This window comes from Ipomoea nil, unplaced genomic scaffold, assembly GCF_001879475.1.
Source record: "Ipomoea nil cultivar Tokyo-kokei standard unplaced genomic scaffold, Asagao_1.1 scaffold0146, whole genome shotgun sequence".
In the NCBI taxonomy this organism is placed as follows: Eukaryota; Viridiplantae; Streptophyta; class Magnoliopsida; order Solanales; family Convolvulaceae; genus Ipomoea; species Ipomoea nil.
In genome coordinates this window covers 2387218-2531396 of record NW_017616574.1, presented here as the reverse complement: position 1 = coordinate 2531396, position 144179 = coordinate 2387218, and the positions used below count along the sequence as shown (strand labels likewise).

At 36.8% G+C, this 144179-nt stretch overlaps 1 protein-coding gene and 1 long non-coding RNA gene across 3 annotated transcripts; both read right to left on the bottom strand.

Annotated features, from left to right (window-relative positions):
- Nucleotides 1–67834: 67834 nt before the first annotated feature.
- Nucleotides 67835–141692, bottom strand: LOC109173146 (17.8 kDa class I heat shock protein-like). Of its 2 annotated transcripts, XM_019322418.1 has the most exons (2): nucleotides 141099–141692; nucleotides 67835–68149 (listed from the first exon to the last, which is right to left on the bottom strand). In XM_019322418.1, the coding sequence occupies exons 1-2, from the start codon at nucleotides 141556–141558 to the stop codon at nucleotides 68145–68147; spliced, it is 465 nt and encodes a 154-aa protein (XP_019177963.1). In that variant the 5' UTR covers nucleotides 141559–141692; the 3' UTR covers nucleotides 67835–68144. The 2 variants fall into 2 exon arrangements, with proteins under 2 accessions (XP_019177963.1, XP_019177971.1); XM_019322426.1 differs by lacking the exon at nucleotides 67835–68149 and having other exon boundaries at nucleotides 140922–141689.
- On the bottom strand, nucleotides 114469–132267 carry LOC109173159. Its single transcript, XR_002052863.1, has 3 exons — nucleotides 132256–132267; nucleotides 114876–114879; nucleotides 114469–114603 (listed from the first exon to the last, which is right to left on the bottom strand). It is a non-coding gene; the product is annotated as an uncharacterized LOC109173159 (long non-coding RNA).
- Nucleotides 141693–144179: the final 2487 nt, after the last annotated feature.

The window sequence follows — 144179 nt, the reverse complement described above, 5'->3', positions numbered from 1 at the left end:
AGAAAGACACCCACGAAAAATGTGAAAAATCATCAACACATACCAGTATGTATTTCTTACCTCCAAAACTCTCTGTTTGAGTAGGACCAACGAGATCCATGTGGATCAGTTCTAGGCAGTGACTCGTGTTTATGGCATGTTGAGCTGGATGAAATGATCTGGTCTGTTTCCCAGCTTGGCAGGCACCACAAATGGTTGATTCGACTTTCATCTTGGGTAAACCACGAACACCTTCTATCTTCATTAGTTTATCAAGTAGTCTGTAACTCAGATGCCCCAGTTTTTGGTGCCATAGCTCAGCTTCATCTATGCTGGGCCTGCAACAGAAGATATGTTAGTTAGAATATAACAATTATCAATTGACCTTTTATCTTCCATAACGCATTGATTTGTTTTGTCCAGGACACTGCAGTTATTTTTGGTGAAGCACACGTTCCAGTTTTGGTCACATAGTTGACTTATACTTATGAGATTTGCGTGAAGTCCACTGACTAGCAATACTTTTTCTAGTTTTGGCAGGCCAACTACATTTAGCGTGCCTATGCCAGTGACCTGAACTTTAATACCGTCACCAAAGGTAACTTCACCTTTGCTTGCATTTACGTTACTTAGAAATTTGGCATTTCCTGTCATGTGACTGGAACACCCGCTGTCAAAGTACCATTTCTCTTCTCTTCTTGCACTTTTAGAGTGAAAAGAGACAAACGAAATATAGCCAGTCTTTTTAACCCAAATCTGTTTTGTAAAGGGTTGGATGTTCTTGTGCCTGAATTTCTCGATTCTTTGATCCTTGTAGAAGTAGTAGCATTCGGGTCTGGTATGGCCACGCAACCTGCAATAATGACATACGGGGTTATAGAGTTTGTACTGTTGCTTGTTTGACCTTACTATACCACTGTTATGTTTCGTTGAGTTGGATTTAGGAATGTCTCCTGGATCAGGTCCAGACGCTTTGACGAATACCGTTTTATCCTTTGAGTTGCTTCCGGTGAAATCCAAACCGAATTTTGCAGAAGTTTTTCTTCCGGAATCAAGGATTTTGTCAAGTATTGAAGTGGTGTCCATCATTTGGATTTGTCGTTTGTAGGTGCTTAGCTCCTGCTTCAGGGTCTGTACTTCTTGTTGTAGTTTCTCTTCTCAGTCGGTCGCCTCTTTAAGCAGTACATTCCCAGTCTGTACTTCTTGTTGTAGTTTTTTTTCTCGGTCGGTCGCCTCTTTAAGTAGTACATTCCTATCAGCTATTTGAGTTTGATATACTTTGCTAGCATTTGTTACAATCTCTATCTCACTAGCTAGTTTACGATTTGCTTTTCGTAGGGCTTCCCATTTGGGATACAACTTATTAAACTCAACTTCAAAAGACAAAGCATTTAGTTCTAAATCTTCCGCGGAGACATATTCATCACCCTCTGAGTCAGCTCCTTCAACAGATTCTGAACAGCCAGCGACACGTGCAGTAAATGCGACAAAGTTACCCGAGATTTCTTCGACATCAGATCCAGTTGTTTCAACATCAGGCTCGTCGTCACTCCAGGTAATAGCTGACATAGACTTTTTGCGTCTAAGGTAGGGTGGCACACTCTGCTTTTACATGTCTAAAGCCTTCACATTCATAGCACTTGATTCCTTTATTGTTAGGTTTTTCTTTGGACTGTCCTGGACGTGAGACAGACTGTTTGAAGTTTGATGAACTTGTCCTAGGACCAGTTTTGGATGACATTGTTCCTCTTTGTGGATTTTTGTTGCGTGAATTATTTGATACCTGTTTCAAAATTTTAGAAAATTGTTTAGTTAAATAAACAACTGTATCATCACCTGGTTCGTCTGAATCAGATACAACATTATTTCCTTCAGCGGCAAAAGCTACATTTTTTTATTTTTTCATTTTCGTGTGATCAGTTAAAATTTTCATTTCGTAGGTTTGAAGATTTCCCATTAACTGAGTAACCATTTTGTTCTCCCAGCCGTCATGTTCCTGAATGGCCGTGACTTTCATTCTGAACCTTGGTGGTAACGATCTCAGAATTTTTTTAACAAGTTTTTCTTGGGGGAAAGGTTCACCGAGAACCATCGCACGATTTGCCAAATCTTGTACGCGTGTGTGAAAGTTTATGATAGTCTCATCCTCATTCATCCGAAGCTCTTCGAAGTCGGACTGGACCAGCTGCAGCTTTGATTATTTCACCGACGTAGTTCCTTCATAAGTAGACTCAAGAGCTTCCCAAGCACCTTTAGCTGAAGCAATACCTGCAACTATTGAAAACTGACTTTCATGCATAAGAGAGTAAATCATATCTAAGGCCTTATCATTGTTTTCAGCGTTGTTTATCTCGGTTTGAGACCACTCAGTTTCAGGTTTGATCACTTCTGTTCCGTCAGTGCTAGTACTGGGTTTGGTAGGATGAGTCCAACCTGTCACCACAGACCGCCACACTGCTTCACCTTGAGCTTTTAGGTGTGTACGTGTGCGAGCCTTCCAACATGCGTAGTTGTCGCCAGTCAGCTGGGGAAAAATCTTAGCACGATCCATTCTGTAACACTCAACAACCCGTTAGATCGAAAAAATGAGCAAAAAACAGGCAAACAATGAAAGCTGCTGAAAGCTTGAGTTCAAGAGGCACGGAATCGCCAGATCGATAGACTAATAATTTAAGTCTGAAGGCTCTGATACCAATTGAAATTGCACCGTGAATCTTGAATACAAGATGAACCTTAGAATTCTACTTGATTTTAGGTTATGCAACAATCGTGTTCATTAATTAGATTTGTTAATCAAATGTATATAACGAAAATTGAAAGCATAAAATAAAACAATAACACAAGAGAATTGTTACGCAGTTCGGAGCGCTTCTCCTACATCAGCGGGGCAACCCACGTCTGCCCAATCCACTATAGATGTTCACCAAGGAGTATTACAAGAGGTAAGTACAAATGGCTCTCAGCCTTTACCACTACAACCCTTCCTAACACCTATTCAGGACTGAACCGTGCATGCCATAACAATTTTCAAGCGAAGCTTCAGCTGACCCAGGTACAGGCTGTGCAACGCAGATTACAAAACCCCACAAAGAATAATATAATAAACAGATTAGTATGATAGCTTTTGTGTAGAATTCCTTTTTCCCAAATTAGCAGCTCTTAAATCCGTAAAAAATAAAAGAGGAAAGTGTTTCTTTTTATAAGTGTAGACTTTAACTCCTTTCCCTAAGAATAGCCATCTACTGCCACTCAAAATAATCAACAGCTCACCACCACTTATTTTGTCCATGCAAATAGCCTTTCAGTGCTGACTTCATTCTTTTAAATACATACTGTTTGCATCTTGACCGTTGATGTAGTTCCACAAAAATAAAGATAGCCCAAGGTTTTTATTAAAACTTTAAACAACATCAAATTGCCACATAAATTATCAATTTACATAGGATTAACGTGAGTACACGTGCACTAACAAAGAAGATACAAAGAAGGAGAAACAAATGATGTGAATAAGGATTTGAAGAAGGATTAAAAAAAAAAAGAGAATAAAAACAGGAGAAGAAAAACGCAGAGAAAATACAAAGAAGAAACGGATATTGCGGAAGGAGAAAGGGGAAAGGGGAAAGGGAAAATAGAAAGTAGAAAGTAAAATTAAAATTATATTTTTTACCCTTATTAAACAGTGTCATATAACTAATCAGTTAGGGGAGGAGCAATATATGTTACTTTTAAAAAATTGAGGGACAACATTTTCACTATTAATAATTAAAGAGTAGCATTGATAATTAGCATATACATGAGGGCCATAAATTACAAATTTCTCTTTAATTTTTTTATTTTTTTTAAAACAATTTTTTTACTTTTATAATAGTTTCACTTATAGTTCTTTACTGTAACTTTTCTCACTATTATTAGTCTCTCAATTTTACATTTCTTACCACTTTTGTCATTTAAAATCTCCTAAATTGATTATTTTTTCGACTAATTTTCATATGATGTATGACAGAAAATCTCACCATAATGACTAAAAATAGTAGTAAAAATCTATAGCCAAGGGACTATTAATAGTGACTAAAAATATATAGGTGATGACTATAATGAAAAATGTCACAAAAATCGAGGAATTAGAAATGGGATAAACTCAATAATTATTAGTTTTTTAAATACTACAATTTTACATGTACATATATAGTATTTCTTCCACATAATAATGTCAACATTCCTAATTTAGATGAGACCCAAACCTTAGAGGCATAGACCTTTCGTTTAGAACTATAACAATAATGCCATCATGCCATAAGTTACTTGAAAACTCAAAAAATATTATTAAACTCATCTTACCCCTTATTACAAGTAACGATTATTTTCTTGTTGATTTAGACATGAAACCATATTATTAGTTGTTATTGTTGTCTTTCCAAAAAAAAAAAAGTTGTTATTGCTGTCATTGTTTCATGTTATTCTTCAGAATAGTCTTCTCTCTAGCATAACCACCTTATCATAGATGAAGATAAAGGTTATCTGTCGGGTCGGAGTGTGAGAGCTCTTAGAGTTGGGGATTCAACCTTTTGGGGGAAGGAAAGATAAAGGTGCTCATTGTCTAGATCTCCAATCGAAGACAATATGAACTTAAAATACTCACCATGTCCTATTTTATTTGTTCTACTTACTATTGGTCAAACTAAATCTTTCTTCTTTGTTTATTATTTTCAGTATTCTGTACTTATTTTTAAATTTGATTTGTTGGGTTTAATAGTACTTTTAGTGTAATTTCTAAATATATAAAATTTGTATACTAATATTAAACTTAATATTATAAAAAAATTAGATTAAAAATAATTTCAGTCAAGTTTCGTTAATCGAGCAAGACACATAAAAGGAGACGAATAGAGTAATAATCTACAAAATCTAATAATAGCCAATAAAATTAAACCTATAATGGAAACTGCAAAATATATGCTAATAATAAAATAAAAATGTAATAAAAGCCAATAAAGTTAAACCTAAAACAAGAACTAAAAAACGTTGGTCGGATTGTTTGTTGAAATGAATGGTTCATATTATTTTGATTTAGTATTTTTATTTTTTTATTTTTCATACTTTACCATCTATTATATCAATTACTTTTCCTAAATACTCTCACATTCCGTTAGTGTAAACTTTAGTAAGCGAATATTCGGCTAATGACATGGTCAATTTTATTAAATATTAGTATAAGGGAATCAACTAAATGTAAGGGATTTCATGCATCTATTTCTTTAATATAACAAAACTAATTAGACCAAATCTGTTCTTTTTGCAAACTAGCACCAGTAACCCAATTGCATATGAGACACTAACCAAAAAAAAAAAAAAAAAAAAAAAAAACAAGCAATGAAGGCAAATACAATGACAAACCTATCCAAAAGCAAATTAAAAAAACTTAGAGTAGTTCCAACCAAAAATAGTATCTACTACCTAATATCATACCATAATAAGTATTTAGATAATTGTTTTTAGAAAAGTGCAAATTAAATATTAGTTTTAGTGCCAACTATAATGAACTTCAGTTCTCCTATATAATAATCTTGCATTGATATATTTTGAATTACTTAATTAAATATAAACATTAGTATTAAATTAATCGCGCAATGCACCTGTAAAACTAGTAGCAGTAGCAGTAGTAATAGTAATAGTAATAGTAATAGTAATAGTAATAGTAATAGTAATAGTAATAGTAATAGTAATAATAATAATAATAATAATAATAATAATAAGGTTCAAATTGACCACTGAACATAACCTGAAAATGCAATTAGGTCACTGAACGAAAAAAGTGCAATTAGGCCACTGAACACTCCAAAAACATGCAATTATGCCACTGAAAACTCCAAATGTATGCAATTTCACTGGATAGCAGGTTACCATCAATTTTAGCAGGTTATCTGCTTACGTGGCAACTAAGTTAGCATTTCATCATCATCATCATCATCATCATCGTCATCATCGTCATCATCATCATCGTCATCATCGTCATCGTCATCGTCATCATCACCATCACCATCACCATCACCATCACCATCACCATCACCATCATCATCATCATCATCATCATCATCATCACCATCATCATCATCATCATCTACTATACTAATAAGAGCCCAAGAGAGTTAGGCCTATAATGAGTAGAAAAAATGACGGTCAATTTTTTAATCAAATGAATGTCTTAGATTGATCAGATTTTAATTTTTCCTTAAGATTTCCTGATTTATCCTTAATGAATATGATTATCCGTTAACTTTTCCGTTAAATATTATCTTTTCCGTTATTTTTGTTGGAAAATTGGTGAATAAATCGATACACAAAATATATATATAATATATATTTGTCTCGGAAAAAAAAATTAATTTAATTTATAGAAAAATTAAATCCAACCAATTTTTGGTTCAAAACCAAAATTACATATATATACCGTGTATATATATTAACCAACTAGGGATTTATTTTATCAAAATAATCCCACCACAACTAGTACGAAACTAGTACAAGGGACTTAATTTCCACGAAATTAATCCCACCACAACTAGTACGAAACTAGTACAAGGATTTAATCTTTCCGAGATTAATCCCACCACTTGGTCCGAAACCAAGAACAAAATAAAATCAAGAACGGGTTTCTAACCTGAGGTTTAACCCAACGAGAAAGGAAGAAGAAGCATAGGAAGCCCGAGTCGTGTGTACACACTCTCTCCTTAAAACCGATTCGCCACCTCCCGAGGGTGCTAGGATCGTTGTGGCGTCAGTCTCCCAGGATAAAACGGACTACGACTTTGGCGTTCGAGCACTCCAACCCAAAGCCCGGCGAACTAGAACACAAGTTGAGCACTCCGATGTTTTACGGAAGATGTTGGCAGAAATTTCCCTTTGTAAACGAGACGAGAGATGAGAGAAAACAAAACAAAAGTTTTCTTTGAGTTTTCAAAAACGGAGTAAACAATCTGCCAAACACCCAAGGTATTTGTAGGAGAAATGGAATTAATAGCCTATTCATGGCACATAAACCAACATAAATTCAATTTTATAATTGAATTATAACGTTCGAAACGGTCGTACTTATTATCGAAATAATATCAACGGTCACGAACTTAATACGCGATTAATTCGTACCGACCATAACGACCCGTTTCAAAATATCTGAGTGACCGATAAGTCCATACCAACCCGAAGGTTTAACGAATTGGGACCGAAAACCACACGCGAGTGGTTCACACGTACCGAAACAGTGCAACACGAATCAATGCATATAGCATTGACTCGTGCTCACCGAATCCATAGCACGAAAGGAGTTCACACGAAATGAACTCATAACTCAATTCACTAATTAAGCTTTAGTTCCATTTCTCAAATTAAGCTCCCAAAGCTTAATTACACAACTTTCGTGTAGCACTGAATGCTAAGCACGAAAGGAGCTCCATTCCCAATTCACTAATTAAGCAAACAATGCTTAATTACTTAAGCTTAATCAAGCTTATTTCGTGTACAACGAATCAAAGCTTAATAACAAGTTGCTAACTTAATTAGCAATTAGCTTAAGATTTTGACTTCTCCCAAATAGGTTCACTTTGAGAATCAATTTCTCATTCACCTATTACCCATTTTGAGCGTACATTATATCAAATTCTTCATCTCACTACGAAGAACCCGAATCCACTTTGACCCGACCCAAATTGGAAGTGGACCCACATATATTTGTACCACAAAATAATCACTCAAAATGCCATTTTTAGCTAAAAATTCCAACAATCCCCCACATGAATGAAAATTGATTTTCGGGACGAGGAAAAATCAACACGAACGTGCTCAACGGTCGATCCCTGCATAGCATAGGTAGGTGTTACCCTTTGAACCTTGCCTTGTGAAAATATGTTTACTCTACTGGCTGTATGGTAGAACTTGATGTCTTTGAACCAACTGCCGTTTGTGTAGACGATGACATATCCCACACAGGAACCTTCCAACCTTTGTTCTGTTCTCATGGGTGTGCCCGTTTTGGTCATGGGTCACCTTCCTGGTTTTGAGAGAGTTTCTAAAGAATTGAGCCCATCAATTCTCCTTTGAAGCGACCCCACTTCTCTCAAACATAGGTGATTCTTTATCGAGTATCCCGCATACTCACACATGTCAACCGACATTCGAATCATTAAAGCATCAACATGCTAGCCTCGTGCGGGAGTCACTGTTCTAACGAGTAATGGTAGGGAGTCCGGGACCCCCACAGTGACATGCTTCGTTCCATAATTTAGTTGTCCCATTGAACCTAGATGCCAGCTAGGTTGGGTGTCCACTATAGAACTTTTTATTCCATGGGCTTCAAACCCATTCCTCGTGCCAATTTCTCCACAACCATTTGCTTACCCTCGGGTTAGCGAGTTAGCGGCCACTACGTTATCTTTTGACATCACTTAGTCAATAGAGATAACCCATGTTGTGAGAAATTATTTAATGGTATTATGTCTACGACTTATAAGTCTAGTCTTACCATTCCACATCTAACTCTGTACTTAACCAATTTTGGCTTGACTATCACAACGCACACAAATTGGAGGTACGAGTTTATCTCTAGGAACATTCCCGAAAAATGGCATAGCCAATCGGCCTACTCGCTCACGACACGAGTGTAAGGCTCTCAGCTTTGATCCCGTCATGGATCTTAGCTATCAAAAATCGTTTCGAGAATTTCCTTACAACCAACTGCACTGGCCTACGTAAACACGTAGCCTTCAATGGACTTGGCGTCCTTTGATATCTTTTAACGTGCTATACTTTCCAAATACAGCTAGATATCCCACGTACTGCAGTCCAAAGTCACGAGCATACCTTGAGTATCTCATAACTTCCACCATTGCCTTCTAGTGCGTATCACTAGGGTTACTCGTATGTCAACCGAGTTTGTTAACCGCAAGGCAATATCCGGCGTAGTACCACCCATTTGATACAATTAAACTACCAATAATCTGGATGTATTCTCCGTGAGAAATACAATCTCCGTGATTATTGGCTAGTTGTACGTTAGTATCTAACGGTGTCCAAGCCACTTGATTATCATCCTTTGCAAGGATTCAATCAACACAATGAGATTGGCTTAACACGAGACCGTACGGTCTTCTCACGATTTTAATCTCGAAGATTAAATCTGCCAAACTCACACCTCTCATGTCAAATCTCAAATTTAACATGTTCCTGGTAGAATTGATCCTTTGATCGTTACTACCCACGATTAGTTTATCGTGTATAAACAAATAATGATATCACCGTCTATCGTATCCATTACGTAGACAAACTTTTCACTTTCGTTTATACTAAACTCGTTGGTTATCATTGCATGATCAAACTTCACGTGCCAATCCTTAGGCAATTGTTTTAAACCATACAACGATTTCACCAATCACACAATTTCTTTCTATAGCGCGGAACCACAAAACCCTCAGGTCGTTCCATGTCTATTAAGAAAGTGATTTTCCACATCCATTTGATGAACTTCCAAGTCTCGCTAAGCAGCTATGGCAAGTATCATTCTAATGGATTTCATTCTCATCACAAGAGAATATATATTGAAGTAACCGTGGCTCTCGCGTTGCATGTAATCTACAATTACACGCCCGGCCATTTACTTCAATATAACCAACCAGTTTTTATCTTCCGACACGTGATCCACTAAGATCCAGAGGTTTTACAACCCAAAGGAAGAACAACCAGTTTCAAGTATGATTCTTTAAGATAGAATCTACTTCACCTCGGTAGCCTCTCTCATGTTGGTCCATCTGTAGAAGTCACCACTTATACATATGTTCGAAGCTCATTTTCTAACAACCATGTCAGAAAATCTGGTACATTTTCTAGTAAACAAGTTAGAATATGCGCATCACATTCTAACATGTACGTCAGAAAATATGGACCAGAGGATTTTTCAATCCTAGCTCTCTTGCTACGTCTAGCTTCGAGCTCGGGTTCTCTTTCATACCCTCCAACCACAGCTACGTCGAACGTTCATTTCAACGTGCTAGGTTCATTCATTGAACCTTCGCAGAAATACATTCACAAACAACGATGAATTTCTTGATTCAATTTATCGTGTTCTTATGTACGTCCAAAACATAGGACTCGTGTACTAAGAACCAAAAAACGCCTTTGGCAAGACACCCCCACATTTCAGGTATTAGTAGGAAAGTTTCCTACGTACCCATAACCCATAAGAAGCCTTATCGAGTTTCGTGCGGGTAACCTTATTTAAAAGGTACTTACTTGTCCAAAGTCTTGTCTGACCCCACACACTTTGAGGTAGACCCGAACTTATCAACGTCTTGATATTTATGTTCGGCAACAACGTTCGATTGAGGTGGATACCGTGTCGTACGCTCGAGTACGATACCAATGCTTGCGCAGAAATCACCAATAGGTGTTTCATATTCACCACATCGATCGTTTCTAACCGCCTTAATTCCACGATTAAGTTGGTTTTCCACTTTATTCTTATACAGAATAAATTTATCAACAACATCGTTTTTGCCCTCAAGCAAAACTCACTTAGCACTACCGAGTGCTATCGTTAATACTCCGAGAAGTACATCCAAGATGTCACCCGAAGGTTACGTACCTCCACTTCTCGATAACTCGCCTATGACCAGAAGATACGTTTACTTCTCGGTCACATGGCTGAGAGGTGCTTCTAGCACTACTCAAACCCGAGATGTGCGTTTCACTTCTCGGTGGTTTTGCCACATCACAAATATCATATTTGTGCTTATCATAAAATTTGGAATATTGTCCATGCTAATTAATCTACGTATAGATTCAAAATTACCATGACCTTGTCTACCGTGCCACAAACACGAAGACCCAACCAGGCAAGACCAATTAATAATGTTCTTATTAATTACGATTATTACACCGAGCTTATAGCCCAATTAGTAATTAATCCTTGCCTTCATTCCAAAAAAATTAGACAAAACCTTGTCTTAATCCATAATAGTGACAACTTTATAAATCATTACACCATTACTCGCAAGTTAGGTGGTTCAAGATTTATTTTGTTGTCCCAACACTTCCGTCATTTGTCACAAATTAATTTCATACTAGTACAATTTGGTATCTTTAATCAAGTTAATTTTCACCTAATTAACAAGATTATATCAACCAAATTTTCAACTAGTTGAATCAAGCTTGTATAATCGTATTAAGAATATTATTTAAAATATTCAACACATTTGAGTTTTGACGCTCACGATTATATAGCCATCCCAATTTTGACAAATTGACTATACTTGAAATCTAGAACCGAAGTCCTTTACGAGATTTCAATCATGCAACACGTTTGTTACATATCACTATGGCCGTTAAGCCATTCAAGCATTTTCCGTGGAATTCGTTCTTGAAATCCTTTCTGCCCAAAGGCAACAAATGGATACCAGATTCCACTTGAAAGGCTTCACTCACGATCATTCCTTCGTCAACTTGACTTAGGACGATCTCGGAATCCACCATCTTGTATTCAAGTAATCGGCTAACGACAAACACTTTTGCCTTAGCGTCATCACTCTTATACTTCAGGTCCAAAGATTCCCACAACGAGTCACACAAGCCATTAAAACATAGTTTAGGCATAGGAAAAACCAAAATTTTCCAAATCCTTACTATGCTAATGGTTTGAGCGTTAGACTCATGTTCCTTTCCACTAGGAACCATCTCGGTCAAGAACCATGACATGCCGAGAACCACTAGGCTGAACAACACTTTAAGTTGCCACCATTCAAAATTCAACTTCGTTGAATTTCCATGGTCTTTCGACCAATCCACAAGGTACCGTCCCATGTACCTTCATCGTAGGGATATACCCTTTGATGCCACCACCGGTCTCCGAACCAAAGTTCACCGGGTTTCGGATTGTGCAACTACGTTGCCGATCCGACCATTGAATGTGCACCACGAGCAACATTCACGGTTCCACCACTCGTGGAATCCATCGACTTTATTCACCAAAAAATAATCGGTTTTAAGATTGTTGGAAAATTGGTGAATAAATCGATACACAAAATATATATATAATATATATTTGTCTCGGAAAAAAAAATGAATTTAATTTATAGAAAAATTAAATCCAACCAATTTTTGGTTCAAAACCAAAATTACATATATATACCGTGTATATATATTAACCAACTAGGGATTTATTTTATCAAAATAATCCCACCACAACTAGTACGAAACTAGTACAAGGATTTAATCTTTCCGAGATTAATCCCACCACTTGGTCCGAAACCAAGAACAAAATAAAATCAAGAACGGGTTTCTAACCTGAGGTTTAACCCAACGAGAAAGGAAGAAGAAGCATAGGAAGCCCGAGTCGTGTGTACACACTCTCTCCTTAAAACCGATTCGCCACCTCCCGAGGGTGCTAGGATCGTTGTGGCGTCAGTCTCCCAGGATAAAACGGACTACGACTTTGGCGTTCGAGCACTCCAACCCAAAGCCCGGCGAACTAGAACACAAGTTGAGCACTCCGATGTTTTACGGAAGATGTTGGCAGAAATTTCCCTTTGTAAACGAGACGAGAGATGAGAGAAAACAAAACAAAAGTTTTCTTTGAGTTTTCAAAAACGGAGTAAACAATCTGCCAAACACCCAAGGTATTTGTAGGAGAAATGGAATTAATAGCCTATTCATGGCACATAAACCAACATAAATTCAATTTTATAATTGAATTATAACGTTCGAAACGGTCGTACTTATTATCGAAATAATATCAACGGTCACGAACTTAATACGCGATTAATTCGTACCGACCATAACGACCCGTTTCAAAATATCTGAGTGACCGATAAGTCCATACCAACCCGAAGGTTTAACGAATTGGGACCGAAAACCACACGCGAGTGGTTCACACGTACCGAAACAGTGCAACACGAATCAATGCATATAGCATTGACTCGTGCTCACCGAATCCATAGCACGAAAGGAGTTCACACGAAATGAACTCATAACTCAATTCACTAATTAAGCTTTAGTTCCATTTCTCAAATTAAGCTCCCAAAGCTTAATTACACAACTTTCGTGTAGCACTGAATGCTAAGCACGAAAGGAGCTCCATTCCCAATTCACTAATTAAGCAAACAATGCTTAATTACTTAAGCTTAATCAAGCTTATTTCGTGTACAACGAATCAAAGCTTAATAACAAGTTGCTAACTTAATTAGCAATTAGCTTAAGATTTTGACTTCTCCCAAATAGGTTCACTTTGAGAATCAATTTCTCATTCACCTATTACCCATTTTGAGCGTACATTATATCAAATTCTTCATCTCACTACGAAGAACCCGAATCCACTTTGACCCGACCCAAATTGGAAGTGGACCCACATATATTTGTACCACAAAATAATCACTCAAAATGCCATTTTTAGCTAAAAATTCCAACAATCCCCCACATGAATGAAAATTGATTTTCGGGACGAGGAAAAATCAACACGAACGTGCTCAACGGTCGATCCCTGCATAGCATAGGTAGGTGTTACCCTTTGAACCTTGCCTTGTGAAAATATGTTTACTCTACTGGCTGTATGGTAGAACTTGATGTCTTTGAACCAACTGCCGTTTGTGTAGACGATGACATATCCCACACAGGAACCTTCCAACCTTTGTTCTGTTCTCATGGGTGTGCCCGTTTTGGTCATGGGTCACCTTCCTGGTTTTGAGAGAGTTTCTAAAGAATTGAGCCCATCAATTCTCCTTTGAAGCGACCCCACTTCTCTCAAACATATGTGATTCTTTATCGAGTATCCCGCATACTCACACATGTCAACCGACATTCGAATCATTAAAGCATCAACATGCTAGCCTCGTGCGGGAGTCACTGTTCTAACGAGTAATGGTAGGGAGTCCGGGACCCCCACAGTGACATGCTTCGTTCCATAATTTAGTTGTCCCATTGAACCTAGATGCCAGCTAGGTTGGGTGTCCACTATAGAACTTTTTATTCCATGGGCTTCAAACCCATTCCTCGTGCCAATTTCTCCACAACCATTTGCTTACCCTCGGGTTAGCGAGTTAGCGGCCACTACGTTATCTTTTGACATCACTTAGTCAATAGAGATAACCCATGTTGTGAGAAATTATTTAATGGTATTATGTCTACGACTTATAAGTCTAGTCTTACCATTCCACATCTAACTCTGTACTTAACCAATTTTGGCTTGACTATCACAACGCACACAAATTGGAGGTACGAGTTTATCTCTAGGAACATTCCCGAAAAATGGCATAGCCAATCGGCCTACTCGCTCACGACACGAGTGTAAGGCTCTCAGCTTTGATCCCGTCATGAATCTTAGCTATCAAAAATCGTTTCGAGAATTTCCTTACAACCAACTGCACTGGCCTACGTAAACACGCAGCCTTCAATGGACTTAGCGTCCTTTGATATCTTTTAACGTGCTATACTTTCCAAATACAGCTAGATATCCCACGTAGTGCAGTCCAAAGTCACGAGCATACCTTGAGTATCTCATAACTTCCACCATTGCCTTCTAGTGCGTATCACTAGGGTTACTCGTATGTCAACCGAGTTTGTTAACCGCAAGGCAATATCCGGCGTAGTACCACCCATTTGATACAATTAAACTACCAATAATCTGGATGTATTCTCCGTGAGAAATACAATCTCCGTGATTATTGGCTAGTTGTACGTTAGTATCTAACGGTGTCCAAGCCACTTGATTATCATCCTTTGCAAGGATTCAATCAACACAATGAGATTGGCTTAACACGAGACCGTACGGTCTTCTCACGATTTTAATCTCGAAGATTAAATCTGCCAAACTCACACCTCTCATGTCAAATCTCAAATTTAACATGTTCCTGGTAGAATTGATCCTTTGATCGTTACTACCCACGATGAGTTTATCGTGTATAAACAAATAATGATATCACCGTCTATCGTATCCATTACGTAGACAAACTTTTCACTTTCGTTTATACTAAACTCGTTGGTTATCATTGCATGATCAAACTTCACGTGCCAATCCTTAGGCAATTGTTTTAAACCATACAACGATTTCACCAATCACACAATTTCTTTCTATAGCGCGGAACCACAAAACCCTCAGGTCGTTCCATGTCTATTAAGAAAGTGATTTTCCACATCCATTTGATGAACTTCCAAGTCTCGCTAAGCAGCTATGGCAAGTATCATTCTAATGGATTTCATTCTCATCACAAGAGAATATATATTGAAGTAACCGTGGCTCTCGCGTTGCATGTAATCTACAATTACACGCCCGACCATTTACTTCAATATAACCAACCAGTTTTTATCTTCCGACACGTGATCCACTAAGATCCAGAGGTTTTACAACCCAAAGGAAGAACAACCAGTTTCAAGTATGATTCTTTAAGATAGAATCTACTTCACCTCGGTAGCCTCTCTCATGTTGGTCCATCTGTAGAAGTCACCACTTATACATATGTTCGAAGCTCATTTTCTAACAACCATGTCAGAAAATCTGGTACATTTTCTAGTAAACAAGTTAGAATATGCGCATCACATTCTAACATGTACGTCAGAAAATATGGACCAGAGGATTTTTCAATCCTAGCTCTCTTGCTACGTCTAGCTTCGAGCTCGGGTTCTCTTTCATACCCTCCAACCACAGCTACGTCGAACGTTCATTTCAACGTGCTAGGTTCATTCATTGAACCTTCGCAGAAATACATTCACAAACAACGATGAATTTCTTGATTCAATTTATCGTGTTCTTATGTACGTCCAAAACATAGGACTCGTGTACTAAGAACCAAAAAACGCCTTTGGCAAGACACCCCCACATTTCAGGTATTAGTAGGAAAGTTTCCTACGTACCCATAACCCATAAGAAGCCTTATCGAGTTTCGTGCGGGTAACCTTATTTAAAAGGTACTTACTTGTCCAAAGTCTTGTCTGACCCCACACACTTTGAGGTAGACCCGAACTTATCAACGTCTTGATATTTATGTTCGGCAACAACGTTCGATTGAGGTGGATACCGTGTCGTACGCTCGAGTACGATACCAATGCTTGCGCAGAAATCACCAATAGGTGTTTCATATTCACCACATCGATCGTTTCTAACCGCCTTAATTCCACGATTAAGTTGGTTTTCCACTTTATTCTTATACAGAATAAATTTATCAACAACATCGTTTTTGCCCTCAAGCAAAACTCACTTAGCACTACCGAGTGCTATCGTTAATACTCCGAGAAGTACATCCAAGATGTCACCCGAAGGTTACGTACCTCCACTTCTCGATAACTCGCCTATGACCAGAAGATACGTTTACTTCTCGGTCACATGGCTGAGAGGTGCTTCTAGCACTACTCAAACCCGAGATGTGCGTTTCACTTCTCGGTGGTTTTGCCACATCACAAATATCATATTTGTGCTTATCATAAAATTTGGAATATTGTCCATGCTAATTAATCTACGTATAGATTCAAAATTACCATGACCTTGTCTACCGTGCCACAAACACGAAGACCCAACCAGGCAAGACCAATTAATAATGTTCTTATTAATTACGATTATTACACCGAGCTTATAGCCCAATTAGTAATTAATCCTTGCCTTCATTCCAAAAAAATTAGACAAAACCTTGTCTTAATCCATAATAGTGACAACTTTATAAATCATTACACCATTACTCGCAAGTTAGGTGGTTCAAGATTTATTTTGTTGTCCCAACACTTCCGTCATTTGTCACAAATTAATTTCATACTAGTACAATTTGGTATCTTTAATCAAGTTAATTTTCACCTAATTAACAAGATTATATCAACCAAATTTTCAACTAGTTGAATCAAGCTTGTATAATCGTATTAAGAATATTATTTAAAATATTCAACACATTTGAGTTTTGACGCTCACGATTATATAGCCATCCCAATTTTGACAAATTGACTATACTTGAAATCTAGAACCGAAGTCCTTTACGAGATTTCAATCATGCAACACGTTTGTTACATATCACTATGGCCGTTAAGCCATTCAAGCATTTTCCGTGGAATTCGTTCTTGAAATCCTTTCTGCCCAAAGGCAACAAATGGATACCAGATTCCACTTGAAAGGCTTCACTCACGATCATTCCTTCGTCAACTTGACTTAGGACGATCTCGGAATCCACCATCTTGTATTCAAGTAATCGGCTAACGACAAACACTTTTGCCTTAGCGTCATCACTCTTATACTTCAGGTCCAAAGATTCCCACAACGAGTCACACAAGCCATTAAAACATAGTTTAGGCATAGGAAAAACCAAAATTTTCCAAATCCTTACTATGCTAATGGTTTGAGCGTTAGACTCATGTTCCTTTCCACTAGGAATCATCTCGGTCAAGAACCATGACATGCCGAGAACCACTAGGCTGAACAACACTTTAAGTTGCCACCATTCAAAATTCAACTTCGTTGAATTTCCATGGTCTTTCGACCAATCCACAAGGTACCGTCCCATGTACCTTCATCGTAGGGATATACCCTTTGATGCCACCACCGGTCTCCGAACCAAAGTTCACCGGGTTTCGGATTGTGCAACTACGTTGCCGATCCGACCATTGAATGTGCACCACGAGCAACATTCACGGTTCCACCACTCGTGGAATCCATCGACTTTATTCACCAAAAAATAATCGGTTTTAAGATTGTTGGAAAATTGGTGAATAAATCGATACACAAAATATATATATAATATATATTTGTCTCGGAAAAAAAAATGAATTTAATTTATAGAAAAATTAAATCCAACCAATTTTTGGTTCAAAACCAAAATTACATATATATACCGTGTATATATATTAACCAACTAGGGATTTATTTTATCAAAATAATCCCACCACAACTAGTACGAAACTAGTACAAGGATTTAATCTTTCCGAGATTAATCCCACCACTTGGTCCGAAACCAAGAACAAAATAAAATCAAGAACGGGTTTCTAACCTGAGGTTTAACCCAACGAGAAAGGAAGAAGAAGCATAGGAAGCCCGAGTCGTGTGTACACACTCTCTCCTTAAAACCGATTCGCCACCTCCCGAGGGTGCTAGGATCGTTGTGGCGTCAGTCTCCCAGGATAAAACGGACTACGACTTTGGCGTTCGAGCACTCCAACCCAAAGCCCGGCGAACTAGAACACAAGTTGAGCACTCCGATGTTTTACGGAAGATGTTGGCAGAAATTTCCCTTTGTAAACGAGACGAGAGATGAGAGAAAACAAAACAAAAGTTTTCTTTGAGTTTTCAAAAACGGAGTAAACAATCTGCCAAACACCCAAGGTATTTGTAGGAGAAATGGAATTAATAGCCTATTCATGGCACATAAACCAACATAAATTCAATTTTATAATTGAATTATAACGTTCGAAACGGTCGTACTTATTATCGAAATAATATCAACGGTCACGAACTTAATACGCGATTAATTCGTACCGACCATAACGACCCGTTTCAAAATATCTGAGTGACCGATAAGTCCATACCAACCCGAAGGTTTAACGAATTGGGACCGAAAACCACACGCGAGTGGTTCACACGTACCGAAACAGTGCAACACGAATCAATGCATATAGCATTGACTCGTGCTCACCGAATCCATAGCACGAAAGGAGTTCACACGAAATGAACTCATAACTCAATTCACTAATTAAGCTTTAGTTCCATTTCTCAAATTAAGCTCCCAAAGCTTAATTACACAACTTTCGTGTAGCACTGAATGCTAAGCACGAAAGGAGCTCCATTCCCAATTCACTAATTAAGCAAACAATGCTTAATTACTTAAGCTTAATCAAGCTTATTTCGTGTACAACGAATCAAAGCTTAATAACAAGTTGCTAACTTAATTAGCAATTAGCTTAAGATTTTGACTTCTCCCAAATAGGTTCACTTTGAGAATCAATTTCTCATTCACCTATTACCCATTTTGAGCGTACATTATATCAAATTCTTCATCTCACTACGAAGAACCCGAATCCACTTTGACCCGACCCAAATTGGAAGTGGACCCACATATATTTGTACCACAAAATAATCACTCAAAATGCCATTTTTAGCTAAAAATTCCAACAATCCCCCACATGAATGAAAATTGATTTTCGGGACGAGGAAAAATCAACACGAACGTGCTCAACGGTCGATCCCTGCATAGCATAGGTAGGTGTTACCCTTTGAACCTTGCCTTGTGAAAATATGTTTACTCTACTGGCTGTATGGTAGAACTTGATGTCTTTGAACCAACTGCCGTTTGTGTAGACGATGACATATCCCACACAGGAACCTTCCAACCTTTGTTCTGTTCTCATGGGTGTGCCCGTTTTGGTCATGGGTCACCTTCCTGGTTTTGAGAGAGTTTCTAAAGAATTGAGCCCATCAATTCTCCTTTGAAGCGACCCCACTTCTCTCAAACATAGGTGATTCTTTATCGAGTATCCCGCATACTCACACATGTCAACCGACATTCGAATCATTAAAGCATCAACATGCTAGCCTCGTGCGGGAGTCACTGTTCTAACGAGGAATGGTAGGGAGTCCGGGACCCCCACAGTGACATGCTTCGTTCCATAATTTAGTTGTCCCATTGAACCTAGATGCCAGCTAGGTTGGGTGTCCACTATAGAACTTTTTATTCCATGGGCTTCAAACCCATTCCTCGTGCCAATTTCTCCACAACCATTTGCTTACCCTCGGGTTAGCGAGTTAGCGGCCACTACGTTATCTTTTGACATCACGTAGTCAATAGAGATAACCCATGTTGTGAGAAATTGTTTAATGGTATTATGTCTACGACTTATAAGTCTAGTCTTACCATTCCACATCTAACTCTATACTTAACCAATTTTGGCTTGACTATCACAACGCACACAAATTGGAGGTACGAGTTTATCTCTAGGAACATTCCCGAAAAATGGCATAGCCAATCGGCCTACTCGCTCATGACACGAGTGTAAGGCTCTCAGCTTTGATCCCGTCATGGATCTTAGCTATCAAAAATCGTTTCGAGAATTTCCTTACAACCAACTGCACTGGCCTACGTAAACACGCAGCCTTCAATGGACTTAGCGTCCTTTGATATCTTTTAACGTGCTATACTTTCCAAATACAGCTAGATATCCCACGTAGTGCAGTCCAAAGTCACGAGCATACCTTGAGTATCTCATAACTTCCACCATTGCCTTCTAGTGCGTATCACTAGGGTTACTCGTATGTCAACCGAGTTTGTTAACCGCAAGGCAATATCCGGCGTAGTACCACCCATTTGATACAATTAAACTACCAATAATCTGGATGTATTCTCCGTGAGAAATACAATCTCCGTGATTATTGGCTAGTTGTACGTTAGTATCTAACGGTGTCCAAGCCACTTGATTATCATCCATTGCAAGGATTCAATCAACACAATGAGATTGGCTTAACACGAGACCGTATGGTCTTCTCACGATTTTTATGCCTTAATTTTTATTTGCTTTACCTTATGTCCCGTATTTGGTTTCAGCCATACCTATACAATTATTTTATTGACAATTATAATCAATCTTGACTATATTATCTTGTATTTGTAAACTTAGAATTTCCTATTTAAATACGCAAATTTAACATTCAATTATCTATGCATGAACAATTCCAATATAATCTTGCCTTGATATACTTTAAAGTACTTATTTTTTAAAAAAAAAACATTGGGCATTATCCCAATCGCGCAATGCACGCAAAAAACTAGTACTATATATAAAAACAAAATACTGAACTTTAACTTCCCGCCCAATTCCTAAAAAATCTCGCTTTCTAAGGACCAAATCGTGTTAAAATTACAAAGTTAAGGACTTAATTGGTTAAAATTAAAAGTCGAGGACCAATTTGTGAATTTAGCTATAGTTGAGGGACCATTTTAGGTATTTACTCTTAAATATATTGTTTTCTACTTTCCTATTCGTACTATAATTCTGGGTTAAAATTCCTATTCCTTCTTTCCAAAAGGTTGAACCTCAACCCTAAGGGCCCCCTACACCCCGGCTGAGCATCTAGGAGGATGTAAATCATGGTAACTCAACTGAACATGAACCACAGAGGCTAGACCTTTGCTTACTGCGCACAAGGAGCCCCCTTCACTTTGAGAGGTTGCTCCCACACTGTCGCTGGTGGGACTCGATCCCTTGTCATTCTTTCCAAACTTCACCTTTATGATCATTTGAGCTGCCAATGCGGGCTTAAAATTCCTATTCTAATATTATAAAATAGTGTAATACATATATCTATATATCTATATATTCTATATTCTATATATTCTATATCTAATCTAAAAACATAATAAGTGTGAATGAAAGTTATACCCCTGATTTATGTCCGTTTTTCCGTTAAGTTTTTTTTTTTGTACATTATGCTATAAAGGTTGTACATTAAAATATTTTGGACAAACATACCCCTACCGTTATAACTTCCGTTATCTTTTCCACTATTGTTACCGTGCACATGCATCCACCATATATTTTCTTATCTTCTTCATTAATAATAATATATACACATTAAATATTTGAGTTATATGTTAATTATTACATAAATATAAATATCAAATTTATAAAAATGATTTACATTATTATTATTATTATTATTATTATTATTATTATTATTATTTAGAATAATTTAAATATCTAAAATTTAAATAAATTTAACATTTTAATATAATGTATTAATATTGGGCACCTAATTTTTGCGCATCGCGCATAAAAAAATACTAGTATATATATATATATATATATATATATATATATATATATATATATATATATATATATATATATATATATATATATATATATATATATATATATATATATATAATTAAAAGTAAAATCCTCCTTCTAGCATTTTCCCGCCCAAACTCATTCTATTGGTCAAATTATATAATTATGGTAAACTATGAAATAATTAATGAGGGTAAAAGAAATCCTAAAAGAATATAGAATACAAGAATATTAAATTATGGTTATATTATTATTGTGTCTCACGGAATAAAATACAAGAATATTTAATTATGATTATATTATTATTGTGCCTCACGGTCATTATATACTAACAGAACATGACAAAAAAATAATAATAGTATAAGTGGTAATAATAATATCTAAAAGCAATCAAGTGTTAATAATAATAATAATAATAATAATAATAATAATAATAATAATATTAACGTAAGAATTATAACATAGAATAAAACGTAATAATTAATATATATATATATATATATATATATATATATATATATATATATATATATATATATATATATATTGTTCAAGTATAATAAAAATCCTATGTAATAATAAAATAAAATTACAATAATAATAATAACAATAATAATAATAATAATAATAATAATAATAATAATAATAATAATAATAATAATAATAATAATAACAAAACTACATACAAAATAAAATTAAAATTTAAAAAAGAAGAAGAAGAAGAAGAAGAAGAAGACAAAGGGCTCCCCTTTGTCATATCGAAAATGTTTGGAAAGAGGAGCTCTTGAGCTCCTTTATATAAGAGGAGCATTGCTCCTCTTACAAACATAATTGCTTCCCCATCAATGTGCCCAAGTATTGAGAAGGCAAAACGTTCTTATTTAAGAAGTTTTAGCTTAATGACTTCTTATTTTAGTTTTTTTTTTAAAAAAAAATTTATTATTATTATTAGGGGGGTTTGGGAAAGATTAACCCAAATGTATATGTGTTATTTTAGTTTTTAGCAGTTTGGAGTAAATTGCTGAGTTATTAAATAATATTTTTGGTGTTTTGATTAAAGACAAAATATTAAAAAGGTGAATTTGTCAATAATAAAAAGGTCATTATCTAATAATTATTATGGCATTTAACAAATTAATTGTATAGATATTAAAGTTTGTTTGGAAGGTAGGAAAATAATTTCTAAAAATGAGTTATTTTTTCAGAAAACATTTTTCTTTTTAAAGTTTGGCTGCACAACAGAAAATTGTTTAAAATAAAATTTATATTATTATTATTATTATTATTATTATTATTATGATGTAATAATGTAATAATAAAATAAAATTCAAAGAATAATAATAATATTAATAATTAATAATATAATAATAATAATCAAAACAAAACTATATACAAAATAAAATTAACATTAAAAAAAAAAAGACAAAGGGGAGTCCGAGGGAGTCACGGGTTCCCCTTTGTAAATGTTTTGATTTCACATCGAAAATGTTTGGAAAAAGAAGCTTTTGAGCTCCTCTATATAAGAGGAGCACAATGTTCTTCTTCCAAACATAATTGTTTGCCCTTCAACGTGGACAAATATTGAGAAGTCAGAGGCTCTTATTTAAGAAGTTTTAGCTTAATGGCATCCTAATTTAGTTTTTTTTTTCAAAAAACATTTTTCTTTTTAATGTTCGGCTGCACAGCAGAAAATTGTATAAAAGAAATTTTATATTATTATTATTATTATTATTATTATGTAATGTAATAATGTAATAATAAAAAAAATTACAATAATAATAAAATTATTATTAATAATTAATAATATAATAATAATCAAAACAAAACTATATACAAAATAAAATGGAAATTAAAAAGAAAAAAGACAAAGGAGAACCATGGGCTCCCCTTTGTAAATGATGTGGGATCATTTTGATCCCACATCGAAAATGTTTAGAAAGATAAACTCTTGGGGTCCTCTATATAAGCCTCTTCCAAACATAAGTACTTTGCCCATCAATGTGGGCAAGTATTGAGAAGCTAAAACGCTCTTATTTAAGAAGCCTTAAGCTTAATGGCTTCTTATTCTTTTTAATGTCCGTTTGCATACCAGAAAATTGTCTAAAAGAAAATTTATATTATTATTATTATTATTATAATATAATAATGTAATAATAATAAAATAAAATTACAATAATAATAATAATATAATCAAAACAAAATTATATACAAAATAAAATTACTTTTTTTTTTTAAAGGGAGCCACGTTGGTAAACGACGTGAGATGATTTTGATCACACATGAAAAATGTTTGTTTGAAAAGAGAAGCTCTTGAGCTCATCTATATAAGAGGAGTAATGCTCCTCTTCTAAACATAATTGCTTGCTCATCTTCTAAACATAATTGCTTGCCCATCAACGTGGGCAAGTATTGAGAAGTCAAAAGGCTTATATTTAAGAAGTCTTAATTTAATGACTTATTATTTTATTTTATTATTTTAAAATTATTTATTAGGGGTGTTTGGGAAATATTAACTCAAAATGTGTATGTGTTGTTTTAATTTTTAGCAGTTTGGAGAAAATTGTTGAGTTATTAAATAATATTTTTGGCGTTTTGATTAAAGATAAAATGTTAAAATCACGAATTTGATAAAATTTTTTGGCGAATTTGTCAATAATCAAATAAGGCTATTATCTAATAATTATTATGGTATTTAAAAAATTAGTTGTATAGATATTAAAGTTTGTTTGGAAAGTAGGAAAATGAGTTATTATTCAGAAAACTTTTTTTTTTTTAATGTTTGGTTGCATAGTAAAAAATTGTCTAAAAGAAAATTTATATTATTATTATTATTATTATTATTATTATTATTATGTAATAATAAAATAAAATTAGAATACAAATAATATTAATAATATAATAATTAATCAAAACAAAACTATATACAAAATAAAATTATTTTTTTAAAAAAAAAAAAAAGAAAGAAAAAAGATAAAGGGGAGCCACGGGCTCCCATTTGTAAATGATGTGGGATTATTTTGATCCCATATCGGAAATATTTGGAAAGAGGAGCAATGAGTAAATTACAATAATAATAATAATAATAATAATAATAATAATAATAATAATAATAATAATAATAATAATAATAATAATAATAATAATAATAATATAATCAAAACAAAATTATATACAAAATAAAATTGTATACTTAAACATTTTAATTATTTTGTTTATAATATAACAACTTTTATTTTAAATTCCATGCAACGTAAGTTTTGGCTGTATTCGGTGGTGGTGGGCGGCAGTGGGTGATTGGCCACTCCACTATTGCAAACGGAAAATCACTTCCTCCATAAAAAAAAAAAAAAAAAAGTCATTTTCCAGAAAATTTCCCTCTCAAGCCCTACACTGAACACCTAGAAAATGATTTCTGGAATCATTTTTTGGGTTTCCAAATGCACATTTAATATAATTGACTAATAATTATTATGATAACTAAGCTAATTGTCTACCTATACTTATTATTAAAAACAAATTCTTTCTTTCATTCTTGTCCAAACATTTCTTCCCAAACAATAGAAAAGGAAAAAATGAAAAAGGAAACAGAATTAAGTTAGTAACAATAATAATAATCATAATAATAAATAATAAATAAATAAATAAACAAATAAATAAATAAATAATATATATCTATATTTATACTATAATTAAAAATAAAATTCTATTTACTTGATTTCCCGCCCAAACAATAGTAAATAGTAAAGGTAAATTAAAAAAGAAACGTAAATATTTCAATAATAATATTCTACATCATTAAGTAAAGGAAAATTAAAAATGGAAAGTAAATATTTCAATAATAATATTCTAATCATCAATAGCAAATGTATATTTTAAAAAGAGTAAAGGTAAATTAAAAATGGAAAGAAAATTAAAAATAAAACGGAAATATTTCAATAATAATATTATACATCATCAAATAAAAATGGAACAGAAATTAGGTACAAATATCACTGCATCTATATTTTAATTGACTAATTGTCTGAAAATAAAAAAGAATACTTGACTGAAAATGAATATAATATTACTAATTAACTAAAAATATAAAAGGAAATGAATATTAATAATTGACTGCAAGTAAAAAATGATTCATAATTGACTAAAATAAAAAAAGAAATGGTCAGATCATTGCATTTTAATTAAAAATGGAACAGAAATTAAAAATTAGACGAAAATATTTCAATAATAATATTCTACATAATCAATAGTAAATGCATATTTTAAACAATAGTAAAGGTAAATTAAAAATGAAACGGAAATATTTCAATAATAATATTTACATCATCAATTAAAAATGAAACGAAAATTTCGTAAAAATATCACTGCATTTGATATTCTAATTGACTAATTAACTGAAAATATAAAAGAATAATTGACTGAAAATTAATCTGATATTATTAATTGACTGAAAATATAAAAGGATCACTAATTGAGTGATATTCTACCATTAATATATTAAGGTACATTTTTAATATATTAAAAGTACATTATTTTTGTATTGAAGGTACATTATTTTTGTACTGGAGGCACATAATATAAAATAATGTACCCTTAGTATATTAAAAATGTATTTTCAAAAAATGTACCTTGTGCGCATGCATATATATATATATATATATATATATATATATATATATATATATATATATATATATATATCCCTTAGTATATTGAAAATGTACTTTTTATTTATGGTCCATGCAATAATGATTGCAAGATTGTGTTGCCATATATTACCAATGTCGTCTACAAAGAGATTTCAATAATGTGTAAATATAATCGGTGACATTATGATTTTTTTTTTAAATGGAAAAATTGTTATATATCTAGACAAAAAATATATCTTCCATACAAATGAATTAGGATAACAATTCATTCCTATAACTGAGTTATTAGAGAACGAGCACATTTACCTAATTTATGAAAATACTAAACAATGATAAATAAAATTTTCAAAATTATAGCACCACATGCATACATCTAGACATTAGCTATTAATTTGAGCAATTATTTGCACAAATTCAAGCAATGATAACATCAAAATACATAAACGATTTAAATTATATCTTTAATTGCACTGTATAATATTTGATGTTCTAATTTAAATAATTATATATCGATTCAAATATTTTTAATGATGATGATGATAAACAACTTCCATGGTTACCAATGTGAAAGCTACCATGGTAGCCGTCTTTTAAATGCTATATATCAGTGTTAAAAGAAAACGTTGGGGTGTTGATGACCTAATAATTCCAAAAAAAAAAAAAAAAAGAGGTAAGAATTGAGTTATTAAGCTGCAATGTCAATATACCAATTAAATATGACAAATGCAAGGTCAATTGTTAAATAAATTGTGTTTAAAATAGTTAATACTTTTCAAGTTTGAGAATCATGACCGATAAACAAATCTTCATCATACTTAATTTTTTTAATCATACTTTTTTTTTTTGAAAGTTAATCATACTTACTTTAATCTAATTAAAGTTAAAAAGATGTTCTTTCTACCCAAATCACAAAATTAGTATCCTTTCTACAAGGAGCAGATGGGACTTGAATTGGAATTGAAGCATCTACTTTAGCTTTACCTAGCAATGATCTGTTTGAAAAGTTAGCCTTTGCAGCAATTTAATTTGTTGAACTACTAGACCACCACTACTAGTGAATTTAAAATTTAAAATTTTAATTATAATGTAACTCAAAGATATTGGGACAAGTTTATTTTTAAATTGGAGCCTTAAGGCTCCTTTTATTGGAATCTCAAGACTCTCATGTCACTTTTTTTTTTTACGGATGTGAGAAAAGTGGCAAAACTAAGGGGAGCCGAATGTTTAGCTCCCCATATGTTTATTTTATTTTATTTTATTTTATTTTTTTTAAATTTTATTAAATTACTTTTATTTTTATTTTTTTTAAAAAAAATTATTATTATTATTATTATTATTATTATTATTATTATTATTATTATTATTATTAAATATATGTATACCCTCATGTCATTTTACATGTTAATCTTAATAGCTAATTTTTTTCAAATATCTTTTTACCAACCTTTGATATAATTCACTTGTCAAATCCGCTAATATAATCCACTGACGCTAACCGCTAGCTGCTGATTGCCAAACAAGGACATTACGAGATAGTTTCCCACTTCAATTTGCTGTGTCATTTGAATACTCTCTTTGTCAACAAATCGCTCAAGTAGTTAATATGATTGGTTTAATTATATTTTTTTAAATTTTTTATGGTATTAATAAAATAATTGGTAAATAAATATATAGCATTATTTTGTATTATAACTTTGATATTTAATTAAAAAATAGTGCACAAAAAAGATAATAGACAATGTAGTGAATATAATCAATTGATGAATTTGAATGTAAAGAATTTTTACATTGGAGAAAAATAAAGACAATATAACTAATGAAATTATTTATTTTAATTAATTTATTGATAATGAATAATTATTTTTTTTTTTGAATGAAGACATTGTAGGGACAATGTAGCGAATATAATCAATTGATGAATTTGAATGTAAAGAATCTTTATATTGGAGATAAATAAAGACAATATAACTAATGAAATTATTTCTCTTATTTAATTTATTGATAATGATTTTTTTTTTTTTGAATAAAGGCATTGTAGACACATAATTCTAAATTAAAGAAATGCATATTTATTATTTTTTGTTGTAGCTACTAAATTATTATTTAATTTAATAAGAGTAAAATAGAGTACTACTTATGCAAATTAAATAAGAGAAATAATTTCATTAGTTATATTGTCTTTATTTTTCTCCAATATAAAAATTCTTTACATTCAAATTCATCAATTGATTATATTCGCTACATTGTCCCTACAATGTCTTTATTCAATAAAAATTATTCATTATCAATAAATTAATTAAGATAAATAATTTCATTAGTTATATTGTCTTTATTTTTCTCCAATGTAAAAATTCTTTACATTCAAATTTATCAATTGATTATATTTACTACATTGTCTATTATCTTAGTTTTTTTGTGCACTATTTTTTAATTAAATATCAAAGTTATAATACAAAATAATGCTATATATTTATTTACCAAGTATTTTATTAATACCATGGAAAAATTAAAAAAAATATAATTAATAAAACCAATCATATTAACTACTTGGGGATTTGTTGATAAAGAGAGTATTCAAATCACACAACAAATTGAAGTGGGAAACTACCTAGCAATGTCCTTGTTTGACAATCAGCAGTTAGCGATTAGCGTTAGCGGATTTGACCAGCGAAGTATATCAACGGTGCGTAAAAAGATATTTGAAAAAATTAACTGTTTAAATTAATATGTAAAATGACCTAAGGATATACATATATTTCATAATAATAATAATAATAATAATAATAATAATAATAATAATAATAATAATAATAATAATAACAACAACAACAACAACAACAACAACAACAACAACAACAACAACAATAATAATAATAATAATAATGATAATAATAATTACAACAACAACAACAATAACAACAACAACAACAACAATAATAATAATAATTGTTTTAAAATAATAATAATAATTTAATAAAAGAAATAAAATTAAAAAAAAAAACATATGAGGAGCCAAACGTTCGGCTCCCCTTAGTTTTGCCACTTTTTCATCAGTGGGAAAAGTGGCATGGGAGCGTTGAGGCTCCTATAAAAGGAGCTTTAAGGCTCCAATTTAAAAATTAAGCTTGCCCATCGTTGATGGGCAAGCAGTGAGCTAGCGAAACTGACTCGTATTATTCAAGGAGTTGAAATGGCTCTACGGTATTTTTAAAAAAAAAATAAAAATTATAGAGGTGTTTTGGGGAAATCATTCTCAATAACGCTAAGTGAAAATATTGTAAATTGCAATGTTTGCATTTTCAGTGGTTTGGAACAAATTGTTGTTTCAAACTGTTGAATAACCAAACACTTTTTTTAGCATTTGATCTTTGAGTTACATCATATTTACCAATCGTCCAATATCTTTGGGTTACATTATAATTAAAATTTTATGTTTTTTTAATTATATCTAAATTCCTTAAATTAGGAATTTCTTTATCCATGATAATTTATTCAACAATAATGGTTGAACTAAATGAACACTGAGCAATTTTGTACTAGTGCAAAACACCTAAAGGACTGGTATCGTTGATTCATTCATTGATCTTGTATATATGTGCATTCATTAAATATATTAGAACCCTTTGCAACAAAAAATACTTGGTTACTATTTAAAAAAAGTTTAGTAACAATTATAATGAATCTTGTATATTACATTGTATTCATATACTATGAGTTAGATATTTAAATAAAAAATTCAACCAGGACTATGTGGTCCAATGGTATCCGGGTTGGATTTCTATTTAGAAGGTTGTGAGTTCGAGCCTCAGTGGAGGCATTATTAGCTCTTTGTGTTTTAGTAGGTTGAGAAAGTATATGAACAGATACTACAATGTAATAGAGCTAGTAACATTCAAAAAAAAAAAAAAAAAATTCGACATTAATTACTTATGTATGAACTTTCATATATAATCTTGTATATATTGATATACTTTCAAATATTTATTTAATTATAAACATTGGACATTAATTCATTCGCACAATGGCGACAATGCAAATGTAAAACGAGTATTATATATATAAGAGCATCACCAACAATCAAGTTTTTATCATATTTTTTGCTTGCGAAATGAGAGAGAATGGAGGGGAGAGGATAAAGAAAAGGAAAAAAAAGAGATGAAATTGAAAACGAGGAAAAAAAAGTAGTTGTTTACGTGCTCCACGGGCTGAAGCATTGCATGCGCTGCGTGTGCAAGGTTCACAAAAAACTTGCACTTGCAAGACTACCCATGCATCCATCAATTATCTCTCCTATTTTCTCTCTCACCATCAAACAAAAAATCTGACAAAAATCACCAATGGTAATGCTCTAACGAATTTGCAATGAGTTGGCTGAAGGTATATAAAATATTCCGTATTCACATTATTATAAGATTAACCTATATTACCTTACAACAACGTTAATAGTCTGTTTAGATTATCTTACAATTATATTAATAATCTACATGTTAACTGCTTCAAATTGTTAAATTTTGCAGAATCACTTTGATATATACTAATTTTTCCCTTCAACCTAATTCAAAAGCTAAAAAGGATAAAAAGGCCCACAAACATAGCTGCCAATAGAATTGAAACAAGATACAATGCAATAGGCAAGGTAAAGGAGGAGCAGGCCGGAAGGGGAAAAGCAAAGAAAAGACTACCTTAAATTAGTACCTACCTCCATATATCAAGTTTGATGATGCCAAAGTCTTTCTTGTGAAAGTCTAGAAAGGAGACTAATAATTGTGGTTCAAAGCATTTAGATAATGTTCAAGGATAAATTGTTAGGCATGGCTGCGGGTATACAAGCATAAACCTAAAAAATTTCAAACTGTTTTTAGCTACTGGATACAAACTCAAACCTACTCACTTTAATGACAAAATCTTCGATACAAACCCAAGGCTCAAAAGTATTACCATATGATACTAACTCTGTAACTCAGACCTAACTACACTATACAAGTTTATTCGTGTGTGTAAGTTTAACCCAAATTTATGTTTTTGGTTTGAATTTTTGTCATTAACTAATGTAGGACAAATCAACTCCAACCGGCCCCATCAGACCCCGGTTGTTATATCATGCACCATGGTACATGATCAATTATGTACCGTGCGTCAGACACTACAGTGTGTCTAAACCGACACTGTCTCACGTATTATTTTTATATTATCAAATGAAACTACAGTTATATCAAAATGATACTGCAGTTGTGGTGAAATGAAACTACAGTATATATAAAATGAAACTGAATAACATTTCACATATTTGAGTGTATATTAATGTACAATGAAGCTGTAATTATATTGAAATGATCATGTAGTTGTGTTTTAATGAAATTATAGTGTATATAAAATAAAATTAAATAACATTTTCACATATTTGAGTGTATAAATATTGAATGAAACTGTAGTTATATTGAAATGAAACTGTAGTTGTGTTGAACTGAAACTGCAGTGTATACAAAATGAAACTGAAGAACAGAGTTATTTTTTGCGAAGATTCTGTTTCTTTTCATTAAATAAAACGACATCGTTTTGACAGTATCGATTTAGACACACTGTAGTGTCTGACGCGCGGTGCATGATATAATTTGCCAACAGACCCTTTTGGGTTTAATAGAAAAAGAAAAATGATCATTTACAGTGAGTCTGTTATGTCAAACGCTTTAAATATAATGTATCCAATCAAATAATTTTTTAAAAAAAATGTTTGTTACGATAAAACACTCCAACCGCCCTAAAAGATTTACCAAGCCAGGCTATTACAATCGTTATGATGTGCATCCGTATGCACCATGCATGTCAAAACGATGTCGTTTTATTAAAAAACGCGCGTTTTCCCTTTAAAAAAAATTCAGGTTTGATTCCCAGCAACAACATTATATTGTTCATTCATTCTGGAATTTTAGTTCATAGATTATGGAATTATAGTTTATTGATTATGGAATTATAGTTCATCGATTATGGAATTGTAGTTCATCGATTCTAAAATTTTAGTTTATAGATTATGGAATTTTAGTTCATTCATTCTGGAATTTTTAGTTCATAGATTAGATTATGGAATTATAGTTCATCGATTATGGAATTATAGTTCATCGATTATGGAATTTTAGTTCATATGTTGTTGCTGGGAATCGAACCTGATTTTTATTTTTTTTAAGGGGAGACGCACGTTTTATTAAAACGACGTCGTTTTTGCATCCGTATGCGCCATGCACAACATAATTTGCCAGGCTATTAAGGGGGTGTTTGGTAAATAGCTGTTAGCTGATTGAGTTAGTTGGTTTGACTAGTTGATAGCATTAACTAATTGTATAAAAGTGTTGGGTAAATTAGCAATTAGTTAATAACTGATTACATGCAAAATGACTTTATCAAAAAGTTACTTTGAACAGTTTTTTTTTTTTTTAATTTTAACATTTTGAAACAATAAACTGTTACAAAAAACTAATTAATCAAATGCTCATATTAATTGTTTAACCAAATCAAACAACTAATTAATAGTAATAAAATAAACCTAAATTAACTGGTAAGCTAATTATGTTACTAAACATGGCTTAAGTGATTCACTTGGGGTGGCTTCAAGATACAAGACAAAAGTTTGCAACGAGAGTCATGCAACTAGTACGGACATCAACATCATGTAAAATTGCATAAGATTACAGAAAAAGACAAGCAATGGCATGTTGACAAGCAAAGTCCCCAATGATATTTTTAACCATGGAATCAGGCCGGCCTATAAATTGTATGGGCCAACTAACTTCTTTAATTTGAAACATACAGTACATGCACTTCAAGGCATGCTGTGCGTTTAAATATATAAATTATTGGGGAAAGAAAAAGAATTGAATGATCCTGGACTGGTACCAGCAATATCTTCTACCAAGAGATCGAAATCCTACCCTACCTTATTCCACTGTCCACATGTTGGGTTTTTATCCAATATATGTTTTTAATGATTTCTGAGATTACACGAAGAACTAGGATAACAAAGTAAGCTAAGGACGGAAAATTCCTCCTATCTAGAAACAGTGTAAAGAGTATTAGTTTACAATGGTCTTGTCTGCACGGGTTTAGTTTAATGGTTCAGTAAACATTATTTGGGAGAAAAGATCTAGGGCTGTGCAAATTCAAAAAAAACCGAAGAAATCGCCCGGTCCGCAATCCGAAACAATGCCACCGATCCGAGCCGTATCCGAAAATCATTATCCGATCCGACAGCCAATACGACGTTGGATTAGAGGGTTCCGATAGGGTAGTGTTATTTCGCATCTAATCCGCCCGAACTATCCGAAATATATTAGGGCTGTGAAAGCCCTACTACTAAACGACATCGTGTAATCCGACTATATAAACGTATGTTCATCAGCGAATCAACCCTAACCCTTCATTTGCGTAGGCGTAGTTTCGCAGACTTCTGAGACTTCTCTCTTCTCTCTTCTCGAATACATTCTCTGATCTCTCTGAGTTTTTGAGACTCTCTAAGTCTCTGTTGTCTTCTCCAGTTCTCCGATCCTATAGTCTCTCTGTTAGTTTAGAGTTTAGACTCTAAAGTTCTAAAGTCTGAAACTTTGGAATCTCTGGGACTCTGACTTCTGCGATAGGCCGATTGTCCGATTCCGTTGGTGGTGGAAGCCCTTCTCCTGGTGATTACTGAGTAAATACCCTTGTTCTTCCGGGAATATTTAGGGGAAATCAAGTAAAGCACACACCCTAGTTTCTAAATTTATGATTTGTTGATTTTATTCACTGCATGTTGATTTATTTGTGTTGTATTATGAATATGTAATGTTATTATGGTGGAAGCTGTTCTAATCGCAAACCTTACTTTTTATATGTATGATTTGTTGATTTTAGTCACTGCATGTTGATTTATTTGTGTTGTATTATTAATATGTTATGTTATTAGGGTGGAAGCTGTTCTAATCGCAAACTCTAGTTTTTATATGTATGATTTGTTGATTTTAGTCACTGCATGTTGATTTATTTGTGTTGTATTATGAATATGTTATGTTATTATGGTGGAAGATGTTCTAATCGCAAATCCTACTTTTTATATGTATGATTTGTTGATTTTAGTCACTGCAGTTGTGATTTATCTGATATATTTGTGATATAAATCATATAATGGTGGAAGCCGTGTATTTTTGTGATTTTAGGTGATCTATTTTGAATTGTGATGTTCATTTAAAAGTTAAAGGCTTAAATGTGAAATTATCAAGGTTGAAACTTGAAATTTCTATTTGTTGGTGGAAGCCTGATTGTAGTATATTTTCAAACAAATAAACTCTGAGTAACGAGTTATCGATCCACAGGGAAGTGATTGTATCAAACACTAGCTACTAATCTATTCTTTTGAAGCTAATCCTAACGAAAGACATGGGTGATTGATTAAAAATAAGACTATTATAAAATCAAGATGCAGGTTTTGACATCAATAGAGAGAAAATGAGATTCCTTAATTGGATTCAATTATTTAATCACCTAGTGCCAATCCTAAGAACAATATTAAAATATGGGTTTAACAAGTGTGAGGATGCAAGGTGGTATAGAGCTACTCCCGTAGTCCCTAACACTAGTGAATATTCACTCCCGTGATATAAACACCCAATAAAACGAGAACAAACATCATAACAAATTCCTAACTACTACTATCTCCCGATGTGCAATAATCAAGAATTAAACTCCCTAACAAAATTACCATCTCCCAAGGTGTAAAAGTTAGGTGCAATTGTGTGTGCCCTAACTTATGCCTAACTTCCGTTATGACACAAAGATGACTATGAAGCAAGTAATTTGGGCCCTAAACTACTAGCAACAACAATACGAATCACAATTGCAACACAAGTAATAAATCCAAATAATAATATATTAAAGCATTAAAGAACTAGGCACATAGGTTTATAAATACTTTTACCCAATAATCTCTAATGGAATTTAGCCACACATGGCTAAATTATACGTAGCTAAAGATAATAAAGAAAATACAAGTTATCAAAATGAGTACAAGATTGAACCAGAAAATTTTTCTAAATCTCCCTAGCTTTCTTCTTGCTTCCCAAGACATCTTATGACTCTTGATTTCTCTCATTCTTGTCTCCAAGATCTCTGAATTAATCCCCCTAAGGTTGAACCAATGTGGGATTTTATAGTGGGAATCAAACCGGGGTGAAATTGTAATTTTCTTCTTTAATTCTACAAATATTGCCGCCCTTTCTTTCTATGGAATTTTGCAAGCTTTTATTTTGTATAATGAAGCCTTTTTGCTTTGGGAAATACGCTGCCTCTTGATTAGGAAATTAATGCATCCAAACCTTGAATTCAGCGCTGCTTCCTTTCTTTATGCAATTTGGTGCCGCTCAATTCGACGCATCGAGTTCCCTGAGCGTGAAACATAAAGCTACTGTCCGTTTTCGATGCGTCGAGTCTCGGACTGGACGCGTCGAGTCTTCTGGACTTTAAAATCGTCCATTTTGACTCCAAATTCGCTCTAAAACTTCTCTTGCCCATAGAACTGACCTACAATGGTTCAAAAACACTAACAAACACCGTAGAATATTCAAAACAAGTGTGAACCATAACTAAATGATAAAACAAAGGATTATACAATTAAATTACTAAAATCATGAACTCAAACATATCAAATATAATTAAATCAATACTTGAAATATGCACAATTGCGGGGACATCAACTCCCCCACACTTAAGCCTTTGCTTGTCCTCAAGCAAAACCATGAAATAAATCACAAGTCTAACATACAAATTACTCCTACTCTCTCTTGCACAACCTTTCAAACCACCAACCGACTTGCTACAAAACAACAAGCTTCAAGAATCAAATTAGTTTGGCACATTAGACCCATTCTCAAGCCAATAACCAAGCACCAAGAATTTAAAGTGTGTGAGGATCAAGTGCATGTGCACAAATACTCAGTTGAGATTATGCAAAACACGGATCATGAATGAGATCCCATAGGCTTGTCCTTCATACTCCCCTAGCTCAAATCTAAGAATGCATGCTAAGATCAACTAGGACTTTATTTAGCTTGTAATGGGGCTACAGGTGGTGGCTACCAAAGAAGTGATGGAAAAATAAATAAAAAAGAGAGAATGTCACAATTATCAATATTTTCAAAACTTTAGAAGAGATGAGATAATCACAATTTCAAGGAGCAAACTTCTTTTAAGAACATAGCAACTTCTTCGGTGAAGTGGGGGTCCAAAATCAACAACTTTCAATCTTTTTTTTTTTCTTTTTTTTTCCTTTGATTTTCTTTGATTCTTTTCTTTGGATTTCTTTTGAATTCAACAAGAATATTTTAATCCAATCTTTCATGACCCCCACACTTGAACATTTGTAACAACAGCTGCTTTTTGGCACAACTCCATAAAACTCTTCTACAAGAATATTAAAGATAAAAGTTCCATTCTCTCAAAGGGTGGAAGGGAAACATTTGGCTAAGAGCTAAGGGTTTAATAATGGGGGTAACACAAAGAAAAACAATCACAATGAGGGGATAAGTGCTTAGCACTTATTTAAACAAACGAGAGGCACAATGGGAACACAAAGGATAAAATATATGTAGGGACAAGTTTAAAGGCTATGACTAAACAAAAATGACCTAAATCACTTCAAAACATGCAAAACTTAGACTTCACTTAAGGAGTAATGAAGCAAGTTCTAGCAAAACACCCATGACCGGAATCTCACATAAGCCTTCACTAGCAATGCATAACACACAAGGTCAAGAATTAATCCAATTATTAAGTGGTTAACAAAGCTAATGGCAAGGGAATATATCAATTATATGTTACACCTCAAATCATCAATAACAAATTGAGATGCAGCAAGCACCACTAAAACAGATCACAAATCAACAAGAGAGTGTAATTACAGTTTGCATGCTGAGACAAGTAATTTATTCACCAAAAATAGCATATGAGTCATCCAAGCAAAAATAAAAATTTTAAAATTAACCCCAATTATTGACTCCTCCCCCACACTTAAAAATTCGCATCGTCCCTGATGCAAAAACAAAGGAAAAGGAGAACAAGAGAAAAGAGAAAACTAAAATAACACGAACTAGAAAGTAATAAAACTAAATAAGACGAAACTAGAAAGCAATAAATAAGAAAACAAAATAAAAGATAACATGAGGTGCCCCCCATGAAGAGCTAAGTTTAACGTCGCTAGCTCGATGCTACCTCTCAAGTACTAGCCACCAAAAGATGTGAAATTGAAAATCCCCTTCTTTCCATCAATTTTCTCTTCCAAATATTTCTTCAAGTGATGTCCATCTATAAACTCTCTTAAGCTCAAACCCTTCATATCATCATGTAAGGAACCACATTCTCCCAAGTCGAGAATTATGCCTCCATTCTCAACATTCTCTTGTTTAACAAGTGATGGGAGTCTTGGGTCATCCACATGAACCAACAAGAATTGAGAGTCATTAGATATATAAATAGGCAAATCTGTGCCATCATTCTTAAGAACTCCAATGCATTCCGAATTCAAAATTTCTCTAAAGTTCTCTCCAAGGGAAGTGTTCTCCATTGGTGAGACATCCTCATTCAAATCATGTGCTCCCTCAAAAACTTCCTCATCTAATGGACAACTATCCATGTGTTCCTTGCCACCATTACCTTGCAACTCTACACTTTCCTCCTAACTTGGTATCTCCATCTCAATGCATTCTTCCATAACCTCATCATCATCATCATTTTCAAGGTCCTCACCATCCTTCTTATTTCTCTCAACCTCATGATCTTCATTTGGCAAAAGCAACTCTTCTAGAACATTCATTATAGTATATTTTTAAACAAATAATTACTCAGAGTAACGAGTTATTGATCCACAGGAAAGTGGTGCGTATTAAGCACTAGCTACTAATTTATTCTTATGAAGCTAATCCTAACGAAATACATGATGGTTGATTAATTGTAAAACTAAATAAAAGAACAAGTATGCAGGTTTGTGAAGACAGCTGAAAAAGAATGAGATCCCTGGGATTCAAGTATTTAATCACCTAGTGCCATTCCTAAGAACAATATTAAAATTTGGGTTTAACAAGTGTGAGGATGCAAGGTGGTATAGAGCTACTCTCGTAGTCCCTAACACTAGTGAATATTCACTCACGTGATATAAACACCAAATAAAACAGAATCATGCATCATAACAAATTCCTAACTACTACCATCTCCCGATGTGCAATAATCAAGAATTAAACTCCCTAACAAAATTACCCTTTCCCAAGGTGCAACAGTTAGGTGCAATCGTGTGTGCCCTAAATTATGTCCAACTCCCGTTGTGACACAAAGATAGCACACGAAACGCGTAACTATGGCCACTAATTACAAACATCAACCATATAATTCACAATTGCTACACAAGTATTAAACCCAAATAATAATATATTGAAGCATTAAAGAACTAGACACATATGTTCATAAATACTATCACCCAAGAATCTCTAAGAAAACTTAGCCACACATGAGTAAGATGAAATACATAATAATAATTAAGAGTTTACAAGTACTCTAAAAGAGTACAAGAATTGAACCAAGCGATTCTCCCAAACTCCTAAACTTTCTTCTTGCTTCCCAAGACCACTCGTAGTTCTCAATTCTCTTCTTTCTTGTCTCCCAAAACACTACTTGAATCTTCTAGGGTTGAACCAAGGCGAGATTTTATAGTGGGAGTAAAGCCGGGTAAAACGAAAAATTTCCGCAAAGGATTTGGAGACTGCTGTACTTCAACTTTGGAATTTGATACCTTTTCTTGAATTTAGAAAGTGATATCTTTCAATTTTAGAAAATGCCACCTGCCACTTTGATTGGAAACATCGCCTTCAACAATTAGGAAAATGCCATTTCTTATTTGGATTTGGGAACTGCACAATTAAACAATTTGCTATTTTTTTTTTAATTTTTAATTTTTCGCACAGCGTTATTCGATGCGTCAAATATAATTTCGACGCGTCAAGTGACATTATTTTGCAAATCGAACCATTCTGTCCGATTTCGACACGCCGAGTCTTCTAGGCTTCAAACTCGTCCATTTTGGCTTCAAACTCACCTTGAAACTTCCCTTGCTCATAGACTTGACCTACAATGGTTCAAAAACACTAACAAACACCGTAAAACATTCAAAATTAGTGTGAACCATAACTAAATGATAAAAGCATGGGATTAAGCAATTAAATTACTAACAAATATAATCAAATCAATACTAGAAATATGCACAATTAGGCTCACACCAACTCCCCCACACTTAAATGTTTGCTTGTCCTTAAGCAAAACCATGAAATACAACAATTTCAAAAGGAACAAACTTTAAACCAACGCTCAAACCTCCACACTTGAACTTTTGTAACAAATTGCTCTTTAGACATAAACTCCATAAAAATCTATTTTACAGGAATATCAAAGATAAAAGCTTCATTCTCTCAAGGGTGGAAGGGAAAACATTTGGCTAAAGCCTAATGGTTTTAATGATGGGGTTAAACACAACAACAACAACAACAACAACAACAACAACAACAACAACAACAACAACAACAATAATAATAATAATAATAATAATAATAATAATAATAAGGGGATAAGTGCTTAGCACTTTTTTTAAACAAACAAAAGGCTTAAAGGGGACAAAAGGGGTAAAAACATATGTAGGGTGGCTTAAAGTCTATGGGCTCAACAAAAAAATGGCCTAAATCACTTCAAAACATGCAAAACATAGACTTCACTTAGAGAGTAATGAGGCAAGTTCTAGTAAAGCACCCATGACTGGAATCTTACATAAGCCTTTACTAGCAATGCATAACACACAAGATCAAGAATTAATCCAATTAATGAGTGGTTAACAAGGCTATTGGCAAGAGAATAAATCAATCATGTATTACACCGCAAATCATCAATCACAAGTTAAATTGCAACAAGTACCACCAAAACAAACCACAAACCAAGAAGAGAGAATAATTGTAACTGCATGCTATGACAAGTAACTTATTAACCAAGAAATGCTGAGTCATCCAAGCAAAAATTTTGAAATTTACCCCAAATTTTTTGTTCCTCCCCCACACTTAAAAATTTGCATCGTTTCTAATGCAAAACAAAAGAAAAGAGAACAAGAGAAGAGAGAAATCTAAAAAGCAATAAAATAAAACGAACTAGAAAACATTAAAACTAAATAAAACGAAACTAGAAAGCAATAAATAGGAAAACAATAAAAGATAACAATGGGTGCATCCCATGAAGCGCTAAGTTTAACGTTGCTAGCTCGACGGTACCTCTCAAGTTCAATCATCAAGGGATTGGAGAAGGAAAATCCACATTTTTCTATCCACTTTGAATTCAAGATATTTCTCCAAGTGATAGCCATTGATAAATTCCTTCAAGCTCAACTCTACCACCACAAAATTCATGATTTCACATTTTTTCAAATCAAGTATCATGCTCATTCTTCTTCAAATCCATTCTTGATCTATAAATCAAACAAGTACTTCTTTTTAAACTTTGGGTCTAGGTAGTATCCATGAACTTGATCATTTTCTTGGCCTCCACTTCTTTTCGCTTCTTTGTTTTCCTTTTCACTGGCAAGTAAGGGGAATCTTGGATCCTCTTCATGAACCAACAAGAAAGAAGAATCCTTGGACATGGAAATTGGTCAATGCGGGCCTCCAATTTCAATAACATTGACACCTCCCGGTTCCCAAGTTATTATAAAGTCCTCATTAATGGGAGCGTCATCTATGAAGGGCATTCCTCATTTTTGCCACAAATTTCCTCATTCTTGAGCTCTTCTTCACTTTGACCATCTTCAAGTTGTACCTTATCACCGTTCCCTTGCAACTCTACACTTTCTCCCCAACTTGGTGTCTCCATCTCAAAGCATTCATCAATAACCTCATCATCATCATTTTCAAGGTCCTCACCATCCTTTTTATTTCTCTCAACCTCATGACCTTCATTTGGCATAAAGCAATTCTTCTAGAACCTCTCTATTAAAAGATGAATCTTGAAGTGGCTCTTGAATTGTCAAAAAATCCCCTTGAGCTTGTAGCTCCATTAATTTAAAGTACATTTTCCTAAACTCGTTCCCTCGATATTGGTAATTGGAATCGAAGATGAAGACGCCTCATGAGGTCCTCCACATATGAAACACCAAAAGGGTTGCGAAGTCGGTGATGTGCATCCTTGAAATTCATATCCATCCATAGACTAAAGAAAATTGTTAATAAAAAATAAAAACAAATAAATAAACAAATATTATGATAGATTAGACTCTTAGAATAAAACTTTCACTAATGTAAATACTTAAACGCCACTTACCAAACAACATCGCCAATTTGATTGTAGTATATTTTCAAACAAATAATTACTCGGAGTAACGAGTTATCGATCCACAGGAAAGTGGTGCGTATTAAGCACTAGCTACTAATTTATTCTTATGAAGCTAATCCTAACGAAAGACATGATGGTTGATTAATTGTAAAACTTAATAAAAGAACAAGTATGCAGGTTTGTGAAGACAGTTGAGAAAGAATGAGATCCCTGAGATTCAAGTATTAATCACCTAGTGCCAATCCTAAGAACAATATTAAAAGCTGGGTTTAACAAGTGTGAGGATGCAAGGTGGTATAAAGCTACTCCCGTAGTCCCTAACACTAGTGAATATCCACTCCCGTGATATAAACACCTAGTAAAACAAAATCATGCATCATAACAAATTCCTAACTACTACCATCTTCCAATGTGCAATAATCAAGAATTAAACTCCCTAACAAAATTACCCTTTTCCCGAGGTGCAACAATTAGGTGCAATTGTGTGTGTCCTAAATTATGTCCAACTCCCATTGTGACACAAAGGTAGCATACGAAACAAGTAACTATGGCCATTAATTACAAGCATCAACAATATAATTCACAATTGCCACACAAGTATTAAACCCAAATAATAATATATTGAAGCATTAAAGAACTAGACACATATGTTCATAAATACTATCACCCAAGAATCTCTAAGAAAACTTAGCCACACATGGCTAAGATGCAATACATAATAATAATTAAGAGTTTATACAAGTAATCTAAAAGAGTACAAGAATTAAACCAAGCGATTCTCTCAAATCTCCTTAGCTTTCTTCTTGCTTCCCAAGACCACTCGTAGTTCTCAATTCTCTTCTTTCTTGTCTCCCAAAACACTACTTGAATCTTCTAGGGTTGAACCAAGGTGAGATTTTATTGCGGGAGTAAAGCCGGGCAAAACGGGAAATTTCCGCAAAGGATTTGAAGATTGCCGTACTTCAACTTTGGAATTTGATACCTGATAGTGTTAATTGCCACGTAAGCGGTAAACAAACTAATATAAGACCAATTAAAGCAAATAAATGTCTTTTATTGATCAAGGTGAAGGTCCTAAGTACAATCTAAATGGCTGTTCCAAGTACCGACTGACTGCGGTCGGGATGCTCTGATAACAACCTGTCGATCGTCCAAAAGTCCCCCACACTGTTGCCATCACGGGTATTTATAGCCGCGAGGCCGGAGACACAAGTCCGGCATGTCGCCCACGTAGCAACCATGTGTCGTCCTCCCGAGTGCCCTGCCTGTCAGCACGTAGCGTTGCCACATGTCTCTTCTCAGCTCTCTCGCTCAAGGGCTACCGCTCGGTCGTCGACAACGCTGGTCGGGTGATATCGGGTCGGGAACCGACCGAGTTCTTCTAAGAAATCCGACCTGTAACCTGCACAAACAAGAGCAAAAGGACGAAGGCATGTCGGTCGGGGTATTCCCTACCAAGAGCCCCCCAGCCCGTGCCTTTTTGATCGTCCAGGAAAAAACGGGATGGATGAAGAAGCCCAACCGCCCGCTGCCAAACCGATCGGCCAGCTGTCATTCCCTCGCGCCACGTGTCGACGACTACCGGCCTCTGCGACCGCAACGGTAACCTCGGAGTCAGGAGCGGTTGCGTCACGCAAGTGGATTGGTTTCCCGCCCAAATGCTCTCCTAATAATAGGCCTTTGAGGACTTCATTTGAACTTTTCCCAATCTTCCTGAATCGGTCGGTACACTCAGAGCGTCCCGAGCGAAGCATCTCAGCAGATCGGTCAAGCAAGTAGCTTTCAAGCTTTAAAGTCTCTGCACTCGGTAAGTCTTCTGATCCTTAGCTTTTATTACTTGCTTTACGTTTCCGCATAGCCAATTGTAGGCAAGGACTGACTTCGACCCAAACATCCCGAGCCCCACACTAATCCCGATCGGCCTTTAGGTAGACAAAATGTCAGATTCAGACAGCCAGAACGTATCGATCGCGGACTATGATGATGAGGTCGAACAGATCAGCGAAGAGGTGGACATAATTTCCTACTCACCAGAGGTCGTTCAACGACCACAAAAGGCCTCCGACCGAGCCCCGAGCGACGAAGGTCGTCGAGCTCGTCTGGGACGTCAGGGTCCAGCTCGAGCGGATCAGGGAGCTCGAGCAGAGATAGCGGGGAGACATCGACGAGCGGGCAAGATCTCCCGATTGAAGGCGTCCGGGACACGCCGACTAGGGTTATTGGAGATTACCCTCAAGCCGAGCCCCAAGAAGACGGTCGAGAAAACGTTGCAGAGCTGGTCGAGGAGGACCCGGCCGAACCGGCAGTACCGCCCGTGGGCGGATTCGAGTTCTTGAACAACGAGAACGTCGAACGTCAGATGAGCAAGCTGACTAAAGGAGAGGCGGCTAAGATCACCGCAAGTCTTAGCAGTCGGGTCGAGTTCGACACCAGTCGCCAGCTCGGGAACGTCATCGAGCGCCATCGGGGAAAGTGGATCGGGATGCACTACGACTCATTGATGGCCCCGATCACTTTCCCCTTCACAGCCCTCCTAACAGCATTCCTGGGCTACTATCAAGTCGTCCCGGCACAAATTTGCTCGAACGCTCACAGGATGATAGCTTGCTTCCCTCAGATATGCGCTCGGCACGATGTGGCCTGCACAATGGAGCTCTTTAACTTCGTGTACCAAGTGAAGGTCCTCGCAGCCTCATATGGGGGCGGGTTCCTAATGACTCAATCCCGAGCCAAGATGTGCTCAATTGAGAGTCTACCCGGGAACAACCGGGGGTGGAAGAACAGGATCTTCTCAGTCAAGTATGACCCCTGGATCCTCCCGGTTGAGAGGGCTTGGAGCACTCATTTCCGAAAGAAAGTCACACCGGTCAAGACCCGAGCTCTCCGGGATGCGGTCACAAAGATCTCGGGCGAGATCTACGATTACAAGATCTTCCGGACGACCGAGAGTTACGAGGCAGCCCAATTACCCGCACCGATCTACGACCTGACCGAGAAATACAAGCCCGAGCCGATGGGCGTAACGATCGCAAGGGCGCCCGCTCGGGTCAAGCGGAAGGATAAAGGTCTAACACTAACCAATCATCCCCGACCCTAACACCCCGAACGCTCTTTATTCCCAGCCTAACCAACTTGTGTTTATTTGTAGGAATGGCTGCGAGAGGTCTTGATGACGAAGGCGCCAAGTCGCTCCCCTGGGCAAAAATATCGCTCGGGAAGAACAAGACCCCGACTGGGTCGTCGGGGGGGGGGGGGGGGGGGAGCAGATACCAACCGCCCGACCCCTGGGCTCGACCACCACAATCACCACAACCGAGGGGGGTGTGGTCGATACGTCTGACACCCTGATCACTCGGGTGGGTACCTACAAGGGTAAGGAGAAGGCGGTCGAGAAGGGCGCCGGAGACACTGCACCGCTGAAGCGCCAACGGAGGCAAAACAGCCCGATCCCTGAGGTCGGGACAATCACGGCTGATGCCTCTGTCCTGACACGGATCTGCAATCTCATGCCGCTTCCATCTGATGTGTCGAAGATGACCCCGACCCAACTAGCCGAGAAGCTCAACCGCGACTTGGTCGAGGTATGTAGAAGTTGTAGTCTTGCTTTAATTGCTTAACTGTTGCTGGTCGGGCTAAGTCACTCGGTTTTGCAGGCTTCGCAAGCGGGTTTTGTAATACCCCGTGTTACGGCCCCTAAAACCATTTAATTAATCAATCAATAAGCCCAAGAGAAGGAATAAATCATAATGATTAATTAGGGAAAAAGTCCCACCATAGTCCATGGGCCCTCATATATAAACCCAACCCCTAAACCCAATCCTTAGTTCCGAAAGGAATAGAATTAGCAAGCCTATAATATTAGTTCCTAATTAGGACTCCTAAATATATAAATAAGGGACTTAGGAGACACCTAGAACTTCCCACACGCCTAAACTCCCCACCTCCCCAGGAGAGCTCCAAGAATTCCCTTAGAAGAAAGCAAGAAAGCTTAAAGAAAGACCCTTCATAGCCAAGGAACTAATTAAGACTAAGAGGTAACCCATGTCTCAACAAAACCTATTTTCATAGTTATGATTCCCCCTTAGGGTTTCCCCATATTATTGTGTATTAATGATTGGTGATGATTATTATTAATGATTGATATAATGATTCCGTAGGAATCTTGATAATCTTGATATTGGGAGATTCTTGATAATTATGGTGTTCTTGGTAATTATATGGAGTTCTTGATGATTATGTGTTGTTCTTGATAATTATGTGATGCTCTTGATGATTATGTGTTGTTCTTGATAATTGTGTGATGCTCTTGATGCTTATGTGTTATTCTTACCGAATCTTGCAATTAGAAGACGAATCGTATTCTTGTTGATATAAAAGTGATTAGAACCCTAGGTTGTATCTTATGATATTATTCTTTGATTATCGGGTGGGGAAATCGCATGTTTGGGTGTTGATTATATTTAGAAAAGCATGATAGGTTATGTGTCGTTCGTTTCTCGTAATTGATCCGTTAATTGTCTACGTGTTGTCGTTAATTGCGTGGTAAAGTGTCTAAGCATGGTTTCGGGTTCCACAACGGTTCCCGGGGCGCAATTGATGAAAAAGAGTCAGTGGGGGGTAGGGGACCCGCCACCTACCCACGGCCAAGAATTACCGCCTGGCAGCGGGTGGCCGGCGGGCGGGCAGCTGCCCGCCGGCGACCCGCTGCCCGGAACAGTAAAACCGGCGGGCAGCCGGCGGGTGGCCCACCACCCACCGGCTACCCGCTGGAAATTCGTCCCACTTGGGACCCCGGCTTCCCCGTTTAACGTTCCCCGTTCCCCGTGGTGTCCCAACGGACTCCGTTTATCGTGCCTATGTCTAGTTTGATGTTTCGGGTACCATTCGTAGGTTTATGAGTCTATTATATTGCATGCTAGTTGAATTGGTATCCCGTTGACCTAGGTGGAAGAAGTATGAACCCCTTAGGACTATTCTTGGTAAGTGATGGATCACGCATAGGTTTTGTTATACGTTTTCTCCCCTTTCCTAATGTGTAATGTGGGTTGCATGTGCTTGTTATGTGTTATGTGTGTGTTACCCCAATTCGGTTGCGATCGGATTGGTTATCCTGAGCTGCGGTTCAGAAGCTGGCTGCGGTCAGATTGATACTCTTGGGCTGCGGTCCACCGTTTGGTTGCGATCAAACGTTTCTATACGAGCTGCGGTTCGTCCTTTTTCCTGGCTGCGGTCAGATGACATTCTCTTGGGCTGCGGTCCACTGTTTGGTTGCGATCAAACACTATGATGAGCTGCGGTTCATCGGTCGGTTGCGATCGACCCCTCCGTGTTGCGATACGGGGCAGGGTGCTGCGGGGCCGTGTCAGAGCTATATGCGCTGACCCTCATGTATGGGCATGCGATTGGTCCTGTGGCGCCAACAAAGTGTGTTATGTGTTGTGATATGGATGAGTTGTGATTATGAGTGTCTTGGGGGATGTGACTATGGGATTTATATTGGGGATTGTTCATGTTGGGTTATGATTATCGTTTATGCTTGCCTTGTCTGCCTTACCTTTTGTGAACTGCATATGCTCGTTATAACTGTTGCTTGTGTCTAGCCTTATCTGTCGAGTCATTCCCGGTTTTAAAGCTAGAGTTCGTAGGATATATCTTCATGCTCATAATGGTTTTCGTATATCTATATATATCTCTATATGTATTGTATTTCAACGCGTTGGAGTGGGTTACCAGCATCTCTCGCTGAACAGATATATTTGGCTTTCAGGCACAGAAGAATAAGTCACTGGAGCGCGCTAGAACTCGGAGCGTAGAAGTAGATAGTTCCCTTTTCGGCCTGCGTGCCATATTATGCATTTACATTATTGAGGATATTAGTTAGTTAGCCTGTGCACCTGGGCTCTCTAACTCAGGTGTGGCATAGCACCCCGTACACTTGTATTATGTTTTGGGATTTAATGAGATATTACCTTTATTTTATAAGTTTTAAATGTCTTGAAAATCTGGGGTGTTACAGGTTTGGCTCTTCAACGCCAAGCGTTATTGGCCAATGAGGCCACGGCATTGAAGAAGGTCGCCGAGCGGCGGCTAAAGGAGGTTGGCGATCTGTCGGCCGAGCTTAAGAAGGCCAAGGCAGACCGGGCTTCGGCGGAGAAGACGGCGCAGAAAGCGCTTAAGGAAGCCGCCGACCTGAAGGCCCGATGGAGGACCCGGCCGAGATGGCTAAGTTCTTCTTCCAAAATGTTGAGTCGGGCATCAAGTTCATCCGGGAGATGTGGAAAAATCTGGTCGGGGACGAACTGATGTGGGAATTCGGCCGATGGGCTTTTAAAGCCGGGCAGCGGAAGATGAGGGATAAAACCCAAAAGAACATGGAGGAGGCGCTCGAGGGCGAAGACCTCCGACTGGTCCTGACAACTCTCCCGACCGCTGTCCCCGATCCCGGTGAGGCCCCGTTTGGCCGAGAAGACGAAGTGGCTGTTGAACCGAGTGGGGCTGCTGCTGCCACACCGAGCGGGGTTGATGCTGCGAAGAAGTAGATTAGTTTCTTCTTCGTTGTTTTTGCTAAGTGAACTCGATCGGGAGCCCGGTCACGCTTTTGTACCGGGCACATTTTCAAACTTTAATGAAATCCGTTTTTTGTTAAACTTGAGTGGCTCATAATTGTTACGCTTTATTTCTGCTTGCATGTATGTCTATCGTCTAATGCCCGACCCTGCGACCTTATGGCTGAATCGTGCACATTCCGACCGAATGACTTACTGGCCCGCCAAGACATCGACATTTAGTGACCTGCCCGCTCGGGAGTTTCCCGACCTTCAGGCCTTGTCGAAAATTCGAAAAAAGTTTGGCCTCTTAGCTCGGGGTATTCCCGATCACTAGGCCTTCAAAAAAGTTTGGCCTCGGGGTGTTCCCGATCATTAGGCCTTGAACACTTCCCTCATCCAAGCCCCCACACTATTGTGCGCTCGAGGCACGAGTGGGTGCAATAGTGGAAAGAAGTTGGACGGATCGGGAAAATTTGCTGTAGCTCTGGCTTTCCCAATCGGTGGCGTGACCCGAGTGTCAGCCGAAGATGAGCGCATTAGCCGGTCAATCAATTCGCCCGACCGAGTTGTAAACGACTATTAGAGCCAATTCGAGAGATGGCTATTAGAGCCAATTAGGTTGAGGGCTATTAGAGCCATTTCGTTGCAAGCCCCTATCGGTAGGAATCGAGGGAGAGGCGTTGGGTTGGGCGAAAAGCCCATCTTCCTTGTTGTTGCCGAACTTGACCGGGTAGATCCCGAGCACGATTGGTTGTGAAAGTAGATTCAAAGCAGCTTTCTGTAGAATTAGAGAACCAATCGGGCCGCCATATGCAAACGGTCGAGCAATCACCGATCGTATTTACATTAGGAAAATCCCATTCGCAGACGGTTAGGAATATTTACAACAAATAATCTACAAACATTTAGTCGACGAATATAGCCCACTCGCAGGTTGAGCCCCACTTCGCCTAAAATTACAAAAAATAGGCTAATGCCTAAACATAACGAGGTGCTCGGAGTTCCAAGTCCCCTCGATCACCCGACCGGTCGTCGTCTCCAGTCGGTATGTCCTCGGCTGTACTACAGCGCTGATGACGTACGGCCCTTCCCAATTTTGAGCTAGCTTCCCGCCTTCTAAAGGATGACTGACTTCCCGTCGGCGTAGGACGAGTCTCCGACCTGAAAGTACCGAGGGTTGACCCGGACATCCTTTCTACTCTTGACTCTCTTCTGATACTCGGTCATACGCCGAGCGGCTAGCTCTCTTTTTTCCTCGACCCCGTCGAGATCCACGACCATCGAGTGTTCATTTTCTTCTGCATTGTATGTTCGCTCATGGGCGGTCGGGATCCATGCCTCGATCGGGAGTCGGGCTTCAGCTCCGTAGACAAGGGCAAACGGCGTCTCCAAAGTCGCTTCTCTCGGGGTCGTCCAATAAGTCCACAAAACATAAGGCAACTCATCGGCCCAACTACGACCAGCCGAGTGTAGCTTCTTCTTCAGACCTTCCAAGATTGTCCGATTGGCGTTCTCCACTTGTCCGTTTCCCTGCGGGTAAGCCACCGACGACCGGATATGGATTGTCCCGATCGTGGCTAAAAAATTCTGAAAATATTGGCTTACGAATTGGCAGCCGTTGTCGCTGATGAGATGCACGGGCACACCAAAGCGGGAGATCACATTGTGCCATAAGAACCGAGCACATTCTTGAGAGGTGATCGTGTTTAACGGCTCGGCCTCGATCCACTTGGAGAAGTAATCGATGGCGACAATGCGACAAACTTTCTTCGGCCGGCAAGTTGAGGAAATGGTCCCAAAATGTCCACCCCCCACCTTGCGAAAGGAATTGCAGTCGTGAGCGGCTGGTAGAAGGTGGCCGGTCGTCCGGGCATCCAGGTAAATAATTGGCACGTCTCACAATCCCGAGCGAGCTTTTCACAATCTAGTTGGAGGGACGGCCAGTAATATCCAATCAACATGATACGACGAGCTAACGATCGGCCTCCTTGATGTGACGAGCAGATGCCCGAGTGCAATTCCTTCATAACAAGATCAGCCTCAAATGCAGTCAAGCAGCGCATAAGAGGGCCTCCATACGAGCGCCTATAGAGACGACCATCTAGGATTTGAAACCTCGGAGCTCTGAGCTTGGCCTTCCGAGCATGCTGGGGGTCGTCTGGGAGGCGACCGTGCTCGAGGAATTCCATCAGATCGGTGGTCCAGTTATCTTCTGCCGGTTGGATAGGTGCGACCGGCAGTCGGTGGATGCTATGTCGTGGAATCACCAAAATCCGAGCGATCTTTGACATGTGTTCCGGTGCGTCTTGGGCCAATTTGGACAAGATGTCCGCATCGGCATTATCCAATCGGGGTATGTGCCGGACGGTATACCCCCGGAACAGGGCAAGCTTCTCCATTGCAAGGTCCCGGTATGATTGTAATCGTTCACTGTTCACTTCGTAGTCGCCGAGGACCTGCCCGACCACGAGCGCAGAATCTATTTGAGCCCGGATATACTCAGCCCCCAAGTCCCGAGCACACTGCAAGTTGTTGACAAAGGCTTCGTACTCGGCTTCATTGTTGGTTGGATGGAACTGGTACATAAGGGCGAAATACACCTTGAATCCCTCCGGGCTCGTAACTACCACTCCTCCTCCTGCCCCTTTCTTGCTGCTAGACCCATCAGTAGCTAGCGACCACCACTCGGCCTCGGGGTCCTCGACCTCCGGAGGTCGGGTATCCTGAGCGGTGCACTCGACCAAGAAATCTGCAAGGGCTTGACCTTTGATGGCTGGTCTTGGTCGGTATTCAATCGCGTACTGGGTCAGCATTAACGCCCACTTTACTAGGCGACCGGATGATGAAGCAGTGCGGAGGACTAGCCCGATCGGTCAACACGCGAATTGCTCGACCCTGGAAATAGGGAGCCAACTTCTTCGCGGCAATGTATAAGGCATAGAAGACCTTCTCAAACCGGGAGTACCAGAGCTCGGGACCATGTAGCGCGTGGCTTACATAGTACACCGGTCGCTGGACCCCTTCCGGATCAGTTCAGCACAATACTGCGCTTACTGCTCGATCGGATACGGCGAGGTACACGTCTAGCTCCTCCCCGAGCTCGGGCTTCGAGAGCACAATTGGTGACATGAGATACCCCTTTAACTCGTCGAAAGCCGCTCGGCACTCGTTGTCCCAGACGAAACCATTCACTTTGCGCAATACCTTGAAAAATGGTAAAGCGCGCTCGGCTAATTTGGAGAGGAACCGGCTGAGTGCAGCCAACCGACCGGTCAATTGCTGGACTTCCCGAACGGCAGAGGGTGGTTGCATGTCCAGAATTGCCTTAACTTTGGCCGGGTTGGGCTCGATCCCGCTTTTGGTCATCATGTAGCCGAGGAATTTCCCCCGTTTGAACCGCGAACGTGCACTTGGTCGGGTTTAATCTCAACTGGTACCTCCTCATGATCTGAAAGCACTCCCGGAGGTCCCGAGTGTGGTCGGATCGGTCCCGACTCTTGACTAGCATATCATCAATATATGCTTCCATCGTTCGGCCTAATAGATCGGCGAATAGCATGTTCACCATCCGCTGATAAGTGGCTCCTGCGTTACGTAGGCCGAACAGCATCACTCGGTAGCAGTACAGCCCGTCCGGGGTGACGAAGGCTGTCTTGCTCTCATCTTCATGGTGCATCATGATCTGATGATATCCCTTGAATGCATCCATGAAGCTCATCAACTCGGCCCCGGCCGTCTCGTCGACCATCTGGTGGATGCTCGGTAGCGCATACGGGTCGAGCGGACAGGCCTTGTTGAGGTCGGTGAAAACGATGCACATCTTCCAAGCTGGGGGCTTAGGAACAAGAACAATATTGGCCACCCACTCGGGATAGATTACCGGTCGGATGTGCTCGATCGCCGCCATTTTCTTGACCTCCTCTCTGACGAACTCGCGGCGATCGGATGAAAGGTGCCGGGTCTTTTGCACGACCGGCTTAGTTGCGGGATCGACAACCAACTTATGACAAATGACCGTCCGGTCGATCTCGGGCATGTCCTCGGGCCCCCATGCGAAGATATCGGCATACTCCCGGAGGATTGCCAAAATTTCTGCTCGGAGCTCGGGGGTGAGGGCCCGGCCAATCTTGATCTTCCTGTCCGGTCGGTCCTCGGACAGGGGAACTTCTTCGATTTCCTCAGAAGGCTCGGGTTGGTCCTTCCGGTCGTTGGAAACCTCCTTGGCGATCGTGTTCACCCGGGAAGACGTACCAGAATCACGCCTGTTGACTGCCCGAGTGTAACACTTCCGGGCGGATTGGACATCGCCACGGGCCACACCGACCCCATTGGGGGTGGGGAATTTCATGCACAGGTGGGGCATTGAAATAATCCCACCAATCTTCATAATTGCGGGTCGGCCCAAGATGATGTTGTGGACACAGTGTAGGTTTACCACAACGAACTCCATCTCGGTCTTGATTGACTTCGGCGGGGTGCCGATCTCCATCGGGAGCACAATTTTTCCTTCAGGGTAGATAAGAGCCCCGGTAAATCCCGACAAGGGTACACCGACCGGAATCAGTTCGCGCTTGTCGAGCTTGAGCTTTTCAAACACGTCCAAATAAAGGACGTTGACACTGCTCCCAGTGTCCACCATAACCCTCTGGACGTCCGCCCCGTTGACGTCGATAGTGACCACGAGAGCCTCCATGCCGTGGTCACCGCTGCTAGGTTGGTCTTCGAGGGAGAAGGTTATGGGCTCCATTTTTTGTCTCTTCCCGGTGTCTCAGGAATCTACTATGGCGACCGGGCAGTTCTCCCTCGGTCGGGAAGCATCATCCAATCCACCAAAGATTACGTGGATGGTCGGCTTGCCTGCCGGTCGGCTGCTTGATGGAGGGTCAGGGTCCCGTCGGTCATCTCGACGGTCATCTCGGCGATCATCTCTACGGTCCTGACCCGACCGATCGGAACGTCCATCACGATCAGAACGATCGGAGCGGTGATGTGAACGTCGATGATCTCTCCGATCGGTATTCTTCTTTGTTTCTTCTCTCTTCCCCACGCACTTGTCCAGCTTTCCAATGTTGAGCAAATCTTCCAATAGCTGGCGTAAGTGGGTACACTCTTCAGTGTCGTGGCCGGCACATCGGTGGTAAGCGCAATGCTTACTCTTGTCCGGTCCGTCTTGTCCGGGATGGGGGAGTTTGATGAGATTGCAGGACTGCGCGTATTGCATGGCCTCCGCTGCGGATCGGTTCAGGGTCGTAAACTCACCAGGCCTGGTGCGGGATCGGGGATGGTCATCACCCGATCGATGTTCCGCCCGGCCGGCCGGTTTACGGGATGAAGACCCGACCTCCTGCAAGCGTTTCACGGCGTTTGCCTCGCCGACGTTGGCATAATCTGTGACCCTTCGAAGGGCCTCTTCGTACGTGGCCTGGGGATGGAGGATGAAATCTTGATAAAGATAACCCGCCCGGAGAGAAATGTGGAGCATGTGGGTGGCGGTGGCATCATCCATTGGCTCGACTTCCCCGACCGCAGCCTTCCACTTAACAAGGAAATCGGTCAAGCTCTCCCCTTCAAGCTGCCTGGCCTTTTCCAAGTACATATAGGGCTTCCTCACCACCTTGGAGGTGATGAACTTTCGCACGAACTTGATCGCCAGGGCATTGAAGTCAGCAATAGAGCCCGACTGCAATGTTCGGAACTACTCCGCCGCCCGACCGGAAAGCGTGGAGTAGAAAGCCCTGCACGTGACGGCGTCTGATACGCCCATCATCATCATATTGTCATAATAGTCGTTGACGTGGACCTCAGGTTCCGTACGACCATCGTAACCTTTATTCCCCGGGACCTGTAGATCGAGCGGGTATGGCTGAGCCATTATCTCCGCTGTAAAAGGCGTCCTCAACAGGGTTGATTGGTCGACCGGGGGCCTCACAGTGTGCTCGTTTATAAACTGAGCGAATTCTGCCTGGAGGTCGTGGAGCAGTCCTCGAGTTTCGTTGAGCTCGGCCGTCTGGGCCTGGGTTGTTTCCCGGGCGCGTCGTCGACGGTGAGATTTCGACCCACTGTGCCCGGATGAAGCCTCCTGGCTGGCCTCCTGCATCTGTACATCTGCCCGGGTCTTGTGGTCCCAATCGTTGTCGCATCGCCGGTCGGAGGCGCTGAAAAGCCCCCGCCCGGTTGATTTCTTCGGGGTCCTCCGCTTGGGCGTGAACCTCCGGTCGTACCTGTGGAGCCTGCCATGGTACCTCCATCGCTTCGGCACCCACCGACCCCAACCGCAAACGAGCCGAGCGTCGAGCCCGGGAAGTGGGCTGATGCTCCGGCTCTACTTGAGCAGTCGGGTAGATCGGAGGGGCGGCGGCTGGAGCCGTGTACGCAGGCGTGTAGGGGGGATAACCGGCCGGTGGTGTGTAGAACATCGGCTGGCCGGGCCAGTATCCGTATGGAGGAGGTGGGACCGGGTAAGGATACTGCCCGGGGAACTGGGCTGCTGCCCGGGTGTTGGATATCCCGGCTGGATGTAATTGACCGGCTGTTGGGCGCCCGAATATTGAGCTGCAGGATGAGGTGGAGAGAGATTGAGATTGAGGTCGACGGTTTGACCTTGATACTGGGTCGGCTGGTGATCGGATGAGCTCGCCGCATCCGCTTGATCGTCGCCGAAGAGGTTGTATGCAAATGGATACATGATGAGAAAAAAGGACAGGTGCACGTCAAACGATAGCTTTCTCGCACGGGTCCCCACAGACGGCGCCAAAATGATAGTGTTAATTGCCACGTAAGCGGTAAACAAACTAAGATAGACCAATTAAAGCAAATAAATGTCTTTTATTGATCAAGGTGAAGGTCCTAAGTACAATCTAAATGGCTGTTCCGAGTACCGACTGACTGCGGTCAGGATGCTCTTATAACAACCTGTCGATCATCCAAAAGTCCCCCACACTGTTGCCATCGCGGGTATTTATAGCCGCGAGGCCGGAGACACAAGTCCGGCCGTCCGGCATGTCGCCCACGTAGCAACTACGTGTCGTCCTCCCGGGTGCCCTGCCTGTCAGCACGTAGCGTTGCCACGTGTCTCTTCTCAGCTCTCTCGCTCAAGGGCTACCGCTCTGTGGTCGACAACGCCAGTCGGGTGATATCCGGTCGGGAACCGACCGGGTTCTTCTAAGAAATCCGACCTGTAACCTGCACAAACAAGAGCAAAAGGACGAAGGCATGTCGGTCGGGGTATTCCCTACCAATACCTTTTCTTGAATTTAGAAAGTGCTATCTTTCAATTTTAGAAAATGCCACTTTTCACTTTGATTGGAAACAACGCCTTCAACAATTAGGAAAATGCCATTTCTTATTTGGATTTGGTAACTGCATAATTAAACAATCTGTCGCTTTTTTTTTCTCACAACGTTATTCGACGCGTCGAGTGACATTATTTTGCAAATCGTACATTCTGTTCGATTTCAACGCGTCGAGTCTTCTAGACTCTAAACTCGTCCATTTTGGCTCCAAACTCTCCCTAAAACTTCCCTTGCTCATAGACTTGACCTACAATGTTTCAAAAACACTACCAAACACTGTAAAACATTTAAAATGAGTGTGAACCATAACTAAATGATAAAAACAAGGGATTAAGAAATTAAATTACTAAAATCATGAACTCAAGCCTAACAAACATAATCAAATCAATACTAGAAATATGCACAATTAGGCCTCACATCAAACCTCTCCATTAAATGAATCTTGAAGTGGCTCTTGAATTGTCAAATCTTGCCATTGAGTCATCTCGTAATCAATTTGAGCTTGTCGCTCCATAAATTGAGAGTACACTTGCATTAAATCGTTGGCCTCTATGGACCTCATCTCAATTGTTGGGTCAAGTGGTTGGCATTCTTGTTGAAACTCTTGATATGGAGGCTTTTGAATTCGCCCTAGATATCGATAATTGGGATCCAAGATGAAGCAATTTTGCGCCTCATGAGGTCCTCCACATATGAGACACCATAAGGGTTGCGAAGTCGGTGATGTGCATCCTTTATATGTGGCTTGACTCATGTTGGCACAAAATCCTTGAGTAGGTTGTTGAGGAATATGGTTGGTGGGGTTGGGCATATAACAATTTTCCGCAAAATGATTCCCACTACAAAATGAGCACCATTGAGGTTGTGATGTGAATGCTTGATATGAACTTTCTTGAAAATATTCTTGACTTGAATTGGCAAAATTTGGGAAAGGAACTTGTGGTTCCATTCCTCCATAGACTTGGTTCCTATTCCAACTCATTTCATAATCATGGGAAGAAGAGTAAAAGATAATGGTGGCATAGTTCCTAGAAATTCATATACATCCATAGACTAAAGAAAATTGTTAATAAAGATAAAAATAATATAAGAATAAAAATAAAAAAAAAAAAATGGATTAGACTCCTAGAATAAATCTTTCACTAATGTCAATACTTAAACGCCACTTCCCCCGGCAACGGCGCCAATTTGATTGTAGTATATTTTCAAACAAATAAACTCTGAGTAACGAGTTATCGATCCACAGGGAAGTGATTGTATCAAGTACTAGCTACTAATCTATTCTTTTGAAACTAATCCTAACGAAAGACATGGGTGATTGATTAGAAATAAGATTATTATAAAATCAAGATGCAGGTTTTGCAATCAATAGAGAGAAAATGAGATTCCTTGGATTCAATTATTTAATCACCTAGTGCCAATCCTAAGAACAATATTAAAATCTGGGTTTAACAAGTGTGAGGATGCAAGGTGGTATAGAGCTACTCGTAGTCCCTAACACTAGTGAATATTCACTCTCGTGATATAAACTCCCAATAAAACAAGAACAACCATCATAACAAATTCCTAACTACTACCATCTCCCGATGTGCAATAATCAAGAATTAAATTCCCTAACAAAATTACCCTCTCCCAAGGTGTAACAGTTAAGTGCAATTGTGTGTGCCCTAAATTATGCCTAACTCCCGTTATGACACCAAGATGGCTATGAAGCAAGTAATTTGGGCCCTAAACTACTAGCAACAACAATACGAATCACAATTTCAACACAAGTAATAAACTCAAATAATAATATATTAATGTATAAAAGAACTAGGCACATAGGTTTATAAATACTTTTACCCAAGAATCTCTAATGGAATTTAGCCACACATGACTAAATTATACATAGCTAAAGATAGTAAAGAAAATACAAGTTATCAAAATGAGTACAAGATTGAACCAGACAATTTTTCCAAATCTCCCTTGCTTTCTTCTTGCTTCCCAAGACAACTTATGACTTTTGATTTCTCTCCTTCTTGTCTCCAAGATCTCTGAATTAATCCCCCCTAGGGTTAAACCAAGGTGGGATTTTATAGTGGGAGTCAAACCGGGGAGAAATTGTAATTTTCTTCTTTAGTTCTACAAATATTGCCGCCCTTTCTTTCTATTGAATTTTGCTAGCTTTTATTTTGTATAATGAAGTCTTTTTGCTTTGGGAAATATGCCGCCTCTTGATTATGAAATTAATGCATCCAAACCTTGAATTCAGCGCTGCTTCCTTTCTTTATGCAATTTGGTGTCGCACAATTCGACGCGTCGAGTTCCCCGAGCGAAAAATGGAAAGCTACTGTCCGTTTTTGATGCGTCGAGTCTTTTGGGCTTCAAACTCGTCCATTTTAGCTCCAAACTCGCCCTAAAACTTCCCTTTCTCATAGAATTGACCTACAATGGTTCAAAAACACTAACAAACACCGTAGAATATTCAAAACAAGTGTGAACCATAACTAAATGATAAAACAAAGGATTATACAATTAAATTACTAAAATCATGAACTCAAACATATCAAATATAATTAAGTCAATACTTGAAATATGCACAATTGGGTGCACATCAAAGCTCTTAACTGAAATCCAGATAATGATGAACTGGATAAAGTTCCTGAATCTGGATTTCTTTGTAATGTAAATATGTGATATGTTTATGAATATATGACCCTTAAATGTTATTAACTGTTTGTGCATAATGTAAATATGTAATTATGGAATCTTGATAGATGATGACACAAACAAGTGTCTGAATCTGGATTTCTTTCAATTCATGTTGGTTGTTGCCTACTTACCATTGTTGGATAATGACATAATGAATTGATGCCCATCCTTTTAGATGGAGAGCATCACTGAACCTAGTTCTAGACCACAACGCTCAACTCAGGAGGGACATTGAGGACAACCCCAAGGCACTGAGACACATGCTCAGCAGCCCCAGGCGACTCATGCTGTTCCAGAAAAAGAGGAAAGAGGTTGCGTCTATATCAAAGGTGTGGGATCACTTTGAAAATGTCCATGATAAAGGGGGAAGGTTGATTAAGGAGAGGTGCCTATACTGTTCAAGGCTCTTTGCTTGTGAGCAAAAAAAAACATGGCTCTTCCTCTTTAATAACTCATATGATGAACTGTCTTAAAAATCCTCACTCTAAGGATACAAGGCAGTCACTTCTGACCTTCAATGCTGTCTCATCCTCTGCACCAGAGGGTTCTGAGGGGGTAATGAGGGAATTAGGCACTTGGGTGTTTAATCAGGAATCCATTAGGAGGGCTTTATGTGAGATGATTATAATAGATGAGTTGCCCTTTAAGTTTGTTGAGGGGATAGGGTTTAGGAGATTTATTCTGGTTGCCTTCCCAAGGTTCCAAATCCCTTCTAGGTAGACAGTTTCAAGGAATATTTTCCAATGATACCTAGATGAGAAATTAGCCCTTAAACAATTTTTGAGGGGTAGCTCCCAAAGAGTGACCTTAACCATTGACAGATGGACCTCTATACAGAGGATAAACTACATGTGCATTACTACACATTTCATTGATGATCAGTGGAAGCTCAACAAAAAAATCATAGCCTGTCCCTGTTTCATCTCATAGGGAAGAGTATATAGCCAAGGACTTGGAGAATTGTCTGGTTGAGTGGGGTATTAAGAATGTCTTTTCTGTCACAGTTGACAATGCCTCTTCCAATGATACTGCCATTCGGTTTTTAAGAGTAAGTTAATGTCTTGGGGCAGCACTTCTGTAAGGTGTAAGTACATGCACATGAGGTGTATAGCCCACATTCTGAATCTGGTGGTATAAGATGGGTTGAAGTTTGCTGACAGTTCAGTTAAGAGGGTTAGGGAAGTAGTAAGATGGGTTAGGAGCTCCTTGTAAGGCTAAAAAAAAGTTTAGAGAGCTTGTTGATCTTATTGGGGTGGAAGCCAAATCAGCTTTGCAGCTGGATGTTCCTACAAGATGGAATAACACATATATGATGTTGAACACTGCAATCCAGTACCAGGCAGTCTTTGATGCCTATTTGGGGAATGATTCCTCATTTTGTACTAACCTTGGTACCTCTGTGCCAACTTTTCTGGATTGGTTTGATGTGAAAAGTTTGGTAACTCTGCTGAAAACTTTCTATGATATGACTGTAAGAATTCCTGGTTCTCTTTATGTGACATCTAACACTTTCTTTAGTGAGATCTCTGATCTTAGTTGTATGTTAGATGACAGGACTGGTGCTCAATCTGGAAATGAAAAGGTAAATTCAATACCTGTTATTCTGTTAATCATAGTTTAAAATCTGTCTGTGTTTATTTTATTATCTGTTAAATTGTTAATTCTTTGCTTTGTTACAATTTTAACAGGAAATGGGCACCCAAATGAAAACTAAGTTTCAAAAATATTGGGGGGCCCTGATAAAATGAATTGTGTGATATTCTTTGCCAATATTTTGGACCCTAGAGATAAAGTTGAGTATATGTCTGCCAAGTTTACTCAACTTTATGGTGAAGATAAAAGCAAAGACTGCTTTGCTAAGGTCCAATCTGCACTGGTTGAGCTGTTCAATTATTATGCAGCCACTTACTCTGTGAATGTAAGCACTAAACCAGCTGCTGTTGCCCAACCTTCTCAACCAGTGACTGTGCAGTCCAGTGCTACTACTGTTGGTAGGCCACATTCTAGGTTGAAAAGTAAACTCAAAAGGCAAAGGTTGGAGATTGGTGGAAGCATTAAACAAACTGAGCTGCAACTATATTTGAGTGAGGCTATTGTGGAAGACAAGGATGATTTTGATATCCTTAGATGGTGGAAGGTGAACTCTGAGAGACTACCCATTCTCTCAAAAATGACAAGGGATATTCTTGCAGTTCCAATACTCACTGTGGCTTCTGAAAGTGCTTTTTCTACAAGTGGTAGAGTGTTAGATCCCTTTAGGAGTTCCTTAACTCCTAAGATTGTGGAAGGTTTAATTTGTACACAAGATTGGTTGAGGTTACCAAATCAACCAATACAAATTGAAGAAAATATTGATGATTGTGAAATGCTTGAAAAAGTTAATTAACTAATACTTTCATTACTTTGTATTTAAAATATTAAATAATACTATGTTTTACTATTTTAATTTATGTGTTTTTGATTTGCAGAGTTGCCAACTGGAGTTAGGAGTGTTGGAACTTCCCTACCCACCATTGCAGTAATGTTCATTCGTTCTGCTTTCAATTTTATATTTAGCTGTTATTCTGTTCTCTTAGAAGATTAGATTATTATAATCTGTTATGAATTTTGACTTTATGACTTATGAATTTAATTATGTAAGTAAATTTTAGAAGTACATGACAATGGCTTCATTGGCTTGGCAACAATTAACTTGTTACTGTCTTGAATCCTTGGCCCCTTGCACTTGAGTCAACAACATGTTATAGGTATAACAATGTCAGTTTAGTATGTGCTGTAGCATTTTGCCTTGATTCATTTATGAATCCTGTTTGCATATGTTAGGTTAATCTGATCTAGTATTATGATTCTACCTTACTCTTTTACCTATTAATTTTCTTTGAGCTATGATGATTCTTCCACCTTTGTTTGAATCAAAGGACTTTGGGATGGTATGTTGCTCAAGTTTTGGGTTTTGTTCCAAAACTTTAGAAGCAATTTCCTCCCAATCTTAATTTGATATGAAAACACAACAATCTGAGCCTATTTTAATTTCTGAGCAAAAATGTTAACGGTTATTCTTTTCAGTTTTTTTATGTTATTTAACTCTGTTTTAAGTGTGCACCTTAAGCAGGAGGATGAGGAATACTGAATTGCTTGAGACCTGATTTGCTGACTTGCTGACTTGCTGTTGCAAACCTGAATGCTGCACTTAGTTTTTGAAAAGCTGAACTATTTTTTGTAAACTTGAAAAATGTAATTAAAGTTTTGTAGTATGTTCAGTCAATAAGTTGTATTAGTTTTGATTTTTAAGTTGTAAGTTGTTAAGTAGTTAGCAGTTACTACTTAGTAGTTAGCTAACTTAGCTTTACTTAAACCAATTTTTGCTGATTTACTTATTTAGTACTTAATTTGTATTTTTTTTATTCCAATTCGACTCAATCCAAAATCCGAACAAAACCGTCCGTAATCCGAATTTGAAATATGCGATGAGTTGAACCCTAAAAAATAAACGGATAGGGGAATAATCTGTCCAATCTGAACGGTTGTCTAGTTCCGATATCCGATCCGCCCGACACCGTCCGACGCATAGCCCTAAAAAGATCAATGTTCGAATTTTGACAGCAGCAGTGTGAGAATTATGTCCAAACCGAATAACTTTCTTATGCGCTTCGGCATTTGACCATGTCTGCTGAGCCATTAAGCAATTGTTATAGCGTGGACCAGGGTCCACAGTGGTCCAATGCACAGAATTCATGTTTATAATGCACAGACACGTAAACACGATATAATGAACATGAATTATGTGTATTATATAGTTGATGACACAAACACTTAACATAATATATAGAATTCATGTTCATTATATCATGTTTATGTGTGTGTATTATGAACACGAATTCTGTGCATTATGAACCTAAATGACCTTATGAAGTTAAATTCTGTGTATTGGACCAAAGTTCATAGTGTACTGTGAACCCTAGTCCACGATATAATTTACCGCCATTGAATTACGTGATTTACATCCTCCCAAATGCTTTGTCGAGCTAGAGTGTAGGAGCCTTTGGGTTGGGGATTACAATGGTCTCACAGTTCTCCCTTGCATGATTCCCTCCCCTAGCCTTTGAATTGCCAATTTACACCAACTATGACCTTGACCTCTACCTTGGGCCAGAGAATGTCATATATCCGTCTATATACCATCATTATTATGTGGACCATGGTCTACACAAATTATGTAAACCATATTTTGTATACTGTAAAATAATGTTAATTCAGTATAAAAATAATGTACATTCAGTACAAAAATATTGTACATTACATTCTGGAGAAGTACATTATTTTTATACCGAGTATACAATATATTATAGAATGTACATACAATACAAAAATAATGTACATTTAGTATATTAAAAATGTACTTTTTGTTATGGTTCACATAACATTGTATGGACGATGGTCCACACAATAATTTGCCACTAGTTGCATCACTCTCATTGCCAAACTTGATTAGCCTGGCTTGGTAGATCTTTTAGGGCAGTCCCTGGTTGGAGTGTTTTATCGTAATTTTAAAAAAAAAAAAAAAAAAAAAAAAAAAAACTATTTAGATACATTATGTTTAAAGAGTTTGATAATTGATATAATAGACTCACTGTAAATGGTCATTTTTATCGTAATTGTGGTACGTGACTGCTACCAATTTTATATTTTGACATAAATATTAGTGTATATATACTTGCGTTTGATAATTTTTTTTTTTTTTAAAGTATTTCAAGTGCATTTGGCAAATGCGTTTGAATCATCTTTCTTTAAAAAAAAATAATAATAAGAACAACTGCATCGACTCAAACGTTTTTCCCAAACAAGTTTTATACAAACACATATAACTGATTTTCAAAAGTTAGACACTTTTATTAATAGGTTTCAAAACTTGCGTACACGGTACACGCACATTTTTGTAGGACTGTCAAAGTGGGCTAAAACCTGCGAGTTGACCCGCACCCGCCCCAGGACGGGGCGGGTTAAGGCCTTAAAAAAACTGGCCCGCGGCCCGCGCGGGTTGCGAGGGCAAATTATTGTATGGACCATGGTCCACACAATGTTATGTGGACCATAAGAAAAAGTACATTTTTAATATACTAAATGTACATTATTTTTGTAGTGAATGTACATTATATAATATAATGTACACTCAGAACAAAAATAATGTACATCCTCTGAATACAATGTACATTATTTTTGTACTGAATATACATTATGTTTGTACTGAATGTACATTATTTTACAGTAGACAAAATATGGTCCACACAACTTGTGTGGACCATGGTCCATAGAATAATGATTGGGTTGCGAGCCAGCACGTGGGCCAAGCCTTTAAAAAAAAAAAAAAAAAAAACTTTGAGTCTGTAATTCCTTTTTGAGAAGAAATAGAATAAACCCTATACCCTATGTCCCTTACTCCCTTATATATTCTAAATAATTTCTAATTAAGCCAACAGACCTTCCGTCTCTTCTCTGCGATTCGTGAATCCAGAAGGCCAGAACACTAAACACCGCCCAGTCGCCCACCGCCGTTCACCCATCACCGGTCGACCGTCCCCGCTGATCACCACTTATATTAATGTTGATTGTGAAGTTAATATGCCGGGGGATACACTAGTTTCACCTAAACCTTCTGAACAAGCTGAAAATTCAGAATCACAAAAAAGAGGTACGAAAAGACGTCAAACATCAGATGTGTGGAATCATTTTGATGTAATTGAAATTGGTGATAACAAAGGGCTAAATGCAAATATTGTCATAAAGATTATGTGATGGGGTCACACCAATATGGAACATCAACTTTATCCCGTTATTTAGCTTCTTGTAAAGTAAAGCCTAAATATAATGATGTGGGTTCTATGTTAATTGATCATGAAGGAAAGTTGCGTGCCAAAAAAATTGATCATAATGTGGTCCGTGAAATAATAAGCATGAGCATTATTGAACATGATTTGCCATATTCTTTTGTTGAATATAAGAGAATTAGAGAGTTGCACAAGTATTTGAATTCTGATTACAAATTCATAAGTAGGAATATAGCAGCAGCAGATGTTTATAAGTTTTATGAGAAGGAAAAAGAGAAACTGAAGAGTAACTTGAAAAGAATTCCTAGTAGAATTTGCTTGACTTCTGATCTTTGGACAGCATGCACAGTTGAGGGATATATTTGTTTAACTACTCATTATATTGATAGTAATTGGAAGTTAAACAATAAAATATTATCCTTCTGTGATATGTCTCCCCCACATACTGGTATTCAGTTAGCTAAGAAGCTTCAAGAATGTTTAAAAGAGTGGGGAATAGAGAAAAAACTGTTTTCTCTTACTTTGGATAATGCTTCTACTAATGATACTATGCAAAATATATTGAAAGGACAACTATGTTTGCAAAAGGATTTGTTGTGTAATGGAGAATTTTTTCATGTGAGATGTTCTGCACATATATTGAATCTTACTGTGCAAGATGGGTTGAAAGTGGTGGGTGATGCTTTGAATAAAATTCGAGATAGTGTGAAATATGTTAAAGGGTCGGAGGGGAGGATGAAAGTGTTTGAAGAATGTGTTGAGACAGTTGGTCTTCAACTTAAAGTTGGTTTGTCAACAGATGTGCCCACTAGATGGAACTCAACTTATAAGATGTTTGATAGCGCTATTAAGTACCGACGTGCTTTTAGTAGTCTTCACTTGCTTGACACTCATTATAAGCATTGTCCTTCAAATGAGGAGTGGAATAGGGGTGAAAAGATTTGTGAATTTTTGATGCCTTTTAATGAAATTACAAAATTGATTTCGGGTTCAACTTATCCTACTTCCAACTTATATTTCATGCAAGTATGAAAAATTGAGCTTCTGTTGAAAAGAAATTTGAATAATGAGGATGTAGTTCTTAGAAACATGGCTAGTAGCATGAGAGTAAAGTTTGAAAAATATTGGGAACAATATAGTGTTATTCTTGCTATGGGAGCGTTGTTTGATCCAAGAATGAAATTTAAACTTTTGGAATTTTGCTTCAAAAAATTGGATCTAAATACTTATAAGCAAAAGTCGGATTGTGTGAAAAGCAAGTTGTATATGCTCTTTGAAGCATATAAAAGCAAGTCAATGACCGCGGCTCCTAGTTCTTCAACTTTGACCACTCCTCCATGCGAAAAATGCAACAATAGAAGAATCAAGTGATGAAATGATTGATGTAAGTTGTTATTTTTATGTCAGTTTTGTCATTCTTTTATTCTTTTATTCTTTATTATATATTGTTATAACACTTTTTAATATTTTTATACTTATAAATGATATAGGAGTTTGTTCAATATTGTAACCAAGATGATGTTGATAATGGAAAATCAGCATTGGATTTGTATTTGGATGAACCGCAGAAGGACATGAAGATGTTTGCTGATATGAATATCTTGAACTATTGGAAGGAAAATAGACATCGCTTCGGTGAGTTATCTTACATGGCATGCGATATATTAAAAATGATTTTTGTCAATAGGTTTCAAAACATGCATATTTTGTCAATTTTTTAGAAATTGAAAGTCCAATCAAAAGTCTCGATATGATTTAAAATATGCATTAAGGATAAGTCATAACGAATAGACGCGCGACCCAATTTAACATCTATCTAGAATAATAATCCACCAAAAAAGGTGAAACAAGTATCCTCATATATAGACGGGCAAATTATTGTGTGGACCATGATTCATATAATGTTATGTGAACCATAATAAAAAGTATATTTTTAATATATTAAATGTACATTATTTTTGTACTGTATATATATTCTACAATATACTGTACACTTAGTACAAAAATAATGTACTTCTCCTGAATACAATGTACATTATTTTTGTACGAGAAAATGGTCAAATAGACCCCTAAACTTTATCCTAAAGGTCAATTAGCCCCCTAAACTTTACAAAAGTGCAATTAAACCCTCAAATATGTCAAATTGGATCAATGAAGCCTAAAAACCGGTAAATTTCCTGTTATTACAGGTCATTTCAATTCCGGCAATAGATTCCGGTGACATTCTGACGACCGGCGAAATCCGATCACCGGCGACAAAATCCGGTCGTCCGATTGTCTTCCACTAGAGAAGACGACCGGACGGCCGCCTTCTCCAATGGAGAATAACGGCCAGATCTGGTCGTCTTCTCCATTGGAGAAGGCGGCCGTCCGGTCATCGGACGGCCGGATTTTGTCACCAGTCCCCGGGTTTTTTCATCGGTGGCCGGAATTCGTCGCCGGTGGTCGGAATCTGTCGCCGAAATTGAAATGACCTGCGATAACAGGTTATTTATTAATTTTTGGGCTTCATTGATCCAATTTGACATGTTTGAGGGTTTAATTGCACTTTTGTAAAATTTAGGAGGCCAATTGACTTTTGATGTAAAGTTTAGGGGCCTATTTGACCATTTTCTTTTTTTATACTGAATGTATATTGTTTTACGAGTTAATTACCGAAATGGTCCCTTGACTGTAGCGAAATTACCAATTTGGTGCTTGACTATTTTTTTGACCAATTAAGTCCCTCAACTTTAAAAATCTTAACCAATTTGGTCCTCCGTTTATTTGACCGTTAGTCAACCGTTAACTTGGGACCAAATTGATAATTCGCTATAGTCAAGGGACCATTTTGGTAAATAACTTTAAGGGTGGGCAATTCGATTTAGTTTTCTCGAACCGAACCGTACCAAACTAGTTAGATTCGGTAATATACTGAACAACCGAACGGTAATAGATTCTTGAGAACTTTTGATAACAAACCATAAAGAAATCAAATCAAACATTTACGAGAGATACCCGTGAGAATATGAGTTGAACGGCAGAGCAAGCAACAATGGAATTTGATTTACTTTTTATTTATTAATTAATTTATTTATTTAATTTATTATTATTATCATTATTATAATTATTATTATTATTATTATTATTATTATTATTATTATTATTATTATTATTATATTTAAAAAAAAATCAAACGGTATTCGGTTCAGTTCAATTTTTTACCGAACAATTCGGATCGGTTTTTTATCAAACCGTTCAGTATATATACAAGTATCAAATACCATTCGGTTGTTCGGCAAATTACCGAACTAATTGGTTCGGTACGGTTCGATTCGAGAAAACTAAACCGAATTGCCCACCCCTAAAGTAATTACCAAAATGGTCCCTTGACTATAGCGAAATTACCAATTTGGTCCCAAGTTAACGGTTGACTAACGGTCAAACAAACGGAGGACCAAATTGGTTAAAATTTTTAAAGTTGAAGGACTTAATTGGTTAAAAAAAGTAATCAAAGACCAAATTGGTAATTTCGCTATAGTCAAAGGACCATTTTGGTAATTAACTCTCTCTCTCTCCTCCATATATATAATAGAGCCAGTAACTTTTAAAAAAAAAAAAAAAAAAAAAAAAAAAAAAAAAAAAAAAAAAACTAGGACAATAAAGTAATTAAGCTAAGGATGGAAAATATATTCCTCGTATCTAGACAACAATTAAACGCAATTGGCAAATGTAAGTATAACGATGCATGATATCTATCATATCATATTCTTCTCCGAAACCTGAAATAGCAAACGACAAGAACCACCGCAAAGGCCGCAGAAATCGCCACCGCTGCTAGCGGTAGCTGAGTCATAGACGACCTTGCCAATTCTTCTTCAACATTCTCTTCGATTATCTTGTGCTCCAACTCTGCAATTCTATTCTTCTTCTTCACCCTATTATTCCTCGTCGCCGTCGTCTTCAAGTCTTCATCCAAACGCTCCATATCCATCTTCTCCGGATCTCCCATGCCGCCCGCCTGCAAATTACTTAGGCTAACAAATACTTTATATATATATATATATATATATATATATATATATATATATATATATATATATATATATATATATATATAGAGGTGAGTTCAGGTGCGGCAGTATTTTACGGTGCGACAATTTCTTACGGTGCGGCAACACCAATAGTTCAACAAATATGCACCATCAACGTTAGGAAAATACACCACACAAAACAGAGTAAACAGAGCCCTGCATCACCAAACACACACCATTAGGTGTGAGGTGTGAGTAAAAACACCATACACTATTCGGAAATATACCATTGGGGGTGGTGAGTTATATGGTGTATTTTTTTGAGTTTGTTGTGTATTTTGTGATTGTTTTATTGCATTTCATTGTGGTGTGTTTTTATTACACTGCTAGTGCATATTGTTAACACTGTTAGTGTATTCTGAAATTTCGCCGCACCATCGCACCGTAAGACCCCGCCGCATATGAACGCTCTTCTATATATATATATATATATATATATATATATATATATATATATATATATATATATATATAGTTATCACTTTTGAAGCCAAGAGATTATACTAGAAGTTTTCAATTCTTTTTGTGATTCTTTCCTTGAGATTATAAATACAAGCTAAGTTTCCAATTCTTTTTGTCATCCTTTCATTATATTGTTCAAGTTGCCAAATCTTATTTGAGGCTTCGAATATTATTATTATTGTTGTTGTTGTTGTCACTTCTGATTATAAAAGGGGTAACTTAAAACAAATGCAATGATATGACATTGTTGTACCAAAATCGCATTTTAGCATATGCAATTTTGGTATCTAAAAACTTTATGTATATTATCTCAAAAAAAAAAAAAATTATGTAATTGTATATTGAGCAGATACTATAGTTAGACTAGAGTGTACTACAAAAAGGCTTTATGTATATTATATAAGGTCATCTTCAACCCACTTAACACCAAAACAGCACCAAATTTCTTCACCAAATGTCACATCAAAAGGAATATTCTCAACATAGTTTAATATAAAATATATAAAAGTTGTGATGTAAATAATAATTTTTATTAACATTTATTTTTTCATTAACATTAATTATTCTAAAAATTGAATTTAACAATATTTTTTAAAATTTAGTTTATTCCACAACAATAGTATAGCATAAAACATCTAGTACATGTAATTATCAGAATTACTATATTGTTTTCACAAGTATATTAATTTTTTTTATAACATTAATTATTTTAAAAAATTGAATTTAACAATATTTTTCAAAATTGTGTTGTATTTTCTAATATCAATATTATCCAGTATGTATTTTAATTTTTTATTATGTTTTAGTTATGTTTAATGTATTTGAAATTTTAATTAATATATATTTGACAGAATAATGGGAGCTGATCCGGAGCAACAAAGACACTAACAAATACCTGTCCCGATACCACTAAGAGTCCAACGGGCAGAAGTCTAACGGACAGAAGTTCAACGAAAAGTTATTTACTGCGGGTCATTTACTACCACCCATTCAAGACAGGGAAATAAGTGCCAGGCTCCTCATCTTGGGGTAGCTGTTACTTACCGTTAAGAGACTTAGTATAGGTAGGAAGCTCTTTGCTGAACAGACAGAGGCTGATTCTTGTCTTCTTTCCTAATATACTCCGGTAAAAAGAGAAGAAAGAAAGATTGAAAACTTTTGAGTTTGGACCCCATTTTACCAAAGAGTTGCTTTGTTCTTAAAAGAAATTTGCTCCTTGAATTGTGATTATCTCATCTCTTCTAAAGTTTTGAAAGTATTGATAATTGCGACATTCTCTCTTTTTGTTAATTTTTCCATACCACTTCTTTGTTAGCCATCACCCATAGCCCCATTACAAGCTAAATAAATTCCTATTTGATTTTAGCATGCATTTTTAGATTTGATCTCTGGGAGTATGAATGGCAAGTCTATGGGATCTCATTCATGAGCCGTGTTTTGCATAATCTTAACTGAGTATTTGTGCACACTTGATCCTCACATACTTTAAATTCTTGGCGCTTGGTTATTGACTTGAGAATGAGTCTTATGTGCCAAGCTAATTTGATTCTTGAAGCTTGTTGTTTTGTAGCAAGTCGGTTGGTGGTTTGAAAGGTTGTGCAAGAGAGAGTAGGAGTAATTTGTATGTTAGACTTGTGATTTATTTCATGGTTTTGCTTGAGGACAAGCAAAGGCTTAAGTGTGGGGAGTTAATGTGCGCCCAATTGTGCATATTTCAAGTATTGATTTAATTATATTTGATATGTTTGAGTTCATGATTTTAGTAATTTAATTGTATAATCCTTTGTTTTATCATTTAGTTATGGTTCACACTTGTTTTGAACCATAAAAAGCCCATCTTCCCTCAACCTTAGGGGGATTCCTATTCTCTCCGGGTTTGACTCCAACTATAAAATCCCACCTTCCTCAACCCTAAAAATTATTCAGAGATCTTTGGAGACAAGAAGGAGAGAAATCAAGAGCCACAAGTTATCTTGGGAAGCAGGAAGAAGACTAGGGAGATTTGAGAGAATCGCTCTGGTTCATCCTTGTACTCTTTTGATAATTTGTATTACCTTTATTATTATTTGCTATGTATAATTTAGCCATGCTTGGCTAAATTCCATTAGAGATTCTTGGGTAAAAAGTGTTTATGAACCTATGTGCCTGAGCTCTCAGATTCTTTAATATATTATTATTTGGGGTTAATACTTGTGTTGCAATTGTGTTTATCATTCTTATTGCTAGTAGTTTAGGGCCCGAATTACTTGCTTCATAGCTTTGTTTGTGTCACAACGAGAGTTGGGCATAACTTAGGGCACACACAATTGCACCAAACTGTTGCACCTTGAGAAAGGGTACTTTTGTTAGGGAGTTTAATTATTGATTATTGCACATCGAGAGATGGTACTAGTTAGGAATTTACTATGATGCTTGTTCTTGTTTTATTGGGTGTTTATACCACGAGGGTGGATATTCACTAGTGTTAGTGATTACGAGACTAGCTCTATACCACTTTGCATCCTCACACCCGTTTAAACCCATATTTAATATTACATTAGGTTAGGCACTAGGTGATTAAACACTTGAATCCTAGGAATCTCATTCTCTCTCTATTGTTTTCAAAGCCTAAATCATTGCTTTTATTTATTTATTTACTTGCATCCTTCACTCGTAATCATTAGGATTAGCTTCTCGTGAATAAATTAGTAATTGGTGTTTAATACCCCACTTCCCTGTGGATCGATAACTCGTTACTCAGAGTTTATTTGTTCGAAAATATACTACAATCAAGGTGGAATCCCAACGGAGGGAGAAAACCCAGCAACAACAGGACCGAAGACGTCGCACTAGGACAAGGGGTCCAGAGGAGGACATCCAAAGAAGTGGAACGGCCAGACGAAAACCAACCCCTTCCCGTTCTGCCGTGGAACGGTTGGAACAGAGGGCATTCGGCAAAGGATGGGATCGCGGGCCGAGCGGTCCCCCACCAGAGACCCTCGCCGACACGAGAGTAAAGTAGCAGAGAAATCACCCACTGAGAAGATGGGTGAATCAGATGAGGCGGCCCAACGCCGACGCTTTGATGAGTCGGACCGCGCCGGCACTTTGATGAGCAACCCCGCGCAGACACTTTGATGAGCCGGATTGAGCCGACACTTTGATGAGCCAGCCTTCTGCCGGCACTTTGATGAGCCAGACCCGCGCTGACAATTAATGAGCTGGCCCCGCGCCGGTACTTTGATGAGTTGGCCCTGCGTCGGCACTTTGATGACTCGGACCTCGCCGACACTTTGATGAGCCAGACCGCGCCGGCACTCACACTTTGATAAGCCGACCCCGCGCTGGCACTTTGATGAGTCAGATCGCGCCGATACTTTGATGAGTCGAACCGCAGGCACTTTGATGAGTCGAACCCGCACCGGCACTTTGATGAGCAGGACCCGCGCCGGCACTTTGATGAGTCGGACCCGTGCCGGCACTTTGATGAGTCGGACCCGCATCGGCACTTTGATGAACTGGCCCTGCGCCGGCACTTTGATGAGCCGACCCCGCGCCGGCACTTTGATGAGCCGGACCCGTGCCGGCACTCTGATGAGCCGGACCCGCGCTAGCACTTTGATGAGCCAGCCCTGTGCCGGCACTTTAATGAGCCGGACCCGCGCCGGCACTTTGATGAGCCGGACCCGCGCCGGCACTTTGATGAGTCGAACCCGCGCTGGCACTTGGATGAACCGGCCTCGCGCCTGCACTTTGATGAACCGGCCTCGCGCCTGCACTTTGATGAGCCGGCCTCGTGCAGGCACTTTGATGAGCCGGCCCCGCGCCGGCAATTTGATGAGTCGGACTGCGCCGACACTTTGATGAGTCGGACCGCGCTGGCACTATGATGAGCCGAACCCGCGCCGGCATTTTGATGAGCCAGACCCGCGTCGTCACTTTGATGAGATCGACCCGCGCCAACACTTTGATGAGCCGGACTGCCGACACTTTGATGAGTCGGCCCTATGTCGGCACTTTGATGAGCCGGATTCGCTCCAACACTTTGATGTGCCAGACTCGATTCCAAAAAAAATAAAAAATAAAAAACATTTAAAAAAACAAAAAAAAATATTAATTACTGCATTCTACTCCCTATGGGCTGGTACTAGATCCGGTCCAGCTAACTATTCGACAGAAGGGCATTTCTTGGTCAAACTCAAAGTTTGGTTACGAAAACGCTATCCCCTAAGGAATAGTACGAGGTCTACAATCGCTCACTACTCTACGGAAGAGCCGACCTTTGACCGAGCCTACGGCCTGTCGAAGTAAGCTACGAACAAACACAAAAAATAAAAAAATAAAATAAAAAATAAAAAAAATTGGTCGAGTCTGCCTTGGCCACGCCAAATTAGATATGCCAAATTGGTCGAGGTCCGCTTCGGCCAAAACTGGCCGAGGCTGCCTCGGCCAAAGCTAGCAGAGGTCTGCCTCGGTCTAAACTAGCCGAGGCCCGCCTTGGTCAAACTGGTCGGGTCCGCCTCGACCAACCTGGCCGAGGTTTGCCTCGGCCAGGCCAAATTGGCTGAGGTCCGCCTCGGCAAAAACTGGCCAAGTCCCGAGCCGAGATCGCGGCTCCTTGGCTTTGGTTAAGAAAAAAAAAAGGAGGATCTTTGATGCAATTTTACTCCCAAGCCAGCTCAGTTATATTCGCTGACTCCGGAGTTAGGGGGGCTGGTGACAGAGTAATGGGAGCCGACCCGGACCAACAAAGACACTAACAAATACCTGACCCGGTACCACTTAAGAGTCCAACGGGCAGAAGTCTAACGGACAGAAGTTCAACGGTAAAGTTATTTACTGCGGGTCATTTACTACTGCTCATTCAAAACAGGGAAATAAGTGTCAGGTTTCTCATCATGGTGTAGCTTACTTACCGTTACGAGACTTAGTATAGGCAGGAACACTGTTGTAAAAATCGGTCTAGGCGCCCCTAGACCATGGCGATTTCTCCCCTGGGCGTCTGCCTAGCGCCTAACTCGGCCGACTTGGCCGCCTAGGCAGCCGCTTAGCATCTAACTTAGTCGAGTTAACTTGTCCATTTCGGTCGAGTTAACCCGATAAGCTCGGCCTTGCTACATATATACATACATATATATAATATGACATATGTATACCCGTAGACTAGTTTGATACTTTGAATCTTTGGATGATTGAAGTATTTGAGTATTTCATATTTGAGTATTTTTAATTTTTAAAATTGTTTTGATGTTATGACTTATGAATTATCATTATTTCATTTATTTGGATGTGTTATTTGATTGAATGTTGAAAACAGTCTCATTAAAATTGTCAAACTGCAAATCTGCCACTATTTTTTTTGCGCCCGCCTAGCGACGCCTAGATTCCGCCTAGGCGCTAGGCGCTGCCCGGACGCCCGACTAGCGCCTAGCGCCTAGCACCTACTGCAACCATGGATAGGAAGCTCCTTGCTTAGCAAACGGAGGCTGATTCTTGTATTGAAACTATAGCAATACGATTGCTCTACTCTTTCCTAATATACTCCGGTAACATTTTTACTGTCAATATTCAATATTAGTCTTGTTTCGATCGTCTGAATGAGATCTTTAAAATGGTATAATTTATATTTAATTATACAAACTTTAAATGTACGTATTTAACAAAATAAAAAATTACATATAAAACAAATAAACGATACATTTAGAATTATTAAAAGAAATAAGGACAAAATGGTAATTTTCATCCTCATCCCTATTTTGCCGTGGATGAACAATTTCGTGCCATATATGACGCATCACTGTTCATCAATGCCAAATTATTTGGCGATTTGGTGTTTTGCTGCTGCACATTGGAGACCAAAAAATTAAAGAAATGGCGAGATGACGCTGATTTTTACCGATATGCAGCTCCCTTGGAAATGCTCTAAATACTTTTAAAAAATATTACTCCATAATACTTTAAAAAATAGTAAGGATAACTGTGCAATTTTTATTCTTTTTTTTTTTTTTTGGAATTTTACACAAAAATATTCAATTTTTAAAAGTTAATTAAGGGAGTGTTTGGTAGGATGGAATTAAATTTCATTTATACCAAACTGGCAAATTCTATAGAATTTATATTTCATAGTTTGATTAAAGAGAATTGTCAAAAAAAAAAAAGAAAAAAAAAAAAAAAAAAAAAAGAGAATTGCAATTCCCTCCAATCACAGTTTTTAAGGTCTCTTAAGAATTGCCCCCTGTTGTTATTACTAGTATTTGCACCCGATGCACGACCATAAATATAATTAGTATAATACATAGTATTATATTATAATAAAAAAATAGCCAAAAACATTAATTTTATTAGACATTATTAAAGACTTCTTTATATACCACATTTGTAGTCGTATTTTTAGATTGTACATTTTCTTCAGAAATAAGTATTTTTAATCCCTTAGGATTACTAACTCTTGACACTCCTACTGTAACACCCCGTGTTACGGCCCCTAAAACCATTTAATTAATCAACCAATAAGCCCAAGAGAAGGAATAAATCATAATGATCAATTAGGGAAAAAGGCCCACCGTAGTCCATGGGCCCTCATATATAAACCCAACCCCTAAACCCAATCCTTAGTTCCGAAAGAAATAGAATTAGCAAGCCTATAGTATTAATTCCTAATTAGGACTCCTAAATATATAAATAAGGGACTTAGGAGACACCTAGAACTTCCCACACGCCTAAACGCCCCACCTCCCCAAGAAAGCTCCAAGAATTCCCTTAGAAGAAAGCAAGAAAGCTTAAAGAAAGACCCTTCATAGCCAAGGAACTAATTAAGGCTAAGAGGTAACCCATGTCTCAACAAAACCTATTTTCATAGCTATGATTTCCCCTTAGGGTTTCCCCCATATGATTGTAAATGGCGAATTACTATGATTATTATTGATGTTGATTTAATGATTCCATGGGGAATCTTGATAATCTTGATATTTGGAGTTTCTTGATAATTGTGATGTTCTCGATGATTAATTGGGATTCTTGATGATTTCGTGTTGTTCTTGATGATTATGATGTTCTTGATGATTAATTGGTATCCTTGATGATTATGTGTTGTTCCTACCGAATCTTGCAATTAGAAGACGAACCGTATTCTTGTTGATATAAAAGTGATTAGAACCCTAGGTTGTACCGTATGCTTTGATTCTTGGATTATCGGGTGGGAAATCGCATGTTTGGGTGTTGATTATGTTTAGAAAAGCATGATAGGCCATGTGCCGTTCGTTTCCCGTATTTGATCCGTTAATTGTCTACTTGTTGTTGTTAATTGCGTTGTAAAGTGTCTAAGCATGGTTTTGGGTTCCACAACGGTTCCCGGGGCGAAAAGTGATGAAAAGAGTCAGTGGGGGGGTAGGTGGGGGTAGGGGACCCGCCACCTACCCGCGGCATTCTCGGGCAGCCGGCGGGCGGGCAGCTGCCCGCCGGGCACCCGCTGCCCGGAACAGTGGCAGCCGGCGGGTGGACCCCCACCCACCGGCTACCCGCTGGAAATTACACTACCTCGGGCTCCCGGTTTCCCCGTTTGATGTTTCCCCGATCCCCGTGGTGTCCCAACGGACCCCGTTTGTCGTGCCTATGTCTAGTTTGATGTTTCGGGTACCGTTCGTAGGTTTATGAGTCTGTTATATCGCATGCTAGATGAATTGGTATCCCGTTGACCTAGGTGAAGGAAGTATGAACCCCTTAGGACCATTCTTAGTATGTGATGGATCACGCATAGGTTTGTTATACGCTTTATCCCCCTTCCCAATGTGTAACGTGGGTTGCATGTGCTTGCTATGTGTTATGTGTGTGTGCTACCCCAATTCGGTTGCGATCGGATTGGTTATCCTGAGCTGCGGTTCAGAAGCTGACTACGGTCAGATTGGTATTCCTGGCTGCGGTCAGATGACATTCTCTTGGGCTGCGGTCCACCGTTTGGTTGCGATCAAACGTTTCTATACGAGCTGCGGTTCGTCCTTTATCCTGGCTGCGGTCAGATGACACTCTCTTGGGATGCGGTCCACTGTTTGGTTGCGATCAAACATTATGATGAGCTGCGATTCATCGGTCGGTTGCGATCGACCTCCCCGTGTTGCGATACGGGGCATGGTGCTGCGGGGCTGTGTCAGAGCTATATGCACTGACCCTCATGTATGGGCATGCGATCGGTCCCGTGGCGCCAACAATGTGCGCTATGTGTGTGATATGGACGAATTGTGACTATGAGTGCCTTGGGGGATGTGACTATGGGATTCATATTGGGGATTGTCATGCTGTGTTATGATTATCGTTTATGCTTGGCCTTATCTGCCTTATCTGTTGTGAACTGCATATGCTCGTTATAACTGTTGATTGTGTCTGGCATTACCTGTCGAGTCATTCCCGGTTTTGAAAGCTAGAGTTCGTAGGATATATCTTCATGCTCATAATGGTTTTCGTATATCTATATATATCTCTATATGTATTGTATTTCAACGCGTTGGAGTGGGTTACCAGCATCTCTCGCTGAACAGATATATTTGGCTTTCAGGCACAGAAGAATAAGTCACTGGAGCGCGCTAGAACTCGGAACGTAGAAGTAGATAGTTCCCTTCTCGGCCTGCGTGCCATATTATGCATTTACATTATTGAGGATATTAGTTAGTTAGCCTGTGCACCTGGGTTCTCCAGCTCAGGTGTGGCATAGCACCCCGTACACTTGCATTATGTTTTGGGATTTAATGAGATAATACCCTTATTTTATAAGTTTTAAATGTCTTGAAAATCTGGGGTGTTACACCTACATACATTTGACCATGATTAAATACTGGCCTCTTAAAAAACAAATCCACGTTGGACAGTGTTTGACCTTGGCTTTTGTTTATTGTCATGGCATATGACAACATAAGGGGAAACTGTTTTCTTTGGAACTTAAAAGACAATCTTGGATCAGAAGGTGTTAAGGACATCCTTGGTATTAATACCTTTGTATAGCACTTGATCCGCACAGTATTTGAGCTTCTAAAACATGATCAGCCAACTTTGAAATGATCATCCTGGTACCATTGCACAACCCCAATGAGTGATCAATATTTCTCAAAAACATAACTGGTGAGCCAACTTTTAGAGTCAATGAGTGATTTGGAACTCCAGAACATCTTAAGCCATTTAAAAATTTTAGTGTGTGCAGATCAACCAGCATGTCAACATTAGAATCAGATTTACATACCGAATCACAACTGAGATACGTCCTTCCTTCAGCATTATTATATTCATTCATGTATTCATTGTATCTACCACATCCAAAGTTGGTGCCAAAATTGCACGATCTTTTAGATATTTAAGATCTCTGTTGCCACTGCGAAACCCCGGGAATATGCTATCAACAATAGTAGAAATAGGATCCTCAACACACGATAATAAAAATTGTTCAAGAATATTTATCTCACATTCTCCATCCATTGAATCACCAATTGTTCCATCACCTATATTAGCAATCCACTTTGCAAATTCTTCAATCTCTTGAACTCCAATATCTGATTGCAAGGACCTTAGCCTTAGATTCTTTGTTAACCTAAAAACTTTACAGCTTCTCCAAAGATAAGATGAATTTATACTTGCTCCCACAATATCTTGCCTGGTGCCCTTTGGAATTACTGATAGAATTTGTCTGAAATCTCCACCTAACACAACGGTTTTTCCACCAAAAGTCATATCAAAGCTGTTTGGATTTTGAACACGCATTATATCTCTCATCGTTCGGTCCAAAGCTTCGAAGCATAATTTATGCATCATTGGTGCCTCATCCCAAATGATCAACCTACTTTGCATGATCAACTGTGCCAAAGGACTACTTTGACTAATATTGCAAGTTGAATCTTCATTAACAGCGATTCGTATTGCAAACCTAGAATGCGCAGTTCGTCCCCCTGGTAATAGAAGAGAAGCTATGCCACTTGATGCAACGTTTAAAACTATCCTCACCCGTTGACCTTAAAGCAGAAGACAATGTTTTCCACAAGAATGTTTTTCCCGTACCATCGTATCCATAAATAAAAAACAATCCTCCAACATCATTCTCAGCATCTTGCAATATATTGTCATATATAGCCCTTTGCTCTTCAGTGAGTTGTGGCAGGGTTGTCGAAGCCCTACAAATTTAATACTGGCTCACTCCACTAATTTGTAGTAGTGGCAAGACCAGGTCGAATCCCAAGAGAACTAATGAGTTCGTTTATTAAATTAAAATGACTCAAAGCAGGGAAATTAAAGTGATTCGCGAGAAATAAATAAAATCAATAATAATTGTAAACAAGTTCAAGGATATTGAGTTCTGATTCAAGGTAAAATGAATGTTAAAGATGTGACTTAGATCATTGGCTCCTACGAATACAATTTAGATTCAAATACTTAGTCAAAAACTAATTAGGATAGCCATAACTAGTCTTTGATCTCCCTAAATTAATTGATTCAAATTAAGCATTCAAACCAACAATTGTTATTGAATAAACTGGGGACGATAGCGTTCCATATTCACCCACCAACATCATTACACTTAATGGAAAACAACCAAGCCTAAATCACAGATTGAGATAGCTACAATCTGTAACTTAGTCTTCCTGTCCTTTATAAGCTACTGGGTCTAATTGTTTATGACAATTACGGATCATAAATTCATAGATAGTAGTAGGAAAATCAATAACAAACTAAGTTGTCAATTTAATTCATTATCAACATTCCCTGGGAATTTTAACTTCCAAAAAACAAGAAATACAAGAATCTAGCAATTTAATTAAAATAAAACCTCCCTAAGATCACAACTAGAACTTCAATCCCTTGAATCAGAATTGAGATAATTAGCCAAACATAAAGCAAACTATTCCAAAATACTAAAAATATGAAAGGAACAATCTACCAAATACATCAGAATAGCTCTCCTTTTATAGGGTTTCAAATCAACAATCTTCCATAAAATTCAGGCTCTTACCGCATCAATAGCTAATTCCTCCAACAAATTCAAAAGATTGCTTAATTCTCTCACAAATTTCGCGCTGAAACCAGTAGAAATCGCCATCCCTGCGCTTCTCGATCTCGCTTCGCTGCTGTCCGCGACCTCCCCTTCTGTTTCGCTGCTTGTACGCGACCTCCCCTTCTGTTTCGCTGCTTTTACGTGAACAAAACAAAAAAGAATAATAAAATATAATAGTAAATAAACTTAACTGCAAAGGACGAATCTAACCTAACAATTACTTTGATTAATTACCTAGTGGGGCCCACCTAACTTATAACAAATATACTAATAATAATGAAATATAAAATATAAATAATAAATTAACCAATAAAACTTATTTAAGTTAAGGTATAAAATATGCTCATCAAGTTGGTCCACCAAACTATGATTCTCTGCCTTCATGACTTAATATCATATGTTAGTTCCTCTTGTATCAACCGATTGATTATTCTAGCATGATTCTGTACATCGGGTAACGGCATTGACGGAAAGTCTTTCAAACTCTTGCCCATAGCTGTCAACAATATTTCTATCTCCGCAAGTGCAAAATTCTTTTTCTGATCTTCAGATAGAATCAACTCTGTGGTAGTATTATCAAGAAATTCTATAAGTGTGTTTATAAAAGTTAATTGTAAAACATTACTAAGCAGGGGGAAAAAAAAAAAGAACAACTAAAATTCCCGACTGCTCTCTAATCTTGAATTCTGCATCTTCAGACAAATAGTTCCACGCAGCTTCCTACACAACTTCTGGTTTTGCCATTGAGTTTGACATCAAGAGAGTCACAAACAATCTTCTCAAATTCACACCTGTGGCCCATTGACTTGCTTCTTCTATAGCATGAACATATTCTTTGTCGTCATCTACTAATCCCCTAGCTGAACACGCATCCCTAAAAGATTCGTATTGCACACCATCAACTTTTTTTATATCTAAAAAACTTGTGGGCCCTTTTACTTTATTCAAAAGACATCTCAAATAAAATATCGCCACAGTTCCAGGCGGCACATAGAAAACTCTACTGATTGAAAATCCTCTTTACCTTGGCTGCCATTTCCTAATATCTTTCTTCCATACAAATTTCGTTGGCATTTCAGCATATGTCAATTTCCTGGCTTCTGGGTATGTTTTATTTGCCTCAAACCATTCTAGGAACATGCTTTAAGATTGTTGGTCGGCTGAGTATGTTATCAACCGGATCATCATCTGCGAAAACGACACTTTGTTGATTCGGCAAGTGAAAGCTTAATCGTTCAACTGATGGTGTTCTAATTGTATATCAAATCCAAATAATCGGCAAGATGCTTCACATGGCGATATGTACCTACAATCATAGTACATACTTATTTCATCAATCACTTGCGATCCATCTTCATCATTGTTGCTTCTGTAAAACTCTACTGTGACCCTGTCATGACCCTTGTTCACGTACTTGAATAGATACTTTATTGAACGGGACTGATTTCACCATTCAACATTAATATGAGCTCTATACTTTAACAACAAATGCCTATTGTGTGGTACGACGTACCTATTATCCAAGCTAATTCCATTGCGCACCGCAGAACGACCATTGTCTCGTCGTCGATATATAGGATAACCATCCTCGTTAAAAGTTGAACAATTAACAAACTTTTTGGGAAAGTGTTTAGTACATTTACCATTCGCCATACATGGAGAAGTCAATCGTGCTCTACCGCAAGGACCATGCATCATAAACTCATCAACTAATTTGAAGTATTCTGTTTCCACTTCTTGATTAGGTAACTCAGCTGAAATAATGTTGTCCAAATTTCTCCCACTTTGTGCTCCATTGTGTTTATCTAGAAACAGAAGTATATGAGCATGCGGTAGACCTCACTTTTGAAACTCTACGGTATAGATAACTGTTAACATTGAAAAATAAAATGAAATTAAAAATATAGCCAAACATATAAAAAGAAACATTACAAAAAATAATACAAAAACACATCTTATTAGTTACATACCTCCGGGTTCAAATAACTTGTTCTTCCTGCAATTAGATATTAGAGAATCCAACTTCATTTGAATACTCTACATATTATGTCAGGACGATCTTCTGGTCTTAATTTTCTATCATTCAAGAAACGTTTTACCTCAGGCCACTTTGGATTGCATGTGAATGTGATAAACAAATCCGGGTATCCAACCCATCTACATATCGCCATAGCGTCCTGGTAATTTTGTATCATGTATCTAGCTCTACCCGGAAAACTCAAAGGCAATATTATTCTCTTTCCTTTAGTACTGGGATCAACTTCACCCCGTGTTAATGCATCATTCAAGCAATTATATGATTCGCACCTCAAACTTTTTTAGTGTGTCCTTATATATATCAACCTTCCTGACTCAACCATTGTATAGGCATCCACCAGAAATTGTTGGAAAAATATTCTCGAGGACTGATCCTTTGACGTCCACCAGCTATGTTTCCTTTTAATGTGGAGAAGGGGATGTTTTCCCTGTAACCGTCTTCACCATAAGGAAACAATAAAGGGTATTGCATCGGCAAGTAAGCTGGATTTAGTTCAGTAATTCTTTGCAATAGACCGCTCTTCCTTTCCACCAAAATGTCACGTTCACCAATATTTGTATCAATATCACCAACAATTAAGGCAGCCACTTCTGAAACTTGAGGAAAATTGTGTGTTCTCGCATCCTTTGATCTCTTCCCAAGCAATTTAAGATATAATACCCAAAATGGTCCTTTGACTATTAGCTAATACTTAATTTTGTCCCGAAATATTAAAAGTACCCAATTTAGTCCTCTTACTTTTAAAACGGTACCCAATGTGATCTTTCGTTATAATTGCCATCTATTAACCATTATGTTGAAGGGCATATTCATCTTTTTAATAAATAAACCACGTTTCCTCTTCCTAAAATGAAGCTGCGTAGGCATTTAAAGCCATTATCCTCCCCATCGCAAATATGAAGCCCTTATCCTCCCCATCACACAGACTAAACCCTTATCCTCCTTAGACCTAGAGCCGTGAATTGATTTGCAGAAGAGGGAGCAATTTGTTGCTGAGAATGTCTCTGCCAAGGAGGAAGCAAAACACAGAGATTTCTTCATCATCTTCTGGGTCATTGAAGCAAAGAATACATTTTGGGGAAGTGATTCCAATTCTCCAATGTAATTGTGGTAATGAGTTAACCCTTCAAACCTCATAGACTTCCGATAATCCTGGTTGAAGATTTTGGAACTGTGTTGGTATCAATGTAAGCAAATTAGCATTATTTTTGAAATTTTTGACGTTTGGAAGCAGATTTGGTTCACAGACCCTTACGGTTGTGTAACTCTTTTTTTATTCATACCAGAATTGGGCAAGCAGATTTGCGTTCACGAATTGTTCTTTTTTGTTGTTGTTGTTGTTGTTTGTATTTATTTACTAATTAATGTAGAGTTGTTGACAAATCTGTATTTTCATACATTAATACAGGGCATGCACTCATGTGGTTTTTTTGATTGGTTTGATCCTGCAATGTGTTCACGGTCGAAGTAGATCATTCCCGGATTGTTGAAGAGGGTGAACCGAGATGAGGAAGAAATTAAGAGGCTCAAAGCATTATTACAAAGTGTAAATGGTCCAAAGAAACATTTCAAATGCAAATGCAAATGGCTCAAAACATTGTTCTTAGGAGCAATATGAGTAGTAATAGGAGTTGTAATGATTTACGGCTTCGCAAAGAAATGTGAAAAACCTAGTGATCTTTATAGGTTGCCATGAACTTATGTAATTACTCCCTATTTTGTATTTTCAATGCTCACTATATAATGTAACTTCCAATCCATATTTCGTATTTAAATTGTTCATGAAAAAGAGATTGCATAAATTGGGGAAAAAAGAGATTCCATACATTGGTGTTTTCTAACACTGGCAACAAAAAACAATTTCATGCTAAAACTGCCAACCTGTTTTGTAACACCCCGTGTTACGGCCTCCATATCCGGATTAATTATTTAATTAATTCCATTACCATATAATTAAGAATGATTTTATTAGACTAGAATCCCCATCAATTAATTAGCGTGGTCCACAATGGACCATGGACCCTTATCCTTAACCAAGTCCTTAATCCTATAAGGAATAGGATAAGTGAACCTTTACCATTCAGACCCTAGTTGGGACTCCTGAATCTATATATAGGGACTTATGAAGCATTTAGAAACCCTACCACAGTTAATTCTACCACACAAGATATTCCCGAAGAGAAACCTACAGAGGAATTCCCCCTGCCACCAAACGTAGAGGAATCCACTGGAAGGAAATCTTATAGAAGAACCTTAGTAGCCAAGGATATTGATTAGGGCTAAGAGGTAACCCATGCCGCGACAAAACCTATTTTCCTTGCTATATCTTATTCATTGGCTCCTTTGATATGTGATTCTGTGGTTGAGTCTTGATAGAGCGTTGCCTAGGGTTTATATTGTATTTATGTGATAATCTTGATGTTCTTGATATTGTGATTGATTATATGAACGATCTTGTATTTTGATTATGTCTAGAGCCCTAGGGTTTATATCTTGAATTTCGTATTATGATGTTCTTGGTATATTTGGGCGGGATTATGCATGATCGGGTGTTGAGTCTAGCCTAGGACTTGTGTTTGGGACTTTGCATATAGATTTCTTGATGTTCTTGTGGTTCCGGATGCTCCTGAACCGTTATATGATTTGTGTTGGGTTTTGGTATGTTTAGGAATCGTGTTAGAACGTATTTGGTGTGATTCTTGGTTTAATTCCGTTAATTGAGTCCGTGGTGTTGTCGTTACGTGTTTGAATGTGTCTGGACATGGTTTCGAATTCCACGAGTGATCCCGGGACCGAAAAGTTGCCTGTGTACCAGTGGGGGCTGGTGGGGAGGGGTGACCACCGCCACCTACCCGCTGCCCGTGTTCACTGTTCCAGCGGGCAGCCGCCGGGCGGTGGTCTGCCCACCGGCCACCCGCTGGAATAGCGAGTGATCGCCGGCGGCTAGGTGGCGGGTGGTCCTCCACCCGCCACCTACCCGCTCGAAAATGTATAAGGGTCGTGATGTTAGCCCCCGTTTGTTGTTTCCCTTGTCCCGTTGTACCCCGTTTGTCGTATATGAGTCTCGTTTGATGTTTTGAATACCGTTCTAAGAGTTTATGTGTAGTACGTGTCATTGTGGTTATGTCTCGATTGTTATTGATTGATTATGTGTTGATTGATTGAATGATGTTGAGTATCGTGGTCATTGCGCAATAGCTGGTGTGACTAATGATGATGATGATGATGATGATGATGAGATTGTGATTGGTGGAAATGAATTGTTGGAGATTGGCACCACTTGTGCCCGGTCATTGTACTAAAGGTACAAGTCATAGCGGTGACTGTGCTGAAGGCATCCCACCTTCGACTAGCTTGCCGTTGAGCATGGGTCAGGTTATAAGTGTTGCGGTGTCATGTTAGAGCTATATGCACTAACCCCTTGATATTGGCACTAGAGGTGCGGATCATTGAATGGCACTGCGGCACCATCTTGATATGTTGGTGGTTGATAGGCGGTTTGTCGGTAGGGGCATGTAGTTTTCCGGAGGCATAAGGGGTGGTGATATAAGGGTGGCCTGGAGGTATAGGTTGGAACTGATATAAGGACAGAGGGGATCTACAAGGTTGGAACTTGGTATAAGGTTGGAGGATGGATTGTGTGCTTTGATGACTACTTGTTAATTGACTGTCTTGAATGCCTTCGTTGCCTCCAATTGCTATTTTATATGCTTATCTGTCTGTGGTACCTTGTATTGCGTTCTTAGGATGCATGTTAGTCTTTATGATTACTTTATACTGTTGAGTCTGTTAATGTGTCTTGAGTCTTGATCTTGGATTTAAATTAGAGTCTCGTAAGTATATATCTATTCCTGTTTCAAAATGAGTTTCTTATATCTATCTATATTGTACTTAACGCGTTGGAGTGGGTTACCAGCATTATTCGCTGACGGTTGTTACACCGAATGTTTTTCAGGTGATGGGCATTAGTTACGGAGCGCGTTAGTCAGAACCGTGGACTTAGTTTAGTTAGTTCTAGCGTAGTGGATGGCCTGCGTGCCTTGGGTTGTAATTAGTATCGAATTATGGATCGACCATGCTGGATTAGTTTAGCCTGTACACCTAGGTTCTCAAACCTAGGTGTGGCATAACACCCCGACACTTATGAAAAGAGTATGCTCTGTTTGGATTTATATGTTAGATTCACCTTTATTTTATAAGTTTTAAATATCTCAAAATTTAGAGGTGTTACAAGTTTGGTACAATTTCATGCTAAAACTGCCAACCAGTTTGGTGTTTTCTAACACTGGCAACAAAAAACAATGGCAACGGTTTGGTTTTTTCCTTTCTACCACTGCCAACAAAAAACAAAACCTTCTAAAAGTAACCATGGCAACATTCTAAAACAAATCAGTATAACAAAAACAATCCAGATCCATATTTCATTCAATTTGAATAGGTTCACTGAAATTCCCTTTAAATTTGCTCTTGAACACCATGGTAGACCTTGTTCTATATTTTCTTGTAGGCACTTGCTTTGTCTTCACTTGTTTTCTCAACCCAAGAGTCTTCTATTTTTTGGCAGTAGGGGGAGGAGGTTGTTGAATTGGCAGTTCTTGATTATTCACCACCTCATGTCCTTCTTCAACCTGTAACAAGCACATTAAATGTATGTAAACCACTACTACCTGCAAAGTGTAAAACAAGTTGTCACAAGAATGTAGGTAAAACACTACTACCTCATATCCTACTTCATGTTCATCATCTTCTGGGAAAAATGACATATGTAGGCTAGGCACCACCTCATGTCCTCCTTCAACCTGTTACAAACATATTAACCTATAACAAGCTCAAATTGTAAAACAAATTGTCACCATAACCCAAGCTACAAGTACCTCATGTGCTGGATTTTCAGGAAGATATTCTGGAATCTCTGGTGCAGTTGCTGGAATAGGCTGTGATCCTGGATAATTTGATGCAGTTTCTGGATTAGGCTGGGATGGTGCTTCCATTGCAGGTTGTGATGATGGGGTTGGCTAAAAGAAAAAATTTAAGCAATTAGATAGGTATAGAAAAAATTTCAGCAATTAATTAGATGGCTAAAAGGATTACTTGATTGCCATTCAAAGGACATTTTCTGCTGTTATGGCCTTTTTGTTTACACTTGGTGCAATGCTAAGTCACGTGTGTCCTTGATAGATGAACCCCATCTGCTGTAAACTGATTTGCACCTTTTGGTCTTTGTTTAATCTCATCTGCTCCCTTTTTCCTTAGTTTTTTAGGCCTTCCAGCTTTTGCAGTGTAGATAGGTGGTAGTGGTGCCACTAATTGTGTTTCAGGCCATCCATTGGGACCAGCCATAGGATGTATGCATCTTCCATAAACTGCCAAGTATGTTTCTTTCTTGTAACATACATTAACATAGTCAATAGGACTTTGTTTTTTCATCCATATTGCAGCAATAGCATGTTTGCAGGGAATTCCAGTGAGATCCCACTTCCTGCAAGAACACATTCTTCTTTCCAAATCTACTTTCTCATGTTCATCTGTATACATCCCCCTTCACTTCAAATAACATTAAGTCACTCTGAATAGGAATATATTCCCCAGCACCTTTCTCAATTGCAGCTAATTTTCTAAATATATTTGGGCAAATTGGCCCTTTCCACTTCAATGTTTCTTCCCTTTTCTCAAATAACCTTGTCATTAATAATTTCCTCAAGCTTTCAAGACAGTTTAGTAAAGGATTTTCCCTTGCATCTAGTATCATTACATTAAAGCATTCAGATACATTATTCACCAACATATCACACAAAGCATGCTCATTGAAATGTGATCTTGACCATTGACTAGGGTGTTTGTCTGTTAGCCATTCGAATGCAGCAATATCTATTTTTTTTTTCCAGATTTCTCATAGCTGTAGCATACTGGTTTATTGTTGTAGCCCTAGCAGCAGTCCACATTGTATCTTTAATAGCTTTCCCATTAAAACCAGCAGCCTTCATATTTGCACACAAATGTCAAACACAAAATATATGGCTGAAATTTGGGAAAACTTTTTCAAATGCAGGAATTAATCCTTTTTGTTTGTCAGAAACAAAGTTCAGGTAATGCTCACCAACTTCAGTAATCCCCAAGTCATTTTTTAGTAATCGCAAAAACCAAACCCAAGAGTCTTTATTTTCTCCCTCAACAATTGCATAAGCAATGGGAAAAAAATACCATCATTAGGATCTAATGTTGTTGCAGTGAGCAATTTTCCCCCATACTTGGACTTAAGATGGCAGCCATCAACTCCTATAATCTTACTACAATGCTTAAATCCCTCTTTGCATACATCCCAACATATATACCACCTCATAAACCTCTCATTTCCTCCTTCTTCAACCAAATTACTCGATTTGACTATAGAAGTTGTGTTTGGGTTAGTTCTTTGTATCTCAAGGTAGTAGCCCCAAAACTTGTTGAAATAATCTTCAAGGTCTCCTTTAATTGCATCCCTAGCAAGCTTCATGGCCTTTATTCCTTGTCTCTTGGTTACAGTGAAATGCTCATCACTAGCCACTTTGGCCCTAAACTCCTTGGTTGTCCATGTAGAATGGCCTTTTATTTCATTTTTCCACCTTTTGGCCAACACACTTGCCTTTACCATTTTGTTTTGTTTCACCCAAGGACACTCAACATGTGAATCATTAAAGGTTGTAATTCTCTAAGTATTAGAATGAGGGTCTAACCTAAGAGTGATTGTCCAAGGACATCCATTTTTTTTTGCAATTGACTACACACCTAACATTATCATTTTTGAAGAATTTTAAATCCTTCCCAGCCTTAAATAGGAGTGTGCATTCGGACGGTTCGGACGGATCGGGTGAGAGATAGGTGCATCCGATCGGATTTCGGTTTTGTATTTTGACTACCCTATCCGTTTAAAAATGTTGACTTATCCGGTCGGTTATATCCTAGTTCGGGTTTGGTCGGGTCGGTCGGATATCCGAAATTATTTCGGATATTAACAATTGTTGAAATCAAATCAAAAATTCATAAATTAAAATCAAAAGCAAAATAATAAGTAACTGAAAGTTTGAAATACTGAATAATACTGAATAAATAAATAAGTAAATAATTAATAGAATGATAGTGTAATAGACTAATACCAGTAATACTAAGTTACTAAGTTAGTAATTAGTATTACTAAGTAGTCTATTAACTAACATTAAGAGTCTTAACTCTTAAGTGGCTAAGAGTCTAAGAGACTAAGACTCCAAAAAAACTACAGAAGTACATACATACTAGCTTCTATACTACTTACTACATACAAATTTACATAACTGTTTAAACTTTAAACCGAAGCCCCACAAAAACAAATTCACCCAAAATTAGCAACTCAGCATTCAGCAACTCCTAGACTTTTAGAATTCAGACAATTAGAGTAGTTATTCTTCTTCCTGTGAATTGTGGCAAGTTAGTGTAGATAATTAGTACACAAGCAAGTAAACAAGTAAAGCAACTGAGCAAGCATTAGAAAATGAAAAACAGAGAAGGGATTATATAAATATTGGCTCAGTAAGCATATTTTACATATCATTTGGATTAAGGGCCTATTGCTTCAATATACCTTAAGTATAGAGCAACTGACCAACTTAATCCTTTCCTTTTCAGATTGAAGGTGGAAGCTTCATCATTGCCAAACTTGCCAACTTAAAGTGAACAGACATAATAAAAGAGTCCATACATTACCAAATGCCCAAGGTACATGAGGCAGCAACTTAGTACAAGTTACCAGGCCTTCATACTTACAGAGTTACAGAGTCTGAGACTTACAGATGTCCAGTGGGCTCAAAAAATAGCAAGTGAGATTAGATTGCAATTTAGTTAGAATCAATAAAATCAAGTAATGTAAATAATAACATTACAGGAATTGTAGCAAGTGTAGAACCAAGAGACCTCCCTCTTCCACCATCACCACTTAACTCTGCAAAATAAACAAGAAAAGTATTAACAATTTAAGCAATTTAAAATATAAGTATAAAGGATTATAATGTTCAAACTACAAAGTCATACCTTTTTCAAACCTCTCCAACTCTTCCAGATTCTCCTCAATACATAAAGGAGTATTTTGCTTTCTAAGCCAATCTTGTGTACACACCAATGCTTCCACAATTTTTGGAGTTAAAGAACTCCTAAAAGGATCCAATACTCTTCCAGATGTACTGAAGGCAGATTCTGAGGCTACAGTGGAGATTGGAATGGCTAGGACATCCCTAGCAAGCTTAGACAGAACTGGAAACCTAGCAGAGTTGATCTTCCACCATCCAAGTATGTCAAAAGATTCTTCCTCTTCAACTATTCCCTCACTCAAGTACATATCCAACTCAGTTTGTTTCTTACCCCCAGACTCCAATCTTTGCTTTTTAATTTGGGACTTCAGAAAATGTTGTGGCTTCCCAACAGAAACAGAAGAAGCAGATGTAGGCTGTACAGACACAGGCACAGAAGGGACAGGCACAGAAGGGACAGAAGAAGAGGCAGATGTAGAATAATCATCAAATAACTCAGCAAGACCAGCAACTACTTTGTCATAGAATTTTTGACCCTTTTCCTCACCATACATATGATTAAACTGAGTAGGCATATACTCTAACTTGTCTCTAGGGTCTAGAATGTTTGCAAAAAATATCATTAGATTCATTTTTTCCACATCACCCCAATACTTCTCAAATTTTGCCTTCATATTTTTCCCCATCACACCATCTGGCCCACCAACTTCCACCATGCCTTTCAATAGGCAGTACAGATCAGAAATCTCAGTAAAGAAAGTGTTTGAGGTGACATATAAAGAACCAGAAATTCTAATGGTCATGTCATAAAAACACTTCAGTAAATGAACCAGACTGCCAACAGATTCCTAGTCCATAAAATCAGGAATTGAATTACCCAAATCAGACTTAAAAGAGCAATCAGACTCCAAAGATTCAAACACTTTTTGGTAAGTTAATGCAGACTGCAACATTAAATAGGTAGAGTTCCATCTGGTTGGAACATCTAAACACAAAGAAGACCTTTGTTCAATACTCAACCAATCAGCCAAATCCCTGAACTTCTTGAGTCTAGCAGGAGAGTTTCTAACATATCTAACCACCTCCCTAACCTTCTTAACTGAACTATCACAATCCTTAAGACCATCTTGAACTACTAGGTTTAAGATATGGGCAATACATCTCATGTGAAGATACTTTGTCCTCACAGTAGATGATCCCCAAGACAGCATTTTTTTCTTCAGAAAAACCATAGCAGTGTCATTTGATGAGGCATTATCAACAGTCACAGAAAACACATCTCTAAGCCCCCACTCAAGCAAACAATTTTCTAGGCTTTGGCTAGATATTCACCTTTGTGAGAAGTAACAGGGACAAATGAAAGGATTTTCTTATGAAGCTTCCACTCAGAATCAATGAAATGGGCAGTAACTACCATGTAGTTAATTCTTTGGATGGATGTCCAAGAATCTGTAGTGATACTAACCCTATGACTGCTTCCCCTTAAAAATTGCTTCAATTTCAGTCTCTCCTCATCATAGACAACTAGGATGTCCCTACTTATAGTCCACCTGGATGGAACTATAAACCTAGGGCAAGCAATAGCTATGAACCTCCTGAAACCTATTCCCTCCACAAATCTAAAAGGCAATTCATCTATGATTATCATTTCAACCAAGGCCCTCCTTATTGACTCTTGATTAAAAACCCAAGTCCCTATTTCTCCCACAGTAGGCTGACCATCTGTAAGTGATGTAACAGCCTGAAATGTTAACAGGGACTGCCTAGTTTCCTTGGAGTGAGGATTTTTCAAACAGCTAAACATGTGATTTCTTAAGGAAGAAATCCCATGTTTTTTTGTCTCACAGTGGTAAATTTTGGCACAATAAATGCATTTGCCTTTTACAACCACATTATTAGTGTCCCTTATTGCCTCAAAATGATCCCACACTGGTGATCTGGAAGCAACCTGTTTCCTCTTCTTGGCTGGAACAGCAGTAGGAGGTTGCTCATTCTGTTGATTCTCAACAGTTTGGGCTTCCACCCCTGAAGGTCCATCAATTGAGGAGCTGGGAGGTTGACTACCAGGAGTACCAGGCATACTGATATTATCCATCTAAAAATGGTGAACTATCAGTACACACAACAGGATTCAAAAGCATTCCACAATCAGACACATTTTGTGTCATCATTAAACATGAATGCATAATTAATTAAAAGGCATTATTCAATACAAAATTACAAATATACAAATACAATTAAGGGAATACATCCATAAACTTACAAAGAAATCCAGATTCAGGGATATATTTCAAATATCCAGATGAATCAGAGACTGTTATAACATAAAAACAGCTCATTTCATCAACATCATTAACTAAATTTCTAAGGGGCTTCCACCAATTAAAGCCTTTAAGAGACATTATAAGTTTATAACACTCAAATTAAACAGACTCTTATTAGTTAAAACAGTCAGTGCTTCCACCACAAGGGACAAGGGACAAGTGATATACAATCTGGAACTTCTCAACAGATTGACTTAATCACAGTCCACAATTCAAAGAATCATAGAAACCATAATCAAGTATCATAACATCACAAACAAGGGACAAGGGACAAGTGATATACAATCTGGAACTTCTCAACAGATTGACTTAATCACAGTCCACAATTCAGAGAATCATAGAAACCATAATCAAGTATCATAACATCACAAACAAGGGACAAGGGACAAGTGATATACAATCTGGAACTTCTCAACAGATTGACTTAATCACAGTCCACAATTCAGAGAATCATAGAAACCATAGTCAGTGCTTCCACCACATTATCACAGAGACACAAAATAGATCACAAATTCGCAATAAACTCAGAGCAATATGCCAACATATCTAAGAAATAACTTTTACAAAACTAGGGTTTGCAGTAACAACTAACAAAGACACAAAGTCAGTGCTTCCACTACAATAGAACAAATTGCACTTTTGGTCCTGTGAGTATTAGGGTACTGGCATTTTGAGTACGTGACTTTCAAAACTCCCAATTTAAACCTTTAACTATGCATTTTTTGGCAGATTTGGTCCTCCGGACCAAATTGCCAGCCAATTTTGGCCGGAAAATGATTTAATGGTTCGAATTATTTTGTGATGAGGGTAAAAACGTCATTTCACTCCCTTCTTCTTCATTCTCCCTTTCTTCTTCGTTCTTCTTCTTCTTCTTCTTCTTCATCCTTAACCTTCACAAGCAACCCACCCTTCATCCTAAGAGTCAAAGACAACACTTAATAATAATAATAATAATAATAATAATAATAATAATAATAATAATAATAATAATAATAATAATAATAATAATAATAATAATAATAATAATAATAATAATAATAATAATAATAATAATTGAGAGAGTAAAATAATCATTTTAAGTAGGGCAAGAAAATTAAAATTGAGAAATTACAAATAATGGTCGAAACTAAAGATATAACAGAAAATTGAACGTCAACAAATTGAAATTGTTTTCCTCTCCCATTTGGCTATTCTTTAAACTGGTAAAGTCCTTTTCGGCTTTTCTTTTCCTTTCTGCAATTTTGCCAACCTTTTTACAGTGGCAGTACGAGTAATCACGTAACGTTACAGACCATAGTTCCCCCACCGGACAAGAACCTCTTCACCTACCGACCGACCAACCAACATAGTACATTAGTACAACGTTACACTTTTCCACTTCACTGCTTCTGTGCTTCCAAATTCCAATCCTGCCCACTACCCCATTTCCCTTCACCTCCATTGTTATCTTCTTGCCATTGTTTGGGGTTTACTTGTAATGGATCCGCAGAATGGCGAGTTTGTGTTTGGGGTATCTGTTCCCGGGGAGACCCATGGAGCGAGACTTGATTCGGGTCCGGAGATGGGAGCCACCGGAGACCCGAATTCGGAGGTTTCTAGGGCGGAGATCGACACTTCGGTTCCGTTTGAGTCGGTGAAAGAGGCGGCCACTCGGTTCGGTGGTATCGGTTTCTGGAGGCCCACCGCCCACAACCCGTCCCGCCGTGATTCCCAGGTGTCTCCCTCACTCGCATTATTTGTCTTTTTACGCTTTAATTTTGTTTTTCATAATCTTTCTTTGTATTTCTCTTTTTTGTCATTATGTGTAGTCGCCAGGCCAAAATGTGATACTGTTATTAAGAAATGAATGGTTTTTCTTTCCATGTTGCTGCTTAGCTAATGATCAAGAATGCTACTTATATGCCCACCATAGCTTAATTGGTTACCACGTTGAAACAAAATTGGCCTGTAATCTTGTTTTTGACTCTTAGGATGAAGGGTGGGTTGCTTGTGAAGGTTAAGGATGAAGAAGAAGAAGAAGAAGAAGAAGAAGAAGAACGAAGAAGAAAGGGAGAATGAAGAAGAAGGGAGTGAAATGACGTTTTTACCCTCATCACAAAATAATTCGAACCATTAAATCATTTTCCGGCCAAAATTGGCTGGCAATTTGGTCCGGAGGACCAAATCTGCCAAAAAATGCATAGTTAAAGGTTTAAATTGGGAGTTTTAAAAGTCACGTACTCAAATTGCCAGTACCCTAATACTCACAGGACCAAAAGTGCAATTTGTTCCACTACAATATCACAGAGACCACATAATACATCACAATAAATTTAAGAATATGGTCAGCGAGTTACTTCTTTTCTCACAAATACCCCGGAGAACGAGGGCTTCAGCCTTCAGGCCTTCAGTTTACTGGAAGTCGATGTCTCGACGACACCAGTAGTCCACCACAGCACCACGTCCACGACCACCACAGCACCACTACACCAGTCAGGGCATGAGGGCTTCCACCAGTGACCAACCGGACTATAACAGAACCAACCGGACAAGGAGAGTATAGACTACAAAGAAGGTAGTCTTTGTCTAGTACAGAAAGACTAGAGAGAACTGAGGAGTGAGGACTAAAATCGCAAGGTGTGACTGCGCAGAGAACCAGAGAGAACTGAGAGTCTCAGAGAATGAGAGAAGAGAAGCTCTCGTCTGGAAACCCTAGCAAGAGAAAGGAATCAAGAGACTGACTGCGCAAGTGTGGAGTTAGGAGTAACAACATATATATATACTAAGCCTAAACGACGTCGTATTGCTATCTACATACGCAACCCTAGCTTTTATCGGGTATTCGGACGGGTCGGGTGAATTTTTAACCCACCCTATCCGAACTCCGTAAACCGACGTCGTTTTAGGCGTCGGTTCGGTTTTGCAACTCGGGTATCGGTTCGGTTCGGTTGGTCTATTTCGGTTCGCGGTTCGGCCGGTTTTTTCAGTTTCTTCAGATTATGCTCAGCCCTAGCCTTAAAAGCATAATTTAGTATGGCCTGTTTAAAATCAGCTTTAGAAGCAAATTTTAAACCAATACTAAATTCAGGGCATTCCATGTTAGTACCAGCCCTAAAATGTGGCAATTTCTCTACTACTCATTCTTCATCACTACCATATGGTGTCCCTTCATCAGAATATTGAACCTCTTTGTCAATATTTGGCCCTGCAACTTGTTTTTCACCCACATCTTTACAACTTGCCAATAAATCATCAAACTCCACAGTTGGATCAACTGATTTGGCAAATTCAATGTCATCAAGCATACCTCTATTGCAATCATCATCACCTTCTTCATTGTAATCAATATTACAATCATACAACACATCTTCACTAACCTCCTCTTCATTTACTGCATCCAATTCACCCAAACCAACCCATAACTCAACTTCTCTTGCCTTACCTTCAAAATCTATTAAATCCCAAACTTCTAAATCTGAAATCAGCTTAGTCAATTTATCCCCATCCAATGCATATATATTGCAATCATCAATGTTGTACCCTAAGTCATTAAGTGGATCCTTAACAACCATAAAACCCCATTCATCTACTACAACATTGTCAAAGTAATCTGTGTACCCTCCCACATAGGTAGTAGGCTCACCATGGCTTAACTTTCCCCCATGTCTAATCTTAACTGTAAATACTTCATCTGATTCTCCTGATTTCAGTAGTTAAACAAAAAATAAATAAATAAACAAAGAAGCAGTGGTTATATAGCAGTAGTAGTTATATAGCAGCAGTAGTTAAATACACCAACAACTCAATTAAATATGTGGTCCCCAACAAGAATTAAATATACAGGCTCCCTAATAAAGACAAGAAAAATGCACATGGCAGTGTTCATATAGCATCAGTTCGAGGAAGCATTAAACAAGAATCCACACAACACTAAAGCAATGAGTAAAAGAATAAAGCTGGAAAGTATATAGCAGCAATTCGAGGCACATGGTCCCTACCATTAACACAGTACTCAATTAAACTACAAATACTTACAGGAAACCACATACCATGGACCCTACACTGCCATTCGAGTACTATAGATACCAAAAAGTGAAATTCAAACTAACTTTGGGCAAAAAAAAAAAGAAAAAAAAAAGTGGAACATTCAAAAAGCAAGGTCATGAATCACATACCGTAATTAGGGATTTCACTGCTTCCAAGCCTTCTACTATAGCCCATTCTTGAAGCAAAATGGGCAAACCCTAGTTAATCTTCTTCCCACTTCGAGTCGAATTCCAGTTTAAGCGTCGATTTCAACCATTTTCATACCTTAGGAGTCGATTTGTGCCTTTCCGGAGTCAATTTGTGCGTAGTATGTGTTTAAGCGAGAGAGATAGTCAATTTGTGCATTTTTGGAGTCGCGACAGAGACCAACGGAAGAAACATGTTTGACCTCAACTCAGGATGACTTTTATGCCCTCAACATAACGGTGACTAAACGACAATTCTAAGGTAGGACCACAATGAGTGCAATTTTAAAAGTAAGAGGACTAAATCGGTACTTTTAATACTTTGGGACAAAATTAAGTATTAGCTAATAGTCGGAGGACCATTTTGAGTATTAACTCGCAATTTAATCTTAACCTCCGCCAATGGATTCTTTTGTAGTTCAGACCGTGCCATGCAGAATGACTGTACCAAAACATTATTTGTATCCAAACTTTGCTTAATATCATTCACAATTGCTACATGGATGTCGTTTTGGTCACCATCTTGCCTAGGAAGAGACCAGAACACATAATCAGTTTGCATTTAGAAATCGGGTGTCATTTCAACTATGCATTAAATATAACATCAACAAAATGTACACAAACGTACCTTACAGAATTGAGACATTACCAAGTTCATTATTAGTATCATATATATACAATTGAGCAAAATGTGGTAATTTTCTGTCTACAAGCAAAAGACTACCAATGTAGTGGAAGTTCTGCCCATGTATCCTAAACACGGGTGGACCACCGTTTTTGTTGACACTTCTATCTATTTTACCACCCATTGATGTGAAGCAAAACATATTATTGTATGTTCTAAGAGTGAAGTCCATTTTTGGTCCTACTGTTATAGGGGCGTTTCCAATTTTAGTCCACCTTAATTTTTTTTGCCACTTTATAACCACTATTATTGAATGTGTTCCACTTTTAGTCCCACCGTTAGTATTTTCATCAAGAGGCCGTGTAATCTAGGGGTATTTTGACCTTTTCTTCTCATCCAAAACTATGTTTGACTAAAGAAATGAGAACATTAAACCTAAAACCTAAGAAACATCGTCGGCCCATGTTGGAACGAACGAAATGATGTAGCTTTGGCTTCCCATTCTCGTTGTTCGAAGAGCCATCTTCGAATATCGGAGGAGGATGATGAAGCGCTTGGATTAACAGAGAAGAGACAAACATAAAAAGACCAAAATACCCTTTGATTATACGGCCTCTTGACGGAAATATTAACGGTGGACTAAAAGTGGAACACATTCAATAACAGTGGTTGTAAAGTGGCAAAAAAAATTAAAGTGGACTGAAATTAGAAACGCCCCTATAATAGTAGGACCAAAAATGGAATTCACTCTATGTTCTAATGTTGTTGAGGAATTGCTTGGTTTTTTCCCCTACTCTAAAAAAAAGTTCATATACCGGCGCTGGTGGCAACTTGTTTGGTGGCAATTGAATCTTCCCATTGTTGCAACACAGCGTATATCTTGGGGTGCCGTGAATCACTGTTTTGTTTATCCTTTCCTCGTACAAAAAAAGCGCTCCGCAGTGTTGACATATGTTATTTGCATCACCAAGATCATTGTATTCCACTACGTTGATAAGTAATAAACAAATTAGTTTCTTAAATTAAATTGTTAGTGAATATCAAGCATGTTTTGTACATACCGGTATTTTCATCAAACGTTGGTAATACATCTATATATATAAAAGTAAAATCCTCCTAACAAATTTTCCCCCCAAAACTTTTGTAGTAAAACTTATTTGGTAAGTAAATGTCAAATGAAAAATAAATAAATAAATAAATAAATAAATAAATAATAATAATAATGTTATTACCTTAAATAAATAAATTATTATACTTTCCCTTAAATAAATAAATTATTATACTTTCCTTTTGAATTAGTATTTTCTACCTATAAATACAATGACTTCTTCAATCAAAGAATTTCAGACTCATCTCTCTGCTCTCTATATTCTACATTTTTCTAACTATAAATACAATGACTTCTTTTTGTATAAATTTTCTACATTTTTCTAACTATATTCTCACGTACTTCAATATGTTTTGCAGTTTATATCATCTGGTATGAGTTTGAAGATACTTAAGGAGGCTCTGCTTCAACAAAAGGAAATTGAGGAGAAAGAGCATTTGTAACAGAACCCTATTGGTTTAGTTTTTATGGAAGATTGTAGAGATGCAATCGAGGATGATAAAGACGGTAATTTTGATAATTTTGTAAGATTTTCTAAAACTTAGAGTTAGTATGTTGACTTCGAGATTTGTACATGCCATTCCAGTTTCTATGTTTTTTTTTTTACCAAGCAGAGTTCATTTTACAGCATTTTTATAATTAATATATATATATATATATATATATATATATATATATATATATATATATATATATATATATATATATATATATATCACAACTTGAGTAGAGTGTTTGTTTAACCTATTAAAAATCTCGCTATATTTGATTTTTTCTAAATTTTTGTAAAACACAAAAATAATGATTATTTAAAAAGAAGAAATAAATAACAAATACAATTTCAGATTTTGTGTTACTCCATTTACATATTAGTATAAATAAATAAATAAAAAGTAATAAAATAAAATACAAAGGAAATATAAATTTTTAACCAAAAATTTAATTAGAGAAACCTCCCAAAAAAAAAATCCACGTTGTACTGAACCCAAATAAAAAAATACTGGCAATGGCACAATCATAAGGATCAAAGGGAACAATGGAAGACCCAAAAATCCAGACATCATTGATGTACCGAACAGTGATGAGAGAGTCAGAAATAGGAATATCATTATGAATGAAAACGGAGATTTTCTTGACACCCAAATTTAGTTTAAGGAGAAGTTTACTCTTGAGTACAAATGTCTCCTCAATGGATTTTGTATGGTCATATAGAGTGTATTTATACACCATGGATGAGTTCAAAATAGCACAATATTAAAATTATAAAATGGTAAGAGATCTCAAAAAAGGTAAAACTTCCAAATTTTCAGTTAATACAAAAAATGTTATAATCGCTGAAAATATATATCTTTAACTTTAGACAAAAATTAAAAACGAAATCATAAACAATTTTAATAATTGACTATTTCATTTCTATGTTTCTTGAAAAATGATGGGCATGAACAGACTGACTCATCGTGAAATATAGTAATTAATGAATTAACATTAAAATTAGTATAGTAATGAAAGAATTATCATTTGTATGTTGACATTTTCCCCCGTTTATTACCATTCAAATGTTTGATACCAAAAATTATACTATATAAACACAAAATATGCATATATGGTAAATATGCAATTTATATATATATATATATATATATATATATATATATATATATATATATATATATATATATATATATATATGCCCCTAAGTTTTGGGGATAAACTTGGTTAGAAAGATTTTACTTTTAATTATATATAGATATAGATGATTCTCATATTTTTTCTTTCCTTCTTTTGTGTTATTATTATGGTATTTTATGGTAATGTATTTAAATACTGAAAGAAAACAAATGTTATAATTAATAAAATTTTTGTGGTAATTGCCACAATATTTGGTAATTATAATTAATATAATTAATGAAATTGAGAAATATATGATTTCTTCCGTAGACATATTTGTGACAATTTCATTAAATTATAATTAATAAAATACGAAATATAATTAAAGAAATGAAATTATAAAATTAACAAAACATGAATATTTATAATTTTTTTAAATATACATACATATACTCTTTAAATTTCTAAATATAATTTTTTAAGTATAAATCTATCAATATAAATTATAATTAATGAAATTATATTATAGGACTTTCCTATATACATATTAATAAATATTATGTGTATATACAAAGTATTGTACAATCATATAAGGATATGCGTTCGATTAGAATATTTATTTATTCATACAAAATTTAGAATTTATATTTTTTTATTGATTTCTAAGTACAATTCTCTTAGTTTTTATTATTCATATTTTTAAATTTCATATATAGATATGAAATACAATTTGGAATAAATCAATTTAATTATATGAATTTTTTCTATAAATTTATCTAAATATGTACATGATTAGAGAATATATTAACCATACAAAATTTAAATTTTAATTTTGTATGTTATGAAATAGATACTTGACTAAATATATAAAATTCCAACTATATTATAATATTGTACATTTTAACATCTTTTTATTTTTTCTATTTTTATTTTAAATTCATAATAACAAAAATAAAATTCCGTGCAATGCATGGATAAAACACTATATTTAAAAAATACAATTTGATAAATATCATAAATTAATTAGTAAAATATTATTTATGTTTATAATAATTAAAAAAAATAAATAATTCAACTATGTGAACCAACAACAACAACAACAACAACAACAATAATAATAATAATAATAATAATAATAATAATAATAATAATAATAATTGATAATATTATTGTTCAATATAATATTTAAAAAAAAACTTATTTTAATTGGTAATGTTTATTCTATATTAATCTATATTTATATTCTATATTAATTAATAAAAACAAATCATTCTTTACAAGCTCTCGCCTAAACAATTAATAATAATATGAAAAAATGAAAAAGAATGGAAGGAAACGTACCCCCAAACAATTAATAATAATATTGGAAAGAAAATTAATAATAATATGGAACTATGGAAAAGAATGGAAGGAAATATTATTCATGTGAATGTTTTCTACACTCTGAAAAATGAAAAAGAATCAATAAGCAGTATAAGGAAAATAATCATTAAGATATTTGACTATTAATCTTTTACGGAAGATTTTGCGTAAAAAATAAAAAACGAATTGGTTATTACTAATTTAGTCTTATTTTACTATTAATCTTTATGAAAAATTCTGCGTAAAAAATGTAATAAAATCGGTTATTAATAATTTAGCTTAATTTTACTATATTAATCTTTAAGAAAAATTCTGCGTAAAAAATGTAATAGAATCGGTTATTAATAATTTAGCTTTATTTTACTATTAATCTTTAAGGAAGATTTTGTTAAAAAATAAAATAGAATTAATTATTAATAATTTAAATTAAAATTGAAGTACATATATTTTCCTATCCCTAATACAATTTTACTTACTGTTTTACAAAATCTTCAAATAATAATTGGTAATATTATTGTTCAATTATAATACAAACTTTAATTTTTAATTGGTAATCTATATTCTATATTAATTAATAAAAACATTATCCTCATTTACAAGTTCCCGCCTAAATAATTAATAATAATATGAAAAAATAGAAATGAATGGAAGGAAGCCGTACGCCAAAATAATATAGAATAATATTGGGAAGGAAATTAATAATAATATGGAAAAATAGAAATGAATGGAATAAAATGTTAGCCATGTGAATTTTTTTCTACACTCTGAAAAATGGAAAAGAATCAATAAGCAGTATAAGAAAAAGAATCATTAAGATACTATTAATCTTTTAGGAAAGATTTTGCATAAAAAATTGAATAGAATTGGTTATTAATAATTTAGTCGTATTTTACTATTAATCTTTAAGAAAAATTCTGCGTAAAAAAATATAATAGAATCGGATATTAATAAGTTAACTTTATTTTACTATTAATCTTTAAGAAAGATTTTGCTTAAAAAATGAAATAGAATCAATTTATCAATATATATATATATATATATATATATATATATATATATATATATATATATATATATATATATATATTCTATATATATCTATATATCTATATATATATATATATATATATATATATATATATATATATATATATATATATATATATATATATATATATATATATATATATATATAAAAGTAAAATCCTCCTAGCAAGTTTTCCCCCCAAAACTTAAGGGTATTTTTGTAATATAATAACAATAATAATAATAATAATAATAATAATAATAATAATAATAATAATAATAATAATAATAATAATAATAATAATAATAATAATAATAATAATAATAATAATAATAATAATAATGTTATTACCGTAAATAAATAAATTATTATTCTTTCCTTTTGAATTAGTATTTTCCACCTATAAATACAAATTAGTATTTTCTACCTTAAATTAATAAATTATTTTGCCTAATTTATATTATATTCTTTAAGCTACAAGTTTGACCTGATATCTTCCTAACTCATTTTAGGAGAAAACTTAAGGCTATTTTTGTAATATAATAACAATAATAATAATAATGTTATTACCGTAAATAAATAAATTATTATTCTTTCCTTTTGAATTAGTATTTTCCACCTATAAATACAAATTAGTATTTTTTTATCTTAAATTAATAAATTATTTTACCTAATTTATATTATATTCTTTAAGCTACAAGTTTGACCTGATATCTTCCTAACCCATTTTATTATATTGTGCCTTGGTACACACAATTTCAAATCAAATATATGTATGTACACGCATAACAATAATCCTAATATCTCTACACATTTTTATTTTTATATTTTAGATATCCGTTAATAATAATAATAATAATAATAATAATAATCTATATATATATATATATATATATATATATATATATATATATATATATATATATATATATATATAAAAGTAAAATCCTACAAACCAATTTTCCCCCCAAAACTTAGGGGTATTTATGTAAAATTCATATATATTTAGTTCATGGAAAGAATAATAAATATTGGTCCGTGTGAACCTCAATAGAGATATATAATTATTTAAGTAATAATTAACTTATTTGGTAAATGCATTGCTCCGTTTGTTAATAAATATTCAAAGCTGTCATTAGAAAATATTCTGAGTGATATTATTCACAAGTTGCTCCACAATTTGCGCATACACAATTTGAGTGATATTGGTCCGTGTGAACCTCTGTGTATTATTTATATTTATATTTATATATATATATATAATAAAAAGTAAAATTTTCCTAGTCAAGTTTTCTCCCCAAAACTTAGGGATATTTATGTAATAATAATAATAATAATAATAATAATAATAATAATAATAATATTAATAATATTATTAATAATAATATTAATAATAATGTTATTACCTTTTTTAAACCCAGTTTTATTATCATATATATAGATTAGGAATAATTATATTAGTAATATATTATTAATTAAATAATTAGGGAGAATACCGTTACAACAATGTAGTAATTATACGATATGTACTTATGTAGTAATTAAGGTGATTATTGTTAATTAAGCTAATTAGTGTGTAGTATTTTATTTATATATAAAAGCTATACACATACAGAATGTATATGTATATGGAATGCCGGTAGTAGTGGGTAGAAAGTAAATAATTGGAAGCTTTTACCTTTCTTAATATCTCTTACCATTTTATAATTTCAATACTAAGCTCTTTTGATCTCATCTATTGTGTATAAATACACCTTATATGACCATCGACAACTCATTAATTTCACAATTCCAACTAAGGTTGATTATTTCATTGAGTTTTGCTAATTATCTTGTGATCGTCCACTGTTGAGGTTGATACGTGATTTGCATGGGTGAGGTTTTTATTATCTTAGTTTCTTTTTTCTTTCTTTCTTTTTTGGTTTTGTTTTGTTTGGAATGCATATGGTGAAATTTTGCGTGGGATAGCCTTGAGAGGTTGAAAGACAGAAACTTTAATTTATTGAATCTTGGAAGATCAATTTGATCTTTGCCCAATCAGCCAATCCGGTGAATCCTATGACTTTCTCTCTTCTATTTGCTTTAATTTTTGGGGAGAACTGTACTTTTTTTGTTTTTGTTTTTGTTTTTTTTTTTTTTTTTGTTTTTTAATTTCTTGAATAAGTGCGATTTCTTGAATTTGTTTATATTGGATGGATTATGTTAATTTATATTTGAAAGTGGGATTTATTGCTCATAGAATCGGAATTAATGAGCAAATTGAGTGAATATTGAGTTTTGTATTCTATACTCTTTCATTATTGTCATGCTCTTTTATTGGCTGAAATTTTATATTAAGTTTTCAAAAACTGTTTGATAGTGTTATAAAGATTGAATCTTTTGACTTTTGTTAGTTTTAGTTCTCTACTCTTTCAAAAGTGAGCATATTCCTGTGAGTAGTAGAGAGTAATGGTTAGGTGTAGTTGTGTTAATGTAAAGGGTATTTGGGTGTTGAAGGGGTAGAAATAAAAACCAGATTTTGTTGGGAGTGTTTGAGGTCAATAAGGCGATTTAGTTCAAGTGTTCGATATAGAGATCATAATTTTTATGAATTTGTGGCACAAAGGAAGCTTTGGGTTGATTCAAGACATCAGTGTCTGACTAAACTGTATAGCAAACCCGGGATTAGTATGTGCAAACATCCATCTTCTATGCTATCCCGAAATTCGATCACCAATGCGACTGGAGTGGCTAATAGATGTGGCGTTGTGGAAAAATACAAAAGGATCCCAAATACCCCCCACCCCCCAAAACTTAAGGGCATTTGTGTAATATCCAAATTTAAATAATAATAATAATAATAATAATAATAATAATAATAATAATAATAATAATAATAATAACAATAATAATAATAATAATAATGCAATATACACCAACGATTTTGTCTTAATTAATTCCTCCAATTAAGTTGTTACCAAAAGTATATCCTTTTTTACCAATTCAGTCAAAATATTAACCAATATATATATATATATATATATATATATATATATATATATATATATATATATATATATATATATATTATCATCATCACTATTAATCTCTTTAGACCAATATCATCTTCTTCATGGCTTCCAAGTTTCAAACTATTTTCAAGTCTCTTCCTTCTGTTGGTGGTTGCTTCATGTAAGTCCATTCATCTTTTATAGCTTTCTTATTGCCATAAAATATTTTACTATGGGTATATCATATACCGACATTAAATTAAATTCTCTGGTAAAATCAGATCTTCAACTTCACAATGATATATTTTAAGAGTCTACATTAAAAATATAAGAGAGAACATACATGCTTATTAGACGTGTGAAAACACTAATATTGTGAGTTGATATAATGATTGTAGGTATTTGGAGTGGTGGTGAAGCAAAGAAGAATAATGATTTGACATGCAAGACAATTAAGGATTGTGTAGCCCCTGATCCTTTGAGTGTTTGCTATTGTGACCATCTTGATATGTTTTTATTTTTTTAATTTAGTACACAACTGATGTCTAATGCCATGCTACAGTTTGTTAAATACAAAGAATGCAATCATCTCAAATCTATTTTGTTTCCCCTACATTGTACTATGTCGTATATCATGGTTGGATGATTAAAGTAAAATTATTGGTACAATTTTTTTTTTCTTTTTAAGGTTTCCTAGAATAAATAAATATAAAATAAAATAAAAGCAGGGTGATTGACAGTTAGCAACCACCCAATGTTTCCGGAGTTGTCCTTTTTAACTTTTAAGAAAAAAAGAGTTGTACTATATAGACTCCTTGCTTTTAGTATAGTATTCTTAGTAATTAATGTATAATATTATTAGTACAAAATCAATTATACTTGCCTTAATAATTAATTATTAATATTATTGTCTAATAATTATGTATTGTCACCTTTTTCGGTGTAATTATTATGGTAATGGTAATTTACATACATATATATTTTTACACTTAATATATATAATATGATTGGCACAAAATAATTATACTTACCTTAATATATAGATTATTTTTTAATATAATTTCCTAATTTTTATTAAAGGTAATTATTCTCATAATTTTTCTTTCATTATTTTGTGTAATTATTATGGTAACTTTATGGTAATGTATTTAAATATTTAAATATTGGAAGAGAACAAATGTTAAAGTTAATATAATTAATGAAATTATTATAGTAATTGCCACAATATTTGGTAATTATAATTAATATAATTAATGAAATTGAGAAATATAAGATTTCTTCTATAGAAATATTTGTGACAATTTAATTAAATTATAATTAATAAAATATGAAATGTAATTAAAGAAATGAAATTAGAAAATTAACAAAAGATGAATATTTATAATTTTTTAAATATACATACATACACTTTTTAAAAATTTAAATATAATTTTTAAGTATAAATCTATTAATACAAATTATAATTAATGAAATTATATAATAGAAATTTTCTATATACATATTAATAAATATTATGTGTATATACAATGTATTATGCAATCATATAAGGATATGTGTTTGATTAGAGTTTATATTTATTCATATAAAATTTAGAATTTACATTTTTATTGATTTCTAAGTACAATTCTCTTAGTTATTATTATTTATATTTTTAGAATTATAAATATATGAAATACAATTTGGAATAAATCAATTTAATTTTATAATGTTTTTCTATAAATTTATTTAAATATGTACATGATTAGAGATTATATTGACCATACAATATTTAAATTTTAATTTTATATGTTCTGAAAATAGATACTTGACTATATTATTATATTGCTTATTTTAACATCTTTTTATTTTTTTCTATTTTAATTTTAAATTCATAATAACAAAAAAAAAAATTCTGGGTAAAACACTATATTTTAAAAAATACAATTTGATAAATATCATAAATTAATTAGTACAATATCATTTATGTTTATAATAATTAAGGAAAAAAATAAATAAATCAAATATGTGAACCAATGATTTCAAAATGAAATTAATATATAGTTACAAATAAATATAGCACGATTACATTTACTTTAATTAGCTTTAATTTCCTTAATGAAATGACTTTTCTTTATCAGTTTTTAATTTATGGGAGGCTAAGGGAGAGTTGGGATTGATGGAAAATATTTTAAAATAAAAATAAATACTAATAAAAATAATTTAAAATGTTTTTTAACCCCTCATAACATGTGTAAATGTTATATTTTTTTTAAAAAAATACTATTTGATAAATATCATAATTTTTGTTTATAATAGTTAAAGAAAAAATAAACAATTCAAAGATGTGAGATAAAATTAATATACAGTTGCAAATAAATATAGCATGATTACATTTACTTTAATTAGTTTTAATTTCTTTAATGATATGACTTTTCTTTATTAGTTTTTTATGGGAGATTAAGGGAGTGTTTGAGTTGGTGATTTTTTTTTAAAAAAAAATACTTAATAATAAAAAATAATTTTAAAATATTTTTTAACCCCTCATAACATGTGTAAATCTTATATTTTAAAAAAAAATTGATAAATATCATAAATTAATTAGTACACTACCATTTCTGTTTATAAATTATAATAACTAAAAACAAATTCAAATATGTGAACTAATGATTTGAAAATGAAATTAATATACAGTTACAAATAAATATAGCATGATTAGATTTACTTTAATTAGTTTTAATTTCCTTAATGAAATGACTTTTCTTTATCAGTTTTTTTATGAGGGGCTAAGGGACTTTTGGATTACTGAAAAATATTTTAAAATAAAAATACATACTAATCAAAAATAATTTAAAATATTTTTTAACCCCTCATAACATGTGTAAATGTTATATATTTTTTTAAAAAATACAATTTGATGAATATCATAATTTTTGTTTATAATTGTTAAAGAAAAAATAATAATTCAAATATGTGAACCAATGATTTCAAAATGAAATTAATATACAGTTACAAATAAATATAGCATGATTAGTTTTTTTTTTTGAATGCTACTAGCTCTATTACATTGTAGTATCTGTTCATATACTTTCTCAACCTACTGAAACACAAAGAGCTAATAACGCCTCCACTGAGGCACGAACTCATAACCTTCCAAATGGAAGTCCAACCCGGATACCATTAGACCACATAGTCCTGGTTAGCATGATTAGATTTACTTTAATTAGTTTTAATTTTTTTAATGAAATGACTTTTCTTTATCAGTTTTTTATGGGAGGCTAAGGGAGTGTTGGGATTGATGGAAAATATTTTAAAATAAAAATACATACTAATAAAAAAATTTTAAAATATTTTGTAACCCCTTATAACATGTGTAAATGTTATATTTTTTTTTTAAAAAAATACAATTTGATAAATATCATAATTTTTTGTTTATAATAGTTAAAGAAAAAAATAAATAATTCAAATATGTGATCCAATGATTTCAAAATGAAATTAATATACAGTTACAAATAAATATAACATGATTAGATTTACTTTAATTAGTTTTAATTTCCTTAATGATATGACTTTTCTTTATCAGTTTTTTTATGAGAGACTAAGGGAGTGTTTGAGTTGGTGAAAATTATTTTTTTTTTTAAAATTACTTAATAATAAAAAATAATTTTAAAATATTTTTTAACCCCTCATAACATGTGTAATCTTATATTTTTAAAAAATAAAATTTGATAAACACCATAAATTAATTACTACACTATCATTTCTGTTTACAACAATAATAATTAAAGAAAAAAATAAATAAATCAAATATGTGAACCAAATGATCATAAATAAATTAATTATTGCAATATCATTTATGCTCTATGATTGGCCTGGAGATTTAAAGTTGCTCACATTTGGTTAATAAGGATGAATGAGTCCCTTCCACTCCACCACACCCTCCAGGTTCTTAGCGAAATGACTTTAATAAAAGTAAAATCTCCCTTTACAACATTCCAACCAAAATTAATATGAATATTAATTAATTAGTGAAAAATAATAAAGTTTAATTGGTAACAAAATTTTATATGAAAATTAACTAATATCTAATGAATTGTTACCACAGATTAAAGTCAATATGTACATAAAAATGGAAAATGGTTACAAAATTCTGAGAATAATTAAATTATTATAATTGTGAAAATAATGGATACAAATTCTATGTAACAAATGAGAAAATTCGTTTGAAAATTTGCGTAATTTTATAAAGAAATAATAATTTATTAATTATTATTTATACCAATTTATACTATTAATAAAAGTAAAATTCTCATCTTCAACATTCCCACCCAAATTAATATGAAGTTTAGCCTTTTGGAAGAATGAATTTTAATTAATTGGTAAATTTTTTTAATAAAGCTTAATTGGTAACAAAATTTTATATGAAAATTAACTAATATCTAATGAATGTATACTTAAAAATGGAAAATGATTATCAAATTCTGAGATATCTTGCCAAGTTTTAGCGTAGTAACTTCGGGGTTTTTTTTTGTTTTTTTTTTTTTTCTCTTGCGTTTAATTTATATGAACTTTAGTGTGTGTGTGTGTGTGTGTTATTATGCATTCTTGTGATGAAATAATAATTAGCCCAATTAATACAAATTCTAAACACTGATATATAAAATCTCTAAAGTTGCAGCACCGAATGCGTATATCTACACATTAGCTATTAATTGGGCAACTATTTACTCGAATTCAAGCATTGATAATATCAGAAAACATAATCGGTGCAACTCAATTCTTCAATTATATTATATAATATTCGATGTTATAATTTATACAATTGTATATCGATCTAAATATTTTTAAAATATTATAACAAATTCATTCCGTGCAACGCACGGGCGCAAATACTAGTTACTAAGAGTGGCTTTTTCTTCTAAATTTTGTAACAAATCTGTATTCACACCAATCAATTAGTGAAACATCTTCTGCAATGTTTTTAATGTTATTTTTATGTTTGGGGTATTAAATAGAACGTGATCTAAAAAATCTAAGTAATTCAATTAGTAATCACCAGATCACTAAAACAAATCAATTCAGAGAAAATCAAGAGCACTTTCTTACCATTTGATCTATCGTTCATATGTGTTATTGTGTTTTGTGTGACACCTAGTCATATATAATAGTAATTTAATAAGAAAATAATACAACAAAATTAAACCATAATATAATATATCATTATTATAGAATTGACGATGCTATTATGTCTGTTATGGAACTTACCATCGTTGTATTCCATGGTTGTTGCTATTCTCGGATTAGAGGACACTTCTTCGAACGCTTGAAATAAATCTCTATTTAGCGAATTGCATTGGTTATGGTCTGCACTTAACTCTGTGTTTATGTTTTCAGGCTGACAGTGTGCGTTTACTAAAATAAAAATAGTTAATAATCTATCATTAAATACTAAGATGCTAAGTGACTGATAAATCTGAAATGAAAATATCTTAGCATTTGATATATCTTGTAGAGATTCTCTTGTGATTTTTTACAGTTGTACGTTACCTTTTACATAGAATTTTATGAAAATTCAAAAAAAAAAAAAATTGAATAGGTTATTAGAAATGCCAAAATCATGGTATTAAATATTCAATACGATGTAAACTAATTAATTAAACTAACCAGTAGATATTGTGCTTGTTTCAGTAGGTAAAAAAAGGCTTCTTGCTCCTAATACAAACTTTCTACATTTGTTTTGGCTTGTTGTATATTCCATGTTATGGGTACTTACATGGCGAGGACAGCCGGACAGCCACGGCTGTATGTGAATGGGCAGCCACCGGCTGTTCGGCGGACAGCCGGTGGCTATTATTTTATTTAAAAAAAAAAAATTTTAAATTTTTTTATTTATTTTTTAATAATTAATAAATAGGTAATCTATTGGTAACCTGTAAAAAAAAAAAAAAAAAAAAAAAAAAAAAAAAAAAAAAAAAAAAACTAATTGAACAAATTTAGCTAGTAGATGGGCTTATTTGACACTTAATTTAGTTCGTGGTGGGAATTGAGCACTTCGCAGTAGTAGATGGGCCTATTTGACACTTGTATATACACTATAGTTTCATTAAAATACAACTACGTGATCATTTCGATATAGTTACAGCTTCATTGTACAATATACACTCAAATATGTGAAATGTTATTCAATTTCATTTTATATATGATAGTACTAATTTCCGGATGTCGGTTGTATGTACTAGATGTATATATGTGTATATGAATGTATGAACAAGAAGAAAGAAGATAAGAAGTAGTTCAATCCTCCTTTTATTGATGTTGTGTGTTTCTCTTATATGTAGAGAGAATTTAGAGAGATGGGAGAGGATATATTATATATATAGAGAGAGCCGAGAGAGTGAATGGAAAAAATGAATCCAAGACCCCACTTAGAGGGCCAAAAAGCCCTTTTATAAACCCGCCACCCTTGATTTTGACCCGTAGATCGGGTCCCTAACCGCTCTACCCTGACCTAACTATAAACGAGCTCATAGACGTACAGGTGTCGGTACCGGGGTATATATCCTATCAATATATACTGCAGTTTCATTTTCACCACAACTACAGTATCATTTTGATATAACTGCAGTTTCATTTGATAATATAAAAATAATACATGAGGCAGTGTCGGTTTAGATACACTGTAGTGTCACTCCGTTAACACTAACAGCGCGCCGTTTTGATGGACGGTACATAATCGATTATGCATCGCGGTCCACGATATAATGACTGATGTTGTGTAGATCATAACAAAAAATATATTTTTAATAATGTATTATTTTTGTACTAAATGTTTATTTTAAAAAATAATGTATTTTCAGTACTCAAATAATGTATTTTCCCTGAATATTTTGTACATTTTTAATATATTAAAAGTACATTATTTGTATATTGAATATACATTATTTGATAGTTTGGTCCATACAATAATAATGGCAAATGAGCTCTCTTTGTAGGGAAGAATCCAGGATAACTCGGGTTCGATTCTCACAAGTGACGGTTCCCCCTGAACCAGCTCCCATGGCCTCCTGGAGCTAACTGAGATTAGTCGGGTGGACCTGGACCGTAAAACAAACAGAGAAAGACCCAGATCACCTTATGGTTTGCGCGCGCGCGCGCACACACACACACACACACACACACACACACACACACACACACACGCGCACGCACACACACACACACAAATGAACACTTCTAGGCAAATTACGGTCCACACATTGTGTGGATCTCAATCCAAAACGAATTCGTTGAATTTTATGAGTTAGAATAATGTACATTGTGAGTTAAAATAATGTACATTATGTGTTATAATAATATACTTTATATGTTAGAATAATGTACATCATTGTGCGCCCTGGTGCACGATATAATTTGCCACTTTCAATTGGATCATAAATGGTCCATTGACTATTGATCTTAACCAATCTTCGTCCTAGACTTTTTAAACATAAGTGATCCCTTACTATTGATTTTTTTTTTTAAAGTTAGTCTTCTAGTTAAATATCATTTTAATAAATATTAAATTTAAGGGTAATAATATACAAATTTTAGTTTTCCACAATGATGAACTCAATGTATTAAATTTATGAATTTAATTTGTCCATCTCAACAATAAGTTAATTTTTATATTATTATTGTTAAATTTAATGTTTATTGTTAGGAACATTTTGTTTTAGATTTTGATGATAACAAATGATAAGAATTTTAGTCCTCAATTTTTTTTCTAGACTTAGGATTATCTTTACTCTACATTCGAATAATTGTAATAGTACCTCGAGTAGTCACAATTCGGTTAAACAAATCAATCCAAATGATTAACTCGAATGGGTCACGTTTCGATTAAGTCTCAACAAATTCGAATAGTAACTCGAATGGTTACCTTTCGAAGAGCTTAAGAAGAAGAACTCGAAGAGTTGAAGACTGAAGACCTGAAGACTTTAAGATTCGAAGAGTAGAAGACTATAAGGCCATTCGAGTAACTCGAATGGTTACCTTTTGAAGAGCTTAAGAAGAAGAACTCGAAGAGTTGAAGACTGAAGACCTGAAGACTTTAAGATTCAAAGAGTAGAAGACTACAAGACCGAAAGGTTGCAAATACCGAGATATGGAAGGGCCTACCTTTTGAAGTATAAGAAGAACGAATGGTAATGACAACTTTTCGTAACAGAAAGGTTGCAAAAGATCAAAAGATGGAATGACCTACCTTTCGAGGAGTAATAGGGATGAATGGTAAAGTCAACCGGCCATTTGTATCTGAGAGGTTTAAGGTTCAAAGCATTAACCTAATTAACTATTCATACAAGAACTGCTCCAACAGTTCGAAACCTTAAAGACTGAGCGAATGCGTCCAAGGCAAAGTGAGTCCTAAGAACACATCCCTATAAAGATATTGCCCTAAATACCTTGACATTTTGTGCAGAACAAAAAGATAAGTTCATTGCAAATTAAGTCTTTACGGTTGAACAACTTGATACCATTGAACTACAAGGTCCTTGGTACGTCTAATGTTTTCTTTTAAATAACAAATTAACATACGACGCAGTTTTTTTGTAGAAAAACCGACGTCGAATGTTAACTTTAAAAAATAATAATAATAATAATGACACCTAAGCTAGTAAGCCTAAGATATTCGAAAGGTACCAGTTACCCAAGGAAACATTCCAGGAAGTGCAATACATGCCCCACTTCCCATTGTTGCACCATCTAAGATAGCAACTTGTAGAAATGATCCACAGAAGGGTATGAGCAAGAAGATGTAAAGAAATACATATTATTGGTTAAGAGATTTTCTATTTTCCTATCCACCAAATTGTTGAACTTTTACAAACCAAAATATTCAGCCAATCATATTAGAAAAATTATATGCTTCACATAGGCATTTAATATTAGCAGTACATATCAATGTAAGACAAAATAATGACATCAGGACATAATAGAAAGCTACTAAAATAGGGCAATAACCAGAACTTTATAAAATGGTGTCTGCTCAGGAAGTAAAGCGCGATCTACATCCTCTCGTTTGCTAGCATATTGTTCACCATACCATCATGTGTCTAGTTGGTCAGCTCCAAAATCAAGAGGACCAGATATAAAGGCAAAAACTCTAGCTGCACTTCAGTGTAAAAGAATGAAATGAAACCCCAAATTAGTATCAATCTCTGAAAAAGTATAGAATGAGGGGAAATCAAGTTAAGATATTCTGTATAAATTAGAAATCAAAAATAGTCAACAATTAAGAAAACTATGAAATTGCTAGATCTAATGCAAATGTGTTTCCATATTCAAATCCAAAGTAATTAAAGAGAGCTTCCATTGCTGATCCAAAGCCTCTTCCCCCAGCAAAACTCCATCTAATGCTTGGCCTGCAGTTGAGGTTCTTTCCCATGAAGTTGTTGGCCTCAATGTCTCAACTGCAGATGCAATGCGGTCTTTGAATGTATCCACCTACAAATAGAGTGTCTGAGATGGAGATACAGATGTGGGATTGAACTCTATACAACCAGCAATCAATGAAACAAATGAATATTATCCTCTCATAACCTGCAAGAAGCTGATAGTAGAAATGGACAATAGCTTCCTTATTCATCTTCCACATCGATTTTAGTTCGATAAAAACATCGCTACTAATGCTGCTGCGGCAATGGCCTTCCAGACAAAGCCACCTACAACGATCGAGCTAGCTGCTGATTTCGATCATAAGAACAACAGACATTGCATGAAACAACATTCTTTTCATGGTGGAAAAAAAAAATCTCACCTTTGTTACTTTAATCAGATAAGCTTGGTCAGTTCACGTTCAACTTTTGGCTCCTTGGATATATCTTCAACCTGGCAACAATTTCAAGTGAAAGTTTAAACTTATCTTAAATATTCTGGAGCATTTATCTTGACAGGACTAAACAAGGCATAACTGCAACTGACAAGTGAAGAAGTCATGTTTTAACATGAATCAATTCCCAACAAGGGCAAACATCTTAACAAAGTTTTGTGAGAATATCTTCAAGCTAATTAACTAAGAATCAACATCGCTCATCATTAGGAAATTAAGGGTCCCAACCAACTCATCACTTGGGAAGATAAGGATCCCAACCAAGCAAATCGGGAAGGAGTCAAAAAAATTAAAAAACTGTAAAACTATACTATTGCCAAATATGTGCTATGCCAACTAAACTAACTCATTTCTTGTTAATACTTAATAGTTTTTTTATACTAATATTAAAACATGTACTATATATACATACAAAGATTATATATGGGGTGGGGGTGGAGTGAGAGGGGCAGCTGCCCCCTGCCTCCCTTTGGCTCCGTCGCTGCTATTAACCATCAATATAGGCTTTGTAACGGTTACTGTTACAACACTTTAATGACACCACTTAATGGCCATTTAAGGCCCCTCATAACTTGCACCGTTATTGCATTTCCTAATGGAAAATGTTACATTTTCCCACTTGATGCAAGTACAAATTGTCAAACTCAAAGAAACAAAAAAATATGCACTATAGTGATATGTCCTCTTAATACGAGTAGTATCTACTATAGTCACAATGTAACTTGTTCTCTAAGTGCGTTATGTGGTAACAAAAAGAGTTAAATCCACTTTTGGTCCTACATTTATTGCGCATTGGACAGATTTGCCCGCTTTTATTAATTTTGCCACATTTTATCCAGACTTATAAAAATTGGACACTTGTAAACCACCGTTACTTTTGACGTTAAGCAGCCGTGAAATAGAAGGACAATTTTGTCCTTTCATGTGATTCTTTTCATCAGTTGTACATTGGCGGTCGGGTCATGCCGTCTCCTTTTTGGTTGGAGGCAGAAATCAGAGTGGAGGAAGGCGTCGAACACGGCCGACGATCCGTCGGAGCACATAACGGCGGAGCAGTCCACCGCCCTGCAGTCATCCTCGTCGATGTAGTAGTCCATTAGCATGCCTCGGAAGTCGTTCTTGATTTTGTAGCGCTTGGCGCCGACGAAGGTGAAGAGGCTGTCGCGTTTCTGGGAGCAGACGTAGGCCTGCCATTGCTGGCGGAGTTCTTGTCCGACCGCGGCAAATTTTCAGCTCTCTTCATCAGCAGAGCTGAGAGCTGAGAGCTGATCCTCCCTCCCAAAAGAGTATACACTAGAAGAAGGGGATAATGGATTCGGGTTCAAGGGATGGCGGGTCAGGGTTTCCGATAACAGACGACTTCGAATCCCTGATTTTCACTATCGACGCGAAGTTGATTTAGCGAGTTTGGCGGAAGGAGAAGGGTGCTCCCGAAATTCTTCAATTTGAGGCTGCTCTTGTCCAGAGATTCTGAGAACAGATCTAGTTGATGGTACATCACTGTCTTTCTCATTACTTTTTAACTTATTTTTTCTATATGCATTTAGTTTTTAATTTAGTTTAAGTTTTTTGTTCGATCTCTGTTCTATATTTTGCATACTGAAGATCTGTCTGTTTGGGTTTCTGTTTGATTTTTTTTGGTCGAATTGCAATGTTTAATCTATTTTGAAAGATTAGATAGTACAGTGAACGAAGATTTCCCCTTTTTTAAGTCTGCGAAAATATGTAGCGTACTCAGATTTTGAAAGTTTTAATTTTCTACTAAAAGAGCTTAGGATTAGTATTTTGATTATAGTGGATCTGTAGACACTGAAAATTTGAACCCGATAAATGGACCGACTAAAGTGTTATTGGGCCAATGTTGAGATTGACGATTGGGCCAATTTAATTAATCGGGTCATAGAAATTAATTTAATTTGATTAGCCCAATTAGATTTGATTTGGGCCATTGAACTAATTAATTAATTGGTTCGAGCCCATTTGATATTTGAATTTGAATTATAGTTATAATTTAAATATAATATCAATTTTATTATATTTGAATTAAGTAATTATAATTTAATTTGAATTTGAATTTGAATTTAATTATACAATAATGAACCTGGACTTGATCTTGAACAAGGTTCATTTTCCTAATTAATTAATTAATTAATTAATTAATTAAAATGGGGAGTTTGTTGAGGAATGTTGGTTAGGCTTCAGCTATAAATAGAGCCTTCATTCTCATTCCAAAACACACTAAAAGGCTTGAAGAACTCAAAGGCTTAGAGCTTGAGGGCATTTAACAACTTGAAGACTTAAGGAGTTGAGGGCATTTGAAGAACGCTTGAAGGCGTGGAGGCATCTTTTGAATATTTTGCAGGTACTTTGGAGCTCCACAGAATTGATTGTCTCGAAGATCTTGAGGCCTTTTGAATGCATTTGAGGATCTTCAGGCGGCTTGAGTCCATTGCATGTGTTTTTGAGATTTTGCAGGATTGATTACTTCTAGATTCTTAACGCTCGTTGTTGGAAGTCACGCCAATTAAATTCCGGAAGCTACGCCAATTAAATCCCGGAGGCTACGCTATTTGAATCCCGGAGGCACTTCAATAGATAACGTCAGTGAAGAATCAGAGGACTAGACAGAGATTTTGTACCTGCATTGAATTATACACACGCTGTACACGGAATTTTGTGAATATATACAAAGTTTGCTTTTTTGTGTTTACAGATTTTGGCACGCCCAGTGGGACCACTCTGCCTCTCATCTCTTCACTGTTGATTCGCGGGCTCTATACGGAAGGAATCCAAAAATGGCATCGAGAAATCCCTCCTCCAAGATGACCTACGCTCAAGCTACCCGCTCCAAGGCATCATCCGTGACCAGTTCCGGTGACAGCCAAAACGTGGAAGGAGCAATGACTCGGAGCCGAGTGAGGAACCTGGGCGTGCAGCTGCACGGGGCCCAGGACATCGCTCGCCATATCGTTCGAAGGATTGACAGAAGCTCCACCATGCCACGCAGAGCTATACGTAACAAAGGGTCATCCACTACAATGGAGGTTGTTGCCAACAACAATCCTACAAGTGAAGGAGCTCCCAGCAACAAGAGCCCGGTGAGCCCTACTTCCCCGAATAATACTCCAAGCAGTGGAAGCTCATCACAGTCATCACTTCCGCAGAGAACCTCACCGGAATGGAATCATATATACACGATCATGCCCGCCATGACAACGAACGCGGCCTCGGTGAAGGAACAACTAGCCAACATCGCCAAAGCTCTTGAGGGGATAACTGCGTTCATGCATAACCAAGAAACGAGAATCAATGAGCTCAGTGAAAAGGTTGAAAGCGGGCGAAACGGCGAAACAAGTCGAGCTTCTGGGAAGCAGCCTCAAACTCAAGAAGATGAGATTGATGTCGAGTCACCGCGTCATCAAAGTAGGCCAAGAATAGAAGAGACGATCTCTCGTCCACCACCGGCCGAGAAAAGTATTCCAATTTATGAGGGCATGATACATGTCGAGCAGTTGAACGACTACATCATGGGAGCAATTAAAGGGAAGCTCGAGGGAACACAATCTTCATATACTTACACTAAGCCATACACACAGAGAATTGAAGAAATGAAAATGCCGCTGGGCTATCAACCTCCCAAGTTCCAGCAGTTTGATGGAAAAGGCAACCCGAGGCAGCACATCGCCCACTTCGTTGAAACCTGTAATGATGCAGGAACATACGGAGATCTCCTCGTCAAGCAGTTCGTCCGCTCTCTGAAGGGCACTGCCTTTGATTGGTACACTGACCTGGAGCATGGTTGCATTGATAGTTGGAATGATATGGAGCGCGAGTTTTTGACCCGCTTCTACAGCACCAGGAGGACTGTCAGCTTCTTGGAACTCACCACTACCCACCAATGGAAGGGTGAGCGGGCAGGCGCTTACATCGAAAGATGGAGGGAGTTATGTCTTAACTGTAAAGAGAGGATATCACAAAGCTCCGCAATTGAAATGTGCATCCAAGGGATGCACTTCGAGCTCTCTTATATCTTGCAGGGAATCAAGCCTAGAACATTTGAAGAACTATCCAGTCGTGCTCACGACATGGAGTTGAGTATTGAAGCCAATGGAGGGCTCGGCATGTCAAGTATCCCTAGCTCATCTAAGGCACCTGTAAAACAAGAATTCAAGAAAGGGGGCAAGCCCTTCCCGAAGCAAGAAAAGAAGGAGGCCATGAACGTGAGAGCATCGCCAATGCGGGTTTTCGCTAAAGTGACTGAAAATCCAAGGCCGAGGTCATTTTCCCGCCCATCTCGGGGTACTAGAATCATTGAAGAGATGCAGCAAAAACAATATCCATTCCTGGATTCTGATGTTTCACCCATGTTTGATGAGTTGTTTAAACTCAAGTTAATTGAATTACCGGAGATGAAGCGTCCCGAAGAAGCTTCTAAGGTGGACGACCCCAACTATTGCAAGTATCATCGTCTCCTCGGACATCCAATTGAAAAATGTTTTGTCTTTAAAGATAAGGTGATGGGGCTTGCTCGTGATGGAAAGATTGAGCTGGCTGATGCAACTGCCAGCACCAACCAAATTTCATACGGAAGGTTCGCTCCGTTGGTTGCAGAGAGTGATGAAGAAGATGGGGGCAAGCAATACAAACGCCCGCTTCCATTCATTGTGAAACATGCTACTAGGCAACCGCCAGAGTCACCACAGGCTAATCCGGTATGCGAGAAGGATTGGGTAGTTGTTACCCGCAAAAAGCAAAGGAACGATGCTGGACACGTTAGATCTTTGAAGAGAATAACAAAGCGATGGGTTGAGAGAAACCCAGCAAGGGACCCCGCCTATGACACAAAGACGAAAGGACGTCCCGGCGAGCCTCGACCACCAGTTGCCTTGGCTCAATACATGCCGAAGGCGCTTCCTCCGCATGGTACAAATATTCCTAGAACCCGCTTGAATATTAAAGGGAGACATGTTGAAGAGGGGGAATGTTCATTCCCCGTGAATGAAGGAGGTGACGAGGTTCAAGTCCACAAAGCCGCGTCTTATACCGCCGAGATAACTTTTAAAGATGAGGATCTATTGCTTGGTGGTACACCACATAATCGTCCGTTGTTCGTTGAAGGGTATGCCCGCGAGCAAAAGATTAAAAGGATTTTGATTGATCAAGGGTCGGCGGTGAACATTCTGTCACTCCGAGCTATGAAAGAACTTGGCATCTCCACCGATGAGCTCTCTCAAAGCCGCTTAATGATTCAAGGGTTTAATCAAGGCGGACAAAGAGCACTCGGTACCATCAGACTCGACCTCAGGATCGGGACACTAAACTCGAGTACACTATGTTATGTGATAGATGCAAGGACGTCTTACAACTTGCTGCTGGGCCGGCCTTGGATGCATGAGAATGGAGTAGTTCCTTCGTCCTGGCACCAATGCCTCATGTTTGAAAAAGGCGGGGTGATAGAAAAGGTAGTCGCTGATGAAACTCCCTTCATCGAAGCAGAATCATACTTTGCGGATGCAAAGTTTTACTTGAAGAAACAAGTTGTTGAGGAGGCTGAGCAAAGCAATGTTGACACGCCTCTTGATACAAAGTGGAAAGGCAAGCAGGTTGTAAACCAAGCTCATTGCGACAAGGAACTTGTGTTCCCACTTGCGAGGATTGAAACATTAAAAGCAGGTCCAGTTAAACCGCTTAAAGATGAAGTTCAAGTTGAGACAAGTCAAACAGTACCCGCTAAGCGCACTGGCGGCTTTGACCCTAATGCTTATAAACTTCTCTTCAAAGCTGGATATAATCCCAAAGAGCCAGAGAAGCTGGGGAAACTCATCCCAGAAGCTGGTGGGAAGGGCAAGTCAAATCAGCAGGAACCGCATGAACGGAAAGGGTTGGGTTATGTTCCCCCTAAACCAGTGCGAATATTCATAAACAGAGCCACAAGTAATTGCATCACTTCTACAGATGAGGAAGAAAGTGACAAGAAGCAGTCTGTTTTTGATAGAATCGGAGATGTAGAATCACGACAATCAGTCTTCCGTAGACTTGGGCCGAATCCCAAACCGACTAAGAGAAAATCAGTACATGACAGAATCGGGCCTATTCAGAGTTCAAAAGAGCAGACCAACCCTCCTACTGAAATAGAACCCTCAAAAAGGCTCAGGAGTGCCGTCCCGTCTCGCATGAGAAGAGAAGTTAATATCCATGTCTCGTGTGGTGAAGTGTTAAAAATCCAGCCAAGAACCATTGTACACACTCGAGTGCAAGGAAGGAATCAAGAAAACATTGATTCAAGTTGTGAGGCAACACCAAGTCAAGATGAGATGGCATCGTCATTTCATATAACATTATACGACGAGACTCCAGTCGAGGGTGAAGACGCAGAGGATGCGCCTCAAGAGTTAGAAGAAGGGGTACAAGCCGCAGTGGATGAACTAAAAGAGGTGGATCTAGGAACCCCTGAATGTCCTCGACCCATCTTCATTAGTTCACTCCTTTCCAACGAAGATGAAGAAATATATGTCACACTTTTGAAAGAATATATTGATGTATTTGCATGGACATACAAAGAGATGCCAGGGTTGGACCCAAAGGTAGCCGTGCACCGCTTGGCAGTGAAAAAGGGGTGTCGCCCTATTAAGCAAGCTCAACGGCGCTTTCGCCCCGAGCTCATCCCCTCAATCGAAGCAGAAGTCAACAAGCTTATAGAGGCTGGTTTCATTCGCGAAGTTAAATACCCAACTTGGATATCCAGCATTGTGCCTGTGCGCAAGAAGAATGGCCAGATCCGCGTGTGTGTAGACTTCCGAGATCTTAACGTTGCATGCCCAAAAGATGATTTCCCGCTCCCTATCACAGAGTTAATGATAGATGCCGTAACTGGACACGAGATCATGTCATTCATGGACGGCTCATCCGGTTACAATCAAATCCGCATGGCGCCAGAAGATGAGGAGTTTACAGCATTTCGTACACCAAAAGGTATCTACTGCTACAAAGTGATGCCCTTTGGTCTGAAAAATGCTGGTGCTACATACCAAAGGGCCATGCAGACTATATTTGACGACATGCTGCATAAAATGGTGGAATGTTACGTAGATGACTTGGTTGTGAAGTCGAAACTTCGCACAGATCACATGATGCATCTAAGACAAGTCTTTGACCGCTTACGGAAGTTTCAGCTCAAAATGAACCCCCTGAAGTGTGCTTTCGGGGTTGCTGCCGGAAAATTCCTTGGGTTTACCGTCCGACATAGGGGCATTGAGATTGAACAAGCAAAGATTGACGCTATAATGAAGATGCCTGAGCCACGGAACCTTCATGAGCTTAAAAGCTTGCAAGGGAAGTTGGCTTATATAAGAAGATTCATATCAAACCTAGCAGGAAGATGTCAGCCCTTTAGCCGATTAATGAAGAAGGGTGTCCCGTTTGTATGGGATGAGGCCTGTAAGAACGCATTCCAAAGCATCAAGTCCTATTTAATGAAGCCGCCCGTGCTGACGGCTCCAATTCCAGGACGCTCGTTGATCCTTTACATCTCCGCCCAAGAAAGCTCTGTGGGTGCTTTACTTGCACAAGAAAATGATAATGGGAAAGAAAATGCCCTCTATTATTTAAGTAGAATGATGACGCCAAATGAGCTCAAATATCTGCCAATTGAGAAGTTGTGTCTGGCCCTTGTATTCGCCATCAGGAAGCTCAAGCATTATTTTGAAGCGCATACAATTCGGCTAGTTTCCAAAGCAAACCCAGTGAAGTATGTCATGTCAAAGGTTGTTCTTTCCGATCGACTTGCTAGGTGGTACTTATTATTTCAACAGTTTGAGATCACTTATGTGCCACAGAAGTCCATCAAGGGGCAAGCCTTAGCAGATTTCCTAGCTGATCATCCAATTCCTGCCGAATGGGAGCTGTCCAGTGACCTACCTGATGAGGATGTGCTTGTGGTTGAAGTTTTACCTCCATGGAAGATGTACTTTGATGGAGCGGCACACAAAGAGGGGGCAGGCGCTGGAGTTGTCTTTGTTGCGCCGGAAGGGGAAGTGCTTCCTTATTCATTTACCTTGACGGAACGCTGTGTAAACACAAAAAAGCAAACTTTGTATATATTCACAAAATTCCGTGTACAGCGTGTGTATAATTCAATGCAGGTACAAAATCTCTGTCTAGTCCTCTGATTCTTCACTGACGTTATCTATTGAAGTGCCTCCGGGATTCAAATAGCGTAGCCTCCGGGATTTAATTGGCGTAGCTTCCGGAATTTAATTGGCGTGACTTCCAACAACGAGCGTTAAGAATCTAGAAGTAATCAATCCTGCAAAATCTCAAAAACACATGCAATGGACTCAAGCCGCCTGAAGATCCTCAAATGCATTCAAAAGGCCTCAAGATCTTCGAGACAATCAATTCTGTGGAGCTCCAAAGTACCTGCAAAATATTCAAAAGATGCCTCCACGCCTTCAAGCGTTCTTCAAATGCCCTCAACTCCTTAAGTCTTCAAGTTGTTAAATGCCCTCAAGCTCTAAGCCTTTGAGTTCTTCAAGCCTTTTAGTGTGTTTTGGAATGAGAATGAAGGCTCTATTTATAGCTGAAGCCTAACCAACATTCCTCAACAAACTCCCCATTTTAATTAATTAATTAATTAATTAATTAATTAGGAAAATGAACCTTGTTCAAGATCAAGTCCAGGTTCATTATTGTATAATTAAATTCAAATTCAAATTCAAATTAAATTATAATTACTTAATTCAAATATAATAAAATTGATATTATATTTAAATTATAACTATAATTCAAATTCAAATATCAAATGGGCTCGAACCAATTAATTAATTAGTTCAATGGCCCAAATCAAATCTAATTGGGCTAATCAAATTAAATTAATTTCTATGACCCGATTAATTAAATTGGCCCAATCGTCAATCTCAACATTGGCCCAATAACACTTTAGTCGGTCCATTTATCGGGTTCAAATTTTCAGTGTCTACAAATTGCCCCCTCGAGACTTGCCGGGACATGTCGCTTAATGTGCTTGGAGTGAGAAAGTCTCGAAACTTAACAAAACGATCCTTTAACTTCATCGTGGTGCATCTATCTCCATGGGCCCGAATGATGTCTGGATATTTTGCAAACCCAAACCAAAAGATTAAATAGTCACAAAATGAGCCCAAGTCATTTTAATAACATCTGCCTGGATTTTTATGAGCCCAAATGATAATATAGTAAAATAAATCCTGGCTGCGTAACAAGTTCTATTTGCCTGAGAGTAGGATTAGGTCGCTCAAATTCAAAGTGATGATAAATCTTCAATGAAATAACCGTCCAGTTTATCCCCTACGAGATTCTAGCAACAACACTGTTGAGCTTCAATTCAATTCTAACTATAACACCTCTTGACAATGCACTATAAATAGGAGTATAATCCATCAGCTTCACATCCAACGAAGCAGAAAACTGAGGAAGAAAAGCATAGGACAGAGCCCTGACTTTCCTTTGCGAGGTAAATTATCCTTACCATCATCCCCATCTTCCCTATATGCATTCTTTTATTTACAGGGAAGAAGTAATACAACCGCAACATTAAGTCTAAAAAAGGTGCAGCAATGGAAGACAGAAGACTGACGAACCCACTTGATCAATTTTCGTCTGCCATCATCAACCTCAGACTTTTGCTGATCACACGCACGGAACAACATGCGACGTGAAAGTTGCCAAGACATAGAATGATCACCGGGAACTGCCGGAGCTGCCCGGTGGAATTTTTGTTTTTGTGTTTGTTTCTTCTTCTTTTTTTTTGAAGTCGCCGGAGTTGATGAAGACCGCTGGACTGGCTTTTCCTCTTTGTTTCTTTTACTGTCATAGGAGGCTCGTTGCTCGCTGGCTTTGTCTTGTTCATCTTGAGGTGGAGGGAAGTTTTTAGCGATGGAGGTGTCTATGGACTGAACTTGTAGTGGATCCATCTGCAAATGATTCTTCAGGAAGTGAATATCTTGTGGTGGATCCATCTACAAATGATTCTTCAGGAAGTGAATCTTCTTCATAGACGATATTTATTCTTCAGGAAATGATTCTTCTTCATAGACGATATTTATACCGCCGCCGCCGGACGATACTCAGCCCCCGCCCCGTCCAGAAGTCGCCGAAGGCCGTGCTGCCTTCGCTGGAGTTCCTCGCGGAAAACGTCTTTAAATCACCATCAAGCTATGCTCTTGGAGCTCACCACCGGAGTTAGCTTATCACCGGAGCCCTTTTTTTTCTTCCATGCCACCGGGACCTGACGCTGCGAGACCAGAAACCATGGACGTTGATCTCTGCCACTGCCGGAATCCGACCGTTGCCGCTGCCGGAGGTTTCTCGGAACAAGTCGCCGGTCACCTCTGTTTTTCCACCGTGGACTTTGCCGGACGTTTTTCTTTCACTGTTAATACCCAGGAACCATACACTGCTGCCCGCCGGAGTTGCCGCGTACTTGGAGAGAAGAAACGATAGAGGACTACAAGATGAAACATGGTGAACACGCTTTTGTATTTGTGAGCTGGAAGGAGCTTTAATCTGATGGTAACTTGATGGTGACAACACACCCTCTGGCGCAACCTGCAACACAGCCACCTAACCGTTTTTTGTTTTCGTTTTCTTCTTCTTTTCTTTCTTTTATCCTTCTTTCTGTTTACGCTTTTTTTTATTGTTTTTCTTTTCATTTTGTCTTTTTTTGTTTTGTTTCTTTACTTTGTCTTTCGTTGTTTTTTTTTTCTCTTTTTTTTTTTTTTTTTTTTTTGCTAATATTTTAATAGTAACATTATAATACAATAATATAATAATAGTAGTAACATTACTAATAATAATGATAGTACTAATAATAATAATAACGATAATAATTATATAATATTGTGTATTTATATGTATAGAATGTATTAACCTATGTAGTCCATATGTAGTATAAGTATACAATCATTATTGCATAGACCATGGTCCATAAAATTGTGTGGACCATAGTCCAAAAATTTGCTATACATATATAATTTGTCAATTTAATTTTGTGTTATGTATATGCTATATATCTGTGCATAATATCACAGTTATTTTTTGTTTTTTTTTTTTTTTGCAGCGACTTTTCGACTTTGACACATTCAAGATGGCGTACTTTCAAGATCAACGACGTAACGGGCAAGAGGTCATGGTGATATCGAGCAAAAATAGCGATCATCAAGTCACACTGACGGTTAACCCACCCGTTGCAATACGTGACCCGCCGAAGCTCACGGTGTCGTATCACGAGAGCAACTGGACCCCCGAGTATGAATGCCCACCATCCAAGGTGTGGACCTTGCTACCCAGGATGCAGCATCAACCTTCCAGAGACACCCTTCCTACACTGGGGCATCGTATACTTAATGCTGAGGTCTCGTGGGCCAGGACATAGACTTCGAGGGCGAATTCACTTTTCTGAAAGGATATTGGGAGTGGGTTGAAGAAACACTTCACTTCTCCCACGACATCTTAAAGGATGCGAAGATATATGATGCCGTGTTTGCATCTTTGTTTACGTATGACAACAACATCAACATTGTCAAAGCCTTCTGCGAAGCATGGTGCCCGCGCACTAATACCCTGATCACCTCGTCTGGCGAGGTGAGCATATCGCCTCGGGATTTGTACGTTCTTGGGGGACTATCACTGTCCGGCGGTATTTATGACGAACACATCCCGAGTGCCCTGGACCTAAAAAGGGGCCAAAACAGGTGTTGCGCGAGCTTATTCGAGGCCTTTTATCTCTTAAACCAGCAAGAAAGTGACACCTCCTACGTTCAAGCATCGCGATGGATTGACTTCTGGTGCAGAAAACCGCGAACGCATCAAGCTCCTCAACCTCCATCTCAAAAGGACAGGAAATCCCGGCCAAAGAATACCCACAACCCAAGCGGAAAACTTAACAAATCCATCAGGTGGTTAGATGTGAGCAGGACGCCCTTTATCGAACTAGGCATCTCCCGGCATTTTGAAAAGGAAGCTTACTTAGCCGCGTTCTTATCTTGTTGGCTTTGCGTGTTTGTCCTTCCAGGTACACCAACAAGAACCATTCGCCCAGAGACTTTCAAGATAGCATGCATGATGGCTAGAGGGGAGAAGATATGTCTTGCTGATGATTTGGGTGTGATAGGACCAACCACATCGAGCCCCCACGCATCAAATGGCCATGATGCTATCGTTGGATGCAGCGGTTCAGGAGGTTGATGGATAAAGTTCGCATGGAATTGACATGCCTGACATCTACGCGCATAGTCTATGCAATCCTTCACCATCGTAGGCCAGTAGTAACCCATCCTTTTGATGTGAAAATGTAACTTAGGACCGGATTGATGAGCACCGCACACTCCAGAGTGAGCCTCCTCCATCGCTTGTAAAGCTTCCTCCTCACCTAAACATCGAAGAAATACACCATCAAACGAGCGCCGATATAACGCATCCTTGAAATATATGAAGCGAGGAGCCCGACGTCTTACATCTACCCTCCTACGAGGGTCTTGAGGTAACTTCCCATCAGCAAGGTAGTCAATCAATGATTGCCTCCAATCCTCTTTATCTACCTCATAGACAGAGGTAGTCGGGAGGTCAACAATGTCGTCAAGAGAGTCATCGTCTTCGAAGATTGGAGGGACCACCCATTTTTGGCACACGCGTAACCGAGCCTCATCTATAGGATGTGATACAGTTGAAGCTAAAGCAGCTAGGGCATCGGCTTGCTTATTCTGTTTCCTCGGGATGTGTTCAATTGTAGCATCTCCCAGCCAATGTAGGAGCATTTTTGCGTAACTGTTGTATGGAATCAACTCTGGTTTCTTTACTTCATAAACCCCAAGTACTTGGTTGACAATCAGCTTGGAGTCCCCATATATATTAACCCTTAGCTGCTTCATATCAGCTGCAATTTCAAGTCCCAAAATGAGTGCTTGATACTCGGCAACATTGTTCGAGCAGCGTGTAGACACTTAAATTTTGATAAATATTGATTATTTATCAATATTAGTATATTTGAATATATTTGAAATATTTTGGATAATATTGATATTATCTAATTTGTTAATTAGATAATATCAAAAGAGTTTGAGCTTATCAAAACTCTCTATCCTACAACTATAAATAGTGCATTTCATTTCTATGTAATGACACAAATCCTAGGAAGAATCATGTAAACATCTAGAAATATATATATTATTTAGAGATCACAATGAAAATGTGATCCTGAAAGTAAAAGCCCCTCCTCCTCTATATGTTGATGCATGTTGATCCAAACCTTTATTGAAGATCAAGCCATTTGAACCCGGAGGCCCTTCAAGAAGAACAAGCTATATATACAAGCCCTTCTTTGAGATATCTTTCAAGGCTCCTTGGCACGAGTTGAAACGGCCTTATATCTTTAAGTTGTAGTGTCGAGACTTTCTTGCACTACATACTTTCAAGTTTTATATGCTCTCAAGTGGTGTACAAGCAAGTCTCGAGGGGGCATTTGTAGACACTTAAATTTTGATAAATATTGATTATTTATCAATATTAGTATATTTGAATATATTTGAAATATTTTGGATAATATTGATATTATCTAATTTGTTAATTAGATAATATCAAAAGAGTTTGAGCTTATCAAAACTCTCTATCCTACAACTATAAATAGTGCATTTCATTTCTATGTAATGACACAAATCCTAGGAAGAATCATGTAAACATCTAGAAATATATATATTATTTAGAGATCACAATGAAAATGTGATCCTGAAAGTAAAAGCCCCTCCTCCTCTATATGTTGATGCATGTTGATCCAAACCTTTATTGAAGATCAAGCCATTTGAACCCGGAGGCCCTTCAAGAAGAACAAGCTATATATACAAGCCCTTCTTTGAAGATCAAGCCACTTGAAACCCGGAGGCCCTTCAATGGTGGAGTGTTCAAGGCATCCAATTGAAGAATCAGAGGACATCCCAGAGACTTGTACTCACACCTCATTGATACTTAATATGTAACCGGAACTTTGAATTACTAAATATATATTCAATTTTCTTTGTTTACAGGATCATTATTCAAAGCAGAGGTAGGACTAGTATTTTGATTATAGTGGGTCATTATTCAAATCAGAGGTAGTATGAGTTGAAGGCTGAGAGCCTGAGATTATTGTGGTATACAAATGGAATGCTGATGAAAAAATTGACATGAAAAGACAGAATTGTCTTTCTACTTCACGACTGCTTAATCCCAAAAGTAATGGTTGATTAAAAGTGTCCAACTTTTATAAAGTTTGGACAAAATATGGCAAAATTAATAAAAGCTCACAAAATGTGTCTCATGCGCAATAAATGTAGGACCAAAAGTGGATTTAACTCTAACAAAAAAAAAAAAAAAAAAAAAAAAAAAAAAAAACCTTAATGAATAAACATTATGTTTATTCCAAGTTCAAAAGATGTATATTTTCTCAACAATAAAATATGTGCACAATACAATAATGAGAAAATGTTTGAATGCTTTAAGAATTTCATAAAATAACTGAATATATACAAGTTCTACAAAGTGAGCGCAAGTCTTTTCCAATAAAATTCTTAAACTTGAATGGTGGCATGCCTTTAGTTAAGAGATCAGCAATCATCAACTCAGTGCTTATGTGCTCAATGACCATTTTCTTATCTTTAACACACTCCCTGATGGCCAAGTACTGTCGATATGCTTACTTTGACTCTCACTCTTATTATTCTTAGCCAGGAAGACTGCAGGTGAGTTGTCACAATAAACTTTTAATGGCTTAGAAATAGAGTCCATAACTCTAAGCCCGAAAATTAAATTCTTAAGGAATACACCTTAAGATGTAGCTCAAAACATGAAACGTACTCGGCTTCTATGGTAGAAGTGGTGACAAGAGTTTGTTTAACTCTTCTCCATGAAACAGCTCCACCGGCCATGATAAAAATGTACTCCGAAGTTCATTTCCGAGAATCAATGCAACTAGTAAAAGCCGTGGAAGCACTCGGATCTCGTCACCTTCCTTGTACCCCGTCAGACGTATGGCGCAATCTGCCTAGATTTCCTTCTTGATGACGAAGTCAAGGCCGTAAGTGAATTTCAACAGCGACCAGAGCATACTAGTACAGAAATAGTCATTCGCGTCCAAAGTTAAGACTAATACGCGTCCAAAGTTGCTTGGACGCGTATGTGGGAGACACTGATGTATGAACAATCCGCGTCCAAAGTTCACCAACTTTGGACGCGTATTTTTTATTTTTTTTTTTAAAAACAACTACACGCGTCCAAAGTTCAAGAACTTTGGACGCGTAGAGTTTTATTTTATTTTGAGTTAATTACCAAAATGGTCCCTTGACTATAGTGAAATTACCAATTTGGTCCTCGACTATTTTTTTGACCAATTAAGTCCTCAACTTTAAAAATCTTAACCAATTTGGTCCTCCGTTAGTTTTGCCGTTAGACTTCCTTTAACTTAGGACCAAATTGATAATTTTTTTATAGTCAAGGGACCATTTCAGTGATTAACTTTAGGTGTGGGCAATTCTTTTTAATTTTTTCGAACTAAACCGTACCGACCATTAAAGTAATTAACCGTACCGAACGATTCGGTTAAAAACTGATTGGAAATACCATTTGATTTTAATAATAATAATAATAATAAAGAAAATACGGTTCGGTTGAACGGTAACGGACGCATCAAGGGACTTGGATTTACTTCTTTATTATTATTATTATTATTATTATTATTATTATTAGTTCGGTTGAACGGTAACGGACGCATCAAGGGACTTGGATTTACTTCTTTATTATTATTATTATTATTATTATTATTATTATTATTATTATTATTATTATTATTATATTTTAAATAAAATCAAACGGTATTTCCTTTCGGTTTTTAACCGAATCGTTCGGTACGGTTAATTACTTCAATGTTCAGTATGGTTCAGTTCGGAAAAACAGAACCGAATTGCCACCCATAAAGGTAATTATTGAAATGGTCCCTTGACTATAGCAAAATTACGAATTTGGTCTCAAGTTAATGGAAGTCTAACGGAAAAACTAACGGAGGACCAAATTGGTTAAGATTTTTAAAGTTGAGGGACTTAATTGGTCAAAAAAAATAGTCGAGAATCAAATTGCCAATTTTGCTATAGTCAAGGGACCATTTTGATAATTAACTCTTTTATTGTTTTAAAAATACAATACGCGGCCAAAGTTCCTTAACTTTTGACGTGTATTGTAATTTTTTTTATTTCATTAAATTTCCACTTTTTTTCCTGTACAAAAAACATTAATACATTCAAATCTTGTACATGCAACCACTACCTGTCACTCTAAACTTCAATGCATTCACAACATACATTACTATCATCATTTTACCACATATCAACACTTTAAAGTTCTCAAGAAATAAATATAATTAACACTTCAAAGTTCTCAACAATATCAAGCTAGCTAAGTACCAACACATAAATATAATTAGAGTTAATACCATATGAGGTCCTCAGAGTATAGTGGTTTTGCCACGTTTAGTCCTGAACTTTCAAATTGACCATTTGTGGTCCTTCGACTTTCAAATTTAACCATTCGTGGTCCAAGTTAACCACCCATGGTCCTTAAACTATTAAATTTTAACCAACCATGGTCCTTTCAAGAGGACCATAGCTGGTTAAATTTCGAAACTTGAAGGACCATGGGTGGTTAACTTGGACCGCGAATGGTTAAATTTGAAAGTTGAAGGACCACAGATGGTCAATTTGAAAGTTTAGGACTAAATGTGGCAAAACCACTATACTCGGAGGACCTCATATGGTATTAACTCATATAATTAACACTTCAAAGTTCTCAACAATATAAGTTAATACCCAAAATAATCCACGACTATATTGATTTTTCTCAATTTCGTCCTAAATGACTTTGATGACCGAATATAATCCCAGACTTTTGTATTTTTACTTACTATCGTCCTCCGTTTGTTAATCCGTTAAGTTGGTGTTAAATATAATGTTAATTCTGTAAGAGTAAATACCCAAAATGGTCCCTCGACTATAGCTAAATTCATAAATTGGTCCTCAACTTTCAATTTCAACCAATTAAGTCCTTAACTTTGCAATTTTGACACGATTTAATCGTCCATCTATTTGACCGTTTGTTGACCGTGATCGACGATCTTCAGAAGAACCTTCAGCTTTCGTCGGAGCATGTGGAGGCCTCCAGGATGACGTTGCACCAGTTCGGAAACACGTCGTCTTATTCGCTCTAGTACAAACTCAACTACATTGAATCCAAAGGGAGGATGAAGAAAGGCGACCGGATTTGGTAGATCGCTTTCGACAGTGGATTCGAATGTAACAGTGCGGTCTGGAAATGCAACCGGAACCTTAAAAAACCGACGATGGACCATGAAATTACATATATATTATCAAAAATCACAGTCAACAAATAGTCAAATAGACAAAGGACCAAATTGTGTTAAAATTACAAAGTTAAGGACTTAATTGGTTGAAATTAAAAGTCGAGGACCAAATTGTGAATTTAGCTATAGTCGAGGAACCATTTTGAGTATTTACTCATTTGTAATTTCAATTCTGTTTCCATCTCTCTTCCGTTTCTCGGTAAACACTCCGACGTTTCCGTACTCCCTCTCTCCATCTTATACGAGACCGCAGAAGCCCATAGATTTTTTGACCTCTCTCCATCAGTACCTGCTCTGATGTTGTGAGTTGAGTCTACTATGTCAGCTGAGCTTGTTCATGTAAACGAGAGAGAACGAGATGGAACGAAAGAGAAGAAAAAAGCTCTGGATTATTTCTCACACTGGAAGCATGGACAGTAACACCGTATATATACAGAGCTGGGCAGTTATAACTGCCTGAAGATGAGAAAAGACAAAAAGAACCCCTTGGCTATTTTACATCATCTAATACCCCCCATAAACTGGAGCATGTAGATCCTCAGTGCCCAGTTTAGATTTAAAGATCTGAAATGCAGTAGAAGGCAAGGCCTTAGTGAGACCATCTGCAACCTGTGAGGAAGATGGAACAGGCAGTAACTTAATGAGACCTTGATTGAGTTTTTCACGTACAACATGGCAATCTATATCAATGTGCTTTGTACGCTCGTGGAACACGTGATTCTCGGCGATAGTGATGGCGGATTTGCTATCACAAAACGTGGCTGCTGGCTTGCTCAATTTAATCTGCAAATCATTGAGAAGGGATGTAATCCACTGTACCTCACATACAGTGGCAGCAAGAGCACGATACTCTGCTTCTGATGAGGAACGGGAGACAGTCACCTACTTCTTGGATCGCCACGAAATTAGAGCTGAGCCTAGAAAAATGCAAAATCCCGTGATGGATCTACGTGTTTCCGGACAAGAAGCCCAATCCGAGTCTGCAAAGACATTTAGCTGCATGTTATTATTTTTCGGATACAACAGGCCTTGTCCAGGAGCTCCCTTAATGTAACGAAGAACATGGTGAGCAGCGATCATGTGTTCTGAAGTTGGGGAGTCGACGAACTGGCTCAATTGTTGCGTAGCATACGCAATATCAGGCCTTGTAGCCGTTAAATATAACAAACGACCAACTAGTCTTCTGTAAGGGGCAGCATCAGTGAGAAGAGAACCACCTTCTTTGGTTAATCTCTGTCCAGAAGCCATGGGGGTGGCAGCCGGCTTGCAGTTGAGAAAGCCAGCTTCCTCTAAAATATCGAGAGCATATTTCCGTTGACATATGTTCAATCCATTCTCCGACATACGAGCCTCAATCCCCAAAAAATACCCCAAGTTCCCCAGATCCTTGATTCTGAACTCACTGTCAAGGAAGGACTTGAGATCCTGAATGAGTTGTAAACTGGAACTTGTGACAAGAATGTCATCCACATATATAAGGATGGCTATAAAAGATGCCTCACAGCCCTTAGTAAACAGAGAAGGATCAAATTTTGATTGTTGAAAACCTTTATGAATCAGTGCGGCACTCAATTTAGCATTCCATTGCCGACTAGCCTGTTTGAGGCCATAGAGGGATCTTAGGAGTTTGCATACTTGACCAGGATGTTGCCCTTGAAATCCGGGAGGAAGCACCATGTAAACCTCCTCGTCCAAGTCCCCATGGAGGAAAGCGTTATTGATGTCCAATTGGTGGATGTGCCATGCTTGAGAAGATGCCACGGCTAGGAAGGTGCGAATGGTGGTGATTCGTGCTACTGGCGAAAAAGTCTCGATATAATCAATTCCCAACTGCTGAGTGTAGCCCTTGGCTACCAATCTAGCCTTATAACGTTCCACCGAACCATCCGCTTTAAGCTTTACCTTATATACCCATTTACACCCTATTGGTGTCTTTCCGGGTGGTAAATCAACCAAAGTCCATGTATTGTTGTCCTGCAGTGCTTTAATCTCAGCAGCCATAGCATCTTTCCAACACTCATTACGTATGGCTTGGGTATAAGTTCGTGGCTCTTTGATGGCTGTTACTGCCATAGAAAATCTTTGGTGTGGCACGGGGAGGTGCTTGTATGAAATGACTTTTGATATCTTGTGAGGTGAGGTGCCTTGTGATGTAGCTGCATCACAATAATAGTCTAGGAACCTGTTTGGAACTTGACGGTTTCTGTTAGAACGCCGTGGCTGCATATCAACAACAACTGGAATCTCAGAAGAAAAATCTGGTTCCCCTTGTGACATTATGGGGACATTACTGTGTGAGTGATCAGCATCCCCTTGGGAAGAATTGTTAGCTGTTTGTTCAGAATTGGATTGGGACTGAGCAGGTGTACTATGCCAATCCAGATTCATTGTGACTGGGATGTTTGGAAGAGAGGGCTCAGAATTAGGCTGGCTCTGGTCAGTAACTGCCTCTGCCACCATAGGGAATTCAGATTCATAAAATATGACATCCCGAGATACAATAACAGATCCATCCTTCAAATCGTATAGCATATAGCCTTTGATTCCAGCTGGTAGGCCAATAAAAATGCATTTCCTTCCTCTTGCTGCCATTTTGTGCCTTGCTTGAGACGGTGTAGCAGCATAGCACAAGCAACCAAAAACTCTAAGGTTGGCAATGTTTGGGGAGCTACCATACACTCTTTGATATGGAGTTGAGAGACCAATAGTAGGAGACGGAAGCCTGTTGATTATAAAAGCTGCGTGCATAACGCAATGACCCCAAAACTTCAAAGGGAGGTTAGCTTGAAAACGCAATGATCTAGCCACGTTGAGAATATGTTGATGCTTTCTCTCAACAATGGCATTTTGTTGAGGGGTATTAACACATGAACGTTGGTGCACTATGCCCTTTTCCAAGAAGAATTCATCCATTCAAAACTCAGCTCCATTATCACTCCGAATGGTTTTGATTAACTTTCCGAATTGAGTAAACACATATGCATGAAACTGTCTAATAAACTGTCGTGTTTGAGCTTTTGCTTTCATTAAACGAATCCATGTAAAGCGAGAGTAATCATCCACAATGGTAAGAAAATAGTATTCTCCATTCATTGAACAAACCGGGAAAGGTCCCCAAATGTCAACATGTATCAAATCAAAGCAATTACTTGAGCTACTAGTACTTAAAGGAAACGGAGAGCGTTTATGCTTAGCTGAGTGGCAGACATCACAAGCTAGAGTACTGCTTTTAGAAATATCCACATCACATAGAAGATGGATTTTATTGGTTGGAAAATGACCTAACCTTCGATGCCAAATTTCCAAGCTAGTACACTGTGCAATGTAGTGTTTACTCTGTAAATCCGGTTCCACCATTATGTAGAGGCCCCTTTCTTCCTTAGCTAAACCAACTGTCTCCCCAAGAGTCCCCTGAATGACACACTGTTTGGCCACAAAAAACAGTTTATAAGCAGCATCTTGAACTAATTTGCTCACAGAGATAATATTGAACTTGAAGGTAGGGATATGCAAAGCTTCCTTCAAGTATAGGCTGTCACTGAGCTTTACATCCCCTATGTGCTCAACTGATATACACTGACCAGTGGGGAGGTTTACTTCAACATCATTAATCATGCGATAGTTGATAAGATAATCAAGAGAGCACACTATATAATTAGTGGCCCCCGAGTCAATAATCCAAGTTGAAGGACTTAAGTAAAGGGAGTTGATAGAAAACTTGCCTTCATCAGAGGTATGTGGCTCATTAAAGTTGGCAGTCAAGGTTGTGGCAGCAGCCAAATTGGAATTAGAGCCTGACGATTGAACTGGATGGTTTTGCAGAATTGACAAAAATTTTTGCAGCTGTTCCTGTGTGATTCCCAGATCATTATTGTTTGAGATTGCTGCTGTGGTCTGTTGTTTGTTTTTCGATTTAAAACCTTGAATCCATCCGGGAGGGAAGCCATGCTTCTTGTAACACCTATCCACTATGTGGCCAGACATGCCACAATAGGTACATTTAGCTTTGGCAGCACCATTATTTCTTCTGCCATTATATGAAGTTGCAGCCACAGTTTCCTCATTCAAAGAGCTATGAACAGCATTAGATTGATTGATGTCCAGGCTTCCTAGATTCAAATTTCTTAGGCTAATTTGCCTTTCTAGCTTCTCTGCCATTACAAATATCTTGTATACCTCCGGTAAAGGATCTAGAACCAACACACTTGATTTCAGACTGTCATATTCCTCATTTAAACCCTGTAGGAAAAGAATTACCTGATCAATTTCCCTCTCACTTCTGATAACTTCAACTAAGTCACAGGAACATTTCGGATTGCACTTGCAAAGTGGAATAGGCCTCAGATTATTCATTTGTTCCCACAAGGTTATGCTCTTCGTGTAGTATTCATTAACCGTGAGGTTTCCTTGCTTCAAATTGTGGATCTCAACCTGCAAACTCGAGATGCGTTGTGCATCTCTCTGTGAGAATCGCCTCCTCAGATCCTCCCAGATATCCTTAGCATGATCAAAATGCATTACACTTTGCACTATCGACGGATGCAAGGACTTGAAGATCCACGAACAAATCATTAGATTGCATCTTCTCCACGCCGGATAGTGTCGTTGATCTCTGCTTGGCGGTGCTGTGCTTCCGTCCACTAATGACCACTTATTTTTAACTTCCAGCGCGATTTGCATCGACACACTCCATGTGCCGTAATTCGAACTGCCGATCAGCGGCGGAGCTACGAGAACAGCCGATGGACTGTCGTTTGCATTTAGGTATAGCGGATCTTCTAGATCTCCATTGAAGTAGTTTCTCTGAGCTTGAGGTGTTGAGTTCCCCTGCGGAGTGATCTCAGGCGCTGGATGAATCGGAGGTTGGTTGACCGGCGTAGCAACATGACTGGTGTTGCCAACGCCGGTGACTGCAGCGGCATAGTTACGCCGGAGCTCTGATACCATGTCAGCTGAGCTTGTTCATGTAAACGAGAGAGAACGAGATGGAACGAAAGAGAAGAAGAAAGCTCTGGATTATTTCTCACACTGGAAGCATGGACAGTAACACCGTATATATACAGAGCTGGGCAGTTATAACTGCCTGAAGATGAGAAAAGACAAAAAGAACCCCTTGGCTATTTTACATCATCTAATATACTAGCCAACTTTTGTAGTTTTGGGCAGTGGGGGAGATAACACAGCCACACAGGTGCGCGGAGAGAGTTCATAGTATTGCGATGTTAGCACTTACCAGAACAAATCCTTGAATCTTTTTCTTAATTGCAAAATCCTAAAATTTGTTTCACAGTTCAGACCCAATTTTCAATGCTGCATAACCCGTACCCAGAGAGAAGCCACTTCTTTGTTCTCACATGGCCACCCTCTGTCGGATTCCCGCTATCCATAAGCTCACTTTATCTCCTCTCCCCTCTCGCCACACTACCCACTGTCATTACACCAACATTCCCAATTGCCAAACTTCAATTTTTGCTTCTATCAACAAACTCAGGTTCGTTTCTTCTTCTTCTGTGATTTTTGTTCCTTATTATTTTGTGCTAATTACATCACATGTGTTCATTTGGGTACGTTCTACAAATTTTATTGTCGGTGGTATACTGCGTTCTAATATGTTTGTCACTGTTCTTGTGCTTCATTTCAATTTCTGTTCACTTTGGTGTTTTGTAAAGTTTGAATCTTTATAACAATTTTGTGGCTATTTGCAGTAAGAATGGATGAATGTGAAGGCATCTGTTTGATTATTGTTTTCTTGTATAAGATGGAGGGAGGGAGTGCGGCGTCGGAGTGTTTACCGAGAAACGGAAGAGAGATGGAATCAGAATTGAAATTACATAATTAACCCTATATTTAACACCAACTTAATGGATTAAGAAACGGAGGACGATAGTGAGTAAAAACACAAAAGTCTGGGATTACATTAAGCCATCAAAGTCATTTATGACGAAATTGAGAAAAACCACTATAGTCAAGGACTATTTTGGATATTAATTCTCAACAATATCAAGCTAGCTAAGTACCAACACATAAATACAATTAACACTTCAAAGTTCTCAACAATATCAAGCTAGCTAAGTACCAACACATACAGGGACGGAACTACCTTTGGGGTTAGCGGGGCCCTAACCCCCCTCCCCCAACCCCCACCCCTACCCTCACCCTAAATTTTTTCATAAATATGTATGTATATATTAATATAGTAGGAATAAAATACACTTTTGGCCCCCCTCTAATTTTTTTTTTTTAAAAAAATAATCTATTATGTTGATATTAAATGAACTCAATATATATATATATATATATATATATATATATATATATATATATATATATATATTAAAGTTCAAAATTCATTAAATAAAAAGAAATAAATTAAATAATTAAAGTGACCATTTTTCTTTATTATCTTATTTGTTTTATCAAGATTTTAATAATAAATGGCATCAAGTATACATTTTAATTTAAAAAATCTTTAAATTTGAGATATATGTTTTGGTTTTATTAGTTATATATGTTGATTAATTAATTAGTGATTTATTGTGTGTTTTAATCATTTATTCACATTTTTAAGATGTACATTTGCTAGTTTAAATGATTAGTTTTGAAATTGACAGAAATTAATATTAATTATTTAATTCGTCTTGGTTTTTGTCTTTATCTATGAAATTTTGAAATATTCAGTTAATCAGTAAAATAAATATAAGTTAATTATGAAAAAATTTGGTGTCAAAATAATTGACAACTTTTTATTTGATACTAAGTGATAATCTATATTTAAATAAATGTTGTTATTGTTATTATTATATTTTGTGTTATGTGAAAAATTTCTAAAGTAATGATCGATACCTGTGTCGATCGTACTCATATAATTATGTATTTCATACTTTATTACACATAGTATAATTAGAAATCATTATCAATAATAATCATAATAATGTATGGTATATATAATAATATATGATGCGGTTAATTATAATGTCGACTAACATTGTAAATTTTCTCTACTACATCGGCCCCCCAACTCAAGTTTTCTGACTCCGTCCCTGAACACATACATCAACACTTCAAAATTTACTAAATAAGAGTTCAACTTCAATACATTCAATTCACAACATACATCAACACTTCAAAGTTTTCAACTTCAAAAATTTATATGCATTCTTCAATAAAATATTTAGATCAAACCTCACGAATCTCATCAATTTGCTCTTGTGAGTTTCCATCAAATGCCTACAAAAATTTAAAATAATCAAATAATTAGTTTTAACATTAATAAAGTGTAATTTAAAACTATTTAGTTTTAATAAATTTTACATACCGTGTCTAAATGTTCAAAATCACAATATATAGTGCATATTTCAGTTCGGCTTTAATTTTTTTTTTTTTTTTCTGTTTGAAATCATTTAGTTTCAAATTTGATTTGATTTAAATTTTAGACTGATTTCTTCACTTGCATTTGGACTAGAGAATTGATCCATTTTTTTGGTTCAATTCAATTTTTATTTTAACTCAATTAGAATAAAAGATCTTGTATCAAGCAATGTAACAGTGACTCTTCCAGATAAAAGATCACATATTCAAACTTGTTTAGTGAATACATTTTAAGTTTTAATATAGGAGTTAATACCTAATATAGTTCTTGACTAATTCAACTATAGTGATTTTATTCGATTTAATTCTCGACTTTAATGATTTTACACACTTGAATCATCTGTTAAAAATTTTGTTTGTTAACTGTTAATAACAAGGTTAAAATGATAATTTTATTTCCCTTTTATTTTTCTTCAAGTTAATTATTAATTATCTTTCTTAATTTCCTCCCTCAGTCTTCTGCCGGTACAACAATCAACAATGACGGCGACACTTAATGTTTATGGAAACCCAATTTCGATTGCTACAGTGAGAGTTGTTGCGTACCAGGAAGGACTCAACTGCTATTTTAACCTCCCTATTTCAAACTAACTTTGAAAGAGAAACAAATTATTGCCAAAGCCATTGGTGGTCTCAATATCCTCAGTTCCTTTGTCAACCCTTCTTAAAACATTCTTGGTCAAAGGAACTATAATTGATAGATCTCTGGGTCTCCATTTGCTCTTGTGTACAGAATGCCCAACTCTATTGGAAGTAAAATGAATCCTAGAAGGGCTGTCATTAGAACTAGATCCAACTGACTTAAAACTGTGAAGTTCATGCCTAGCGCTAATACTACTTGAATCTATATCTGAAGAAGTCTCATGGCAGCAATCACTTGATGGGCATAAAAATTCATTTGTGGAGTCTTCCCCTTCATCATCATCACTCTTGCTCGGTGAGCGATGAATCGGTAAAGAAAAAAATGTACATACCTCTATAATGATTTTAAAACACAAGAAACTAGGAAAGATAATTAATAATTAAAAAATAAAAAAAATGAAATTACCTTATTAACCTTGTTATTAACACTAAACAAACAAAATTTTTAACAGAGTACTAAAGTGATTAAAGTCGAAAACTAAATAGAATATAAAATATCATTTAAAATTAAATTGTGTAAAATTACTATAAGCTAAAACTATATTAGATATTAACTCTTTCACATAGTTTGAAAATCATTTAATCTATAAAACCAAAACTAAAAATTTCCAGTTCAAATAACCCATCCAAATAGAAATTACCACCGCTACCCTAAACACAAACAAAAACACTCAATTTATTCACATCAAACACTTTTCCAGCAACTTACACCATACAAACTATACAACACACAAGGGGGAATTGACATTTATTTATCTTTCAGTGTAGTGTAATATTGCAGTATTGTTTTGCATAAACACGTAGGGGATCGGAATATGGACTGTCTATCCAGAGATTTCAATGGACTTGACATCAGGCTTCTTCACTTCCGCCTTAGGAATGGTGACCGTGAGCACTCCGTTTTCCATCGACGCCTTTATCTCTTCCATCTTCGCGTTCTCCGGCAACCTGAACCGCCTCATGAACTTCCCGCTACTGCGTTCCATTCGATGCCACGTCTCGTTCTTCTCTTCCTTCTCCACGTTCCTCTCCCCGCTGATCTGAAGAATCCGATCGTCTTCGATCTCAATCTTCACTTCCTCCTTCTTCAGCCCGGGGACGTCCGCCTTGAAGACGTGAGCCTCCGGCGTCTCCTTCCAGTCCACGCGAGTGTTGACGAACGCCGACGTCTCCCCGGAAGCAGAAAATGGGAAAGACAAGTCGCGGAACGGGTCAAAAACGTCGAGGGAGAAGGGATCGGACATGTTGCCGTTTCTCCGGCCGCCAAAGAGTCTCGGAATCAGCGACATCTTCAGTAAGTATTGATTAACTGTATGTATGCGTCAGAAAAGCTTATTGTGGTCGATAATGGCTCTCTTTGATTCTGCTCAATCTGGTTTGTATTGGGGAAGAAGGGACCTATTCGGTATTTATACGCTAGCGATGAGGTTTCTGGTACTTTCGCCATAGTCTTCGCGCTTTGCTTAGCCAGTTAAATTCATCCCCGCCAAGATGAACAGTCCAGATTATTCCAGGCGGTGCCTGTTGTTTCTCGAACATGCCAGAGTCCATACGGGGCCACACCTAGTTTATTTGGGCAAATTATCCCGTAGACCGCGGTCCACAATGCACTGTGATTCAAGCATCAAATATGCATTGCAGTTTTATTTCAATTTCAACACAACTATAGTATCATTATGATATAATTATAATTTCGCTGCACAATATACACTCAAATATGTAAAATTGTTATTCAGTTTCATTTTGTATACACTGCAATTTAATTTCAACACAATTACAATTTTATTTCAATTCAATTGCAGTTTCTAGGGGTGTCAAAGTAGGCCGAAGCCCGCGGGTTAGGGCCGCAAGAAATTAGGCTCGCGCCTAACGGGCATGGTTCGTGGAGGGTCAGAGCCCGCGGGCCAGGTCATATTTCAAAAATAAATAAATAAATTATATATATAAATAATATCTTTTTTTTTTTTAAATCATATATATAATATCTTAAGTCTTAGGCAATATGTAGATCTAACTATCTAAGAGTACGCAGAAGGGGAGAAATCCAATAATTCAATAATCATTCGTCAATTCTTAATTCAATAATTCCTAGAATACGTAGTTCTTCAATTCTCCCGTCTCCATCCGCCTCCAACTCTATCAAATAATTACTAAAACTAAATCATCAATTCATACATATTTATGAATTACTAAATCGCCTCCAAGTTACATACATATTTATATATGTATTATACACAAACGGGAATTGTAGAGGGAAAATTTGAAGCCGAGAGAGAAATCGAGTGTGCTGTTGAACCCTAGCTTTGATCACCCTTCTACAATTCTGCTGAACGCGCGGTATCGATCCGGGAGATTTGGGCGAGGTTTATGAATTTTATGGAAGTTTCCGGTGCCATATTTCAAGCGGTTTTAACATGTTTATATACTATTTAATATTTTTTTTAAAATTTAAGTGATGGCCCGCGGGCCAGCCCGCAAGCCCGCATGGGGCGGGCTTGGGTTGTATAGTTCCAAGCCCGTGAGCTTCACGGGCCGGCCCGCCAAATAAAAAGCCCGCGGTGGGGCGGGCCGGCCCGAATTGACACCCCCAGCAGTTTCATTTGATAATATAATAAAAAAATAATACCTAAGTTTAGATATACTACAGGGGCTGTCGTTTTGAACCATGATCTATAAAGTTTTGTGAACCGCGGTCCACAGTGTAATTGCGGGTAGGGGTGATTACGGTTCGGTTCGAACCGGACGGTTCGAACCGGACGGTTCGAACCGAACCGTGAACTATTGAACCAGAACCAGAACCGAATCGTCCGTACTGTTTCTGTTCCGGTTCTTAACTGGAACCAATATGGTTCCAGTTAAGGTTCGAGATGAAAAGGAACTGGAATCGGCGGTTTCGGTTCCAAACCGGAAAAAAATAAAAATTATATAGTGTTTTTTAAATTTTTGTTTAAAATAAATCCGGTTAGAGCTGACGGTTCCAACCGGAACCTTATTATAAGGTTCCGGTTCCGGTTTATCCATTTGCGGAACCGGAACCGACGATTTCAAACCGGAACCGAACCAGAACCAAAACTGCGGTCACCACTAATTGCGGGTTTATTTGCTATTTATGCCCAAGCGATTCAAGCCCAATTTGTAAGATTTGACCTACCTTAACGAGCAATTTATATTGTGGATCAAGGTCCACATAACATTGTATGGCATAATTTTATATCGTGGATCAAGGTCCACATAACATTGTAGGGTAAATTATGCTGTGGACTCGAGTTTTAAAAAATTTGCATAATATAAGACATAAATTTGTAAAATAAGACATATGTTGTAATTTGGCCTATCAACTAGCTCAGTTCTCGCGTGATGTTTGCACGGTACTGCTTCGTGATTGTATGTATATGAGTATATAGAATAGATAAGTAAAAGGCAGATGAAGAACACAATGTATAGAACACAATTTCATAAGACTATCTTTTCATTAAGCCTTCACCCTCAATTTATAGGGACCATTACAACCTTTCACATACTTATCATAAACAAGATATTAAGTAGAAGGCAAATGAAGAGTCTCAAGATTAATGGCCACTAATTGAAATATTTATAACACTCCCCCTTGGCCATTAAATAACTAACTCATGCCTCGTTAAAAACCTCGCTAGAAAACTCAGTGGGAAAAACTAGACGAGGAAAAGAGTACACGAAGTATATTAAACCATTGTGTTGTACCGGTTTCCTCATTAAAAACCTTAGCCTAAGAAAACTCAGTGGGAAAAAAACTTAGCTAAGGAAAAGAGTACAACCATAAGCCTTCCGGGCATAATCTTCAAGATTTCAAGGGCCTTCAGGACTATCCACTCAAGTGCACCAACATCGATTGCCTCATTAAAAACCTTAGCCTAAGAAAACCCTGCGGGAA

What these genes read in the sequence shown, in the direction of transcription:
- LOC109173146 (XM_019322418.1), bottom strand. Translation starts at nt 141,558, where the DNA reads ATGTCGCTGATTCCGAGACTCTTTGGCGGCCGGAGAAACGGCAACATG.